The sequence below is a fragment of the Citrus sinensis genome, chromosome 9 (genome assembly GCF_022201045.2).
Source record: "Citrus sinensis cultivar Valencia sweet orange chromosome 9, DVS_A1.0, whole genome shotgun sequence".
Lineage (NCBI taxonomy): Eukaryota > Viridiplantae > Streptophyta > Magnoliopsida > Sapindales > Rutaceae > Citrus > Citrus sinensis.
In genome coordinates, this window is record NC_068564.1 from 33,229,628 (window position 1) to 33,343,563 (window position 113,936).

Here is a 113,936-nt window from a genome sequence, read left to right on the forward strand (position 1 = left end):
TAGTTTTTTTTCAATTATAACTATTAATTTCAGTGTTCTTTTTTTCAAGGAACTAATGCGGAACATATTATTTTCTTTTTTCAAATATTGATATATTACAGTAATATTGGGTGCCTATTAATTAACTGTCGATTGTATTCTGATTTAGCCTAATTATCTAGTCGAAAAAATACATGTTCAAAGTAATATTATTTATTTTACCATATCATTTTTATTCCTATCCCGAAGGAAAAATTAAAAATATTTGTCGGGTCCACATTTTGTCGACATAAACACATGAAATCCAAAGGCTTTGATTTTCCTCCGCTGCTTCGACATCCGTTATCCGCACAAACGCAGCAAGGTATTTAACACTTCTGAGTCTAAATTTGCACTTAAAGCTGCTCATTATTTGATGTTGTAATGGCTTCTTTGAAACTTTTGTCCATTTCTTTGGACACAGTTGATTCACGGAAGCTCAATTTCGCTGCGAACCCACCTCAATTATCTGATCACTTCCCCATCTTTTCATTCACTAGGTCTTGTATAGTCACCACTTCGAATAGAGTCAAGCATGTTAAAAACGTTTCCTCTTCTGAAACTGACTTGTGTAGCATGAATGAATCAAAAGAAACTGATATTGGTATAGAAAATGATGTGGGCAGTGAGGTTTTTGTTGGAGAATGCTCGAATGTATCACGTAAAGTTAAGAAGGGACGGTATGGGGTGAAAAAAGGGAGTAAAAGAGATGTGGATATGAGTCTTAGGTTTAGGAGGAGTGCTAGGGAACAAGAAAGGGAGTACTTTTTTGCGAACGACGGTGAATTGGATGTTAATTATTCTGTTATTGGCGCTGATTTGAGTTTGGACGAGTGTAATGCGATATTGAAACGGCTTGAGAAGTATAGTGACAGCAAAAGTCTGAAGTTTTTTGAGTGGATGAGGACTAATGGGAAGTTGGAAAAGAATGTGATTGCTTATAATTTGGTTCTTCGAGTGTTTAGCAGGAGAGAAGATTGGGATGCCGCAGAGAAAATGATCAGGGAGGTAAGAATGAGTTTGGGCACTAAGCTGAATTTTCAGCTTTTTAACACGCTTATTTATGCATGTAATAAACGTGGGTGTGTGGAGTTGGGTGCAAAATGGTTCCATATGATGTTGGAATGTGATGTTCAGCCTAATGTTGCCACCTTTGGCATGCTCATGGGTCTTTACAAGAAGAGTTGGAGTGTTGAGGAGGCTGAATTTGCATTTAACCAAATGAGAAAGCTGGGACTTGTGTGTGAATCTGCTTACTCAGCAATGATTACAATCTATACCCGTTTGAGTTTGTATGAAAAAGCAGAAGAAGTAATTAGGTTGATCAGGGAAGATAAAGTAGTACCAAATTTGGAGAATTGGTTGGTGATGCTTAATGCTTATAGTCAGCAAGGTAAGCTAGAGGAGGCTGAACTAGTACTGGTCTCAATGCGAGAAGCAGGTTTTTCTCCAAATATTGTTGCTTACAACACATTAATCACTGGGTACGGGAAGGTATCTAATATGGACGCTTCTCAACGCCTGTTTTTGAGCATTAAGGATGTTGGATTAGAGCCAGATGAAACAACTTACCGCTCCATGATTGAAGGTTGGGGTCGAGCTGGAAATTACAGGGAGGCAAAATGGTACTATAAGGAACTCAAGCATTTGGGTTACAAGCCTAATGCATCTAACTTGTACACGCTAATAAATTTGCAAGCCAAATATGAAGATGAGGAGGGTGCTGTTAACACCCTTGATGATATGCTGAAGATGGGCTGCCAACATTCCTCCATCCTTGGTACTCTTTTGCAGGCATATGAGAAGGCTGGAAGAACTGATAATGTGCCTCGCATTTTAAAAGGGTCGCTCTATCAACATGTCTTATTCAATCTAACTTCTTGCTCCATTCTGGTCATGGCTTATGTGAAACATGGATTGATAGATGATGCTATGAAAGTTATGGGGGATAAAAGATGGAAAGATACAGTTTTTGAGGATAATTTGTATCATTTGTTGATTTGCTCATGCAAGGACTCGGGTCATCTTGCTAATGCAGTTAAGATATACTCTCATATGCACATTTGTGATGGGAAGCCAAACTTGCACATTATGTGCACAATGATTGACACTTACAGTGTCATGGGTATGTTCACTGAAGCTGAGAAACTTTATCTGAATTTGAAATCTTCAGGAATTAGATTGGACTTGATTGCCTTCACTGTTGTTGTGAGAATGTATGTAAAAGCTGGATCTTTGAAAGATGCTTGCGCTGTTTTAGAAACAATGGAGAAGCAAAAGGACATTGAACCAGATGCTTATCTGTACTGTGACATGCTCCGTATTTATCAACAATGTGGCATGCTGGATAAGTTGTCATATCTTTACTATAAAATTTTGAAGAGTGGAATCACTTGGAATCAGGAGTTGTACGATTGTGTAATAAATTGCTGCGCTCGTGCTCTACCAATTGATGAGCTCTCCAGGGTTTTCGATGAGATGCTTCAGCATGGGTTTACTCCTAATATCATTACCTTAAATGTCATGCTTGACATTTATGGAAAAGCTAAGCTATTCAAGAGGGTTAGGAAATTATTCAGTATGGCTAAAAAACTAGGTTTAGTGGATGTAATTTCTTACAATACAATCATTGCTGCCTATGGTCAAAATAAGAACTTAGAGAGTATGTCATCAACTGTTCAGGAAATGCAATTTGATGGCTTTTCAGTTTCCCTTGAAGCCTACAATTCAATGTTGGATGCCTACGGCAAAGAAGGTCAAATGGAGAATTTTAAAAATGTCTTGCGGAGAATGAAGGAAACGAGTTGTACTTTCGATCATTATACTTATAACATTATGATCGATATATATGGAGAGCAAGGATGGATCAATGAAGTTGTAGGTGTGCTGACAGAACTGAAAGAATGTGGGCTCAGACCTGATTTGTGCAGCTATAACACATTGATAAAGGCATATGGAATTGCTGGAATGGTTGAGGATGCTGTAGGATTGGTAAAAGAAATGAGAGAGAATGGCATTGAACCCGATAAGATAACATACACTAATATGATCACTGCATTGCAGAGAAATGATAAGTTTTTAGAGGCCATTAAGTGGTCCTTGTGGATGAAGCAGATAGGCTTACAAGATTGACTAAGCTGATCTATGTAATCTTTTTCGTGCTCTGCCTATTGTCTGTCTCCACACCTAAAAGAGCCTGGACTTCAGATCTTTCTCAATGAATCAAATTTCATTGTCCTGGTAAGATATTCAAATTACTGCAAGCAGCACACTAACTTATATTCCTAGTCTACTTTATATTGCTTCAATTGTGTGGATGTCCCTAATAATCACACTATAAGCTTTTAGCCTTTTTTTTTTCTAGCTAAATGACTTGATAATTCTGTTTGCAGGTGTGCTACTTACTCTCAAATTTTAGCCTTGAAGCCTTGAAATCCTGTATATGCCACAAGTGAAATCAGTAATGAGGCAATTTGTGAGCACGTTGCAAAAGGTTTCAATCACAGCACAAGTATGAAGAAGTAAAAGTTTTTACCTTTGCAGCTAGTGGATGAAAGTGAAATTATTCCTCGGAAATCAAATGGCGAGACAAATAAAATGCTTGGAGTACATAATGCTCAGCCATCCAACACCAGTTCAAGTAAAAATTGTAGATTTGTGATATATACACGTTCTGTTTCCTGGTAAAGTATGAATAATAAATCGAATAGAATGGCATTGTTATTCAAGCAGTTGCTTCTGTATCTTCAGTGTTTGCCTGGGGAGATGACTAGTGAACCAGTAATTGTAAATGCTGTAAATACAGAAATTATTTTGATGTATTCACCCTGTGAAGTTAATGAATGATGAATCTGAGATTTAAAACTGATGCGTACTTTAGAGGCATGATTGTTATGCTGATTGGAAAAAGCCTTCATTTGCTTGTTTTACATTCGAACTTCAAAATGCAACGTCCTTTCATCTTATTAGAGATTCAGCATTCACAAATGTAAATAAGTTGTGGATTTGCATACTGCTTTACTTTCATTGGAAGAGGGAAAATAGATTATAACGTGCAATATTATTTGCTGTCACGTAATCGGCTGGTAAATCTTTTTATATATGTAGTCTATTGGTTATAGTTGAATCCACTGCCGTCCAATGTGTCAATTGCTATTTTTTTATAAGGAGAGTTGATCAATTACACTTGTAAATTTTTTGTGTGATTCCATTATCTTAGCCAAAATTGTTACACAGTTTCTGTTCCTAAGTGTACATCACGCTTTCTTCATTTGAAAAGAATAATTTGAATCAATGACTTCCAATGATCACAACTTGTACAGCTAAATGCAAAAGAACCTGCTGTTAAGATCCAAGACAGTATCTCAGTCACCTCCAAAAAAGCCACCAAACTGATGAGAATTTATGACTAGTAATCTGATCCATGCGTGTGTTTGCTTGTGTATTTGGATGGGACAGCAGGGTGGCCATCCTCATTTTTCAGGAACATATGCCGTATGCTTGCCATCAGCCATAGGCAAGGACATTTCTTGTGATCTATCCTGGCTACAATACAAAAGTGATCTTGTGCTCTTTATTTTCAGACTTCAACTTTCTGTACAATTCTGTATCAACTTTACCACAGAAGGGCATCCAGGATCCTTTTGGGGTCGAGAAGATAATCTTGCTTCTGCACCTTTCAGGTATCCAGAGGAGAATTAGTTGAAAAAGTATGGTGATTCAAGAACCTCTTCTAAGTCAAAGTTGCCTCTCTCAGGAAGAGAAGGAAATGACAATGTTGGGTATGATGTCTGAAAGCTCTCGAGCAACTGGAACAATAAGTAATGAATTACATTAGTCAACAGGAATGAACAGAAATTTTTTTTACATTTGCTTCAACTAAACTATGGCCTTTCATAAACGTAGGATTATTTTGTTAAATAACTTTAAAATGTGAATCATTGGTGAGGTTAAAATCCATGCAGTTTCCTGTTTTGCAACTGATTTTCTACATGGAAACATTCTAATGAAGTAGGCTAGTGCCATTTTTGTCTAGTTAAATTGCTTTCCCAAGAAAAAGGAAATGGTAAAAGAATCATTGCAAAACCACCACTGTGAAAGTCATTCTTTCTCTCAGTTGCTACCATGCATACACAAAATGTTCACCCTACAGGCACTCCTTTCAATATGGAGAAATAAGTCCTTATGAACTTACATTTTCCAGCATTGGCATGTTGTAAAGCTCCACAAACTTTTTCCTAAGTATCTGATTCATCTCATCCACATCACATGCATGTGTCCAGAAGGAGTCATGAACCCCTGAGAACAGATTCGTTAGACAAGAAAGTTCATGTAGAGGAAATATAATAGATACTAATTCCTTCAGTTTATTAGTAACAAAAATAAAGGAGGTGCAGAAAAGTGCCACTGAAATCCAAGCAACCAAAGGATGAATGACACAGGACAATTTCAATTCAAATCTTTCTTGGGAAGCAATTTTTCTTGGTGTCTGCTTGTTCATCAAATGCATTAAAGGACTAAACACTCTCCAAAGCAGACTGGAATGACAAACCTGCAAAATGTAAGCCAGCATCCCTACAGGCAACAGCCGTCATCATCATGTGAGAACCATCCAGCGAATGTACAAAATTTGGAGGAAATGCAGTTCTTTGCTTTCTAATCTCTACCTGGAAAATTGACATGGTAATGGAATTTTACTGGAGACAGCAAAAAGGACTGAAAGGAAGAAGAGCTCAGCACTTGACTACAAATATACTTACCAAGTTACCCTCCCTCTGTAAGGCCAAAACCTGGAGAGATGTTCTTATCTGCAACCACAAGCCAAGTTCAAATCTTTTATGAGAACATAAAGATACATCCCACTGGAAGTTTTCAAAATAAAGAGGCAACTTATGGTTGGATCACATGCACAACAATGAACAACAAAGTTTACACTCACAAGATGTCGTTCATTTTTACAGTAGGGTTGGACAACAGGAAGCCCTAGGGGAGTGGTCCACCGCACTGGTTGATTTTCTGAAGCAATAACCTGTAAAAGTTTGCGAAAATATTACTATATCACGACTCAAACCTAGAAATTTTTCACAAGCATGTCAGCTTGATTTTATGTTAAATTAAAAAAAAAAAAAGCCATACCTTTGCACAATCTCCAAGCCAACCCATTATGCTCCGAGCAGCTTCAAATATCTCTCCAAGGGCAGTCAATGTGACCTGCGGAAAAGATTGTTTAAACTTGAGAATAAATTCACATTAAGAATCTCCCAAAGTAAATAGCTGCGAGCTTAGTTGGGAAGATCTCTTGTAGCCAGTAAGAGGTCTAGATCAAATCCCACTAAAGTTATAAAGAAGAAAGGAAAAATCCCATATGGATAGAAGACAACAAAGTTGAAAGTTTTTCATTTATTTACTAAATAAAAATGAGAATTCAAATCAGTGATTATGCCCTCAAATAACAACTTAATGGTCGTGATCAGTATGTTAATTGCTTACCTTAGCAGCATAGCAAGCTGCAGCAAACAGCTGTCTATCATCAGTAATATGACCCTTCTCCTCTAATCTTCTTTTTATTTGCTCACGTGCCCCAACAAAAGTGACACCATATACTGAGGTCATCACGGTTTGTTTCACCAATTTCCTATCCACCTGAAGTGTCCCAAATTTCAGTCAGTTTGAGAAATAGAAACACAAAAACCAGTCAAGAATTTTGAAAGACCAACCTGGTCAATTAAAATCTTGGCCAATAAAGCCTGTGGATGTTTTGAATGATCCTTGTTGCTGTCCCTCTTCATGATTTCATGAACTCTGCCCAAATGAAGTGATATTGGTCAATCATGAACTCTCTCAAATAAAGTCAATTTGGTCTCATGTCAAAATTTTCATCATAAAAATAGTACTTAAATTGAGAGAAAAAAATGTCAAAATAAAAAGGGAATTCACATGTAATGATGGGAATTCACATGTAATGATCATCTAATTAATTAGATAATAGAACAAACATGATCTATGTAATAGCTTTAAACAAGCAAGACAATAACTGCCTAAACAGCATGCTGCTAGTGAGAAATATTAAAATCCTCTATTAAAATTAAGGTGATCTTGTTCAGTACACACATCATAAAGTTAATCTCACTTTCAATTGCCACTATCCCTTAAGCAGAGTGCAATAATTTTTTACTCTTGTTATCCTTCTCAGAAAAGTGTTCTCCCCCCACCCCCCCTTCAATTTGTAACACGTTGTCAAAATTATGAACAATACTCTTCAAACTCAATAATATAGAAAAATGAATGTCCGTCAAGTTTATCTAATAACAATGATTGGATTAAGAGCTAATTGTGAAATTAATTTTTTACCTCACAGCTATTTCTGAATAAACATCAGCTGGCTTCTCTCCGGCTACTAAGTTAACTGCAGCTGCTTCTAACTGTGAAAACACATACAACAGAACAACAAATAAAGAGAAAAGGTGAGAACATAAATAAGCTTCAAAGGGGAAGAATAATTGAAATATTAATCATTCAACAAAAGAAGGAATAAAATATAAAAAGCATGAGAAAAAGCCTACAGTGTTTCTCCCCAAGGCTGCATAATGCTGTAGGCCATTGCACGAACCATCCTTGCTTACGCAAGAAGAAAAGAAATCACCGAGTTAGTTTTAAAGGAAAAGAAATAGCAGAAACTAAGCACAAAATAAACGTCAAAATAGAATCTAACAACTTGCAAAACAAAGACAAAATAGGCAGACTTATAAAACTTGTTTGTTGCGCAACATTTCAGCTTATAAAAGTTTTCATTATCCCCTTTATGTTTTCAATGACACTATTAAAACATTTACCTGATGGATTGGCAGGTGAGAGATGACAGAATGTGGTGACGAGCTCTTTAATGCTTCTGCCAGATTAATACATGCAGCTAAACACTGAAAAGGATCTTCAGCCGTTAACCACCATCGGCTTCCATTAATAGGGTTTTCTGCTGAATCAAAAATTTCATACAAATGATTTTCCACAAATGCCAGGCGTCCATCATGTGAAAGCTTCTCAACACCACCTGAAAAAAGGTTTGCTAAATGTATTTTCAGCCATCGTAACCCAGACTTCCCTAATGGTCGTCCTTCAGCGAACTCAAGAACTCCTCGACAAACATCAGAACTTAGGTGATTCAGATGTGGATGCATTGGGTATGCACGGCCTCGGAAATCAAGATTGTGAGGGTAATAAAAGCCTTCCTCATCCTTCATTCTGCGAGCCACCTGTCTTAGAACAATATTGTTCAATATCCATGCTCACAAATAGAAACCTTAACGGTACAAACTGGATGTACTTGCAAATCAAAGATTTAAGTCACCGAACCCAACTGAAATAGGATTCCTGATATCCCATTCTTTTAAAGCCACATTTAACTTATAAAAACCCAAAATTTCATATGACCGGACAGCGAACACAATGTCAAATAAATGTTAAGTCACAGCTTGATCTATAGCAGACCAAAAACTGGAAAAGTAAAGCAGGCTATGACTTCAGTAGCTCAGAGAGCAGACTCATTATCATCTCTTTTTTATAGGGGAGGTCCTTACATAAGTTACCATATGTTGTCCAATACTGCAGAAAGATATCATCTCAGAAGGATTAACATCTTACAGAGAGCTTAAGTTCGGTATCACATCGTTGAGAATGCCTCTCTTGGTTAATTTTCTTTGCCTTTCTCACACTCCATTTCCACTTTTGAACTTCAGTCATATCCTCAGAGAGGGGCTTCTCTGGTATGAGAACCTAAGCACCAAAAAGGAAAGAATTCAGGCAAGATGAACAAAATAGCAAGCTGACAAATAAAAGAAAAGTTCATACGTCAAGCAAATAAAGTAGCATACCAACAGCTTATCTGTAACTGACCGGCCAGAGAACATAAAGAAAAGGGAAGTTGATGCAGCACAAAGAAAGCAGAACACAAATTATTTTTTCACATAAAGAATTCAGATGAAAGTTTGTCTTACATCATTACGATCAACCAAGCCTGCAATATTTCCACCACTAACCCAAATGCTCTCCAAGACACTAAGAACCTGTTTGTTCACCCTCCATTTGGTGCTTCCAAGGGTATCCAGAGCCTGCTTAACCGCCATTTCAGGGAAATATTGAAGTCAAACAACTTCATATGATGATGCATAGGAACCATATATGAGGTTCAAGTACCGCTAGCAATTAGATCAGAGTATTCAATGTGATTAACAATTCATAATAAGCTTTCAATTTTAAGAACGAAAATCTTAAATAATAACTTGGAACACCACTTTATTATACTGGAAGAACAAAGTTCTCAACACTGTAGGAGCCAAACTACATATGCACATACAGGGACCTAGCATCCTTTGATACATATTATAAAATACTTTTCAAAAGCACGTCGCGGCTGGAAAACTATATTCTTCTAGAGTTATCTTTTTCCGGGCACAGCCGCGCCCAAAAATAAGTGACCGAAGGTCGGGGCGTCAAAACCCCCCAGTGGAAAAAGGCCAAAAAAACGGGTGGGCTATAGCCTTGTGGGGTGGGGCTGGCCAAGTTCGACCGCCGGACTCGGAATGGCGCGAGACTTTGCAAGGGGCCTCCGTGTGCCAAAAATAGGCCACAGGCACAGCCGCGCCTAAAAATAAGCGACCGAAGGCCGGGGCGCCAAAACCCCCCAGCATAAAATGCCAAAAAAATGGGTGGGCTATAGCCTTGGGGGGTGGGGCTGGCCTAGTTCGTCCGCCGGACTCGGAATGGCGTGAGACTTTGCGAGGGGCCTCCGTGTCTTTGTCATCAGCATGCTACAGACGAACTCAAGTATACTCTGTCAAATATTTGAAATCAGGTGCTGATGTTTTCCCTAAAATCTTTTGCCATCAAATCCACATGACGTTTTTTACCCTGACCTATTGAAAAAAAGAAAAAAAGAACGAACTTCCGTTGCCCCTTTTTTTTGGTTTACCTCAAATACTTTCTTCATGCAGTTCCCAGTAACACTCTTAAGTGCCTCTTGCTGCTTTCGAGATCCATGAGTACGCATGACATAAGAAGGTAAGAACAGGTACCCACCCTTGTTGTATCTGGAAGAAGTTCAGAATTGATTGAGAGTAAAATATCAAAGCTATTTAAAATAACCATGGCAGGGAATATGCAGTCCTTAAGGTTCTATTTTTTTTACTATCTTCAAAACATTAGAATTTTGACTACTTTAATCAACGATTATATTCCCCCTTTGAAGATAAAATGGGATTTAAGGACAAAATGTGAAAGGGCATGTTGAGTTTTGTGGCTACTCATGATACTTTATTTTCTATAGGTCATACCCTTTCCATTTCTTTGGCGGTACCAACATTGGAACATAAGGAATCAACATATGCTTGGCCTGCAGAAGTACAATTACAAATTAAATTAGTCAAATAGTAAATGCCAAGTCCCAAGAAATAACAAAAGAAAAAGGATAGCTTGCAAGAGTAAGGGGCCTTCTTCATTTTTGTTAATCCAATGAAAACCAAAGATAACATATAAGGGTGTTGACGTCTTTTATGATACTATATTAGAGAGGACGCAATGTTCACACACAATACAGATAATGTTGAACTATTAAGATTTGGAGCACACAAACTACTATGTCAGATAGTCTGACTTTTGTATCCTAAGAAGGCAGATAGAATAAGAGCTTGTAATCAATATTTTTATACAAATGGAACAAATATGAAGAATAGAAAGAAAAGAGATGGCTTAACTCACAGATCTATCAAGCCCTTCCAGCACTAGGGGATCGCATTCTACAACCCCATACCTCTTTGTAGTTTTCTGCCTACAGAAACCAAAGAGATCAAAATAGCAGTCAACAGATAATAAAAAACAAACATAAAATTAGCATCAATAATTTTCCTCACAAGTCCTACCCCATATACTTATGCCTCACCATGTGACCAAAAATAAACTGCAGGAAGTAAGCTATCAAAAACTAATCAAGACTTCAGGCAAATCCTACCAACAAATGGCCAACAACCGCATTGTGTAAAAGATCCTTTGGTGGATCATAATTTAGAGGCACGTATCCAACTCTGAAGAAGAACTGCAGATAAGATAGAAATGAAGTCTCACCCTGGATGCTTCAATATAGTTTTAAATCTGTGCCGAAATGCAGGCCGAACATCAGGTGGACTATAATCTGCCGGGTTAACTGGATGTTGTACATAAGCTGTTTCGATCAATAGCTCCACAAGGCGGCTTCCCAGCTGCACAAGCACATCCCAGGAAGAAAAATATCAAAAATTAAAATCCAAAAGATGATAGAATATTTCAAAGAAAATAATAATAACAATAATAATAATAATAAGAAGAAGAAGAAGAAGAAGAAGAAGAAGAAGAAGAAGATGAAGAAGAAGGAAAAGCCTGGTCAAGTAACCCTTTCAGAAAAAGTGATACCTTAGCCTGGGTATCTCGACCCCAAGGTTTTGTTTCTTCATTTTTTAGCAGCTTCTGTGCCTCCATAACCCTTTTACTTTTGATCAAACTATTAACCCGTTTCCTTAGCAGCTCTTTTTCCTTGCTCAGAACCTCTTCAGTATCAGCTATAATCTTCTTCCTCTTGTAATTCTTAGTTTTCTCCAAGAAACTATGAATCCTAATCTGGGATGATATAAATTAAATACATGTGAATAGACCTGACAAAACAAAATCTGTCTCCTGATATAACTTTTGCAGCAAATTAAATTTCAGGTGCCTAAATAATAAGAATTGAGAGATCGCACCCATCAGCAAGCTGACTACAGAAGAAGGAATTCACGTCAGAAACATAAATCATCCTTATCTAGTTAAGACCATTCTACAACTCTACAGGTTTCTAATTAGAAACAGCTTGTGTTAATCACATGGAGGCCACATTTTGCTTTGGACAGACAGAAAATTCATGTAATGGTAATTAACTGGCATAGAGAGATGGTTAGTTGAGTTGGGCCAAATAAGTCGCCAATGAAGAAAGGCGTAAAAACAAACAATAGAGGGACCAAGCCACATACAAAATTGAAATACATACTGAAATTATAAAAAATAATCCTACTTTAGTATAGTGTTGCAAAACCGCAGATCCGCTATTTCCTCATCACCTCAGATTTAGTATACGCATATTGCTCTTTTGGTTTTCTAACTAAAGCACGTGTATTCCAAAGTAAATTTGGCAAGCAAGTATGTCGCAAACCTCTATTCACCAACACAAACTAAAAGCAACAAAACCGAAGCTTTTACACTAACCTCCTGTTCAATAGCCATGCCAATGTGCACTGCAGCTTGGACAACCTGAACACACCTATCTTCATGCCCTGCCATGACCAAACCCATCATCTTATGCATCACAATAACAGCCATCTTATCAGCTGGCAACAACTCAATATGAGGCGCATATGCGGCCTTCTGTTTCTTTGTCCTCTGCATCTTCTGCTCCCTCTCTATTGCCTCACTCAATGGCCCAAACCACCCCAAAAACAGCCCCTTTATATGCGGCAAATTCGGTGCTAACCTCTTCTCAATCATTTTTGCTTCCAGCTCTTTATACTCATCCACCATTCTCTCCCAAGCTTCAGTCTCCTGCTTCACCTGTCTCCTCCTTAACAAATTAAACTTCCTTTTCTTCATTTCTCTATACTCTTGTAGCTTGATTCTCTTGTAAAGACCCTTCAAAAAAATAGAAGAAAACCAAGGTGGGTCCTGCACAAAAATTCTCCTTCGCGGTTCCAAGCACATAAGCTGATGATTGGTTGAATTTTCACTTCTGGGTATCACTGGATCAGCACAAGTTTCAATGTTTTCAACTCTTTGATGGAAATTTTGCTCCTGTTCGCAAGTGGGTATGTGAAAATCTACTGAATTTTCAATATTTTCCATGAAATTACTTTGAATAGAGTCTTGTAAAGGGCGAGGGCGAAGTCGAGTTGGTTTAGAAGAGGAACTTTTCAAATTGACAGGAAAAGAAGAGGAGGAGGAGGAGGAGGAGCTGCAAGAGTGCAAAAAGTGAAGAATTTTGGACGACCCGTCGTCTCTTTTGGTATTGAAGATATTAAGGGCTTTTCGGGTAGCTGTTGTTGTGCTTGTAGAACACGTTGGAGGGTATTGAATTTGAGAAATTGAAGCAGCGGAAGCCATTTTTGAGATTGGTTGGTGAAGATAAGGCTCGGTGTCAGCGGAGAGTGAAGAACATGAAAAAGAAAAAAAAATAAAAAAAGAGTATCTCAAGAACCTCCCTTAAACCTCACTGTGTGGACTGTTTTTCGAAGATATTTTTGGTACATTTTCAGTCTCTGTCTCTCTCTCTTTTTTATTTTTTATTTTTTATTTTTTATTTTTTTCCTACAAATACATTTTAGTTTTTATTATTCTTAAACTCTTGATTTTTCTGGGGCACTAGTTACTGGAACCCTCATTTTCTACTGTCCTTTTCGAAATTTTGTAGCAAGCTGGGCCAAATAACAACAAAAATAATGAACATTTTCATCAGACCCGCCTAATCAAAATATCCGAAAACAGTTATCCTCTATGGTAATTATTTTTTTAAATAAAAATCAGATCAATTACTCTTGGACAATTTATATATATATATATATTTATAAACAAACATTAGTTATGTTTGACTATTAATACAAAAAATTATCAACCGGTTAAAAATTAACTGCGTAAGCTATTTATTAGAGCTAAAACACTTACTTCAAATTGGAGATTATGAGCTCAAACCTTGCAGGGCTGGGAGCTATTATTAGAGATGAGAGCGGGAAGGTGATAGCAGCTGCAATTAAGGTCTCAAAATTCTTTGGAGATGTTTCTTTTGCTGAGGCAGAAGTCATGGAATGGGGCATGCAGATTGCTAGAGATGCACATGTACGAGCTTTGATTGTGGAATCAGATGCACAAGGACTGGTTAACTTAGTAAACAACAAGTAGAGCAGTAGAACCGAGATTTATTGGGTACTTCCAGAAATTCAAAGTTTAATGAAACAATTTGAGCAAGTTAGTATCAAGTATGCACATAGATCTTGTAATGCCATTACCCATTCTCTAGCTAAACTAGCTTTAGAAAAATACGAAATTATTGTATGGATGGGTTCATACCCTTCACATTTGATATACCTACTTTCTTCCTTAAATGAATAGAATCTTCCTTTTTCAAAAAAAAAAAAAAAAAAAACTTTCATTTATGACTAAACATGAATAGCGATCTAACTTAAAATACCTGATTATGGCAATAAAAAAAAATACTTAGTTATATAAACCTTTCATTTATATAACCTCTGTCAAAACCTTTCATTTAGGAGTGAAACTTTCTACATCTGTACAAGATCCTTATAACCCTTCCTTTCAATTAGATATTTAAAATACCTCAATTTAAATTATAAAATATAAATTCTTATAAAAAAAATTAATCATCTTTCCATAAAATTTTACCCTAAAAGAAGCATCTTTTTTAAGTATTTATTATAAAATACATAAAAATCATAAAAATCTTTAATTATTTTCTTTTTATTATATTATTTATATCTCCATAGCTCAAAACTCTTATAATTTTTTTTAAAAATATTTTTTAATTAAAATTTAAAATATAAATAAAAATCACAAAATGAGATGGGTGTAAAATAATGGTTTATTTAAGCGTTTGATGAAATTTTTATTGAAAACAAAAAACGAATTAATTTGTCCTCGGCTATTTAGGTAATTTCAATAAGAAAGTGGCTTTATGAGGAATTTTAGGGAGCGTCGAAAGACCTACTAGTCATTTAGGCCTTTCAGGCTTTTAATTGTGTGCCTGATCCACGCTCGATGGGCTGCATTTTTTGTGACGTTAATGGGCGAGCGAGTTGAGCTTCCAGAGCCCCTTTAAAATTCTATTGAAGCCCCACTATTTATATCTACAACTCTTTCTTCGATAAAAATAATAAAAAGAAAAGGACAAAAAATTACACGAGTTTTAATTAAATTTTACTATCATCTAGAATAAATTAACTATATTATAAACATTTTTTTCGTAAAAAAATCTCATTTTATAAATAATTTAGTTTTCCACTGATTCAAAATTATTTTAATTCATCAAAAAATAAATTATATTGTGTATTAAATATAAAGGGAAAATTTACAAAAATAACCATAAAATTTTATTATTTTCACTATTAACCCTCTCAACTTTTTTCTATCAACATTAGCCAAACACACGCTTTTCTCCCAAAATTACCCTTCTTTACAAACCAAAAGCAACTTTCTTTCTCCCCTTTCGTCAAACCAAAGGCAGCTTCCCACTTTTGAATCATCAACCAACGGCAACGGCAAAAGGCAACGATAAAAAATAAAATCCGATCATAATTTATCCGGATCCAACACTAATCGGCATCACATAGTGGTATGAGTTGTTTTCTTAACTTGCTTGAGAGTTTGACTGAACAACGAATGGTTTCGTGGGTGAATCAGGTTTGGTGCGACAGGCACTTGTCGCACCAAGCCTTAGTGCGACAGGTTCCCAGAGTTTGCCAGTAGATTTTGGGGTTGTTTCTTCTGGAGTTGTTTGCAATGGGATATTTTATGTCTATTCTGAGACTGACAAACTGGCAAGATATGACATAGAAAGAGGCTTCTGGATTGGAATCCAAACCTCTCCATTTCCTCCCCGTGTTATTGAGTACTACCCAAAACTTGTATCCTGTAGTGGTCGTCTATTCATGCTTTCTGTCTCCTGGTGTGAAGGGGATGGTCAAATAGGCTGTAGAAACAAGGCAGTGAGAAAATTATGGGAGCTAGATCTCATGTACCTCGCCTGGACTGAGGTCTCTGTACATCCTGATTCTCCAATGGACTGGAATGTTGCATTTGTTGCAGACATAAACCATATATTTGGTGTCGAAATGTTTAAGATATTTGGTCAGGTGCTGGACTTCTTGACTGTATGTGACGTGTCAGAAAAGAGGATGAACTGGAGCCATATCTCAAGGAATCACATGGCTCATGAACTGGATGCTACTTCATGCATGACTAAATCATTGGCTATTTTACATCTGTAATCTTGTTGGCGTGTGTGCTGATTCATGTTGGAAATTTTAGGCTTGAACCTGCAAATTTCATTTCAAATTCTTTGGGTACAGTTGATTTGCACCTTTGCGCCTGCCTCTAGTTTCTGTATCTTATCCTGGCTCATTTAAGAGGCATGTTTCACATGTAGCCATTTATGTACTCTCTTTGCCACTGTTTATAAATTATTCATGTTTTTCAATCTTGTTTGTGTTGTCTTGACAAGGTGGAAAAGAGCTTATTGTTTATGTTAAATTGATAATGTGATATCTGTTCTTCTCGTTGAACTTCCTGACTCTTGTTTCTTTTGATTGGAAGACATATAAAGAAGTTTTAAAACTTCGAAGTCACACTTTAATGCTTTTGGCTATTTTAAAAGTTGCCTTGCTGACCTAGATTAAGCAATACATTCGAACTGGTGATAACCGTGCAATACTCATAATTAAGATTTAGAATCACGTACTATGAACATTTAAGCTAATGAAATGAGAGTGAAGAGAGATCTCTTAAAAAGTCATGAAGATTTAAGGAAAATCAAATAGGTACGAGGCCCCCACAATTGTAGCAAGGTAAAAATGTAAAAAGCAGCAACCATATTAGCACAGAAGAGGGAGTGTTGGGGGAGAGATGAGGGAGAGGGGTATTTTGGTCTCAAAGGTTGTTTTATGGCTAATGTTGATAGAAATTTGTTTGGGGGGTTAAGATGGAAAAAACCAAAACTTTAATGGTTATTAGTGTAAATTTCCCATAAAGATGGTTGGGATTCATGATTTATAAAGACATTTTCATTTAATTAAATCCATAATAATCTTAATTTCCTCTAACAATAGAACTACAGTTAAAAAGGGGGGGGGGGGGGGGTTATATGTTGGAATGTACATTCCATGAGGTGGCTCGCTTGCATGCATACATGTTTCAAGTTTTAATTAATTAAAGATCAAATACATGTATCCAATTTTGAGTGGAGATAAACTAATTGTAAATACTCACATATTTCTAAGATAATGTTCTAATTAATATTCACATATTCCAAAAGGATTAAAATAAGGATAATGTACTAAAATTTTTCATGGAGGGAAGTGAATAATATCCATTATATAATAAGGTAACCTAGCTAGCCTAGCCTTAAGAACTCATGCTTGTTTTTTTTATCAACAAATAACGCTATATATCAAAAGAGAATATGCTAGAAGATCTCTAGTATGTCTGTGTGTTTTCTATATTTGCATAACAACTAATTATGAAGGTATGATAAATTTACTTAATGATGGAATACCCGACATTTTCAAGAACAAGGATTGGAAGCTAATCATATCTAACCATGCACGTATGTATAATGCGTTTATATTAAAACTTGACTGGTTTTAACTTTTAACAAGCAGCACGACACATTGTGTTACAAAAAAAAGATCTTGCAATGAGTGACCATCAAAATCTCATCTTTTTGAGTCTGGCTTGAAAGATAATGCTGAATGCACGCACCATATCATCTTTTTTTGCCACCTTTCAACCGTCCAATATATTTTATTAGTAGATTCATTTATCATCATGCACTTAGCTTGTACGAGATCCCGGATCCAGTTAATAAATATTTTAGGCTTGCAAGCATATTATACACATTAGAATAGTCATCAATTATGTAATCATGGATTAGCAGGCAAACGTTCCTAATTCCTATTGTACATGCACTTTCCCATTTTATCAATAAGGTCTATTTCGATAGCTGCATGGGCGGGTCAAGTATATTTTAATCATATGTTACATCAAAACAAAATTAATTAAATTTGAAAAAAAAATATGAACGATACCATTAAAAAACAAATTATTTAAATGATGGCACGATGATGTCTAATTATTATATTATATTATTTAAGTAAAATATTTATAATCCTAATGAAAATTTTTATGATTCTAACTTAAATATTTTATTTAATATATGTGTTAGTATTCGTTGAGCTTACATATTATTATTCACTTTTAGCATATGTATAAGTTTTAATTATAAGAATTTATGGAGCGTTCAGTAATAAAATCTTTAAAATTTCATACTATTTATTTGGGTAGTTAGTTTTTTAATAAATTAAAAGTTTTTTTTAATAAATTTAAGATCTTCTTAAAAAATAGAGTTTTAAGTAATTGCCTAATTTGTCGGCTCTGGAGAGCTGCATGCGCATTTTTTTAATTTAATATAAAAAATTCTGCATATTTATCAAGCCTGTCGAACATTTATCGCTTGGTCCGGCCAAGAAATCATCACCAAGGCATGCTTTCTAGATAGTCCCAGGGTCTTACACTTTAACCTTAACTAATGGTACGAAAACTATTTTATAAATAAAAGACAGTAGAGCTCAATCAGAAAGTACTAGAGGGCATAAGGAGCCCTGGCTTTCAAAATAGGCTTAATTAATATAAAAGTAAGATAACGAATCAAAATACATAATAGTATTTTACGAAGAATAGATTATGATCCCTTACTCATGTGAAATTAGTATTGTTGGGAGTACATGAAAAGTGATTTAGTTTTTAACATATCTTTATTCCTCTTGTTGATTTGCACTATTTATGAGATATTTCTTGTCATGATATTGACCAAAGGAAGGATTTATGTCAAACCATATAAATGATTAAGTTTGTAAGGCTAAGCTTATCTTTGGGGAAAAAAAAAAAGTAACAAATTAGAAGTAAAAAAGATCTCACCTTCCTAAGCCTAATTCCCCTATTGAAGAATTTTTTATAATTTCTTAAGGCTGATCAAGATTTTAATGCCATTCATCAGAAATGATATATAGTTGTATGGTTTTTGCCTTTTAATGTTTGGGTTTCTACCATAAATTTAGCAAACTGAAGTGAAAAATAATGAGTTGAAGTACTATTAGTAGAAAAATAATTCACCTACGTTAAGCTATCAAACTCTAGTTAATTACTGGCAAAGCTGCTACAATACCCAATGAAGTTAAGTTCATACCGCTCTCTTTACCAAGAAAATGACATAATTTTAGTTTGTGCTCAAAAACGCATAACTGTAGCCGACAAGTGTACCAAAATCCAAGCACCCAGTTGCCAAATCATCTGCCTAAGCATGCCTATTAACCTAGATTATCCTTAACAAGGCAGCATCCACTAATTCATCACCTCAAATTCACAAGCAATCACACATCAAAACAACAACCACCAAAAAGTAAGTGTTAGGCCTTGAGTTTTGGCTGACATGTACGCCACTAATACTATGGAACTTGCTGGCTTCACCGGCTTCTAACGTTTTTGGTTACTCGTCATGCCACTCTATCACACTTGTTCAACTCCCATTGGTTAGATTCTTAGTCAAATATCACAAGCAAACGGCAGTTAGGCACAGCCATGACACGAGCAATTTGCTGATTAGATTTAGATATATTAATCCCAACATCATGTTATAATCTTCTTAAGAAACAAATGACTCGCACTTAGTGCTTGCAACTGTTGGTAAAAAATTTACAAATGGGGTCTTGTAAATTTTCCTTGTTTTGCTTCCTTTGCTCGGTCATCATCTTCTTTGTTGTTTCTGGAGAAGACAATGCTGATGATGATCAAATCATTAGAGACAGAGCTTCATTGGTTACATTCATGTCGAGTATCATTTCGGCCCCGGAACATGCTCTTGAGAGCTGGAATTCAACAGATGTTCATGTGTGCAACTGGTCCGGGGTGAAGTGCAATAATTCTAGAAACAAAGTAGTGGAGTTAGACCTCAGTGCAAGGTCTATCTATGGCACTATTTCCCCTGCTCTTGCAAATCTTTCCTCTTTAATAGTTCTTGATTTGTCAAAAAACTTCTTCCAAGGCCACATCCCGGCTGAGCTTGGCAGCCTCATTCGTCTTAAGCAACTTAGCCTATCCTGGAACTCTCTCCAAGGGAAAATTCCATCCCAATTGGGGTCACTTCATCAACTAGAGTATCTTGATTTGGGAAACAACAAGCTTGTTGGAGAAATCCCTATACCAATTTTTTGCAGCAACTCTTCTACTTCCTTGCAATACATAGACCTCTCAAACAACTCTCTAACTGGCGAAATTCCTCTGAAGAATGAATGCGAGCTGAGAAACTTGAGGTTTCTTCTTCTTTGGTCTAATAGATTAGTAGGCCAAGTTCCTCAAGCCCTTGCAAACTCTTCGAAACTCGAATGGCTTGATTTGGAGTCCAACATGTTTAGTGGGGAGCCGCCTTCAGAGATTATAAGCAAAATGCCTCAGTTGCAATTCCTCTATTTGTCCTACAATGATTTTGTCAGCCACGATGGTAACACTAACCTTGAACCTTTTTTTGCTTCTTTAGCTAATTCCTCTAATTTTCAAGAATTAGAATTAGCAGGTAACAATCTTGGTGGAATGATACCTTCTATTATTGGTGATCTTTCTGCCAATCTTGTACAGATTCATCTCGATTGCAATCTTATCTATGGCAAAATCCCTCCTCACATTTCTAATCTTGTCAATCTCACCCTTTTGAATTTGTCTAGTAACCTCTTGAATGGAACAATCCCACATGAGTTGTGTCTAATGAGCAAGCTGGAGAGGGTTTACTTGTCAAATAATTCACTCTCTGGTGAAATTCCTTCAGCTTTTGGTGACATTCCTCATCTTGGTCTTTTGGATTTGTCCAAAAACAAGCTTTCAGGTTCCATACCGGATAGTTTTGCTAACCTTTCCCAGCTTAGAAGACTTTTGCTTTATGGAAACCACCTTTCGGGAACAATACCATCAAGTTTAGGAAAATGTGTCAATTTGGAAATCCTAGACCTCTCTCACAACAAAATTTCAGGGATCATTCCTAGTGACGTTGCAGGACTGAGAAGCCTGAAATTGTACTTGAACTTGTCTAGCAATCATTTGGATGGTCCTTTGCCATTGGAGCTGAGCAAAATGGACATGGTGCTAGCAATTGATCTGTCTTTCAACAATCTTTCAGGCTCAATTCCTCCGCAGCTTGGAAGCTGCATTGCCCTGGAATCTCTCAATCTTTCTGGAAATTCATTAGAAGGCCTTCTGCCGGTTTCTATAGGACAGTTGCCTTACCTCAAACAGTTTGATGTTTCATCAAACAGATTGTTTGGAGTAATCCCACCATCTTTTCAAGCATCACCGACTCTCAAGCAACTCAACTTCTCTTTCAACAAGTTCTCAGGGAACATATCAAAAAAGGGGGCCTTCTCATCGTTGACCATAGCCTCTTTCCAGGGGAATGATGGACTCTGTGGGGCAATAAAAGGCTTGCAAACATGCAAGAAGGAGCATACTCATCATCTGGTTATCTTATCAATCCTTCTCTCACTGTTTGCGATGTCGTTGCTGTTCATATTCGGAAACTTTTTAGTACTCAGATCAAAATTCGGGAAGGATTTGTCAGTATTGAATGGAGCTGATTTGGAAGATGAAGAAAAAGAAAAAGAAGAGGCCAAGAACCCCAGAGTTTCATACAAACAACTCATTGAAGCTACAGGAGGGTTCTGCCCTTCAAGCTTAATTGGTTCGGGAAGATTTGGCCATGTGTACAAGGGAGTCCTTCAAGACAACACAAGAATTGCCGTTAAAGTTTTGGACTTAACGACAACTGGAGAAATTACAGGAAGTTTCAAGAGAGAATGCCAAATTCTGAAAAGAATCAGGCACAGGAATTTGATCAGAATCATCACAATTTGCAGCAAGCCAGATTTTAAGGCTCTGGTTCTTCCACTCATGTCAAATGGAAGCTTAGAGAATCATTTGTACCCAAGCCATGGGCTGAGTCATGGGTTGGATTTGATTCAGCTTGTGAAAATTTGCTCTGATGTTGCTGAGGGAGTGGCCTATTTGCACCATCATTCTCCTATTAAAGTTGTGCACTGTGATCTTAAACCAAGTAATATTCTGCTTGATGAAGACTTGACAGCTTTGGTAGCTGATTTTGGAATAGCAAAATTGGTTAAAGGCATTGATAAGAGTGTTAATTGTGCCAATGATTCAATGTCCTTTACCTCCACAGATGGCTTGCTATGTGGGTCTGTCGGTTACATTGCTCCTGGTACGTAGCTCTGATCCTTTTCCCTTCTTTATTACATTGTTGATCTTGATCATATTATAAGTTTAATGTTTCAGATTTTAAGTAATATATCATATAAGTTTAATATTTCAGGTCCTAAATAATTACCAAATTGTAAGTCTTTTCGTATTTACACATTATAAAAGAAATTGATTTGATCTTTACACGTCAATTTTGAGTTTTTTTTTTTTTTTTTTTTGAGTATGCGTACATTTTATTAAAATATGAAATGTATTTATCTGAGAATTTTCATATAAAATGCAGAATATGGAATGGGTAAACGTGCATCGACTCATGGAGACGTTTACAGTTTCGGCGTCCTCTTACTAGAAATCGTGACTGGAAGGCGCCCAACGGACGTGCTATTTCACGACGGTTCAAGCTTGCATGAATGGGTGAAACGCCACTACCCGTACAGGCTAGACCCAATAGTTGAAAAAGCAATTGCTAAATATGCACCGCAGCACATGCCAATTTATTATAACAAGGTATGGAGCGATGTCGTCTTGGAGTTGATTGAACTCGGCCTTTTGTGTACTCAATACAATCCTTCAACTAGGCCAAGCATGCTTGATGTTGCCCACGAAATGGGCAGGCTCAAGCAGTATCTGTCTAGTCCTTCCTCTTTGATCGAAGAAGCTGCTCTCAAGGGTTAAGGCAAATACCTTTTCTATTGAGATCATATTGCAATGAGCAAAAAATAAGTTCCCACGTTGAAATAGAATTTTGTTTATTCTTGATAATTAATAATTGCATTGATTCATTGGAGTGGCGCTGATTTCATAAAAGTTTTTAAGCATAACATAACTGAAAATTAAAATCTTCTCCACCCATGTTAAGAGAAGTTCAAATCCCAAATTTTTTTAATCAATCAAATAAATTTAATTAATTGAACCAATAATAATTAATTAGCACCAGTTCGAGTTACAAAGTTGCTTATTAATTAATTATTTCATATCATTTTCATTAACGGCTTATTTGTAACTTAGCTAGATTATGGTAAACCTTGGATTAATTTACCTATAAGAATAGTTATCAAACATCAACCCACTTTTTATTTAGTAGTTAATAATTTTTTAGTAGCTATAGTCTTAAATCATAATATCGTATTTAGTAGTTGCTTGAAATATTAAAGCAACTTTCATAGCTGAGATGAACACAATTTGATATGTTACATATTATAAAAGTGGATTATAATTAGGAAGAATGCATATTTTAGTTATGATAAATGTCATATTTACCACTTATATTTGTATCATATTTTTAATTACAATTTACATGTTTCATCCCTCCCATTAAGAGATAACGGGTGTGTTTGAGATTGAGATGCTATAATTTTTAAAGTGCAGCTGTTCTGAAAAAAAAAACTATAATTATAAAACAAAAGTTAGTACTATGTAGTAAATATAAATTTTAAATAATAATTTTGACAAAATTATTAAAAATATAAAAAAAATTTCATGATACAAGTGAAAAAACACATTAACATATCTCCCAAGCTACGGCAGCTAGTGTTTACTAAACATTTAGTCCAACCTCAATCTCAAACGCACCCAACATATAAAATTAACATTTTTTTATTTACTATTCTATCCCTCTTTAGATGATTTTAAATAAGTAATATTTATACCTAAAATAAATAGATCCCAGTATTAATTAAATTAAGATAAGCAATATTTATTAGAGGAGAAGATGAAAATGATTAGTTCTATGCAATTACCGAAACAACACTTACAATTTTTATTTTTTGTTAGTCTCAATGATTTGTATTAAATTTAATTTAAAATTTAAAATATCACATCTTAAATGATTGTTTTGCCATTATTTTCACAATTAATTATGTTATCTTTTGAGAGGAATGAAACAAGTAAAAAAAAAAATTCAATAATATGACATCCACTGAGAATAAACACAGGCATTCTCTTTTATAATTATCTATTAACAATCAAAAGTTGCATATCTTTAATATTATTTATTACAACCAATTAATCAACAAAGATAGCCTTTGTTTTTGTGCAATATTTAATGGTTTAATGGGATATGCGTAATCAAGTTTGTGTGCTAGCTGTGATTCATTCTTAATTTCGTCCAATCTTGTTCAGTTTTAGGGATTGATCTAATGCTTTTTTGGCTTTAAAAAATTATGTCAAATATATGTGGTAAGCCTAGAAAAGGGTGATTTCTGAATGAAATTGCTCAAAAAGGGTGTCTTTTGGCCTACCATACATTGAAAGAGAATTTGCTAGTGCCATGTAGGGGTATTATACACCTACTCCCGCTCCAAATTTAACAATAAAATGGACTTAAGAGCATCACCTCTAGTTAATCTCATAATTGAGGAGAAAGAATCAGCTAGATGCACTTGTTGCATTAGGTAAAATTGTCATAGGCAACTAAAGGATAGGCAGTGGACATAAACAAATTATAAACAATTTCATCCACTTAGATATGCTTGTGAAAAAAATCAAATCCATACTTTGAATTTTAAAAATTATTAAAACAGCTAAATATTTTTAGTCAAAAATCTTTTTTTTTTAAAAGGGGGAATAATGCCCTTAAGGTTAGAAGAAGTTTTGTATAGACGTATGGACGACACTCAATCTCATAAGTTAATAACTAAAACAGATGGTTGAATCACTTAATTTTGAATTGGGTTTGGCACTAAACAATGTTAATAAAATCGATTAATCTAAAAATTTGAACCATATATCAAGTAAACTTTTAAAATTAATATTCAGTAGTAAAGCTAATGTGTGTCGATTTGTGTATACATACAATTGTTTTTTTTATTTTTAAATGACGGATTGAATTAACTACTGGTAAGTGGTAACAATTAACTAGCAGCAGAACAACAAAAAAAATGAAAAACTACATCATATTCATTACAGAATATATGCACCTCATAATATATATAATTTAGGCAATCTCAGAGAAATTACTTTATTGATGGTGCTTTAAAATTTATGTTGTCATCTCAAGTCATCTACTTAACTACCTGAAACACACTTGCAGAATATATCTATATAGTCTTGAGGTCTTTTTCGATCACCATAACCTACCAATATCACAATCACGCTCGGTCTTCTTACTTTTCATTTGTTAATTATATAATTAACATAATCTAAAAAATTAATCACAAATGGCACTAGCAACTTCTCCAGCATGATCTTTACAAATCTTGGATTTTTTTTAATTAATCAGGATTTTTTATGACAGTCATCTTCTCATTGGGAAGATTTACTTATGGACAACAAATTAGATCTAGAAACTTAAAGCCTTCAACAAAACTTTGTAATCAATACATTAAAGTTTCTTTAAGTATGAAGAACTCTTGGTAATGAAAGTATCTCACACGAATTGATGAAAATAATGTTATTTACCATGTAATTAAGAAAATGCAGTAGCACAGTTTTCAGTGTTCATAAGAACTAGTCAGATATATTACATAAAATAGTGAACTGCACCATGCGAAATCTCATAATCTATGAGAATCAATTTCCGTTTAAAAACTAAGGAATGAGTTTCTCATCCTCTGATCATGTAATCCACCTCAGAATTACTTCCGAATAATCTTTTTATGTTTGTGTTGTTTAATAATTTTTCTGTCTGGCAAGATCCCAACGATCTACACAGCTTCACGTGGATTAATTTAAATAAAGTCGGCAGTTGGCCTGCATTATATTATATTCTCAGAAATCAAATACTAGTAGATCATTCATGTACGTTTGTCCTTAGTCATCAGAATTGGCTGTGTAGCTTTCATTTGTGTCACTTATTCATGCTGATTCTAGTATGCACATCATATCATGGCTATTAAAATTAAGGTTATGTTTCCTTCAACGGAAGATATTAACATAATTTGCATGCCATGACAATTAATTAAGTTGGCATTTGCTTTTTTTTTTTAATCTAAAATTTAAATAAATTTAAATTTGCTTGAAGTCTAAATATGTCTGAATATAAATTTCCAAAGGACATGTTTCTTTTTCCTTTTTTAATGATTGAATTAATATAAGTGTTAAAAAAATTGAATTATTATATATTTTGATAAGTTAAAGATGGTAAGTAAATTAAAGTCATTTTATTACTAATTATAACATTTCAATGTTGCAGCTAAAAAAAAATGCAATGTTAATTATATTGTTTGTGTGTGTGTGTGTGTGTATTGCTTAATCGCACAAGTTAATATAGAATCAATTAACAATTTCAAGTAAGATAGCATTTTACAAGTATTATTAATTGTAAAAAGTTAAAATATTCAAAGGAATAAAAAGAACAGCTACATCCTAACGTATTAATTTTCATAAAATGTTTGATTCAAAATAGTAGCTATACTGCTATAAACAAAAGAGCCCGAGATAAGTACAAAGTGGAGTCCAAAAATGTAGATTTTATAAAATCAATTGATTCAATTATTAAATCTACACAAGACGGCAGTTGGAGAGAGTAAAATAGAAATTAGTTTTATTGGATTGGAATTAAACCTATTAAATAGAGGTGTATTTTTAAAATTTATAGTTGATTTCTAACTATTAGACTTTTTTCAACTTGGATAAAAGTCAAGTTATTTTTTATTAAGTGGTATATGTCTAAAATTCAGATGTAAAAATATAGATTCTTCCAAAAGTTAAGTTTATTTGTTAAATGTCAAGTCTAAAAATGTTTCAGACATTTTTAAGTTTTACTTCTTTGTTTATATGACAAATATGGAATATCAATTAAAGTGAAGATGTCACTAAAATATATATAAAAAAAAATGACTGATAATTTTTTTTTTTTTTTGATGCACTTGCCTATCACCAGAAGATCAATAACAAGTGTTTCAAATTTTTATTTGTTTTCTTGTAATTTCTTTAATTAAAAAAAGAAAAAGAAATGTGCTTATATGTCGAAGGGGTGATACCCGAAGATGGCGAAGAGTTGCTCGTTTATCTCTTAAGTAATAGTGAATAACGAGCGATCTACTTGATCGGGTAAGCTGTAGAGATCGACCGCTCCAGTAGTTGGGGCGCGGGCACCACTACTATCCTTTGTTTTCTTGTTATGCATCCGATTCTATAAATCCTTAATTTTTTCCCTGACAGAGAAAGAAAAACGTCACTTCGCTCGCTCGCCTTGGGGGACCTAATTAGGAATAAAGTTTTGACAAGAAGAGGTTTGAGATTAATTATTAATTATTATTTTTTAGTATAAAATTATTTATTATTATAGGCAAGCATTTAGTTGCTTACTCCAGCTACGTGAATTAAGGAAAACTGGAGAATTAGTGGACAATAGATGGGGTTGCAATAGATTTTATTTTTTCATATTGCTGGGTTTTCAATTGGCAATTTGAAAAAGCCCGAGTTACAAATCACTGTAACGAAATCTGAAAAAGAAAAAAAAATACATGAAAGTGAAACTAACCCTTTTAAACTCTTAAATATCATTTAGGGTTTCTTTATTTTCCCGAGAAGCAGGGTGGTAGCGGTGGCGTTGGTTGGAACTTATGCAATTCTGAATTCGATATATAGGACCACCTACCTTTTGTAAATGTAAAGAGAATGTTGGATAAGTTGAAGGGGAGTGAAGGAGCTCAGTTGGAAGGATGTAGCTGCTTATGATTTTGCTACGCTGAGGTGGTTCTGAGCTTGTGATTTTGCCTATCTAGGCTCTCGTTTATATGCAATTTAAATAGAGGATTATCTCCGGTGTTAGTGTATCAATTCCTTGTTTGCTTGCGGTAAATTAGTTAACAATATTTGGATTACATAGAGATATTTTTCATGGCTGACCTGATTTGTTAAAGATCTAAGCCAACTGCATTCAATCTATATGCATGAATCATATTTATTTGGTGGTAAAAGATAACAATTGAAATATTAGGTGGTAAAAAGTAATTTTCAGAAAACTAAGATATTTATAATTTTTTGTGTTATTCAAATTTTATGTCGGTTTTAATTTTAATTTTTTTCGATACATGCATTGAAAGGTTAGACCCACTAAAAAATTATTACTAGATACATGTTTTATTAGTGTCATTTTAGAATGATAATGATTAGTATATTTATTAATAATTTTTGAATTGTCTCGATCTACATAGTGTGGGAATGCATGATTTTCTACAGTGGCTAGTAGATGAAGCTTTGCTCCACGTAATAAAGAATTTTTCTGCAGCTGCTCCTCACGTTCTATGAGTACATACTAGATGAATGGGCGTCGTGTGTTATTTTGAAATAATACATAAAACATTCATATATCTATGTTGTGTACGTACTTGGAAGAACTATGGGGAGATGCTGCCGAAATTTCCATAAATGTGAAAAAAAAAAAATCAGCTACTTGAGACTAAGGAATTTATACATTCTTGAATGGCATATATAATATCACGTACCTTTTGCCAATGCGAGAGAACTTTGGATGAGTTGAGGAGCGAAGGAGCTGAGTTAGATGAATGTAGTTGGTTGTGATTTTGCTAAGTTGGATTTGAGCTTATGATTTTGCTTATCTGGTCTTGTCTGTATGCAATATAAATGGAGAACCATCTCCGGTGTTAGTTTATCGCTCCATTTTGCTTGTTTACAAGCAGTAAATTAGTTAACAATATTTATAGGCCTAAAGATTTGTTCATAATTTGTTGAAGATTTAAGTCAACTGCATTTGGTCTATATGCATGAAAGTTATTTATTTAGAGATACATTATAACAAATGAACAATAAATAATAAAAAGTAGTTGTCAGAAAACCTAGATCGTAAAATGATATATCAAGAAACATCTTGTATATATTTAATAATATCCCTAATGATAAACACTTATAATGGTTGTTATAAGCATATTTAAGCGGTGAAGAGCAATATTAGCAGCTTTTGTATTTTCTTCTTCCCTTTTGTTCTTTGTTTATCATAATTATTTCTCTACTTGTTTCTGTTTATTTCTTTTTCTTTGGTTTTCATTTGCTTCTATGTTTTAGGGTTCTTGTTTATGTTTTTTATGTGTTTAGTTATTTACCTTCCTCCTAATGAAAAAAGCATGAATTATTAATTGCATTAGTAATGGAAACGTATGTAAATTGCAGATTTGAACATAATTATAAATGACAAGACTGATGACATGGATCGAATCTCGGACTTGCCCGCTTTTATAATCCACCACATTATATTATACCTCGACCCAAAAGGAGATGGCAAAAACTAGTGTTTTGTCCAAGAGATGGAAGCATTTGAGAGACTCATTCCTCACCTTGGATTTTGATCAAACTTATTTTGTAGGAAGAGATCTACAAACTCGTAATGGAATTTATAACCGTACTTTGGATTTTGTATGCTTTGTTCATGGAACTATGCTTAAGTACTGTAAGCTTATGTTTCATATGCAGAAATTTAGGATATTCGCAAGCCTTGCTGGTCTAAGAGGTCGAAACTAAAATGTTTTTGGATCTCTAAACCTCTCAAACTCAAGGTTTTGTACATTTATCTATCCAGAGAAGATGAAGAAGGTCCTAAAAGTATTAAAATTGCTGTTCCAAGTCTTCAAGAATTTAGCCTAGAGCTTCAGAATCGGAGAATGGGTTCATGTGTGATTGACATCGCTGGTGTCCACATTTGACTATGTGAAGCCAGTTAGTTATAATCTCTTATGAGGTTGCTGAGATGGTTAGCTGACTTGGCATTTGGGGGGCTCGAGTGATTAAGCAGTTAAAAGTTAACAGCTTATTTCTATTACGGGGGTGCACATGTAAAATGAAACAATACGCCGATTTGTGAGGCATATGAGAGTATGATTAGAATGTTCAAGAGCGACAGATAGAAAACTCTAAGTTCAGAGGTTTAATCTGTATCACTTGAGCTTCTATTTTTAATCATCATTAATCAATAAAGCTTTAGCCCTTGCTGGGGATTCAGCCGTGGCTGTAGGTTCATTTGGAACCGAACAACGTAATTTTTGAGTGTTCCATTCTTTGGATTCTTCTGATTCTTTCTTTGGTGGTGGTGTTGACATTTTTAAGTGTTGTCAAAAGGTGACATTGTTAAGGACCAAGAGTTTCATGCATTTATTTCAAAGTTTCCCTTGCTTGAGGAACTGTACATTGCGTCCTGTCTTGGCCTTGAAAAGGTTATGATTTCAAGAAATCGACTTAAGAGGTTATGGATTGTTGAATGTGCCAATTTGAAGGCAATTGACATTGATAGTCCAAATTCACTTTCTTTTACTTAGGAGCATAATCCAGTTCCTTATGTCTTCGATAAATGCTCCATGTCCACGGAGAGTTGTTTTCGTTTATGGAGATGTTGATGCTCTTTGGTTACCCTAACATAAAGCAATTCCTTAGACCATCCAACAACAGTTGTAAATTAACCATAAATGATCTCTCCTACAGAATCCATACAAATTTTACTCACGTTTCACTTGTTTCTGTAGAAACAAGGGGGAGACAGCCAGAAAACATTCATTTCGGTTTACTATTTTCTACTGAGTCCTACTGGTTTACTGCCGAGTATGCAATGCATATGCTTTCTTTTGACTGAATCGTTGACATTTTCTTGAAATTGCAGCGGATTGATCAAGAACCAGGATATGAACAACTGTTTGGAGGGCAGTGTTGTCAAGTTTACATTTTCAACAACTGTTACTCTCAATACTGTTATGGCAATCTTCATTTTGAAGTTTCCTTATGAATGATGACACCAGTTCCTGGTATAGGGTGAAAAGTGTTACTTTATATGGGCTTGTAGGCAGTGACCACGTAACACCATTCAAATCCGGTTAGTTAAGTTGCCATCTACTGCCCATTCTTTTCATTATTTATTATTAAAAAAAAATTCAAGATCGTTTTATCGGGCAATCTTAAAAATACTTGTCAATTTCACCACAAATGGCTTGCAAGTAGTAGTACTAGGAAACAACATAACATATTCCAATTTGCTTCTTGTTGAATTGTGTCCCACATTGGCTAATAAAGGGGAGATGCTTGGGTTTATAAGGTGATAGGTCACTCCACCTAAAAAGCTAATTTTTTGGGTTGGATACCTAGAAATCTTATGTTTAAGTTCCCCCAACAAGTGGTATCAGAGCTAGACCCTAGTAGTCGGAATGTGGTGGTGGAACAACTCACGTGTGTCGGATGAAAGAACCGGAGTCTGGCGGTGGTTTCGTCCGAGGGGGGGATTGTTGAATTGTGTCCCACATTGGCTAGTAAATGGGAGATGCTTGGGTTTATAAGGTGGTAGGTCACTCCACCTAAAAGACTAGTCTTTTGGGTTAGATACTTAGAAATCTTATGTTAAGTCCCCCAACACTTCTGATAACATCCAAGTGGATTGCAATAATCTAATTATAGAAAATGTGAACATAGGCACTTCATTGACTTCTTATTACAACCTATTTTGATTTTTGAGTTGCTCTCTCTCCGACCACGCGAATTAAGAAGTAAAACTGGAGGGCAAGAGGGGGGTCTTTTGGGAACAGGCTTTGGTTTTCGTATTGTTGGGTCTTCAATTGGCAATTTAGAAGGGCCCAAGTTATTATGTGGGCTTGATTGTCAGGACAGCGGCTTTCTCTTTCTCACACTGCTGTTTGTGTTTAGGGATGGCAATGGGGAGGGGAGGGGAGGGGACCAATCTCCCCATACCCATCCCCGATATTTTGCATATGTCCCCGTCCCCTCCCCGTCCCCGTCAGAATTACTTGAGAGAATCCCCATCCCCTCCCCGAATAATAACAGGGGATCCCCGAGGGTCCCCGGTCCCCGAATAACTAATAGTCTAATACATTATTTTTATTTTCGATTTTAAATTAATCATATTAAAATAAAAAATTCAGATAAAAATAAAGTTCAAAATATATCTTACATTAATATTGATCCATTACAAAGTCACATTCAAAATATAAATTATTAAAATAGTTATAAAAGAATGAAAATAATATAAGTAAAGTAACTTATAAGTGAAAATATTAATAACTGTATAATATAATCACAATGTAAAATAAACTCATATTGTTATTGTAAGCTCGTAACCAACTTTGACAGCACATTAAGGCCTCCAATGTGCTTGGATGAAGTTTGTTACGGTGTGGGCTCACAACTCTACCACCGGTGCTAAAAGCTGATTCAGAAGCAACTGTTGTAATTGGAATTGTCAAAATATCTCTAGCAATTCGAGCTAATGTAGGATACCTATTAGCATTTAATAATATAAATATTTTGATATTTATTATTTTTAACAATATTTATAATTTTGTTATTTATTTATTAGTAATTTTAAAAATAAAAATTAAAATTAAAATGGGGAAATGGGTAGGGGATGGGGATTCCACCTCATCCCCGTCCCCTCCCCGAATAAAAAATTGGGTAAAAAATTTTCCCCGTCCCCTCCCCGAATAAAAAATTGGGTATAAAATTATCCCCGTACCCTCCCCGAATGGGGAAAATCCCCAAGGGTACCCGTCCCCGTGGGGATTTTTGCCATCCCTATTTGTGTTTGGTGGTTACATTTTCGGATTTTCTTACTAATTCGCTCTCCCTCTCACGCGATCGAGAAAAGAGAAAAATCCTTACCGACGCACCCAAGTTGGTAAAACAGAGTACTTCAGTTTTATATTTACTTGCAAGCAACAATCACAGTATTGAAATCAGAAGAAGAACAAAATACACCAAACCATTCCTTAAAAATCCTCCCACACAACCCCCACCCCCCAAACAAAAGACCCAAAAAAAAGAAAAAAAACACCTCTTCTCTTGTAATTAGTATACAGTATTCAGTTTCTACATTTTACAATTTATGACAAAAGATATCACAATCCACTTATCTATTCAAAATTTTGATCGGATACTTAAGAAAAATGTACAAGGCACTCTGGTAGAACAAGTTCGCAGTGGCTCTATGAGGCACAATAAAAAAGTTGGTTGCTTGATTAAAGCCAAAAGTGCAGCATAGCCTGTCCGTACATATCAATCTAGTTATCAACATTTGAAGCGAAAGCAAAATTTCATTGTAAAGAGAAGCATGAAAATGAGAGGACGAGGCATACCTCTTGGAGAGAAAGAATGGATGGATTATTGCGAGAGGATTGCTTAGTCCTCCAGCTTCTCATTTCGCTCTGTATTGAATTGAGTTGCTCGTGTATCTCCTTCAACAAGGTCAATTCCTCTCCCCCTTGGGCAACAATTTCATGCCTTGAGCTGTTTCTCTCTGACTCAAGTCGCTCAATTCTTTGTCTCAGCAGTTCGAACTCAGGTTGAATGTCAGCAACACTGCTATTCAACAAATTCATTTGCTCTTCCCTTTCACCTGCAACGATGTGATGCCTTGTACTATTTTTCTCTGCCTCAAGTGGCTCAGTTCTTCTACTGCGCTGTTGAATCTTGGGTTGATTCTCAGAAATGCTGATTTGTGGATGAACAAGAGCAAGGTTGCATTCAATACTCGTCCCTTCTCTTGTTGGGGGTAATCCCTTTTCTTGGTTACGCAACAATTTCTTTACCAACTCACTCTCATCATTACCATGTGATCCCCAAGTTTCCTCTATGAACAAATCGGGCTTCCCAAGCCTATTCTCTTCTTCCCATATCAACTTATTCTTTTTTCTTTTCTCCTCCTCCAAACAACTCATAGAATTCTCATCAACTAGCGGGACTTCATATACATCATAAACACTCGAGGAACAAGCGGAATCTGCAAGTGCTTCTTTCTCCAGAGGTGTTTTGGGATCGTTTACTTCTTCCAATTTAGCTGGGACTGTATTAGTGCATTTTGTTGGATCATAGAATGTACCAGTGCTTAATTGTGAAATCAAAGAAGATGTCCTGGACTCAGCCTTTAAGTTGGCAGATCTATCGGTTATTACTTTCACTCTTTCATCTAACTTTCTGATCTGCTCCCAATATGAATCAAAGTCTCCAGTTTCCGCATTCACCGGATTCTTCTTCAAATCAAAGCTTTGATCACTAACATCCCCATCCGAACCTTTCTCATCCACAATCTTCACAACCATATCTGAATCAGGGGTCACAGATCTTCTCCTTCTATTTTGAATGAACTCTTTCATTTGAACAGGAGGCAAAGATTTGAGCCTTCTCACATGCTCATTAGAACCCATTTCACCAACAAATGCATCATCTTTTGGCATCAAAAAGTTCTCTGGATACCTATTTTCATGACCACCCACCTCACTAACTCCCATGCTTAAAAGCTTAAACTTATAAGCCTGAACTTGGAACTCAAGAGCAGCAATTTCCATTTCCTTGTGATACATAAGATCTTCAAAATTTGCTAATGATTCCTCGGCATGACTAATTTTTTCCTCTGTCATTCTCTTATACTGAGTTGCTTCCATCTTCACTAAGGACTTCTCTTCCTGCAACCGCAATATCATTGATAGAGCCTCGCTAACTGCTGTAGCCGAGGCTTCTCTTTCAACATCCAATTCGGCATACAGCTTTTGCAGAAGCTGTTGCTGAGAACATAGTGCATCTTTCATAGCTTTTATGTCAGATTCTGACATCCCCATATTCAGATTACCCTCACCAGCCATTGCTCATGAATTTACTAACAACAAATCAATAACCCATTCAGACCCCAATTGGACCGGGAAAAAAAAAAATCTGCATTTCAATTTACAAATTCAGAACAATAAAACTACAGCAGATAAATTTTGCTACTGCAAGTAAATGAATCCTAAAGCCACTTCAAATACAAAATGAAACGAAAAACTTAAAAGAAAAAAAAAACAAGAACAAGAATGGAAATATGAGCATACCTGGCAATAATGAAAACTCAGCAAGTTTGATCCTCGGAGCCTCAACGAAAGCTTATCTCCACAAAACCCAGGTGCCAAAAAGATGGACAAAATGATCACAGCAATTCCCACAATTGCAATTAAAACGAGACGGCACTTGATTACAAAAATCACCTTTTTTTTTTTTTTGGGTTCAAATATCCTAAACAACGGGTTCAATAGCGTTTGTTGCTTTTGCTTTATGAAAAAGCAGAGTGAATTTATACAACGTATCTAAAACTGAAACTGACGCGTTGGTATTTTCTATTTGCATTTACCAAATAAAGGTTTTTATAAAATCGAAGCTTGTTTTTGGAAAAATAAAGGATTAATTTTGTCATTTACAATGGGATTTTATCAAATTACAAATGATTTTCTTATGGCAAAGACTAATTTGCCATAATTGTAATATTTTATTCTATTCTGGAGACTTTGACTTGAACATGAATTTGCTGGATATAAAGTTATCAGCTAATGAATTAATTAATATTATTGCAATTTTCTTCAACTTCCTTTAAATGTGACGAAATTATCTAAAATCTTTACAAATTTTTTAAAAATAGACCAAAGAGTTATCCTATGGAAACTGGAAAGTGTTTTTTTTTTTTTAAAAAAAAAAAGAAGAGTAAGAGAATTCTTTATAATTAGTTGTGTAGGTTAGTATGCATCGCGAGAGTATATTCATTTTTTGTAAGCAAGCATTATAATTGTTAAAGCAATATTCAAACTAAAATTTAAGTGTCATATGTCACATCCATTTAGGCGATAAACTTATATTAAAAAAATAAAAAAAAAATTAGGGGAGGCGGATGAAATTGTTATTTTAAATCATGATTGTTGATTACTTAATTAATTAATCACGACCACACGTAAGGTCCTAAATTTCCTTCTTTTCCCGCAAGTTTCTTGCTGTTCAATTCGAAGAAGTTGTTTCTTGCCATTTTTAAAAGGTCGTTGAAATCGAAACGGTCTTTTTAACGGCTATTAAAAAGGGCCCATAACTGCTGCGGGTCCCGCCACTTTGCCGACCATATTTACTTAAACTGCCACGCGCTTTGCAGCAAAAGCCAGGTAAATATAAGGACACGTGTCACTGAGATAGAAAGCCAAAAATGTTTGAGTTGTGTAACCCAATTGTCAATTGAACTATTTTTCAGCCACGATGGCTTGTCCGGATCCAATGTTGACCACTTGACCAATGAATTGAGAAATGGATTTGATATTTGCTTGAAGGCGTGAAGAGTAATAATTGATTATTGAACATAATTTTACAACTCTCATCATTTTGTAAGCACTCGATTCTTTCCGAAAGAAATTGGATTTTGTAGAATTGTTTTTTTTAAAAAAATTATTTAAAAGTAAGTTTGGCTCTTTCTTGACCCAAATAAATTGGATTATATTATCATAGTTTATCTATAATATTTCTAATAATTTTTTTTTAAGGAGTCGCAATATACGAACTGTGGCGATATAAAATTTTATCTAAGAAATTTAAATGACAGGTTTTTGTAATGTACAATTAGAAAGTACTGCTAATAAAAGTTAATTTTTTTGAATTCAACCAATTAATTTTGATATTTTAAGAAGAAAAAAAAATCTAATTTTTAACATTCCAATTTAAATATTCAAAATTTCAAATCCTCTAGATTGAAAATTGCATTTTTTTTTTGTGTCTTCAGATAAAAGGTGAAGCAATTCTTATCCAATGACCCTTAACCTTTCTGTTTTGATAACATCAATATCATAGAATGGATAGATGAACAAAAACATATGTAATTGATAAAATGAAAACACATAACAGAAATGGCTGTGTAAAGTTGCTATTGGTTACCGATTAGAATAGAATCATCCACCGACTTTGGTGGGGGTTTTTATCCCCCCATAATTTATATTTTTTTGAACTCTTTTATTCTTAATTTTCTGAGAACTTTGGGCCATTATTGCCGTTCTTCTTCCACTTGTTTGCACAAGTTTTGGCCATGATTCCTGGAAAACCATCTCACTTACCCATTAAAATATCTCTATGAATGATTCTTCAGATGATTAATCCTGATCCATGTGAGCACATAGTTTGGAAGTTATTTGTCAGCGTTACAAATTGAGAGGGGCGTGAAATTAAAAGTTATTTATCAGTATTAGAAATTGAGAGGGACGTGAAATTATTATATATCTAGGCTCATTTAGATGAATTCAGTGACATTCATAAGTTCTGATATTAAATAAGAGGACAACACAATGCAATTACATCAAAACCCAACTATCTAAGTTTGAGAAGTTAGGTGACATACAACGATTGTAGTCTTTGACCTGAAAACAGCAGATTTTTCCAACACACCTCCAGATGATTCACAGCTTATGCTCCAAATGAGATGACCAATCTTGCTAACTACCTCGGCATTGTTTCTTTAATAATTGTTGCTCGTATCTTCTAGTCCACTGGAACCTCTACTTCCATCTTCAAACCAGAGTTTCCGAGTATCTGATACAGAACAAAATCATGTATGATGAATATGCTTCTTGAACAAAATTCACATGTATAAAACATAAATGACAATTGTTTCATACGTATTTTATTTCTGACAACAAAAAAGTACATTTACTTATGATTGTAATGAGAATTTTCCAAAATCCCAAAATTTGTTCAGCTAGTTGTAACAGAGTCCATTTAAATAGTTTGGTCTTAGAAACCATTCCAACATAAACTGCTTCCGGTATTATGATATTAGTTCAACATCATTATGAATCAGAGCATAGATAGATTTATAGGAATGGTTCCATCACACAAATGGCAATGGAATGACAACAATAATAAGATCTAGTCATAAAGCTTCATAAACTAATCAAATGCGAAAGTTAAAGTAAACTAAAATCCACTAAAAAGAAAGTGAAGGAAATAGCAAATGAGGCTAATTCTTAAGAGGGACTGATGGTCACCAAGGAAGGTAAGACGTAAGAAAGAGGTCAATTTGTGCTGTTATTTTCACGATTGATCACTGGATCATGATGGAAGCTGATGGGTTAACAGTCAAATAAGTTTTGGTGGAAGTTCAAATCTGTTTTTAAGATCAACTATACTAATGAGACTGCTGTTTAATGAAAGTAGATCAACTATACCATTAATACTGCTGTTTAATGAAGGGCTTCACCAAGATTTCTCCATCATTTCTAACAACCTTCCATTACTTCGACGACTTTATAAACATAAGCGTCCCACCTAATTTGGTAAATTGATTCTAAAGATTACACTAATTGTTCACTTCTGCAGATAGCTAAATGAAAATGTCACAATACCTTGACAAAATCTGATAAAATCATCAAAGAGTCCTTTGTATAGCCTGCTTCATCAAGAACGTCGGTCAGAACTTGCTGCACCAAACCAAAGCATAAATCCATTTTAAGCCATGAGTTATGCATCAAGTCTCAAATATTATCCAATTTGATCACAATAAGCTTTGGTTAGTAATCTTCTTATTCAAGGTCTGCACTATGCTGATGATACGAATCAAAAAGCTCAAAGATAAAAAATGAAATTTCCAATCCCTCAGGCATCGAACTCGGATACAAAAAAAAAAGGCCAACCTCTCTTTGTTTCTCAGATATGAAAGTTCCGGTCAAATCACGCAAAACATCCAACATGTCAGTAAATGTAACTTTCCCATTACCATCCGAATCATACACCTTGAATATAACTACAACACAAACAAACCAAAATCAACAACAAATGAAAATTGAAAATAAACCAAATCCGTCTAATTAATTTTAGACTAAACAAAAGATAAAAATCAGATAAAGACAAATACATGAGGCATTACATTCAATTTTCTGATGCAATGTTGCATGCGGACTAAATGCAGACAAAAACGCTACAAATTCCTTAAAATTCAATCCATCTACCATCCTCAGCAGCCTCTGATCATTCAAATAAAACACAAAATAAACAAATAAATAAATAAATAAATTCTCATAAAAGATACACATACATACAAGCATGCATTGATATATTAAAGTGAGCACCTGAGAGAGAGGATTTACGGCGAATTCGGGAACGGATAGGAACTCCTCAGCGGAGATGAAGCCGCCGTTATTGCGATCCAGCTGGCAAAATCTTTCGTAAAGAGAAACAATCTCCTGCTGCGAAACTGAACATTACAAACAGAGATACACACATTAATCAAAACCACAAAAATCAAATCAGCGGCTGAGAAAGAAAGAGTTGAGTAAAAATAAAAGTTAATTTGGTATAAATTACAGGCGTGGTTACAATGTTGCTGAACTTCTTCGATGTCGTACTGAGTAAGCATCGACGACGCGTTGCCCATTGTCTTGTTAGTATCCTCAGCCGCCTGCCGCCGGTGCGAGGGATTGAGGGTGGTGAGGTGCAGCGCAGTTATCGAGACGACTTTGTTACTGATCTTAGCTTAGCATTATAGTGTTGGTTGACGGTTAGCTAGCTGGTTTTACCCAACGCTTCGTTCGAGGTAGCCACTAGCCAGGTAGGTGAATCTGTTTGGCTGCGGTTGAGTGTACGGTAATGTCCTTCGAGGTCGTGTTTGGCTGTTGGTTAGGTCTACTCCTGATCTATCACAGGAATAGCAAAGGTCATCATAAACTTTTTTTTTAAGTGTTTTTTTTCCTTTAAAACTAAAAAAGAAAAAAGAAAAAAAATAATATTTCTTCTTTTTTTTCCAATAAACAAAAAGAAATATTTCCCATCAAATAAAAAAGTTACATAAAATCTAATTTTTTTTTTTTTTTTTACAAAAAATAACAAAATATGAAAACAATCTGGTGTGTTGGGGTAGGGTAGCGCTGCAGCCAAACAGCAACTGGAGGAAAAAGAAGCTTCGAACTTGATCGTATTCCCCGAGTCAGCAAGACAAAGCACGAAGAGAGAGAGAGAGGGAGAGAGCGAGAGCAGCTGCAAAACGTCGAAGATGGTACGTGTACTATCCCCTTAAATCCCTTCATTTATTATTTTTCTATTCGTTAATTAGCGTATGGTAATATGAGAAAATACAACATATAAAAAATTATTGAATTATATATATTAATAATATGAATGTTGAACAAGCAATTCAAGAAAATTTGTTAAATGGGTAAGAAATAGTGTGCAAATTCATTGGTTTTCAGTGGGATCATTGAGAAGAAAATTAGGTCTTTTTCTTTTTCTTCCGGTGTTCATTGTCAAAAAAGAGCCATTTTAAGCTGCCTTATAATAAATTTTGGACTGTATATCTACTTATATATCTCTAACAATTGATGGGTTTTTCTGGTAAGATTTTTGGAAAGATGAGTGTTTATTTGACTAATTTTACCATGACAGTTCATTTTGGGCTTGCATTTATAATGAAAGGCCTCTTCATAAATTCAAGGAGAGAAGCAAAGTTTATACTTTATTTGAGATTTCAATTGGACCAAGTGCAGCAGTCTGATGAGCTTGTTAATGTGATTTATTAAGGGCTTTGCATCTAATTGGGTAGAATGCAGCCAAAAATCTGTACATCTTTTATGTCCTGTGTCATTGTATAAGAATTACGTGCCGATAATTTAATGGTTTTCCTATCATGTCATATAGTATCTTTACTTGTGTTGAGTCCTACCATTACCAAAGGATGTAAAAGACTAGAGTTGTATGCCCTGCATTTTTATAGCTCTGTTTGGGTCTGTCGTCTCAACTCTGGGAAATGAAAGGTGTTATAACATTTTGCGCAGGCTATGTATATCCGTGTCAAGCGCAGCAAGACAACTTACTTTATCCATTGTGATCCAACTGAGACTATTTTGGACATTAAGCAGAAATTGCATGCTCTAATTGATCAGCCCATTAACGATCAGCGTTTGATTTTGGTGGGGACAGGGGATGTATTGGAAGATTCAAAGACATTGGCAGATCAGAAGGTTGTTGCAAAATTCACACTTTTCACTTTCTTTTTGTTTCTCATGGTTTGTTGTCCGGATTATATAAGTCTCTGATCTTCTTTGCATATAATTATTTCACCTTGGTAGCATATTGTTTATCCCAGTGTGGTGTACGTTCACATTTTCAGAAAATTTGCTATTTCTCTCAGGTTGAAAATGATGCTGTTCTGGCACTAACTTTGAGAAAAGGTGTCTTTCTATCCCTTCTTTTAGTTTCCCTTCTCTTTATGATTATTGATCATATATTAGCTAGACATCATGGAATTGATTGTTATGGTTTCTGGTTTTGTAGGTTAGTTGGTTTGACTCTAGTAGTATAGTGCATTTCTCTCAGTTTTCTATCATAGCATGAGAAGAAGTTTTCTGTTAGATTTTATCATAAACGGCACAAACTGTTTATACGTTTCATATCCCGTATTTCTCTCATTAAAGTTGCGGTCACAAACTGAGGTTATAACTTTCTCTCTCTCTCTCTTTCTCTCTCTCTCTCTCTTTCTCTCTCTCTCTCTCTCCCCTTTCAGTTACATTGCACACCTCCCCTCCTCTACCCCGAATTAAACATTTGCCTTTAGACTTAAACCTGGGACCTCTTGCTTCTACTGCAAGGGTTAGGCCCAGCAGGCTATCGTTTGGGTATGGTTGCAAGTGTCTCTTATATCTTTGAAACTACCCACAGTCCCTCCCCTCCAAAAAACATGCAGACACAGTTGTGGAAGCTCATTTGTTCCCACAGTTGCAAATTGTTGGTGATATTTGCCTTTGCTGACTGCATATTGGACTTCACTATTTTTTTGTTAAGTATTTTATGCATGAATATGGTCTTCCAGGTCTTATTAATATTTATATTTTCTAGAACTTGTACCACATGTGGAATTCTGTTTACGTAGTGCTATACTTACCTTTTCCACTCTTTTTCCATTTCCTTCCCTTGAGCTGTTAGTTTTGGTCATGCAATGATGGCAATTGTTGCTTCTCACCCATTGTCGACATGTGACCATGGATTCCTCTTTTCTCTTTTGGACTTGAAATTGTTCTTTTATTTTATGTATCAAAATAATCAAAGTTTCTTCAACGACATCGAACCTTACTGTAATTGACTTATGCACTGCATGTTAGCTTGCAATGTATTGCTTATATGCATTAAATGAATGTCATAGCTATCTGTATGGTGCTGACACTGAAGGAAATGACTAAGGTAGTGTTTTTTTTTTTTTTTCCCTTCTGGAATCTAATTAAGTCTGAAGTCTGAATGAGACTGAATATAAATGTTTAAATGACATGTTTCTTTTTCTTTTTCTAATATCTGAATATAAGTGGCATCTTATTTGTTTTCATAAATAAAAAACATTTCAGACATGGTTATTTGATGCTCCTTTTAAATCAAAATGAGTAAAGGGATTAGGTTTTATAGGTTTAGGAAACAAGTATATTTAATGGAGATATCTTTCAGATATAGTATTTACTTTCCATTCAGAGAAAAATCATAAAAGTTCATTTTTTCTATTCAAATGTAAATGTTTGAAAATCCGACATAAATTAGCAAAAAAAATTTTTAAAATGACTGAAATTAATAAAATTTCAGACTTTGGATATTTAACAAACAAGTTCTAATATATTTTGTTGCTGAAAATGTTCAAGTCACAATTTCTTTGGTCAAGTAGGAGGCTTAGGATCAACAAGCATACCAGTTTTTAAATTATAGTCTATTGATAGAGTTAAGCTTGACATTGTAGTGTAGTATATATTCCTTTAGTTTCCCTACCAAGGAAAAAAAAATTAGATAGGTAAATATAAGAATAGAGTTGGTTGGGGTAAGGGAAGTCAGTCGTATCAAAAGTCAGTACAAGTAGATTTAAAGCAGGTTCAGCATTCCTTTGTTTTTGTTGAGACTGTTTTGACAACTTATCCTTTCTTGCAGATGACAACCAGTTTGAGGATGTCAATATTGTTAGGCCAAATGATTTCTACCAGTCTCGGGATGCAGATGCAGGCAATTGGTGAACTAAAAACTAAAAACTAAAAATCATGGATGGAAAAAACCTCAGCTACAGTATGAAATATGTGATTTAAAATGTCTAGGGATGACAATGTATTCACCTATCATACGGTTTATTCTTTGCGTGTAACAGATCAAACTGACATGTCTCAGTTGCTTATTTTAGAACAGAGAAGGAATACACCTGTCATAACCTTTTTGACTGAATCTTGATTTGAATCTTCTATTCAGTGACTCTTAAACAATCAAAATTTTAGCTTCCAAGTGAACTTAGTATCATCGTTTAAAAGCATAATTGTTGATCTCCTGATCATTCTGAGAGCTTCTTCTATTGGTTTTTTAATCCTACATCAATCAGATCTCGACAAATAAGAAATCCTCGGCTCATTCCTTCTTAAGTTGATTTGAAACCATTACAGTATCGATAGCTTACAAATTTCTAACAAATAGCCAAGATCTTGACAATATCAGCAGAGATAGTTTTTTGTTCATCAAATCAAGGAAGAGAAATTTAGCGACTTTAAAGAACCAAAACACTACATACTAACAGAAACATGTGTGGAAAGTTTGTGTTTCATTAACTTTAGAACATTACAAATTAACTGTTTGATCATGATCAAATATGTGGAAAGACTCTCAAGTTAATTAGTATACTAGTTACAAAGAATTTTCAGATTTACACATAAATGACTCATTCATCAACAGAAGGAAGAGGATGCTCCAGCAACTGTTTAGCAGTCCATGTAAGCTGAGGATCCCTGATGACTTGCTCAAGAAACCTCTCCCGTCTTATGAAATATTACTTGGAAGCTCCGGCAGTTCTGCTCTGAAGGAATGAGCTCTGAAAGATCATCTCTTGAAGCAAGCCCACGTCAAAACTACCCCATGCTGATATCTCTGCAGCCACATCTCCACAGCCACACACCCAAGTGCCCATACATTAGCAGGATATGTCAGCGACCTGTCCTTCACCAACTCCGGTAACATTTAACAAACCGTGCCTCTCATGTAAGCACTTATCTCCTCGTGCTACGATCTTAGCCATGAAACCAGCGTCTTTTCCAGGCACCAGCAAGATGTTATCCAGCTTAATATCACAGTGAGCTACACCATGACTGTGGATATGGTCAAGCCCTCTAAGAATATCCCTCGTGTAACGCCTTACTTCATGCTCAAGCAATATCTTAGCAGACTTTTTAGAATGATTGTAGAAGTTAACTCCGCTGCGGAAAATATCGATCAGTGAGAGACATGCTATTACCCAACAATAGATGCATTGTCTTTATCAAAGATATTATTACCAACAGCACTCTTTCTTAGCATCTTAAAAAAAAAAAAAAAATTGGCGTTACTTTAGAAATTAACCTAAGTTGTGAGTTACCTTTATAAAAATTTTCTAAGGTAAAGAGGAGCATCAGAGAAAATTTAGCGACACTCGTAACATGTTAGCCACTCTCACCCACGTGATCGGGTCGACCGTACACATCTTGTTTTCAAGACCCCACACATCTTATTTTCAAGACGGGATTTTATCATGTGTAAAGTGAACTTAGTGTTAGCATTTACATCACCTTGAAGCCATTGCAAGTTGCCACTGCTCTCATTGACTTTTGAAAGAAAGTTCAAAATAAGATTGGACTGAGATGCAACTTTTTCCACTAAAATGTGGCAATAATGTTACACGTCTCGACATGCGAAATCTTCAGAGTCAAAATGTCAAATCTAACAAGCTTAACTCTCATAGCAGAATTTGACAGAAAATCTATAGTTCCCTCTTCAAATAGACAAATGAGGAAACTGGTGTCAAATCCTAATGAGGCCCTTCAACGAATCGGGGAGAATGATTGGTGCTTGGAGAAATTAAATCCAAATGCTTGCAAAGGCTTCCTCGAGTGCTCTTTTCTTGCTCAGCTCCATGCTCCATCCTGCTGCCCTTCCACCTCTCTCTGCTCGAAGTTTCATCATAGCCTCATTGTCATAACTGTGTAAGTCCATGCCACCTGCATGAGCTATAGGCTGTGGAATTCCTGTTGGTCTCGGCTGTCCTCCAGCAAGCGTAGGGACATATTGTCCCTGTGTACCACCAACACCAATGCCTCCAAGAGCACTCTGGCTTGGATCCTGTCTCAAAAAAACATATTAGCCAATAAAATCCCTTGTTTTTCAATTAAGAGATAAAAATCAGTGTCTGAAGACATAAATTACGAACTGCATTACTACTACAATTAAGTAATGAATATAAACGTGCACTCATTGGAAAAGGCCTTTCCATGAACTTCCACAAAGTGGTGACAGGATTGGCAGAAACAAAGAATTTTAAGGAGACATCTCTCTTGAACTTTTATTTAGTGACTATTATAGATTAGGGAAGTCAAGAAACTGAGATCAGTTAATCATGACAAGAACTAATTATAGAACACAACATTCTCACCCCATTGGTATCGTCTTGTGCAGAAATTCCTTTGCTTGCTGCCAGAGCTGCAGCAAGTTCTTCTGCCTGTTACATTTATATGAATTTTTAATAGCCTCTAAGTAATGCAAATTTTGATTATCGGATAACTGTAATAACCAACAACAGATGATGTTAGGATAAAACAAGTACCTTCCGAGCTTGATTTATCATTATTTGTTCTGCATTTTCTTTCTGGTATTCTTGAATTTTCTCCTCAAATTCATGTACATTTACTCCTTCAACTAAGTTGAATACTTTGCAACAGAGAGTTCATATCAAAATAAAATCCTCAAATTTAGAATCTCACTAGGATTAATGATTTGAAATATTGAAATGCTTACTCATGTCCTCCACTTCCTCCAAGTAATCATTGTATTCTTTCAATGATGGAAAATCCTCTTCTCGCTTATTGTATCTAAACAAAAAACCAAATAGTTAGTTAACTGCCTCAAGGATGCTTGACTATAATGCTATATATATAATGGCAGAGGAAATACGTAATCAATGTAGTAACATCGATACAGACAAGGGAAAATAAAAACACAACAAACAGAAGTAGAATAAGAAAGGTTCTAGAATATGCCTATGACATCACCTTTTACAGGAAAAATAAAAAATGAAGAAGAAAGAAAGACTGCTTGATATAGATGATACAACAATAATTGCCATATCTAGAAATTAAAACCACTTTGCAGATTAGTCACTTTCGAGATTTTAGTACAATTTCAATTTATAAAAGGTTCACTCCACTTCCAATGCTGACAAGAAAGAATGAAATTTGATGATCAAAGATTCTTTTTCAGCAATTGTCCCAAAAATTTAGAGTTTAAATTCACACAATATCTAATATATATCCAAACAAAAACTCTCAACTGTATTTCACTTGTTGCTAATTACAAATCTGTGAGTGAGAGAGAGAGAGAGAGAGATACATGCTAGCGATCCTCTTCCTGATTGCCAGCTCCCTGTTTTGAGGATTGGAACTGGAGATTACCATTTTTGTTATCCAGTCAGCCTATTCTCCTCCTTTTGCCCCTTCATTTGAAGCAGTTCAATTTATAAAGAGGTAATTGTGTATAAAAGATACGAATAAGAACGAAATTATTGAGGATATTTGCACTGTGCATACCTGTTCAAAACACACTTTCTGCTAGCAGCACTAAAGGATTTGGCCCACAGAGTTGAAGTGTCCCAAATGACATATCTGCACTGTAAATAGTCGGTTTAACAACCAGCTAAAAACTCCACAATGGAGGAACTCTTTCAAGAAACAGAGAACAGATAATGCAAATTTTCTTTTGCAGTATCACCACCATGAATCTGAATATTTTGCTTTCCTTTGTCTTGGCTCACAGCAGTAGCACAATAAACCACCAGGACAGTACTCGATAAGGTAATTCAGAGATGAGTGTCTTTCTTGGGTTTTTAGTACATGCTGAAAATAACAAACTCAGCATACAACAAAACTTATCCCGCAGAGCATCATACTCAGAGTCTATTGTTTAACCATGTATAATGATATTATAACCCTGTAAGTTAACATCTTTATCACAAAGCCAAGTAAATGCTTTCACTTGAAAACATAAAGTTCACATTCACAAATGTTTCCTAACCGTAATATAGAACTTCGAGAAGGAAATATTCACTCTAACAACAACAGAGTTAAATCCTTTTCCCAAAATGGATACCATGTGGATAGATGTTTTCATAAGGTCATATTTACTCGAAACGTAACATTGCCAACTTCAAATTTTCACTAAACCTCTATGGTCAGAAATCTCAACCATATGATCATACATACAGACATTAAAAGGAAAAAAAAAACACTATGTTCTTTTTATTTACACCAATCACTAAGAAGCAATTTCAAGATTGATTATTAATTAAACAAGCCACCTCCAAGATGAGGCAAAACAAAAATTAAACACAAAAGAGAAACATGGCTTTAGCTAATTAACAATATTGAATAGATCCATTTGATAACATGAACCACTCAAGTTAAATGAAGCTATTGTAAGTATGATCAAATATACGAGCATCCGTACACACATACATGTAAAACATATATTTTTATATGTACAAATGAATATGCGAGAGCAAGAAGAAAGAAGAGACAGATTAATATCTGACCGCCGATCAACGACGGTGAAGCATAACAGCTGCTGGAGAGAGAGAAGGGGCCTCAGCTGTTTGTATAGTAAAGAACAAACCGGAACTCGAAGTTGGGGTTCAGAGTGACTTTGGGGAAGAAGAAGAGGAGAAATACTGGGCCGGGCCTGCTTGGTCCGCTCCACTCCGGAAGCAATTTGAATTTAATAAATACTCTACAAGTTACAGTTTCTATTAGTAACCGATGGGTTTCATAAATCAGCCGTAAAATAAAAAGAATAAAAAACTAAAAAGGTAGTGAGAATTTAGGTTTTTGATTGTTTTAGTTTCTTTTCTAATTTTAAGATAAATTAGCCTTTTTTTCAATATTTTGAGACTTTTCAATTCATACAGTCCCACATTTATAATTTTATTTCCTTTACTTTTTGTTCTCAATATATACTATTATACTTGTTTTTCTCAATCTCTACATAACATCTTTTTACTTTTTTTGAAACCGGTTACATGGATTTCACATTTCATATTGAAATTAAAATAAGTTTCTTTTTCACTTTTAACATCATTTTCTTTTTCTCCACTAATTCCAAACATTAAATCATTTTTTATGTACATTGAATATCTTCATTTAATAATTCTTGTATCACCATCTTAAATTTCCATTATTTCTTCATAATCTCATCACGCATATCAGATACTTTACTTTTGTAATCATGGAAGAAATTAGTTTACAAACATTTAAATTTAGTAGAAGCTAAAGAAATTATTTACCAATGGTCAATCAAATTAATGTTATTTTCTCCCACATCATGGGTCACAGACCTTATGGTGGTGGGTGCGGTGGGTAGTGCAAATTTATTACTTTTGAGATGTTAGACACTTGGATACCAGTTGTCTTTTAAGTTTTTTCTTTTGTTTAAATATTTATGTTCAATAAAGTCATAAATAATTTCATATTTCATTTAAATATCGAAGGACGGTATACAATTTAAATATACACCATCAACCAAGTTAAACATCTATTCTGGTTTAAAGCCTTGAATTTTATACATTCAGTAAAACGAATCAACACTTGGAAGAGTATATATAATCAACTATGACCCTATACAGAAAATTACAAAGTTTTTTAAGCACCATGAAGCTGCTGATGGATCTCCAACAATTGTTGACAGCAAAAACGATTGAAATACAAGGCAACCGCTTATCAAATGTTCATACCATGGCACCTACAGCGGTGATGTTAAAGAACCTACTGCTATTTAACTCTTTATGTCCAAACCTGTTATTTGCTAATAGGTTATTATTGGATGTACCTATGACCTATCATTTCCACGTCCCTTGTACGTACAACCGAAAAAAAAAAAAGCTCGATGACAAAACATAGTAAGTGACAAGATGCTCATTCAATTTAAGTAATTTCTTATCATGTTTTCTCAATTTATTGTTATCTTGTTAATGTGACACCCGTCGCAGTTGCACAGACTACATATTACACATGGTTCCCTATGCTTCATTGCAAGATATCTAAGAAAATAAGAACTTGACGAATTCCATTATGATCTCAAAAGTTGCTTCGGATTTTATAAGAATCACAAATGCTTTCTTTATTTTACAATTCAAGTGAGAATGCAAGCTTCATGAGTCACTGTGGCTGACTCGTTCCAAGCATGGCATTGACCTTCCTGATAGAAAGCTTTTGATTAGTGTGAGAGCAGGTTTGGGTCTATGCAATGGGACTTCGTGGCCTGCTCCCCTCACGGTGACAAAGGTAAGTCCAGCATACTCTTGGGTCCATCCTCCCACCTGTTTAACAGGTTATTTTATTTCTTAGGACTACTGTATTGGGAATTAGTAAATAAAAGTTCCATACATTTCATTCTGCGAAATATTATATACAATATCTAGGTAATGAATGGTTTTGTAGTATAATTCACCTGCCCGTCGTCATACCAGGCACGCCAGGGCTTCACTGTTGGAAGATTAAGAGCATCTATGCTGTAACGGGTGGACGTAACTGGGATCACAGCATCTGTATCACCACTGTCGTATAGAAAATCAAACAAAACTAAGAATGTCAGCAAATCTCTGTCTAAACAATGGAGGGAACAGGGATGACACAGTGAGGGGAAAGCATACCATGTGTAGGAATAAATTTAAAATAAGAAAGCAAAGACGTAAATGCAAATTCGGAAATTGAGAGAACCTGAACATCCATATACGAAGTCCAGAATGTATAAGCTCACGATAAATGTCCAGCACTGTCCTAGGAGAATCCAGCCAGTTATTATTTACCACACCACTGCAAAGCAGTAAAAATAAAGAAATCACGAGGGTATACTGTTGGTGCCACCTAAGTCAACAATCAAGGATGTAAAATGTCAGCTGTTAATATTGTGGATACAAGCTTAAGGTTCCACTTTCTATAATGGATTCCAACAAGACAGGCCAATGCGGATGTATTAATACTCTCCTTCATTTGGATTCGGTGATAGCTACGCGACTAATAATTTTTTAGCACTTCTTCAAAGAACTACCTGCAAGTCTCCCATTTTGCTGGTGCAACTGCTGGAATAACATGGAGAGCCTTTTGAACCTCAGGTTGATTGAAGTACACAACTGAGTGCTTCTCAGTGCAAGGATCATACTTCTCGCTGGCGTGACCAACAACCTGTCAGATGACATCATATTTCAACATAAATGGAACCTACAGGAAAATAGTAGAATATGAAAGTTCCTACAATTTAATAAGTACATAGTTCATAAAATGATTTACTCACATGCATTCTTTTAAGCAGCCGATTTGACTGGCTAACACTGGCAGTGCAGGAAGGGGTGAAAATACTGTATTGGTCAATGTTTCCAAGTTCATTATCAGCAACCTCTAGGACCTTATCACAAGAACTGGAGGGGTGGACAAAGGACTCATAATCACATAGAAGGTTTAGTTGCTTGTACGTATCATCAGATATCAAACCAGCTGACCACCAAAACTGGAAAAGGCCCAAGTAATCGTGGTAATCATCAGTTAGAGCATTTCCCACCTGCATTACTCAAGCATATTAGCATTCAAGTTGTTTGCATACACTTCATGAGCATGAATCACTGCTGTTTCAGAAAAAAGACTCTATACCATGTAGCCCTTCAGATTAATTGCTTTTTCCCCAGTTGCTTGGTTGTGCCTTATGATTGCTTTGCTTAACTGAGGAACATAATGCCCTGAAAAACATTTTTGTGATGTCCAGAAATCTACTTAAAAGAAGCTCTAATGTCATCATATAAAGTAAAAAAGATGTAATAAGCCGTATACAATGGCAATCCACTCGCTAGAGCTAAAAATATAATTGCAAGTTTGCATGACAGAATTGTGTGGAAACAGGAGTACATATGTTTTACTGTAGATAGACAAGATACCGACAGAAAATACTAAGTACCTCCATAACTCTCCCCGGAGATGTAGAAATCCCTTCCTTTAAATTGTGAAAACCGTTCTAACCACTTTAGTAAAAATTTTAGGGAATCCTCCGCTGCAAATGAAAGATGGCATGTTACCAACGTACAAGCCAGCAGTAGTGACCAATAGTTCAAAGCAGAATATGACATACAAAGTGCCTGAAATATTACCAGTCCTTTTATCGCCATTGGTCGTAATATCAGAGGATGTATTTGAATATGAAAAACCAACACCAACGGGGGAATCAAGAAACAGAATGTTGGCAACTGGGAGGTGGTGAAAGGTATCAGATATAATTGAATTCATATGAAAACAATTAAACAAAAGCAAAGGCAAAAAAAGGGGTTTATTCAATTATTCATTCTGGACCCTCAAAAGACAACGGTTTGATGCTCATAGGAAGATATCTCTCACCTTGATTCCAAGAGTAAGGATTCAAGTATAAGGTCTTCCCATCTGGCTTGATGTGAAAAGGACCTATTTCCTCTGCCTCTCCATAAGCAATGGATGAACACCCAGGCCCTAAACAAACAGCACTTTGTTCAGAACCAATTTGTAAAATTAAAAAAAAAGAAGGTATAATTAATATAAAAAAAAAAAGAATTAAGAATGAGAACACTAATAATATAACTAACTCAAAAGAAATGAAAAACAATATATCAACATGAAAAGTAAGAGCCAAAACAAGCAAATGAACATGACCAATGTGCATTGTACAGATTAAGAGTAAATTATGGGATATAGGAAAAGTAATAAAAAAAATCCAACATAATAATAGGAAAGGTGTCAAAAACACAGTAACCAATCAAAACAAAATAAAGTTTATCCAAAAAAAGGAAACAACAAAAAGGTTAAAGCTTTTAGACCTCCATTGAGCCAAAGCACAAGAGGCTTGGAATCAGGATCTTCAACAGCTTCAACGAACCAATAAAAGAGAGCCCTCCCGGATTCTTCGTTGACTGTGACATAACCAGAGTAATGGGCAAAGTTGACATTGAAATTTTGCCCAGGTAGCTTCCCAACTCTGTCAAGTTTTTGCTGGGCAACTGGGTCTGTTGAAAAGGCACTGCCCAGATAAAAAATTATGCAAATGAACAAGATTTGAACAAGAAAGGAAGCCCCTTTTGGATTATAAGCCATTTTTTATATGGTTTAGTGTACTGGGGTACTGCGACTTATAAAGAAGACATAATCAAGCAAAAACGTTGGAGCCAATGATAGTGTTCTGAGGAATTTTTTTTTTTTCTTTGTTCAGTTTATCTGCTGAACAGAACTTAAGCCCTTTTGATTTCTCTGTCCAGAATAGTGGGTTCGATGAATGATTTGAATGATGTAATTGCTTTATTTTTTGCTTTCTTTCTTAACCTTTTTTTCGGTTTTCCAAAAACAGCTTTTCTGCAGGCTTTTTGTTTGGTAGGGTCGTTTGAGAGACGCGTGATTCATAAGGAAGTTTTTTTCTTTTTTTTAAATATCATAATTCATAAGGAAGTATTTAAAAAGAAAAATTGAATTTAACAAAGTTAATTGCCAATAATGTGTAAATGATTATACATTTACAGCTAATGAGTTTCTTTAAAACGGATGAAATTTCTCGTTATGATTTTTTTTTTCAATTCATGAAATTACTCTTTATGATTTTTTTTAATTCTTTAATCACTTCTAATAAAAATTTAAAATGGCAGGAAAAAAAATCATTAGGAAGCACTTAAAAAATAAAAAATTCACGGTGGTTGCTTTTAAACCAAGTTGAACAGAATAAACTTATAATAGCTGTCTTTCTTTGAGTTGCATGGCTTTGTTTTGCCCAAAAAAAGGAACAAACCCAGCTGGTTCATTAGCTTCTTCATTATATCTTTTCCTTGTGATTGGAAATTAAGTTTCAGGATAGGGGGGCTGTACACATTGAGTAATGGATCAAAACTGATCATAAAAAACAAAACCTAAATATTTTATTAATCTAAATTTTAAAAAATAATAATAATAATAAAATCGAATACAAAGAGAGAGACCAATTCGATCCAAAGAACTTGGACCACAAGAGCATTCACTCCCTGGTCTTGTTGCTCTTCTATTACAAGAAATAGGCCCAATAGTAAGCTTTGTGCAAAAACCAGCCCATGGTTTGCCAGCTGGACTGGGAAAGCAATCATGGCTGCCTCTAAACCAAGATGATGAATCTCGTAAAATGTGTTTCCACTTCATGTCCTTTTGAGTTGCCTTATTTTGCTCTGAAATTTAATAAACCCAACTTGAAATATATATATATATATATATATATATATATGGCTTTTGCTATCTTACATGCAATGTAAGGTACAACCTCTCACAAATTTAAATGTGAGTCCCACTTGGACCCACAGCTTTGTGAGAGGCTGTACCTTATGTTACATGTAAGGTAGCAGCTCCCTATATATATATATATGGGTAAAATTATGTTGCAACTATGGTATGGTACCACAGTTATTTTTAACCGTTAGATCTACAGTTGCATAATTACATTAGTTGGATCTAATGGTTGAAAGCAATTGTAGTATCATACCACAGTTGCAACATAGGTCAATATATATATATATAACTTCTATCCAATGTCCTTTTAATGAATAAAACTTATTAATTATTGACTTCATAAAGGATAAAATAAATAGTGACGATACAGCCACAAACTCTTGTACAAATTTATTTTATACAAAGTGATGTGTCATTAATTCATTGGTTGAATGAAAGTATAAAATAATAAAAATAAATCATGTGAGATAAGAGATATTTAATTCAACCAATTTTATCATGTCACATCATTTTGTATAAAGTTTGTGACTATATCATTACTCTAAAATAAATTATTACTTGCCCATTAGGTGTAACTTGGCTAATTATAAAATGGCATTGTGCCCACTAGTCCTAGTTAAAATATAAGCAAATGTTGGCGTTTAATTAATGAAGTTTCTCAATCTCGTCCAAACTTTTAAAAAATAATAATAAAATATTAATTGAGAAATTAAAGAAAGAACATTGTCAAAGATTAATTGATAAACTAACATTGTCAAAGATTAGAACCAGGACAAATTTAGAAACAAGTTGGAAAATATATTTTTGATTTGAATTCCAAACTAGAGAAGAGAATTATGATTTGTTTCTGCATACAAACAAAGATAAATTGTAATAAATTTGTAGGATTTTATAACAAAGATAGATGCTAATAAATTTGTAGGATTTTATAAGTACTAATGATTAGGCCATTTACAGTAAAGCTACGATATAACTTCGGATTCTCACATAACTGTATTGATGTACTTTGGGTTATATGAAAAAATTAAAAAAGATGAATCTAGAGTGACCTTTTCAATCTTTCGTACGTGCTTATATTATAATGGTTCTTTAATTTCGAAGCATAAATTAAAGAACATCGTGTAAATGTTCGACTACAACTGGTAAGTTGATGGGATCAGAATCAAGCCAAGAATTTGTCTTGATCATTCAAAAGAGAGAGTGCACGTGATGATATGTGGAGGTGCATTAACAATTATTGCATTGGTTATTTAAAGGAACCTGAACAAGTTGCTTGCACTTGCAGTACTTTGAAGATGTCTCCATGTGGTGGTCCTGTTTTTGCCCTAGAAATAGGTTAAATACATCACCTTCGTCTTATCAAACATCCCATGTGACTTCCAAGCCTTTGATGTCACAAGGCAATGCCAATGCCATGCATGCTTGCTGTTTAACTTTAGAAACATGAGGTGCGATTCATAGTCTTGTGCTTAGATGATGAGTTTGTTGTTTGTCGATCTACCCAATGATGATAGCAGAGCCATTGTTTGTTTCATATTTCACAAGTATCAGTCCGACTAAAACAATCAGAGGAAAATGATAAAGAAACAAATGCATGCATACTACACCCAATCAAGTTATTGTGTTAGAAATTAAATCGTAAACCTAATTGGGGTTAACGTTTGTACTTGATCAAAGATACTCAAAAGATTCGTAAATTGCTTTGAACACTACCAACCTATGTAGCAGCAATATATATGAGTTGTTACAAATGTAATTAATTCTTGAATTTAATTTTGAGCTTATTCAAATACATATACAATGGACCATTATTGTTTCTCAAGGACCCAATAAATAGCCAGCAGTTATACATACAATCTCTTTGGCAATCCAAATCCTTTGCGTTATTTTATTGATATAGCAAACAAAGAATGGATATATTCGAGTCTCTGTGTGTGTTTATAAATATGTACAGCAAAGATAAGACAATGACTTGCATGTAATAGTTTATACATTTTTAACTCTTTTATCATTTCTTTTTTTTTTATCTGAACCACGAGGTGGTCCTGAGTAGACCCCAATCTTGGGAGGCACTTTTAAGCTCGTACTACAATTTAGACTAATCTCCGCTCGCACCGGATATGCTCATAAGAGATAAAGTACTGGCTAAAATGGCGACTCAATAAGAAAGCGGGATTTAAACTCCTAACCTCTCTTAAAGAGTAAGTGTGCCGAACCACTCACACCAACTAACTTTGATTAACTCTTTTATCATCACTAATTCCCAAGTGTGCATGCAAAATTTTTAAATTAAGGGGGCCATTGGACGGTAACTCAATAATTGACGTGCCACTCAACGTAACAAAAAGCTAGCATGTGTCATATGCTACGGTTGGTATACCTGCAATATACTGTTCTTTTCCCAGGTCTCTTTCACAAAGACAAAGTCCACAAATATGTAAGTTAAAATTGCATGAAAATCACATGGGTGGTATTATTCAGCGTAATTCTCTTTCGTTATCAACTCATTATTAAATGTGATTTGTACCAAACGTGGAGCTACAATTTGATTGATTGTCCAAGTAAAACACTAAACGTGTCGTCTCTTTTGATGTAGATATTATAGACAAGGTCAACCCTCGATCGAAGGTAATTAACCAATTAATTAATTACCTCATTATAACTTTTCGAAAACCCTAGGTAGCTTCCTCGTGGATGTTTCTTTACACGATCTAATAATTAATTATATCTCCAGTCACCACGTATTTTAATATCACGTGATTTTTTTCTTTTTTTTACAATACATATATATATATATAGAGATGACTTGCTATTCTTCACATGTTTAATTCCAAAACCTAATCAACACGTAATCAACCAATTAACAAACTAATCGGTGAAGCCACGTTTCAATGACCTGTTAGAACAAACTTGATACGTACTAAAAAATAAAAAAATAAAATTATAATAGATACGTTGTTTTAACGTTAAAATCTGTAACGTTATATATTAGATTAAAGCATGTTGATGTTATATTTCAAGTCTTTGTTTGCATTAAATTTCAAATCCAACCGGTTAAACTTTTAATCTTTCACGTCAAACTTGGCGTATTTCAGGCTTTGACGTTGAATCTAAAACATTAAATTAATGTTAAAACAACAAATTAATCTTTTTGGTAATCATCACCTGAATTTAGGAATATTCATATTATATATATTTTTTTAAATCATTATCTAAATTCAGAAATATTTATATTATACTATAAAAAATTACAACAAAATATGTAGAAACGCACATAAATTCATAATGCACAATTACTTTCTAGAGTCTTGTGGTTTGCCTTATAAATCAATGCATTATCCTAGAAAATCATTTAAATTTCTCTCTATACTCTCTATGATGATGAGACATCAAAAAAGAACAGAACGATGCATTTGATTTTGGAGATTATAACCACTTATATAAATAATTTTCCTATTATCTTTAGGTATCCATGTTTCAACCCATCATAAAAATAGAAATTACCCTTAAGTCTTTGTACATTAAAGGCTCACACCCTATTAAATACGTTAAAAGTCAAATTATCAAAAATCTCTAATAGATCACTTTTGATTGAGCTTAACTTTATATGACAGTCCGCAACACATAATTATTCACATATAAACTTAGTGTTGGATTAAGTATCCAACAAATAACAATCTCCAACTTGAGCTATATGTGTAACCTTATAATCTTGTTTTGCAAAAATTATTGTATTAAATTCAACCTTGTTGTTATTACCAAAATATATCTATAACCAATCCAGTCCATCAATTATATTAATATAGGATCAAGGCGACTTTTACTACAACTGTCGTAACTCGACCCATCAATAATCGATGTGCTAATACAATTGAATAACACGGATTATGATGTGGATGTGTAGCATGAAAATTTCATGCAATGTGATCTTAACACAGCTATTTCCAACTGATCCACCTTGAACTTTAGTAAGATCAAAGCATACCAAAATCAGAATGTAAATAAACCAAAACATACCTTAAATATCCATAAATTGAAAAATGTTTATATTATAAGAGTATTTAAAATCACAAACTCCTACTAAAACTAAGTATCCTTGAGTGACATGACACCCATACGAGTAATTTGCTCGTGAAACATTTTGGATGACAATTCCTTAATAAGCGAATCCGCAATCATAGAGTTTGTGCCGATATACTCTATAGATGATAATCCACTGCAAACTCTTTATTTAATAACTAAGAACTTAATATTTATGTGCTTCGACCTCGTCGATCTCCTGTTGTTATTATAATATAACACTGCTGACTTATTGTCACAAAATAACTTGAGTAATCTATCAATACCATTTACTATACGCAGTTCGATGATAAAATTTAGCAGTCATATTCTATAACCACTCATATGGATAAATTTCATGTTATCTTTAGATATTCTTATTTTAACTCATCATTAAAGACCTATACCCTATTAGATACATTAAAGCCTATATTATCGAAAAGCTTAGTGGATTACTTTTATTAAAACTCAACCTTATATAACAGTCTATAACACATAATTATTCACATATAAGTCCAACTTTAGATTAAGGATATCATTAAATTGTATCAAATCTTAATTCTAGACTGTTTTACAATCAGCATACATAGAAATTAAAAAGCTAATGTGAAAATCTATTCTAATGGGGAGAAAGGGGACTGATGTAGATTAGAGGTGACAACCACTTGGTCAAAGAGTGGATGTCGAATTTGTAGATAAATTTAATAAATGTGTTCCTTTAAATAATTAAACAAAGAAAAATTATTTCCTTAAAAAAGAAAATTCATCCCGATCGTCAATTTTTTTTTCTTTTTAATAATGCCAAATGTAGCTTTAAACAAAGCAGAAAGTAACTTTTAACAATTTCCATGCACATGCAGAACAACAAAAGCAGCGGATCGATGAAGTTGCCAAGAAAATTACAATTTCATTTTCACCTGAGCTTTACCGGCATAATTCCGTCTCTATTTTAATCGTGCACATGCAGGAAGTTGCCAAGAAAACACATAATTAATTCTGATGATTGATTGATTGAAGATTTAATAATTTGTTTTTACTTATTGGAATTCCGAATGATCTTTTACTACCTAGCTACGTACGGCTATGATCTAACTATTATATAATTTCTTTTATATATTACTAAACACAATTTTTAATATTTTGATAATTTCTAATTAAATTGATATCGAGTGAATTGTATGCGAGATCTATAGCTATCAAGTTTAAGAGGGTATTTAGTGAAGTGCAACACAGTTATGAACGGATTATCGATTTGAATTAAAATTTTGAAATCTATTAATTATGTGTGAGAACTTTAAACCAAGAGTAGAGATGTTTCAGTTCTTAAATTAATTTGAATGTTGTTGATGATCAACTAAGAGATTAATGGTAATGGAATAATGGCAACATGCGCGGTGTGTGATTGTGATGATGAATATGATTGTTGCTAGATCGATCATTGATTGTGATATAAAGTGACTAAAATTGGCACCTGACATGTGTTATGATTTTGCCATTAAAATGGGCCACTTTTAGCAATGTATTGATGCGTATTAGTTATCAAATTACTACTGAGATGGACATGAATAATTATCAAATTAATAAAATTTCTAAAAGTCTCGATTTGATTTCCACTCACATAAATAGAGTGGAAATTTCAGTCATTTACTTGAGAAAAAGTCCTTTAGTATTAGGAATTTTTTTTTTTTTTTTTTTACATATATAGCGAACAGTAGGTCCACTTAGAGAATAGAATGATTATATATTGAAGCTTAGAATGAACAATTTCATTTTTTTTTTAATTTATGATCATAATTTTTTTTTATTATAAGAATATTCTTTATTGCTTTTTACTGATTAACAGGTTCCATGAATGCATAAAATGACTCTATTAATCAAATGGATTCCGGCAGCAAATAATCAATTTTTATGTTTTTCTAAAATTCTTTTACTAAATTTTGTAATTTATTTTTGCTTGAAAAATTTCACCCAGTTTCTTCCGTAGAAATCGGAGCAAACGAATATTTTAAAGGCCTCATGGTAACATCCGTTAGCAACTCCCTACTCAAATTTAAGTTGTTTAATTTGTTTTCTTTTACAAGTACAACTATACATAATACACTCCTAATATAAAATTGCAACATGGCACTATAACTACATACAGATCCTTATTTTTTAAATTTCTTACATAAAGAACAAAACTTCACTACTAGTGTCAAATAGATATATCTATTCATTTTCAAATTCCAAAATTACCCTTCTAACTTGGGTAGCAGTTTTCTAAATGATGGTCTAGAGGCTACATACCCTCGTTTTGTATACCCTAGGTGCTTGCTATACTCCTTTTGTATAAAAAAAAAAAGAAGAATTTTCAATATGCAAAATCTCTTATCACAATATTAATTGGTGGTGATGGAGTAAACATATGTTGATATTTTTATAATCCATTTGGTTTCTATTATAATTTTTTATATTTTACAATTTGTCTTTTTATACCGGAGCAAACGTATTAAATTCTTAGTGGGTAGTGTTGTAAATATTTTATAAAAGATATTAAGAAGATGTTAAATGAATGATGCAATTATAATTGTTTAATAATCGTAGTATGTTAATATTCAGTGTTATTGATATATATAAATAAAAAATAAATTTTTATTTTTTAGTTTAAAACAGCAAAATAGAAATTTCAATAATTGAGTCTTAGCTAATGTGACGTTTATATAGTCGATGATATAATATTTAATTTTTTCAGTTATAAAATTAATTATTTAATAAATGAATGACACATAATAATTAAAACTTAAATTGTGAATCAATCATTAAAATTCTATCATTGTTCATATAACTTTATTTGACACGACATGCAAACTCAAAATTATCTATATTACCTTTTATCATCACATTATAAGAGCATGCAACTTACTAGTAAAGGGTATTTCTGTTATTTCTGTACGGGTTAGAGACTTATTCGATGCAAATGGAAAAGATATGTCCTTACTTGAAAATAATAAAAAATAATGATCCCAGATGTTATTTTCGTATGATAGTAATTATAATATTGAATAAAATTATTTAAGAATGAAATAACTTTCTCTTCAGTAGCAGTACTTTGTTGCTTGAAGAAGATAGAGAGAGAAGAAGAAGAGACAGAGCTCTTGTTACTTCTTGCGGAAGCTTCTTTGTCGATTTTTTGTTATTAAAAAATAAAAAAAATATTTGTTAAGAAACCGTAGGTTACAAAAGTACTTATGATATAAGAACAAAAGAAAAATAAAAGGGTTTCGTGAAGAGAACCTTATAAGGTTTTGAGTTTTAGCCCCTGAGAAATTCTTATTAGATTCACGTCTTCACGTTATCGCTTTTGATTACCTTCTTCTCTCTTAAGAAAAGGAAGAAAAAGAAAAGCACCTTTTAGGGTTTTTTGATTTGGGGTTTCGAACTTTTTACTGGGTTTGGAAAATTTGGGGCTAATTTGGTTTTCGTACTGGTTTTGAAGAATTAATTGATGGGTGGGCAACGATTAGCGTTTTTTTAAGGTAATTTCTGGTGGGTTGGTGTTGGATTGGGCTTTTTCGAAGGATTAAGGTTCAAGACGGGTATTGTGTGATTCCTTTTGGTCGGTGTGTTTGATAATAGTTTTTTTTTTCCCCGGACAGAGCTTGTTGGTTGGCTGATTGTTATTGGCCTCTTCAAGCTTCAATCTTTGGTGGGTGTTGTAAATATTGGGCTGTTTTTGCAGGTTTCTTTTAGTGGGGTGGTGACAACTAAGGGTTTTGATCAAGTATTAAGGTAACAATTAAAAAAAAAAGGAAAAAAGTTATGAAGTTTACATTTTGATGAGAGTTATCTTTTAAACGGTGAATTTGATTATATTTTCTGGGTATAGGCTTGAATTCTCCTCTGATATTGATTGTTTGGTTTCATTGAATTACAAAATTTGTGGTGGAGAGTTCTGATTTCCAAGGATAAGAATAGAGAAGATGAGCTGTAGTATTACTGAAGTTTTGGTTCATGAGGGCAAGCTTTTAGTTCATATTTCAGAGAATGGCCATTCGTTTGAGCTTGATTGCAATGAGAACTCACCTGTTGAGGCAGTTATGCGGTTCATTGAATCTGCTGCTGGTATAAACTTCAATGATCAGCTTGTTCTCTGCTTGGACATGAAACTGGAGCCACAAAAGCTGCTTTCAGCTTATAGGCTTCCGTCTGATGATAAAGAAGTATTTATATTCAATAAACTCAGGTTGCAAAGTAATTCGCCACCTCCCTCTCCTGAGCAAGTTGATGTTCTTGAAGTTGCAGACCCACCACCACCAGCTTTGTCACAAGACCCTCACCCTTTAGATGATGCGCCAGATCCAGCTTTGAAGGCATTGCCTTCTTACGAGAGGCAATTTAGGTACCATTACCATAGGGGTCATGCTATATATATTCGTACACAAGCAAAGATTGAGATGTGTGAAAGGCTTTTGAGGGAGCAAAAGGTGCAAGAGAGAGCTGTGGAGGTTGGCAGGGGTAATTTGGAGCAATACTATAGAGTGATTAACCAAAATTATAATGACTTCATGAAGCGATATTCACAGCAGCAAAGGGTTCATTCTGATCTTTTAGCAAACTTTGGAAGGGATATCGAGAAATTGAGGTCTGTCAAGCTTCACCCTAGTTTACAGACAGCTACTTGCAAGTGCCTATTGGATTTTGTGAAGGAAGAGCACTTGCGGAAGTCGGCAGAGACTTGCAGCAGTTCTCACAGGCAGTTTGAGAACAAAGTTTCACAATTTAAGCAGATTTTTGATGATGTTAAGCGCAGAGTTGAGGAGTTGCTTAATACCAGGGCTTCTTTGCCTATAAAGAACTTAGAGATGATGATCAAAGAGCATCAGCGATTCATCAATGAACAGAAGAGTATAATGCAGTCATTGAGGTTGGTTCATTGTTGCTCCCCATGTTTCCTCCTGGCATTGTGAAGTACTGGTTTGTTGTACGCTAGTTTCACTAAATGTCATCACTTCCATCTTTTCCTTTTGTTTGTTGTTTGGGGTCCATTTTATAATGTTATGTGATGTTCGCAATATCATAAATTCTGAATGCATTTTTAAGTGGTTCTGAGGTAGTGAAGTATGCATCAATGGAGATATTTTGTTGAAGGATTCTGAATGTGTTTTATATTTGAACATTTTGTGCAGGTGTACATAGAGCATCAATCTGTTATTAGTTGTGTTGTAGAAGAATTTTATCGATATCACTAACAAATAATTACACTTTTTTGTACAGCAAAGATGTCAGTACAGTGAAGAAGCTCGTGGATGATTGTCTATCCTGCCAATTGTCCTCCTCTCTTCGTCCTCATGATGCAGTTTCAGCTCTGGGTCCTATGTATGATGTCCATGACAAAAGTCACCTGCCCAGGATGCAGGCTTGTGATCGTTCAATCTCTAAGCTCCTTGACTTCTGCCAGGATAAGAAGAATGAAATGAATGTCTTTGTGCACAATTACATGCAAAAGATAACCTATGTCTCTTACGTCATTAAAGATGCTAAGTTGCAGTTTCCTGTTTTTAGAGAGGCAATGGTACGTCAGGATGATATATTTGCTGACCTAAAGTTGGTCCGTGGGATTGGCCCCGCATACAGAGCCTGCCTTGCTGAAGTAGTTAGAAGAAAGGCCTCCATGAAGCTGTACATGGGGATGGCTGGACAGTTGGCTGAAAGGCTTGCAACAAAGAGAGAGGTCGAGGTCAGGAGAAGGGAGGAGTTTTTGAAAGCAAATAGTGTGTATATTCCTAGGGACATATTAGGATCCATGGGGTTGTATGATACTCCAAATCAATGTGACGTTAACATAGCTCCTTCTGATACTAATTTGCTTGACATTGACATTTCAGACCTGGAAGTTTATGCCCCTGAGTATTTGGCTGGACTTCGAAAGGGTGAGAAGCCTGTAAATGTGAGAGACGGTTCTCATTCAGTTGAAGCTGAAGAGATTGTGTTGGATGCTCTAGATAGAGAAGACCCTGAAGAGCTTCATGAGGGATGTGAATTAGTAGAGATTGCTGGAACTAGCAAGATGGAAGTTGAGAATGCAAAACTGAAAGCTGAACTTGCTTCTGCTATTGCATTAATTTGTTCTTTGTGTCCTGAAATGGAATATGAATCGCTGGATGACAGTAAACTGGATGGTGTATTAAAGAATGCTGCAGAGAAGACAGCTGAAGCGTTGCATCTGAAGGATGAGTATGGAAAACATATCCAAGCTATGCTTAAGGCAAAGCAAATGCAGTGTGTATCGTATGAAAAGCGGATTCAAGAACTGGAGCAGAGATTGTCTGATCAGTATTTGATGAAGCAGAAGCACTCAAACGGTAAGGATGTCTCTGACTTTACCCTTTTGGTTGAGAAGGCTGATGACTGTAAACCAGAATCCTCAGGCGGTGGAGAGACGCATATGCCTTGTATTTCTACGTCTGAGCCCATGGATGAGGTTTCTTGTGTGTCAAACTCTTTTGATGCAAAGTTGGCCCTTCTCAACAGGCAGCCAAGCAAAGGTCGAGAAGGGGTGGATGAGAATATGTTGGATTCCTCTGGAATGCTAAATCCTCCATTAGATTCATCAATGATGGAGCCACATCGTGAAGAACTGCCAATCAACGAAAAAGATGGTAAATATAAGATGCCAGGGCAGTTGGGCATGTCAATGACAAATAGTTCCACTGCAGAGAGCATGCCGGAGCCTCATAACATCTTGCCGTGTGACGCCACAGCTGATTCAGGTTTGGATCCTAAAGTCAGCAGTGAACTTGTGTTAAAATTGCAAAGTGCGCTTGCTGACAAGTCTGATCAATTGAGTGAAACACAAACCAAACTTAAAGCTGTAATGGAGGAGGTTGTGATGCTTGGGAGGGAATTGGAAATGAGACAGAAACTCCTTGATGAATCTCAGGTAAAAGAGGTTTCACTACATTGTTGGTCTAGTCTTTTAATTTTAAGAGAATGTAGCCAGAATTTATGAGTTATGTTTCTGACAGCAGTACATGTCTAATATAGAGTAAATTTATTTAGTTATCTTTTGACAAGCTGCTTGGAGGTGGTTTCCTTTTTTGTCTTTTACTGTGGTTGAAAATAAGGATCTTTATTTAGTTATATTGGCTTGCTACAAATAACATGTTATGCTTAATATCAATGAGCTTTAGCAGAATACACTTGAATGGATTAATAAATAGGATGAGAAATTGATTACAGTTAAGTGAAACAAATCATTTGTGAAGTCTTTAGTGGATGAAAGCGCTTGCCTTGTAAATCAAATTCTAATTTTTGGCGTATTTTTTATAAACTACTTTCCCCTAGTACTTGTCCATAAAGCCGTTATGGGAGTAATGTTTTGGGAGAAGATTGACTTGACCTTGACTAAGGCCTCGTCTGAGATTAAACTTGGGTAGCTGTAGCTTTTAAGCTACACTAAAGTTTTTGGTAAACACTAATTGCTGTAGCTTAAAAGTTAAGTTGATTTGATTTTATATTTGTATGATGAAAAATCTTTTATATCTTTCCTAATTTTGTCAAAATGATTATTTAAAAATTGTATTTACTACATACTATTAACTTTTTTATAGCTTTCTTTTTTTCCATAGCAGCTGTAACTTAAAAAGTTACAGCATCTCAATATCAAATAAGGCCTAAGAAAGCAGTTTCTTGCTCACTTCCTGAAAAGCACTTAAGGCACATTGATTTTACAACTATTGTCCCATTTGTTTATGGTAATTATATTACAATATATCATTGAAATATTTTTCATGACGATGCCAGTTACTGTCCTGCATGGAAATACCTCTATAAATTTATCCCGGACAATCTTGTAATATTCTTATATGTGTGTCTATTTTTTTTGTGTGTAACAGATGAATTGTGCTCACTTGGAGAATTGTTTGCATGAGGCAAGAGAGGAGGCCCAAACACATCTATGTGCGGCTGACCGGAGGGCATCAGAGTATAGTGCATTGCGTGCTTCTGCAGTCAAACTGCGGGGACTCTTTGAAAGACTCCGTAGCTGTGTTTTTGCTTCGGAAGGAGCAGGTGGTTTTGCTGATTCTTTGCGCACCTTGGCACAATCTTTGGCCAAGTAAGCTTCTCCCTAGCCATCTTAAATTACTAACTACCATGTGGCTTATTGATTGTTCCTTTTGAAATTTCTTTTCAACATGGCAAATATGGTATTAATGGTATGCTTGGTAAATTCAAAAATGGTAGTAACAATGCCTAACTGCTCCACCATATATATACATACATACATACATGCATACATACATATATATAAAATTATTATTATTGGCCAGTAAATTAGGAATCTAAAACACTCAATTTCCTTATTTAATTCCAGACATATAAAAAGGCTTGAATTATTGTAGCTTTGTAGATATTCTGTTTATTAACAAGAAAAAAAAATGAGAATTGTTTTGCAATGAAAATTCTCAGTTCCATCAGCGACAATGAAGATGATGGAACCGCTGAGTTCCGGAAATGCATACGGGTCCTTGCGGATAGAGTTGCTTTCTTGTCAAGGCATCGGGAAGAGTTGCTTGACAAGAACCGAAAAGTTGAGCTGGCACATGAACAGCTTAAGAAGGAATTGGAAGAAAAGAAAGAGCTGGTTAAAACTTTGTACACAAAGCATCAGCTTGAAAAGCAGGTAATTTGCTGTGAATGTTCTTAGTTTCTTGTGTTTGTTTTCCTTAAAAAGCTGCATCCTTTAAAAGCATTGAATATGCCTAAGCAAAGCTGCTGGATGATATTCTTTAGGCAAACAAGGAAAAGATATCTTTTAGCCGTCTAGAAGTTCATGAGATTGCTGCATTTGTTCTCAACTCAGCCGGGCATTATGAGGCAATCAACAGGAACTGCTCAAACTACTACCTATCTGCTGAATCTGTAGCCTTGTTTACTGATAATCTCCCACGCCGACCCAGTTACATTGTTGGGCAGATTGTGCATATTGAACGCCAAACAGCGAAGCCATTGCCTCCTGCTGCCACCAGGCCTGGGCAGGGCAAGGCAGATCAAGTGGATCGCCTGACCTTCGATACAGGGACTGACAGGTTGGCTCTGAATTCTGGATCAACAACTTCTAACCCATTTGGACTCCCAATTGGCTGTGAATACTTCATAGTGACAGTAGCCATGTTACCTGATACTTCCATTCATTCACCTCCTCCTTCCTGATCCTGCTTTGGGCAGATAGATGTGATGGAAGAAAGACAAGTGTACATAATAATATTAGTACTCTAAATATAAGCCCTTCACGGATGGGAGTTTGAACTTGATTTTTCTTTTGTATAGGTTGATGAGCTAATTAAGTTTAATCTCCCCTTTGTATATAAACTACTTTTAGTATGTAAAATATTGTGAATATTTCTGCAGGCCTTAATCCTTAACTGCCTTTAACATTGGAGAACTTTATACATTTTATTCAATTAGTTTAAACTCTGTACATCTGCTACTTTATTTGTATGAACAATCAGATATTATCAATATTTTACGATTTAGGAATAGCTTAGTAGTTAGCTATGTATATTTAGTTCATTAAGGTCCTGTCCAAGATGGGATCAAAAATTGCAGTCCTCACTTGTGTGAATAATAAATAAATAAGTTGAAAAGGTAAATTCGTAAAACGGTGGAATTGGAGCTTGAAGGGCCCAGGGCGCTGCCACCTAAACACATTAAAGACACGGTGGCGATGGCTTAAAAATAGACCATGGATAAGCCCAATGCAGAACCCCAATTACACCTCGTTTTTGTGTAATCACACCCCACTTGTGCATGCCAGGGTAATTGCGGAAAAATTATGTTTTTTTTTGGTCAAAAAATTTAAATAAATTAATTGCTTGCATTGACCTCCTTTGACTATTAAGGTTAGCATAAGCAAATATTAATTTGACCTTTAGCAGTGGACACTGTCTTGGTCTGTAGCTGAGGCGGCTGCAGTCGTCGACTGTAGCTTCAGCTGCAGAGGCTGTTGTGGCTTGAGCAATGGAGGCTGCTGCCGGGGACTGTATCTGTATTCATGCAATAATTATTATTATCACCTATAATCGAATAATAAATTTGTGTGCATATACACAATTCAAAATACAAACTTTATATTCCAACTTTTATATATCAAACTTCAATGACAAATACTATGGCGGAGGAATAAATCTTATCAAAATTTTGGCCGCTTATATGTTGTTTATTTCTCTAACGTGTACTTGGTTTAATTTGATCAATTCTTCTAGTGTCTGCTGGTATTCAAGAATTAATAATATATCAAAAGCTCTCAGCCAATTTTCTTCTTTTTTGATAGTAATATGAATGGATGAGTTTGTCCCCACTCTGTTTTTTCAAAATTGAAGAGTACATATAACCTGTAACAAATAGCAGAATTTCCTCGTTTCCAGAAACTTCTCTCCTTGCCGTGCACTTGCTCAGGCTTATCTCTTCTCCCCTCTTCCCCACCCCATTGAACAGGTAATAGCTTAACTTATGATGTTCTCCACTTAATAGTCCAAGCTGGAACCGACACAAAATTAGTTTTACCTGCCCCTCAAAGAATGGCTTTATTGCATCTTGTGCACATCCAAATTGTTGGTTCATACATCACATAAATGTATAAATATATATAGTAATTCGAATCGTCGGAAAATGTACATGAATATTGAATCAGAAAGAGAAGATCTTGTCTTGTCGTCACGATCAGCAATTGATTCCACATTGCTTAGGATCAGGTCCTCTGGCTCTCATTACAAAAGGGTCTATTCTCATCCAAACCAAGGAGAAGATTGAGGCCAGAAGGATTGACCATATCACAACAATTGTCGGCGTCCGATTCTGTCTCCCCATCAGGCCTTTCAGGAAAGGATAGAGATGGGAAATCACCCAGAACACAAAGAAGAGCTTTCCAATTAGAGGTCTCATTGCCTCGTAGCCAGTGTTTATGGCATCCGTGATTCCAGCAACAATTCCAACGAGGTTGATGATCAACACAGTTGTTGGAGGGATTAGGAGAGCTGTCCATTTGAAGTTGTATAGTTCTTTATCTTCTTTGTCATCAAATAACTTGAATGTTACTGTGAAAATGGTGTCATTTTTTGTCAAAATCTTCGCTAGGCCTTGGAAAACGGCGAAAAGATGTGACGAAATGCCACCAATGACCCAAAATTGCTCATTTCTCCACCATTCCTCAATGGTCACTCCACTCCATCTCAGCTCCAAAATGCCACTTGCAAAGAATGAGACGAAAAGTGCAACCAACAACAGACCTGAAAATGCACTCATCTAGATTGTGCAAGAATCAAGAATAAGTTTATTAGCAGATCCAGAAGCAAAATTATATGAGTAAATCAATTCTATTATCAGTACCTCTGGCATGATGAATTTATCGGTCAGCAAGCAGATGGCTGGTAGGAGACAGTATGCAAGAAGTGGTATGGAGGTGAAGGGATAAATAGTTGTGTTAATATATGCAAAACGCTCAAGAAATTTGATCTTCCCTTCTTTGCAGCCATAACATATTGGATTGTGCCGACTGAAGAAAATTTCAACAGAGCCAAGGGCCCACCGAAGGGCTTGATTGAGCCTATCTGACAAGTTGATAGGAGCTGAGCCCTTGAATGCAGATCTCTTTGGCATACAGTAGATAGACCTCCAGCCACGGCTGTGTAGTTTGAATCCTGTCAGGATATCTTCTGTAACTGAGCCATAAATCCAACCCAACTGCAAACACAAAAGCAACCAAAATGTTCAGAAGCACAATATGAATAGAATCCCTGATATTCTAGCAGCTGAAAGATTACCTCAGTACCCCATTCAGTTTTGTCTTCATAGTCACAACTCATTACATGAATAGCTTCTTTAAGCAGGACTTCTCTGCTGGACGAAGCAGGGACACCACCTTGCTCCACTAAAGTTGAAGTCACGAATATTGCTGACTGTCCAAATTTCCTTTCAGAATTCATTTGGGATAGCAAATGTTCCTTGTTTTCCTCCATTCCTATTCCATTACAAACCAAAGTTCTAGTTAGACGATCAATGAATCAAATAGCAAGTAGTCTGGAGATAATTAGCCCGGTGATATTCTTAAGACCTTCTAGGTTTGCTGCTTCTCGAATTACATTAGCCTTAGAATTCTTCTGATATTGCTTTTGGCGTCGAAAGCATGGGCAGCAGCCACAGGTCCCCATTCTTGGACGCTTAGCAGCTTTTGGGGGTTCGTGGCCATATAATGCTTGCCTTCTGAAAACACATCCTGTGCCAACATACATGGGACCCTGAATGCCATCTAGACCCTTCATATTAATCTGACAAATATAGGGGAAAAAAAAGAAAGATATGTGAATTCCAATTATTTTACACTATGTGAAAAAGGATACGTGAATTCCAATTTTTCTACACTATGTGCAGGACACTAAGAGGCCATTCTGAATTTTTAAAATCTGAATTCTTGCAAGCTTACATCAAAGAAGACTCTATTTCTGTTAGAATAACGATCACTTTTATCGATGCCATCAAATCTCTGTGGGAATTGAACATAACAAACTCTTTTCCCTGTCTGCGGATCCATCAGGAAACACATAGCCTCTCTCACAGCTTTGCTATTGTTTACATAATGGTCACAGTCCAAGTTCAGGATGAAAGAGGAATTTGTAAGAACCCCAGAGACGCGAACCTGGAAATTTCAAGGAACCAAAGTTATCTCACAACGTTATGCAAAACTAAATTAAAAAGCTGTAGGATTCTATCCTGATCATATGAGTTTCAACTTGAGCAAATACAAAATTAATATTTTTCTTTTTTATTTATTGTATCAACAAATTAAATCTTCTCTACACTCATGTGAGTAGTGTTGTAACCTCAACATCTTGCATCACTGTCAGAATTTTAACAGTTGAGAAGTTAACAAAATTCAATATTCCTTTATGATAAATGAATAAATATATGCACTCATCAAATGATCCTTTAAAAGTGAGATAAGTTCAGATCGAGAGATGATCTTTGAAACAAAATCACGGAATGAGAAATTACCAGAGCATTCATGGCTCCAGCTCTCTTATTATGTGGAAAAGCTGGCCTTTTTTCCCGAGATACATAAACAAGATTTGGCAGCTCATTTCCTTCAGCATCATGGCCTCCCTCTCTCCCAAGAAACACTTGAATCATTCCAGGATGATCCTGTGTATTGTTTCCAGGCCATGGTGTCCCATCTTGCATAATCCACCCATCCTGAGGAATCATCCTGGATTTTGCAACCAGCGCATTCATCCTAACCTTGAACTCTTCATATTCTCTCTATCAAACACCAAACAGTATTCAAGCTCAAGATAAAAAAATGGGTTCCTAGTTTTCAACATTCTATTTGTATCTGTTACTGAAAAACCTGGCTCTAATACCATTTTAGTTAACGGCTAAAAACAAGAGCTTAAATTATTAGGTAATTAAATGCACAATATTAGTATTTGAGGTCAAGTTCGCGAACCTTCATCGCTCGGCGTTCCTTAACAAACGCAGGCTGGACTTTATCCTTGAGATAATCAACTTTTTGAGAGAAATACATCTCGGGAGCTCGAGGCTCGATGGAATATTTCTTACAGAAAGGAACCCATTTTCTCGCAAAATCAGCAGTTTCGGAGAGGGATTCAAAGGAGAGCAAGGAAGCACCATCATCAGAAATGTAGCATGAGATTTTATCAACGGGGTAGTCTATTGCCAAGACTGACAAAATTGTGTTAGCTGTAACAAGAGGAGGTTCTTTCATGGGATCCACTGTGGTTACAAAGATATCCACTGGAGCTAGCATATTGGGTTCGCCTTCCCTCTCATACCTACATGACAAAATCTATCAAAAAGCAATAACAATAAACAAAGATATATTCGATTTTTTATTTGTTTTTTAACCCCCAATTGATCTATTTTACGTAGAGTTTTCTTTCAAGTAGAAGGTATCTCACTGTACTGGATCAAAAAGTAATTTCGCTTTTTTTTTTTTAACTCTTTGAATTAAAGTAGTTAATTTTTTCTCAGAGACTTCAGTGAGGCTTATTTGTTTGTTTAATTTTATACTTGGGAATGGATATTCATTATCCCACTGATCATACATGTCCACATTTCTGTAAAAAATACAGGCAGAAAATTCTACCTTAACGTTGCTAAACGACAAAAAATGATGCTTATTTATAAATAATTTATCGGCTATGCTAGCAATCAAAATCAAGCTACAACTGTTTACCATACTTGCTTTAGCAACTAAGCTGCCAAAGAGTTGAAACAATAACTGAGCTTGTTTTTGGTTTTGCACTTTTGCTAAGAGTTTTAAAACTTGAACTTTGTATATACCTTATGGAAAGGCGTTCGAGATATGTCTCACGTTGGATTGGAAGCCATTTGGGGAACTGATCAAGAATCCATGAGAACCCAAACCAGATTTCACATATCACCGAAGTAAGCCATAGCCCGACGGCATCATTCACAGGGTTCATGATTCTGTACTGAAGGAACAACACCATTATCACAAGCCGAGCCGCCACTACCATCCGATATGGGTTGATCTTGCTTGTTGCTATTTGCACTTTCCTTGACAGTGGCTGCCTTGATTCATCAATCCTGTTCCGGTTCCCATTTAATTAACTAAAGCGGTCGGCATATAGAAATGAATTATATATATTTTTCTTTTAAACCGGTAAAATCCGTTAGATTGGCATAAAATATCTGAGCTTCGAATCCTGTTCACTAGGTTACTAAAGAAGTCTGCTCAAGATGACTTAATAATAATAATAATAATAATAATAATAAATTATGTACGTACATGGACGTATCTGAATCTTTTGTGCCATTTGTTTCCTGCACAAGATTGCCTTGTTGCAATTTCCAGTCATCTGTGGTCTCTTTTGCTCCTCCTGAATCAGGATATGGATGGACTCGTTTATGAAGTGAAGAAGACAACTTCTGTTGTATAGGAAACTCTCCATCCACCTGCATGCAATATATATAGCTTTAGCTCACTAGAAATTGGAATTAGGGTAGTGCTAGGAATATCCTAGCATTTGTGTCTTAACTTATGTTAGCACATGCATCTTGATGTGTTAATAATTAACTAATCTAATGTGATGAAAACTGTCAATATATAAATAAAAATAAAATACACGTTTCCAATTTTCCATTTTATATTACATTAATTACTATCTGGACAACTGTATTATATTTGTGATTTATTTTAGATTTTATTTTAAGGAGATTTTATTATAAGAAAAAAAAACAACTTTTGGCTCACCGGGGTATATTCATCGTCGTTAGGGCCTCTTCCGTAGCTCAACTTCCCATGAAGCATAGCTTCTGCTGCAGCATTCTCATTACGAACAATTTTGTTTTCATCTTCTATATTAAACTCATGTTCAATGTCATCAATATCCTCTTCATCTGCATCTCCCTCCACCCTCGGGCTCCCTTAATTCACATCATTTAGTTTATACGACAATGAATTAGAAAGTTTGCAGCTTTATTAAATGTTTTCAATAAGTCGTAAGTGCTTCCCAAAAGTGCATTTTGGGTGTTCATTTTTAGTTAGTACCTTTGATACGTTTGTATCTAGTCTTGCATTGAGGGCAGAGTTGTGTTCCTTCTCTTCTTTCATATTCATAGCATGGCCTACACACTGGAAAGCCACACTCTTCGCAAGCCAGAAACAAGTCTCCATTAGCCATTTTGCCAATCTCATCTCCACATATCTCACAAACTTGACCATCCAAACTTTTCCAAGGCTTTGGCTACAACAATCCAAAGAATTACAACATATTATTCAACATTAACTAAAAAAGAAATTGTTCGACCCAAAAATTTTAATTGTTTGGTGAAGGCTCGAAAATAGAACGTAGGACAACTAATTATCAACCATATCTATTACAAACTTTTGCACTTTTTTCCCCATTTTTTCAATTAATAATTAGATATCTATCGAGACTATGTATGAATTAGGTATGTTTTCTCTCCATACAATACACATAATTAAAAAAATTAGTTTATAAATATAAAAAAATAGACTTAAATTTATATTATTTTTCAATTTTTTAAGAATATATAGATTTAAGAACACACAGTTTGATTGTTTTTGTTATAAGAAATCCATTCAATAAGATACACTATCGAGCATGTTATCCTATTATAAATAATATATAAAATTCAGTTGATACGTATATTTTTGTTTTACAAAACAAGTTTACAAATTAAACATGACTAAAGTAAGCTCTAACTTACTATCTAGGATTGATTAATTAATTAATTACCTCCTCATGGTTGTGAATGAGAACAAGCTCATTGCGGTTGTGAGAGCCTGCAAATAGTATAGCATTGGCTGCCATTGCATGCAGATCAAAATTAATTGAAGAATAAATTAATAATACTCAAATGGTCTGATAGTGTGGTTTGTGCTGAAAGCATGCATGGGGTTTATATAATGCATGGGCGAAGGTAAAACGTAAGATTCTGAATATCTTTCACCTAATTAAATGTCCAAATAAGATGTGATTTTTGTTGCAAAGTCACAATTAATGCCTTGAAATTAAGCTTTCATGATCTATTTTTACAGGTAATGGATGCCCAAATCAAATTTTATAGTGTCCACATATTGCAACAACGCCGACGGGTTTATAAATAAATGATGATAATTGGATTAATTATTCGTGATCCAGTATTAATTACTTGTAATTAGTAAATAGAAAGAACCCAATACATATATTATCGTATAGCTTGCTAGTGTTTACAGACATGCATTTACAATTTTTAATTTTTATTTCAACCTTATATGATTTTTTTTCTGGGGACTAATTGCTAGGCAAATGTACATAAACTTGAAGGAAAAGATCAATTGAAAACTCTCATATGAATCAATTCAATTGAAAGCTGATAATTATCAGAAAAGTCCACATCTAACCATGTAATCGGAACGAACCTTCGTGGATCATCTTGAAATAAACTTTTTAACTTCACAACTAGTTATCACAAAAATAAAAATTAACCTTACAACTAATAATGATTTGCATAAATTAACTTCTCAACTAACATGACCCATGAATCTAATTAGGATATACCTGTCGGGCTAATTAAGCCTTTTAAAAATATATATATATGATTTATAACGGCCCTTTTTTTGTTATTAGAGTTTGCAACTCAAAAAAAAATGCATATTTAGTTAGGGGAGTTCATGATTTATAAATTAGTACATGAATTCTCTTGCTAGTGATATGAGACGTTACATAAATAATATTCAAATGATGATAATTCCCATTATATATCACAAAAAATTTATAAAAAAAAAAAAGAAAAAAAAAACGAAAACTAAGCACTCCCATTATTATTGGTGAGTGGGTGCACTTCATCCGTTCAAGCTCTCATGGGGAGCTCTTTGAACTTTTTTCAAGAAAGTATAGAGTATTGCTAGATTTTTTATCATTATCATTATTGGAAATACATTTTTGTGGTAGTCTTAATAAGATTTTAGTTTGCACTATAAAAGTATCTATCTAGAGTCTCATTAAACTCTAGATTATAATATATTTATAAAATAAAAGTATACAAAAAATAAATAATAACAAATTATAAACTTAAATTTTGTTCGAGAAAATCTAAATTATGAAAGAATCTTGATCCTATAAGGCACATCAAGGGGAAATTAATTTGCTTTCATTTGCCAAAAAAGGTAGTTTGGTTTTGTCAGAAATTATTATATTACAAATCACATTAGCATCGCAGAATGATTCAGCCAATCCTTTCATTATCCCAATATCTATAAAAGTTGCATAGAAAACAAAAAGTTACTTTCAGAAATTGCAATCCCACCCACTTGAACACTTGAGCGTGTAACAGGAACTATAAGGTTTCAACTGATCAACTTTCTAGCCTCCGGATGGAAATGGAGCCTTTCGCGAACTTGTATATATGGAGAGAAAAATATCAGAATGGTAACTTTGCTAACCCTATGACGAGCAATATGATCAATCCTCAACTTGTTTCGGTGCATATGTATTGGTGGATATTACATGCATTGCTTTAAAACTGCAATGCTTGTGCTTTGAATTTTTTATGAAGTTGATAGTGTTCTGTTTCTTTTATCAGTTGATAGCATCACTGAGAAATTTAACATTCTGCACTCGCGATGATTATTTATGTGGTCATCTGAATTTTGTCGCGAATTTCGCTGATAGTGTTTTGATTAAATCTTTATTGCTTGTTTCTGTGTTAAGCTGTTAACCAAGAAGCTGTCAGGATTTCTTGAATTTGCATTTGAAGTTTACTGGGGATTGGCAAACACGCGCAGTTAAGCTCCAGGCCTATGGGATGGTAAATATTTTGTTTTTTCCGGTGTGTTAATGAAATTTTATTATGCTGTTGCTAATGTTATCAGAAAATAGTTTGCAAATATTTAACATCTATGCCTCATTTGCTTACTTCGAATCATGTGGAGCCGCCCAAAGTCTGACTTATAGGAAATAAGAAATTTCAAAGATTCTATAACGACATGTAGCTTAGAGTCTGAACGCCATTTCGTATTAGTGTGCTAAAAGCATCTGCCATGTCATCTAAAGATCATATTATAAATGACAAGTCATGCAATACTTTCTCAAAGTAGAACATTTACTACATGTCATCTATGTAACAAAACATGATCCAACATGCAATCGATATGTCATACAATATCCATAAATGTGTACAATATGGCATCCATATGATGAAATTATAAAAGACATGTACATAAGAGATGTTTCTTTGATACAAATTAGTAAAGCACTCATTGATTGAGTGTCGAGCATCTCCTCACTTTATTTATTAAGGGAGTACGGACATATTTGATTTTATTACCTGTTTCTTTGTTCACCAAGAAGCTTATCTTGATTTATCAAAGTTCACATTAGAAGTTTTCAACAGGATTGGAAAAACAGTGAAGCTATATGCAACATGCCTATGAGGATGGTTTTTTCTTTATTTTTACTATAATTCTTTCTTTACTTTTTTGTTTTTATTGTTACTATAAATTTTTTTCCCCCACACGTGCTCGTGTTTTAATTAAATTTTTGTTTGTTGCTGGTTGCCTGCTAATAATGTTCATCAGAGTTTCTGCATTTGTTTTACATCTAGGCTTAAAGTCTCTTCAGTATTCTTATTTGCTTAGTTCATACTGTATGGAGCTGAACTCAATAATGCCGAATTCGTCATTCATCATATTTGTTACAAGTTATCTGAAAAGTCAATTTATGCTCAAGTAGATGATTTTTTATGCCTTTTGTTATTCATCAAAAACAAAGGGTGCTTTCAGAATTATTAACATTGTCATTTTCTGCATTCAGCTTACAATAATAATCACGAGTTATGAGTGTATGAAGAATGTTAAAGGTTTTGGATAGGTGAATTAATCAGAGAAGATGCAGAGTCTGAAGAATTAGAAAATGCTAAGAATGAAAAAGTACCAGAAGCAGTGTGCCGTTAAATTCAATTACAAAACTTGGTAAAATACAAAATATATGCTACACCCAAAAAAAAAAAAAAAATCACTCTAGCTTTATTCCTTTCTCGTGCATCTCCCATATATATATATATATTTTTGGTTCAAACATGACATACCGCGTACTTGCAAGCAAAGAATGTACATGCAGTGCCTAGAGAAGCATAGACCAGAGAAGAATCAAAACAAAATGAAATCCATTTCAGCAGTTGATTCCACATTTTGTGGTGGCAGGTCCTTTTGTCTTCATCACAAATGGATCGATTCGAACCCAGAGCAAGGAGAAGATTGAGGCCAAGAGAATTGACCAAATGACGACAATGGTCGGCGTCCTGTTCTGCCTCCCCATAAGACCCTTGAGGAAAGGGTAAAGATGAAGAATCACCCAAAAGGCGAAAAAGAGCTTTCCGAATAGAGGCCCCCAAGATTGGTAGCCATTGTTGATGGCATCTGAGATACCGGCAACAACACCAACAAGGTTGATTATTAGGACTGTGGTTGGAGGAATTAAGAGAGTTGTCCATTTGAATGAGTATAGTTCTCCAAACTCCTCGTCTTCATCTGTTGCCTTTGATGTGACAGTGAAGTTAGTGTCAATTCCAGCTAAAATCTTGAGAAGACCTTGGACAACGGCAAAAAGATGTGCAGAAATGCCACCAATGACCCAGAACTGCTCATTTCTCCACCATTCCTCAATACTCACTCCACTCCATCTCAGCTCAAGAATGCCCGTTGTGAAGATTGAGATAAATAGAGCAATGAAGAAGAGACTTGCAAAAGTGCTTATCTGGATGGTGCAAACAATAAGTTTATTAGCAAAAAATGAGGAACCACTCTCAAGCAGCTTTTGAACATATGGAAAATTCAGAATGAATATGTTACCTCTGGCATGATGAATTTATCTGTGAGCAAGCAGATGGCTGGTAAGACACAGTAAGCTAGAAGCGGTATGGAGGTAAAAGGATAAATGGTTGTGTTGACATAGGCAAATCTCTCAAGAAACCTGAGATTTCCACCCTTGTAGCCATACCAGACAGGACTGTGTCTACTGAAGAAGATCTCAACAGACCCAAGTGCCCATCGAAGCACTTGATTGAGCCTATCTGACAAGTTGATAGGAGCTGAACCCTTAAATGCAGCCCTCTTTGGCATACAGTAAATGGACCTCCAGCCACGGCAATGCATCTTGAATCCCGTTAGAATATCCTCTGTAATTGAACCATAAATCCAACCCAACTGCAAATACGAAAGTGACCAAAATGTTCAGAAGCACAATCATGAATAAAATCACTCAGGTTGTAGCAGTTGATATATTACCTCAGTACCCCATTCAGTTTTGTCTTCATAGCCACAGCTGATGACATGAATGGCTTCTTTGAGCAAGGATGCTGGACTTGAGGAAGGAGGGACGCCACCTTGCTCCATCAAAGTTGAAGTCACAAAAATTGCTGACTGTCCAAATTTCTTCTCAAAATTCATCTGGGACATTAACAACTCCTTGTCGTCATCCATTCCTACTAATACAAATTTCAAGTTCAAGTTAGGCAAGTAGAGAATCAAATAGTAAGAAACTTGGAGATAATTAAATCAGTAAGATTTCTGAAACCTCCGAGGTTTGCATTCTCTCCATTTGCACTATGCTTGGAATACTTCTTCTTTCGGCGTCCAAAACATGGGCAGCAGTCACAGCTAACCATCTTCGGGCGCTTAGGACCTTTTGGTGGTTCATAACCATATAAAGCTTGCCTTCTGAAAACACATCCAGTACCCACATAAACTGGACCCTGGATGCCATCTAGACCTCTCATATTAATCTGCAACACACAGAATTCAGAAGCTAATTTATCTTATTTTTACACAACCAAGAGGGCTAAATAGATGTAGAATTTCTCAGGCTTACATCAAAGAAGACTGTGTTTCTGTTGGCATAACGATCGTGTCTATCAATACCATCGAATCTCTGAGGGAACTGGACGTAGCAAACCTTCCTTCCAGTTTGTGGATCCATCAAGAAACACATGGATTCCCGCACAGCCTTGCTGTTGTTGACATAATGATCACAATCCAAGTTCAGCATGAAAGGGGCATTTGTAAGAACTCCAGAGACGCGAACCTGGAGATGGAAGGAATTAAAAGAGTTATTAATTAATACTGGACTAGTGGCTAAATTTAGTTCAGGGGTGAAGAAGTATGATTTCTTTACCAAGGCATTCATGGCACCGGCTTTTTTGTGGTGTTGGAAACCAGGCCTTTTCTCACGAGACACGTAAACAAGGCGTGGCAGTTCATTTCCTTCAGCATCATGGCCTCCACTTTGACCCAGAAATACTTGAATCATACCAGGGTGATCCCTAGTATTGTTTCCTGGCCATGGTGTCCCATCTGGCATAATCCACCCCTCTGGAGGAATCTTTGAGGCCCTTGCTACAATAGCGTTTATCCTAACCTTGAATTCTTCATATTCTCTCTGCCAAAGATCAGTTAACAATCAAACTTCCGTACAATAGCTCCTAGAAAAAGTTGAAATCAGACGAAATTGATGGAATTGCAACAAACCTTCATTGCTCGGCGCTCCTTAACAAATGTAGGCTGGACTTTGTCCTTGAGATAATCAACCTTCAGAGTGAAGTACATCTCAGGAGCTCGTGGCTCTATGGCAAACTTCTTACAGAATGGTACCCATTTTCGAGCAAATTCAGCTGTTTCAGCCAGGGCATCAAAGGTGATAATGGAAGCACCATCATCGGAAATATAGCATGAGATCTTATCAACTGGATAGTCCATAGCCAAAATTGACAAAACTGTGTTAGCTGTGACAAGCGGGGGTTCCTTCAAAGGATCCACTGTACTGACAAAGATATCCACTGGAGCAAGCATATTGGGTTCACCTTCCCTCTCATACCTACATTACAAATTTATCAGCAGCCAAAGAAAGTGTGAATGGTGACTGTTGTAAAACATCTTAAGCTTTGCCGGTCTACTATTGTCTAAAATTAGCATACCTGAAGGACAGGCGATCAAGGTAGGTCTCACGATCAATTGGGAACCATTTGGGAAACTGATCAAGAATCCAAGATATAGCAAACCAAATTTCACATATAACAGAAATTAGCCAGAGTCCAATAGCATCATGCACTGGGTTCAAGATTCTATATCGGAAGAAGAAGGCTAGAATAACAAGCCGAGCAACAATCACCATCCTATAGGGGTTGATCTTGCTAGAGGCTATTGGAACTTTTCTTGAGAGTGGCTGCCTAGCTTCATCTACCCTGCACCATTTGACACGTGAACATATAACCAAGCCTCAAAATTGAATTCAAATTAGCAGCAATTTTGCACAATTTGTAACAGTATGCAATACGATAGAGATAAGTTTAGGCCAATACATGGCCATATCTGGGTCATTTGCATCATCAGTTTCAGGACCGAGATTCCCTTGCTGCATTTTCCAGTCATCCATCCTGTCTTTCCATCCTCCCTCTTTCCTTTCATCCCATCTTGCACTTCCTGTTTGATACAAATACATACAATTCAAAACGTAGTGTTAAAAATCTAATAGGAAAAATAGAAAATAACATGACACTATACTAGTTGAAGATTGGCATATCAACTACATAATGAAGAATAAGAACGATCGATGGATTATTTACCAGGTTCAGACACAGGATACGGATGCACTCGTTTATGAAGTGAAGAAGACAACATTTGATCTCCATGACCATAAGCTCCTACTGGGAACTCTCCACTCACCTGCATGAATGAAGATGTTTAATTAACTATGATCTTAGAGATGTAAGGAATCCTTACAATGAAAGAAGACCAATTTGCTTACCGGTCTGGATCGACCACCAGCTATAACTGGTGGGAATTGAGAGTTTTCATCACTATCAGGCCCTCTTCCATAGCTCATCTTCCCATGAAGCATATCTGCTACATGCTTCTCCTTGTTCTTTTCATCTTCGATGTTAAACTCGTGTTCAATATCGTCAATATCCTCTTCATCTTCGTCTCCCTCCACTCTTGGACTCCCTTCGCATCAACAAATAAAATAAAGAAAAATCAGATTCTGCTTTCTTGTTGCACAAGCTATGTTCATAAAGATTTCAAAAATGTTGCGACTGTTCGTCTCTTTGTTGGTTTATTATTACCTTTAAGACGCTTGTATCTAGTCTTACACTGAGGGCAGACTTGAGTTCCTTCTCTTCGTTCATACTCATAGCACGGCCGGCACACTGGAAAACCACACTCATTGCAGGCAACAAACAGGTCTCCATCCACAGTAAGGCCAATCTCATCGCCACATATCTCACAAACTTGAGCATCCAAATTCTTCAATGGCTTAGGCTGCAGAAATAATAATAACCAAGACCAAAAGCCCAATTACATTAGCACTCCAACATAAACACAAAAGCACTATTTTATTTCCTTCTTTCCCTCATTTTTCTTTGAACAAATTAAATGAAATGTTTATAAAACGTCACTTAGTATGCTTGTTCATGTGGTGGTTACCTCTTCATGGTTATGAATGACAACAAGCTCATTGCGATTGTGAGACCCGGCGACAAGTCCGGCACTGGCTTCCATGGTGGGGGAGAAAGTGAGCTGAGGGTGATGAAGTGAAGTCTATGGTGGTTATATTTTGTGATGAAGAAATGTAACGTTGTGTTGTAGGACACAGCTAGCTAGCTAGATTGCTTGGAAACTGAGTATGTGTTGTTAGTTGCAGAGTCGCCATTGCCCTCAAGTTAAGCTTCGTCTATTTTCCAACAACCATTTTTCCCTGCAGTTTGGCTCCCGGGTATTTCAACTTCCAACGACCAACTTACGAGGTTTTCATTTAATATCTTTATCATATACATAGGACCCAAACAATATTTTTTTTACTCTTTTGGAAATAGCAATAATAATAATAATAATAATACTTGTTGCTATTATTAATTTTAATTGATTGGAGTTCAATTATATCTTACGGCATTTAAGTTTATGGTTTTGAGAAAACATGTTCATGCCATACAGATACATCATATCCTACTCGTGATCACTCAATTTCTCAACAGGATTTTTCTTTAATATATTGAATCAACGTCCCTGTCGACGCTAAATAATTCAATTAATAAATATTTTTCCCTAAAATAGTACAATAGAATAGATCTCGGGTTTGTGTAGCCTGAGTGGAAAAATACCAACATAAAATTTATTAATATACACGTGCAGAAAATAAAAAATAACGTTTAAATTAGGTGCCCGCAGCTGAGGGGGCCTATGACCACGCCCAACTTTATACTTCGCATATGGCGCCGTAGATCCATTGCTTTCTGCAGTTCTGTTAACGGTGCGAGAGCATGCTTGAAATTTAAGGACTTAAGACCTAAGTCAAGTTCAAATCATTAGGTACGTCGGTTGAAGCTTCTCCATCTAGATAGTCTAGCATCTCCTACTTACGAAATATTACCCAGATTAAATAACAAACACCCTGTTTCATTCACATTCACGTAACTATTGTCATATCGTTATTCCGAAAGATTGAAAATTTTTCCTTACAAATCTGTAGGTTGGGCATACACTATGTTCCAATTTGATAAAAGCAGTTCAACAGAAACTGTGAAAACCAAAAGGCAGTCCTTGCAGAATGTAACATTCAGGATTTGGGTTCGTCAGGCACAAACACCTCCAGCAAATCAGCCAAGTCAGATGTCACGGCAAATTCACCATGCAACAATCAACAAGTGATATTTATCATCGGTCCTCAAGCAACCATAAATCCCAAAAACTTAAAGAAATGCAGTGCAGGAACCATAACCCCACCATTCCCTATTGCTGCCAACAATATGGAAGATTTTCATGTGCCAATGATGAAAATATAAATTCTAAGCCCAAGCTTTGATGTCCACTTGTTCATATTTCATATTCCAAAACCCTTAAATAGACACAATAAATAGCTCAATAATCCACCAAGTCTTCTCTAAATAAGTTTACGGAACAAATACCACGACTGGTCATCTTGCATACAAAATTTTAAAAATTGTTCTTGCTTTCAGAACAGCCTCACAGGAAACATATACATGCCCATTTACTGAACCTTGTATGACGTCTTGATTGTCTAAAGAAAAAAGAAGTAATTGATCTATCAAATGTTACAACTATTCGATCTGAAAAAGCTGCTTATGTTATAGAATATCTAATAAATATGCCACACAGCTGTAACACACTAATTCTATACACGAATTTCAACGCATCCCAGTCGAAAGGCACATATAAGGATTACCAGCCAATTTGTTATGTTGTCAAAACCCCACTTGGAATGGCTGAATGCACTCAGACACCAGTTGAGACTTCATCTACAACTTGTTTATCTTTCTTCTTCGGTGGTTCTTGAGCCTTCTGTAAGAGGGCCTTATTTGGAACTAAAATTATAAATATATTCCTATCTCTGAAATTTTTGTTCTCCTCACTAGCAAGCTGCAAAAGGAACACCAAATAAAGACCAAAAATGCAGAATTCGTGAAGTGCCAACGAAAAAGCTATTTCCGTTGATAGTAGGAAACAGAAGTAATATGAGTACCTCCCCAACATCATTCTGGAAACGTCGTATTAGCTCAATAGCAATATTTCTGAATTCATTTTCCCGCCCTTTGAGGTTCACTATGACCTTAACCTGAAAGAATTGACAATATATACTTCAGTTAAGCAAGACTAAAAGCAAGAGTAATTAATGTGTTAATCTAATTTTAACACATGCAGCGAAGAAAAGTTGAGCCACCTTGTCTCCGTCTTTCAGAAACTTCCTTGCAGCTTTTAGACGCACAGAATAATCATGCTGGTCAATATTATAACTGTCAACAGAATCAAACATAACAAGTAAAACCATAACTTAGATATAAGAATGTTATAGCTTCAGAATTGAATAACAATCTTGACTGGAATGGTCACTGAGAAACATATATACAGACCTGCCAACATTCAACACTACTTGTCGAATTTTCAAAGTTAGTAACTTCACTAGCGTAAACTGTAACATTGACACAAAAACCATCTAAAAAAATCTAAGATAATGGAGGAAATCAAAATTTGATATTTGAATCATGCAGATAAACAGGATTGTGATGATTTTGGAAAATATTCACATGCAAAATCAAATGTTGTGCCATCAGAAACAGTTGTTTAATAAGCCACCAACAACTTAGGCATCAAAACTCAAAAACAAAACCAAAGAGTTCTCTCTGAAATTGGAGAAAAGTAAATGCATCAACAAACTTACCCCATTTTAAGCTCCTTCAAATCCATCCGATTGGCTAACATTTAAGAGAAGAAATATTGTCAGTGTCTTTATTCTTTCTACGCGACTTCACAAAACAAATAGGGAAACAGAAAATTGTATAAGAAGTAAATATTCACCTGCACTTTTCTTCTGCTGCCCTTTCTTCTTCTTTTGCTGTTCATATCTATATTTACTGAGGAAGAAGTAAAAAAAGCATTAGTACACTCTTAAAACAGGATATATAATAAGGCAGAAAAACAGAAGTGATTCTCAAATTATTTAAAGAAAATAAGATTTTAAAAATAAATCATCAGACGAGAGTGGATTTCCCAATCAGGGATCCCTGACCATCTCAGACAAAATTGTGGGGGGGGGGGGGGGGGGGAATATATATATATAGAGGGAGAGAGGCACACATTGTCATTTTTTAAAAAGAATCAAAGAAATAAATCATACTTGTAATCCATTACTCTGACAACTGGAGGATCTGCATCTGGGGAAACTATCACCTGCAAGAATGCCGGTATCATAAAAGTCAAAAGCATTATCTTTACATCAAAAGGAAACTCAAAAACTTTCTCTAAAAGAGTAGTGAAGTCTAAATGATAAGAAAGAATCAGTTGAATAAAATTAACAAACTAATCAATATTACAACATGCCAAACTTCAACAATTATAGACAATTAATATCAGAAGTGCTGCGTTACCAGGTCTAGTTCAGCATCCTCGGCCATTTGAATAGCTTCACTCTTAGGAACTATACCAACCTATGCCAACCAACAAGATCAAAACTTTTGACCAAGAATGAGAACTACATCTAAAATTATTCTTCATAATCAGTAAAGATTCAAACTTTTCAGTTATTTTCACACTTTCTCAGCTACCAAACAGAAAATTCAATCCACTAACCATGTTTTGCTGAGCATCAATAAGCCTCACAGTGTTCGACCTATGCCACAAACCAACAAGCCACTTCAATTCAATTCACAACCATTACGTATTTATAAACGTAAACGTACAAAAACTAACAATAAAATAGACATAAATTCTTAAGTGAGTTACTAAACAAAAAATTAAAAATAACTTCATGCATTGATTGATTATACGACTCTTTTTACAAAAATCAGAGCTTTATTTTCAGTAAATCCATACGAGGAGTAACTAGTCTGAGTTTTTAGGTACCTGATGCCATCGATATCAAAGGCTTGCTCTTCTTCCAAATCTTTTTCCTTTTGGCGGCGGCGGGAGTAGTCGGAGCCTGCGAAGCGGGGCCCGCCACCGCCGCCGTATCTGGCGGTGATGGAAACGTTGTGGTGATGGGAAGAAGGCGAGAAAGAAATGAGGAAGAAATGGTTGAGGTTACACAAATGGAGGCCGAAGAACTTGGACTCGATTGAAGAGAGCGACGGTGTCGTTTTAGAAAAGTGAAAGGCGCTGGCGAGACCAGCCATAGTGGTGTTTTCAAGGGAGGCGGGAGTTGGGACTCCGCGAACCAGAGAGAAATTTTCTTATCCAGAAATTTTCTTCATTTTAGCTAAGTGCTGATTGGCAGATCGAGGGCCGGTTCGGGCCGGGTACATGAGCCCATAATTATGAAATTACCGCTTCTCAAATCTGATAACAATTATCATAGTCATTTGTGTTGTAAAATCTTGAGTCGCATTCTAAAAAACGTAAGCGTTATACTACAGGATGATTTTATATAATTTATTATTATTATTTTTTGTCATGCGGACGTTTAAATGATTCCTTCTCCACTTATGTGAGTGGAATTACTACAACAACTACGCAAATTATTATCAAATTTAGCGACAGCGAATTGTATATATATCTTCTAAAATTTTGTATATATTTGACTTCAAAAAGCTTTTTGTTAGTCTTCCATTCTTAAGCAATTCGTAATCATTAAATCTTGGGATTAGTAAGAAATTATGTTAATATAGTAATAGAACAGGATGGATGCTGAATGTAAAGTGTTGATAAAAAAAGGAAAGGTAAATTATGTAGGAGTGGGTGTAAAGAATTAGTGGAAGGAGAAATAATGATACGTATAAATGAATTTATAAATATTTTTTAATGTAATTTTAATACAGAGGTATTTTTTAAGAATAATAAAGGAGTGCTAATAGTTGAACTCTATGTAAAATATTAGTAGACATGTATATTTTATAATATCAATATATAATATTATCTACGTATATAATTAAAACTTTAATAATATAAATATGTAATATTATGATAAATATGTATATCAAAGGATTATGAATTTGTTAAACTCTGAGAAAGTTATTAAGCCGTATGATTTAATTGTGTAATGACCATGAAAGTTATCAAAACCATGTGGTTTAATAATTTTTCGGAGTTTAATAAGGTCTGAAATCTTTGACAAGATCAACATCTTATATATGTAGTGCAAATGGTTAATGTAAATCTTATTAAATATATAGATATTAAGTGGGTTATTAGAAACCTATTTTCAGTTGAGCTAGTGTCTCAATATTTTGACACGATTATTAAATGGGTCGTGTTTAGATCAGTCTAAATTTGAGAAGACACAAATGCACCATAATGCCACGAACACACCCCAATATTCATAAAGAAAATTATTTATACATTGTCGTCAACAAAAACCTTAAATGTAGGTCAATATGAGACTAAATCAAGTGAAAAAAGAACTGAAATATATTAGTAATGTTTCTTTGACAAATAAAGTTGCGAGTAAATTAGTAATTAAAGAAAATTACATAAGATTTATAGAGGGAGTGTTTTTGGTCTTAAAAAGTGTATCCATTGTCATTTAATTTATCTGGATGTAACAAAAGAACTATTGCTACAGTTCAATGACAATGGTCGTTTTGGATTATTGATCGACCCCTTAAACTATCTATTGTCCTTGTAGTAAAAAAAAAACAAAATAGCAAGCAAATAATTATCAAGTGAAGCTGAGATTCTGGTTCACCACTAGTCATAATGTAAAAAATAACATTTCCGAGAGGGCCATAACACAAATAGAACGATTGGATGGAGTCAAATAATATAATTCTATAATAACTCCGTACTTCTCAAAAAAATTATCTCAATAAGTTTTGCAGAGCTGAGGAACAGCACGCGTCTATCAAGAGGAATCTTTTAGTGAAAATCAAATATGAAACTAATTCTAAATTTGCTTTCTAATCTTACTCAATTAAGATTTCATTTAAAATTAAGATTAGATAGCCGTAACTTAAAAAAATATAATATTAAAGTATTTGGTAAATACTAAATGATGAAGTTTGAAAGGTAGACTGATATAATTTTTCACTCGTATAATGAAAAATTTATTATATCTTTAATAATTTTATCAAAATTATTATTTAAAATTTATATTTATTACATATTATTAACTATTGTTTCATAATTATAACTTTTTTTTCACAACAACTGTAGTTTAAAAACTATAACACATCAATCCTAATAAGAATCTAAGACTCATAGTAATACTTCTTTAAACAAAGAAAACACAAAACTTAAATCTAGTTGTAGTACTTCTAAATTTTTCTTTTATGATTATTTGAAGGTTTAGCTCCAAGCCCAACAGTCAGTATGGGAAATAATATAGCTGATATATCCTTTTCTTTTCCTAAAAAAAATAAAATTTTCGTTCGTTCAATTTTTTTTTTTTTTTGGGTTGGAATATGGTTGGTATATACACTTAAAATGAAAGGGGCTAAAAGAGTTCAGAAACTTTTTTTTCTCTCACATTAGAAAAAATGGTTCACCGACATTTGATGGAATTAATTTAGATTGGGGTCAGATCACGAAGTAAGGACAGCGTGTATTATTCAAAAAATTTATCTAAAATAGGCAAATATTGTGTTAAAATAAAATTAAAACGAAATGCAAATGAGTAAATGACGCTAAAATGGAAGGGACACGGGCTGCACAGCCAGCCCGGACTCGCGGTTACCATGGCACAAAAAGTGAAAAACGAGGTGAAAAAGTGCCCGCATAACTCAAGATACTGAATCCAAACTTCATAAAACTCACCAAACAGGGCGTAAAATAGCTGATTCCATTGCGGTGTCATCACACACGTGGCATAACCACAAAAGTGAGCTCCACACAGCGCAGCAAAAGCAACTTTAAAATATAGAGCTTAGTGGCTCAGGCGGTTAGGCTTGGCGTTACCGACACTTGTGAGTTAGTGGGGTGCCGCGGTCGCTGCCAGATTCGGCGAGAGATATTGACACGAGTGCGTTTCATCAAGTGGGGCCCACGGAAGGTAACCGGCAAAAGTTAGGGCAAAACACGACTGTAGAGCGACGCCGCGTTTTCGTTTATTTTGGGGAAAGCAGTCTTTTCGATGGAAGCCGAAGTAATTACTCGGAAAGTACATTTTATCTGAGCTGTTTTGAAGTGCCGATCTTGTCCTTGCACTGCTACGGACACACAAAAGATAAGTAACGAGTTGACATTGAAATTACCAGGCTGCCACTTTTCATAGCTTTGTCGACGCGAATGTAAATCCCGATCCCCAGATACCATTGCAAAACACTAATCAATTTTTGGTGAAAAGTAGGCACACGCTGGAATAACCTAACAAAGTGAATGTATTGCTTTTGTCCATTTTGTTTTCAGATTTTGACCACTGGAATCTCTCCAACATACTTTTGAAACTCTTTTTTAATGTATTCCATTTAATGTCAAAGACGCCTTTTTTTTTTTCTTTTTTCAATAAACACTCTTTTCATTCATAAATCATTTAATTTCTAATAACTTTTTTTTTGCACTATTTTAATATTAATATTTGTATTTTTTTCTTCAAACTTTATTTATTATTTAATTTTAAAAAAATCTAAAAAAAAAGTGATAAGGCCTTATATTTAAAAAAATAATGAATATTTTACGAGTCTATCATGACAACTGATTTTCAAATGAAAGCCATGAAAGCCACTAGTAAACCTCACACTATTTATTTTCAAATTGACCATGGTCAAGAACACCACAAATCCACAATTATTGGCAAAGACCTGAAGAAATGGACACACCCAAAATTGTTTTTGCTGCTAGTAAAGAAAAATCAAGTTTTGATGTTTTCTGCTGAGATAGCAGGTATTCTTGCAACCACTTTTATGTGTTTAAACACTCTTATTAAGTTTATTCTGCTACACTTCTCACTAGGGCTAAAAATGATAGGTGAAATCAATTTTGTAGTTTTAAACAACCCCCAAATTATTGTACCTTATAAACTTTGGGTGAGCAATTAGTTTGAAAATTCTTAAAAAATTATTTGTAGTGGGATATAAATTTTATTCAATTTATTTTCCCACTGTGTTGTATCCTAATTTAGTTGTTATATTTATTACAAGATTTTTGTTTTGGCTTAGAGGGTTACTTCTTAAATTCAGATTATTTTTATGATAAATAAAAAAATTATATTGTGCAAGCAAAATAAATTTGAAGAGAGAGAATCATAAATGGGGTTAATCCTATTTGTATATGTCCTTAAATGTAACTCTATTATAATAAGCGTTTTAAAAGATTAATGAAAGGTTGCCAATAGTCCAACGCTTGTTTTTATTCAAATTGTCAATTTATAATCTTATTAAATTTTAAATATAACATATTAAAGAAAATTTAATTATATTTACATAATATAATAAACGAAAATTAAAGTTTTGTCCATGTTAATATAAACTTATATTGCTAAAAGCTATGCGTATTATATATTTTAAAAATAGCTTTCATGTATATTTTTGCCCACTTACTTTAAAGATCTTTTTTTCTTGCTATTTTCTTTTTCATTAATGAACAATCATGAATATGCTTATATTTGGGTAAAATCCCGATAAAAGAGATCTCGATTTATTTATTTAAACATTTAAAAATTTTACTCTCCAATTTTGTATAATGACAATATTATATTTTACCAATAATAAATTTTAGAAATTTTTTGGGAGGTCTAAATTAATATATATATATATATATATATATATATATATATATATATATATATATATATATGTGTGTGTGTGAACACGAAGTGTTCATCACACCATAAGTCCAATTTTTTTGGATATACATTCAAGAAAGAAACTGAAAAATATATTTCACAATACCATATATTTTTTTATATTTTAATATTAAGCCTAATGTTATTAATTTTAATAATGAAAATTATATTAGTTAATTAGTTCCTAGAAATAGTTTTTCCCAAACAAAAATAGATAAGGGTAGATATGTCAAATAATAACAAAAGAAAATCTGGCTTATACTTCATCAACAAAACCAAGGACATTCACGTAATCACGTAAACCCAACCAAAGTGAAATTCAATTTTTTTTAAAAAATAAAAATAAAAAAGAAATTGCGAGAGAAAGAAGGGTTTTTAATTTTGGCGTCACACGACACTCCGGCCTCACATATAACATTAACCCTTTGTTTCTCTCTTTCTTTTTTCAAGTTTCTATAGTTCTCTCCTCAGAGAGAGAATTTCAATTACTCGTTTCTGTTTTCCTTATTACACACAAATATTATTAACTCTTCTCTCTCTCGTTCGCTTTCTCTCTCTGTATCTCTATATCTATATATATAAATATCCTCTGTCAGCGTTACAACAATCGCTGCCGAGTCTTTTGTTATTATTATTATCTTCTTCGTTAAAAGTTTTGATTTGTTTTTGGACGGCGGAGATTTGATCGAGGTATGCATCAAGGTGATCAGACGGTGTTGAGCTTGAGACCTGGCGGTGGTCGCGGTGGTGCTGGCGGCGGCGGAGGCGGCAATAGCAGATTGTTTAGCGGGTCTCGTTTTGATTCTGGAGCTGGCGCTGCTGCTCCTTCTTTAGCTTTTGGCTCTTTCTCTTCGGATCTCCCTTTCTTGCGTCCCCATGGCGGCGCCCCTCCTTCAGCGGTAGTAGTTTTTCTCCATCTCCTGATTTGGATCTGGATTTTGTTTTCTGTGTTTATGAATGATGTTTTCATGTGGATTTGTTTTTGTTTCTATTGGTTTGGTTTGTTTTCGAAGAAAGTTGGATCTTTGATTGATTGTTGTGCTGTTATATATTCGCTAAGCTGATATAATTATTGGGTTGGTTTTGTTTTCTTATTCAATTCTGCGTGTCTTGTTATAATGAGATTACGTGGGAAATATGGTTCTCTAGTTCAAATTTTATTCCAGTTTACTTGTATTATTAGCATTATGTATTTATTTGATCCTTTAGTTTTAATTCTATGTTTTTCTCTTTTCTGGTAGTTGATTATCATATAATAGTCCTAATTCTTGGCGGGGCACTAAACACTTTGTGTATCTGCTGTAAATATGGACGGAAAAGAATATGTAGGCTTTAGGTGGGCATTCTGTGAGTTTGAGGTTGCCCACAAAGGACCTATGCACATTGTTTGTTTGAAGATTGGTAATTTTATTGGAGGTGTGTGAATGATGAGAGGAAAATATTTCTCAACCTCTATAGGGTGAATCTTCTGAATTCATAACTTTTTTTTTCCTTGTTCGTGGAATTATATTCTGGTCTGCTGACCCATGACCACTTTGAGTCCTTTGTCCAAATATATTGAACCCTGTAGCTTTGGCTTATATTAGTTGAGTATAGTTTCTAGTTCTTTAAACAGAATGAAAACAGTCATACTTATGAATTTTAGGTAGTTTATATTAGCTGTAATTTACAACCATAAATTTTAGGTAGCTTGTATAGCTGTTTGCTACTTGGTGTTTGTTGTTAGGTCTTTTCTCTATCCCTTGTGTTTTCTTGCCCGTTGAAGGTTCTTGACTCATTCATTAATTGCTTGTTGTTGTAGACTGGAGACTCACGGTTTGAGGGTCGCGAGCGGGTGCGGTACACTCGAGAGCAGCTGTTGCAGCTCAGAGAGGTGAAAGTTTATTCTTTGGTTTTAATGCATAGACTTGCAATCTTCTCTCTTTTTATTTACACTCGGAAGAGGAGTCACCATTTCAGCCTCTGTTTCTTTTTAGTTTTATTTATTTTTGGAGAATAATGTCTGAACATGTTCTTCGTAGGCTGCTGTAATAGATGATGATATTCTCAAAATCAAACGAGAATTTGAATCTGAAGTCTTTGGTGAAGAACAAATCTGGGGACGTGCGGAAAACAATGTGTGTTGCTGAGTTTGATGTGGTTTCTTACTATTTATTTATTTTTCTCTGTGTTGCCGGAGATGCTTGGTTGGACGATATGATCATAGGAAATTAGCTTCGGAATTTCTGATTTTTGACTCAAATGTCCTTGTGTGATTATTTAATCTGCGTGATTATATTTTAATCTCCCGTATGACAATTTTTTTTCCTTTCTACAGCCACCGAACCAACCTCAGAGCCGTTACTCTGAGCCAGATAATCGTGACTGGCGTCGTCCTGCACAGTCTTTTCCTTCTGGAGAATTTAATCGAGATAACAGAGAGTTTGGCGGACGATATGACTTCAGGCAGCCGGATGGAAGTCAATTTAACCGCCAAGACCAACTCAATTACCAATTTTCAAGGGTGCAAATGTCTTCTAACCAAGGGGTAGGTATATTTGTACACTGCTTGTGTTGCTTCATATATTTTATTTGTTTATCTTATCGCTTGCATCCCTGAGTGGTTGCATTAGCTTTTATACAAATGACGGTCTGTGTATATTTTGCATCATTCTTGGACCGTGGTGATATAATGTTAATAAATATTTGAACTGTCTCGACAAAAATATGATAAACATGGAGCTGAACTCTCCTGAAATGATTTTGCCTGCTGCTCATATGATTGCCTAATGAAAATCTTTAACACATTGAAGGTTCCATTGAGTATCCTACGGAATTTGTCTGCCTGCATGTCATAATTTGCTGGGTTTGATTGTTGAGTTGTTGGTTCAATGACATGAGTATTGAAAGATATATATATGATGTGCTGTAGGGATTATGGATTTTGTGTGAAGTAGTGGGAAAATTCCGTTGTAAAGTCTCTTATATTTATGGTCAAAATTACTGCTAAATTTAAAGCCGAGCTATGCTAACAGACTCGATAAAGGAATTTGTGCCTGTTCTGTAGTGTTATAGCTTATGTGGATTTCTTCTGTTGTGCGTGCGTGGATGCTGTTTGATTCTAATTTCAGCCAACTGTGTTTGCTTTTTGAACAGGGAGGTCCAGCTCCGGCTTTAATCAAGGCTGAGGTGCCATGGTCGGCTAAAAGGGGAAATCTTTCTGAGAAAGAACGTGTCTTGAAGACTGTGAAGGGGTAATATTTTTAATCATATTTAGTTTATCTGCTATTCGAATTGAGGCTCCATTTCGTTTGACTAACTACTGAACTTAAGATTTAACAACCCTTGGATACATTCTTGCATCGATGATTCCTTATTATAATCTGGAAAATATTGAAGGATGATAAGATTCAGATATTTCTTTCAATAATTTCATTGTCGGATGAGTGACCAAAACATACTTGCTGCATAGCATTTATTTCCTGCTTCTCTTTTGAGGGATCTTTTGTTTTTCCTTATTATCATCACATGTTCTTTTGATGCAATCCTAACAGACAGATTGCTTCTTGAAGGCTTATGCAACATACAAGTATCAGCATGTTCTCTGAACATAATTTTTTGTTTCATCTCCAGGATACTGAATAAGCTAACCCCTGAGAAATTTGATCTACTTAAGGGTCAACTCATAGACTCTGGCATCACATCTGCTGATATCCTAAAGGTTAGATATCTTTGGCTCTACATTTCAATGGCTTTCTTTCAAACTTCTTTGGTTTACAATAATTGAAGTTTTCAATTGAACTCACTGGTTACTTGCTACAGGAGGTTATATCTCTCATATTTGATAAGGCTGTGCTGGAGCCCACATTTTGCCCCATGTATGCCCAGCTATGTTCTGATCTTAATGAGAAGCTTCCTCCATTCCCTTCTGATGAACCCGGTGGGAAAGAAATCACGTTCAAGCGTGTCCTGTTGAATATTTGCCAGGAGGCATTTGAGGGTGCTGACAAACTGAGGGAAGAAGTGAGGCAGATGACTGCTCCAGATCAAGAGTCAGAGCGTAGGGATAAAGAAAGATTGGTCAAGCTTCGTACTCTTGGAAACATTCGTTTGATTGGGGAGCTACTGAAGCAGAAGATGGTGCCTGAAAAGATTGTTCATCACATTGTTCAGGTTAGTGTTGAGGATGATAGCTGAGGATCGCAGAACTAACTTTGAGACATGCTGATTAATTTGAAGGTTGATTATCAATTATCATTGTGTAAACAGGAGCTTCTAGGACATGATAGTTCAACTTGTCCTGCTGAGGAAAATGTTGAAGCCATATGTCAGTTCTTCAACACCATTGGCAAGCAGCTTGATGAAGGCCCAAAATCACGGCGTATAAATGATATGTACTTTAGCAGGTTGAAGGAATTGACTACCAATCCTCAACTTGCTCCCCGGCTAAGGTTTATGGTTCGAGATGTTCTTGATCTGCGGGCAAACAACTGGGTTCCTAGGCGTGAAGAGGTAGCTTACCAATGCCCTTTTTTTCAGTAAATATTTTTTGTTATTTATGTGGTGATACTGATTTGATCAGTGTTTTATATCCTGAGTACATATATTCTTCTACCGTCAATTTTACAGGTCACAGCAAAAACCATAACTGAAATCCATTCAGAGGCCGAAAAGAATCTTGGGTTGCGTCCAGGTGCTACTGCAAGCATTAGAAATAGCCGTGGCATGATCTCTGGGGCTCCAGGGGTTACTGGCCCGGGTGGCATGCCTATTACACGACCTGGTTCGGGGGGTATGATGCCTGGCATGCCAGGAACTAGAAAGATGCCTGGGATGCCTGGAATGGATAATGATAATTGGGAATTTCCTAGGCAGCGGTCAATGCCTAGGGGTGATGGATCAGGAATGCAGCCTGGAGGACGTGTGCAGTCACCAATGATTAATAAGTCTTCATCACTGAACACTAGGCTGTTACCTCAGGGTACTGGTGGTCCTATGGGTGCTAGGAGTGCTCTGTTGCAGGGCAGTGGGACCCCTCCTCCACGACCATCCAACTTTATTCCAGGCCCAGAACCTACGTCCCAACTCCCTATACCTACTAAACCTGTTACTTCTTCCCCCGTGCCTGCAGTTGTGGAGAAACCACTTCGCCCTGCTGGAAAGTTGAATCTGGATGAACTCTGTAGAAAGACAATCTCATTACTGGAGGAATATTTCAACATCCGAGTTTTGGAGGAAGCACTGATGTGTGTCGAGGAACTAAAGTCTCCAGGTTATCACCCTGAGGTTGTGAAAGAGGCAATCTCCCTTGCACTTGAAAAAAACCCACCCTGTGTTGATCTGGTTACAAAACTCTTGGAATACCTGTTGACACAGAAAGTCATTACTGCTAGAGACATTTGGACGGGATGTTTGCTCTTTGGTGCTTTGATGGATGATGTTGGAATTGATTTACCAAGAGCACCGCATAATTTTGGTGAGATTATTGGGAAACTAATTCTGGCCGGGGGATTGGATTTTAAAGTGGTGCAGGAGATCCTCAAGAAGATGGAAGAGGAGATGTATCGGAAATCTGTACTTGATGCAGCATTGAGGATAATAAGCTGTAGTCCTGGGCAAAACATATTGGATTCACAGGCATCTGATATTGAGGCCTGCCAGAGTCTGCTGTAGCACACCTAATATATATATCTCTTTGCATGAGCGCGAGTGTCCACGTAGATTTCCCGTGCTTGCTTCCAGGTCTTCATAACTGACTGAGGCAAGCAACATGTATCATGTGATAAGGTGGAGCGGTCAAAAAGAAAACTGAAAAAAATAGGTAAATTTTATTGAGTTGTATATCTTTTTGGAGGTCAGAGCTTTGTGTTTATTGAGGAAAGAAATCAGAACTATAAATGCCATGGATTTTGTTCCTGAGTGCAGCTAATCATGTTGCCAAATTGATTGAGAAGACCGGCCCCTTTTAAGGGATCCAGATACTGTTTTTGTATTTGAGTAGTTTTTTTCCTTTTGTTATTTTGTTTTTAATTATTTTTTAGTTTCTTGACTGAAGTAATTTAGTTTATTGTTAAACTGTTCACTTCATAAATCGTAAAAGTAGTTTGCCCTTCCATGGTTACATTACTGAAAGACAACCGTCTTTGTTTGTCTCTTTGATCCGAGATGGGTTCTTCCATTCTTTTTGTTTCTTTCCTGGCAATTTCACTTGTGTTTGGAGTATGGTTTGCAGTGAATGGCCTAAATTTTTGGTTGAATGAGAAAGAGAATGTGAATAGAATGTTGACAAGCATATTTGTTCTGATTGTTTGCTTATGAGACCCAGTGGAAAATTTGTCTGCGTGCTTGTGCAAGTTCTGCTTGAGGCTTCTGCCAATCTCACATAAATGCAGTTTTAAGAATTGAGTTGGGTACAACGTTGTGTCTAATTGACTTTGCTTTTTATTCATATCTTTTGCTTTCTTACATCATTTAGTTGAAAGAGGAGAGCTACTCCTCCATAGATCTCGAATCCAGTATTGGGATTGAAGTGGACCTTAGTGGTAATCTCTTTAACCGGAGAATCTTTGGGCTTCACAGAGAATGATTACGGCACAATGTTGTAGTAGTAATGCGAGGGAGGGGCTTGGCTTCACTCTATTAGAAAAGCCGCAAAGCGTTTTTTTTTTTTTTAATTGTCAGTTGATTTATGTCTGATGATCTATTGTTATGTGAGAGCCATCTAGACGTTTTCAAATCCGAATCAATATAACACCAGTCGATCGAAAATGCTCTCACAATTTTGCAGACTTGAAGTGACTTTTCTTATTTGGTTTTTGTTTCTTTGCTTTTGTTTATTCTGAAAGTGAATCATTCTTGTCCTCAGCCGCGTGCTTTTCTGCTGACGTGATAATCTGAGAAAAATTGTAAGCAAGCGGAGAGAAAGGGACAGCACACTGATAACTGCCCCAATGTTTCTTTTAGAAAACCTGTTACTTTCGTGCAACTAACCCGATATTAGGACCATGGTCGATTCTTTCTTTTGAACACAATTCACAATCAAATATCACGACTCACGCTCACATCGCATGAGTCATGACGCAGGAAAAGGTGAAAAGAAGAAAAAATAAAAATAAAGTAATAGAAAAAGACTGGTTTAAAGTGAAGTGGGTGTTGTTTCACTGTTTGATAATATATATTTCTTGCACAGGGCTTTCAACTAATGTAATGATGAAGAACACAATTTTTGAATAAAGCTACAGCCAAATTAATATTAACTAAAGCGCAGAAGAAGCATGTAGAAAAGAAAATAAAATTCAAAAAAAGAAGAAAATATAACTAATTAGATAAGGAAGAAACAAAAGAAAAGAAAGGAAGCAAGATGGAAGTAGTTATTATTATGAGCAGCTGGGTTAGGTGATGAAGAGGATCTGTGATGACCATTGCGAGTAACTGCAAAGCCGCCGCCACGTGTGCCGCCACGTGTGCCGCCGCGAGCACCCGCACCCCGGGCTCCCTTTTTGATCTGACTAGGCAACGACACGGGTTGAGCTGAAACGGTGATGAGGTAGATGATGATGAAGATGACGAGTGAAAAGGCAAGCTTGTAACACCTCAATCTCATGCTGTTGCTGTTTCTTCTCCCGATATATTGTTCGATGTCTGTTTGTTCAGACTCCAGAACAAAACCTCTGGTTGCGGCTGGCTAGTGTCTTTTGTTGTGATGACGTGAATATGTTAATTGTTAACACAAACCTTTCAAGCTTTGTGTCAACTTGTTTGAAAAAACCTTGTGAAGGCAAAAGATATCTCTGACACTAACTCATGGTGGTTGGCTTCCATTATGAATGATTACGTTTAAACTTTAAAGTGATCTACTTTCTGAATACGTTTAAAGTGATCTACTTTTCTTTCTTTTTTTTTTTTTTTTCCCTTAAAAATAAATATATTATATTTCCATTTTCTTCACGGAGCCCTTCATTCCTTTCAAGATTTTTAACGTCTATTCTTTTTAGAGTAGTGCTAGAGAGATCGAATAAAATTCTCTCGTCTTTCTCTCGTGTTTCTTTCACTCTCTCTATCACTTTCTTTACTATTTCTCTCGCCTTTCTCTCGTTTTTTTTACATCAAGCATTTTTCTTATTTTTAAGGTGTATTTGACACTCATTTGACTTGACATTCCTTGACATATTAATTACTATTAGATTTTATTAAGTTGTATAATCTATACTTTACATCTACTCAAAATTAGTATGATTCAATTATTACTTATCAAATAATTTAAGACTAAAAAATTATTATTTTTGGGCCAGCTGTTTTATTGCACATATAAATTCATGCATTTGTAACAAAGCTTAGAAGTATATGAAAATAACTTGAAAATATGAGCCAATTAATTGAACGTGAGACCTCTACTCCCACACATAAAAAGAGATATCTCAACTCCCACTAATATTTGAGAATGTGACAGGAGATTAAATATCGATTTCATGAAATGTGCCTTCAATATTGGTTGACCGAATGGAAATGCAATTTTATATCAGCAAATATACATTCATTTTCTATTATAGATGAAAGTCGGACGGAAATCAATTTCTTCCACAAGACTTCTTAAATGCAATATAGCCAAAATTAAGCGCATTACTGTAAGAGTGTAATATTTCTTCCAAGCTCTTTCCTGCATCTTAAATTACACAATAAATTTCTTGCACAGGGCCGGGCTTTTACTCAAATAATTAAGATTGCTGGATTTATAAAATATATATACGCTGGATTGTGATGACCATCACTGAAAATGCGCGAATGTTCGACGGCTCATGATATATCTCATGCTCATGCTGCCGCCCATGGCTTTTTAATTTGTTCAGAGGAAAAGAACCAAAAGATTAGCAAGTGCCAACAGCAGCTAGCTGGCAAGCTTTTAATTTTGTGTTATTTATTTAGTTAAAAGGCAAAGGAACTGCAAAAAGATTTTTGTGAGCGATATATATATATGTTTAAACGAGAGGAGATTTAAGTAGGTTGAAAGCGATCATCTTTCTTCGTATTATTTTGCAAAATTCTATTTCTATTTTCATCAACACGTTCATGGATCCGTACGAATCTTTATTAATTACACTTGAGCTTTAAGGAAATATTTGGCACTAAATGGCATGTGGCTTGTGAGCCACATAATTAGTACATCACCATCCAATCGCACGCAATCATGCATATACATTTACTTTTTTTTTTTTTAAGTCTGTTATATAGAGATGTTACTGACATTACATCAGATATTATAATTAATATTATATTTTAAACTCTCTCATATTAGAAGGGTGCCTACTTCACTCACATTTTGTAAGAAAGAGACTGTCTCCAATATTTCGTAAAGGAATGACTGTCTTCACTCAATTATCAGGAAGTACTGAAATTAACCTTCATAAAATTTTAATAGAAGTTCGAACCCTTACACTCAACATTATAAGTGCAAGACTTCTTCTATTGGACCAAAGGCCCATTAATATCCATATACATTTACAAATACAACGAAAATAATCACAAACCTAAAAATACAATTGGGTTGGGTGCGTTGATCATTACGCGGTCCAACTGAAATTTGCGTTGATCAAAACATTTTACTTTCCTAATTACGTTCCCAAAATTCTTCTCGAATAATATATTTCGTATGTTAAAGATAAAATTAAAAATTTCTTTTTCACGCAGTAAATAAACAAACTGATGAGGAGAACTGACAAAACGGTAAATTTGACTCCCGTTTTTGGCCGTGTCCGTTTAATTTTACTCACGTGCAAAGCTATTAAACTCACCCCCGTAAAAAGTAAAAGCACACAGCAAGCTAACAAAACTTCACCATTTTACCAACGGAAGCTTATCTCGAACTTGGAACTTTGATGGCAAAACCACGACGCTCCTGCAAAATCAAAGATGATTGATGTAGGTAAAACGAGTAAATGAGCCGAGGCCAAAAACGAGAGCCAAATTGTCGTTTTGTCAGCAACTTTGGTCAGCGGACTTCTCCTCTATAAATAACAGTAGAATTCATTCAATGCTCTCCCGCGTTCGTGTTTAACTAAGATTCAAAATTATGGCCACCGGCCAACACCAAAACGCAAGCTCTTCTCCACAGAACGACGAATCAATTAAGCTCGCCGTCGCCATTTCTCTTCTCCGATCAAAGCTTCTCCACTGCCGAAATCAAAACGCCGATGATCCATCTTCTGAATCGGACGCTCTCCGCTGGAAGCGAAAGGTCTTCCTCTTTATTCCTTCTCGCGACTTCCCTTTTCGATGTAATTAAACAGTCTATTTAATACACGTCTGTTTCTTATTCGATTCCAGGCTAAAGACCGAAAGCAAGAGCTTCTCAGACTCAGAGAGGATCTTCGAGAAGCTGAAGGTTCTTGATTTATTTATATTTCTCTTTATACATTTTTTTTCCTTTCCATTGTTAATTTTAGTTTTTGTTGTAGATGCTTTACATTACGATCTGCTTCCACAAAGTGCTTCTTGCAAGTGCTATTTCTTTGATAATTTGGGGAAATTGAGCCCTAGTGGAGCTGGTGACGGCTCTGATTATCGGTTCAACGACGTTCTTCGCCGTAGATTCCTTAGACAAGGTCGACTTTGTCTTTAATCCTTATCATGGTCATGATCATCCTTATTGCTGCTGTCGTTTAATGTTTTGTCAATTTTGCAGTGAGGCTTCAGGAAAGGAGAAGGAAAAGAACCAGTGATTCGACTCAACGGCGACGTTTTACTGGTAAAAATAAAAATATGGACTTGACTGGCATAATTATGCCTCTGTTCTGATTAAACGTTGACGTTTTCAGTTATGAAAACAGAAGTTGCATTTTGTTGCTACGTATTAGAAACTCCTTAGCTTTATATGAGGATTAAATTTCGTTTTCTAATATCAGATTATGATTTGGAATCAATAAAATAGAATCAAAAGCTTATGGCCATGCGTTATCCATGATTTGGAAGATAATTTAATGGTTTGGATTAGAAAGGGCCTGAATCCATGTGGAGTGTTTAAAAGCAACGATGTTGTTTATTTGACTACAAACTTTTCTTATGAATATAGACTTAAACAGTGAAGATGAGGTGGAGCAACTAAGGGCCTCGGTTGATTTCCTCGTGGATCTCTGTGACACTGTTTCTCCTGTGAGAGGGAATTTAGTGACATTTCTTATGAGCTTATTTATGTCACTTTCGGATTGTTTGTAAATTTGTTTAGTGCCTTGTATTTCTGCAGGCGGAAGAGGCTAATTTTGCAAACTGGTCACACCAAGCTGTGGACTTCATTTTAGGTGAAATGACACCTTGCATTATCATATGCCAGTCCTTTAGAATGGTATCAATAGCATAAATTGGTTTCATAACCTGTTAAAGTAGTGTTTTTCAAGAGGCAAGAAATTTTGGCTTTTAGAAGGACCTCTGAATTTATCTGTACAAAGTGGTTACCAAATATGTGTTCAAAATGCAATAAATTTTAGCATCTTTGAAGCGTATTATTTGCTTGTCCTTTCTGACTGCTTTAAAAGTTTTGAGTTTAGATTTGGAGGGGAGCTTATTCCTTCTCTCCTTTTATCTTATTGCACTTCAGTGATGAAATAGTTGTCCGCTAGTGTGATGTGAATTTAATGTCAGGTCAGCTTTCTATTTTAATAAAACATTGTCCACCTCTTTGGCTTGGCCGACAGATTATTTTAGCTATTGGAAAAGTGGTAATGGGGGACATCTTAGAAGTATTGTATTTTGCCTTCTTCTTTCATCGTTGAACCGCAATTATCTTGGCATCAAATGTCGTCCAGTCTGTTCTGTCGATTCTGTTTCTGGTGATGTACTGGAAAAACACCTAAAGCCGAGTATATCTTCAGTAACATAGATTGCCTGCATCTGCTGTTTAAAAACCATTGATTGGAACTTTTGTATGAGTCCATGTCATATTTGGAGCTTACCACCTTGAGGACAACTGTAGACCATATAAACTCTTAGGAGTACAACTAAGATGTGATAGGATGACATTTATGCTAGGAACTTTATATGGACTGGTGAGAACACTCTGCATGTTGCATCCTATGCCGACTGCAGACTTTGATTGATAAAGTTTAAAGGCATTAGGGGTGGAAATAATGTAGGAAAATGCACAGGTTGAGGCTGTACATTGACACTGTGGCCTATTGTTGGGTAACTATCAGGCTTGTCTTTTATGATCTCAATGGCAAAAAGAAAAAACGACAAAATAGGTGGCCAGGAAAAAATAAGAGAGAATTTCAGAATAATCTGATGTGATTGACTGCAATTTTTTATGGTAATGCTTCAAGTCTATGCTCTAGTTTCTATCTTCATGTCTGTAGTGTGGCACATGGTATGAAAATTTTGTTCATGTTACCAAATGAAACTCTACTTTTCTTGTCATTAAGTACTAATGCTGTTTATAATCTGTCTTGAAGCATCACTAAGGAATCTATTATCAGCGGGAAAGAACATGGAATCCATTGAAGGAACAATACGGAGTTTAATTATGAGATTGGTTAGAAGGATGTGTTCCTCCTTGAAAGATGATGGTATATGTCTCCAGATAATGTTTTCGAATGTTCTTCATTTCCCCACTCAAAAGAATGTTGTAAAAGGTTTTGGCAATCTTTTTTCTTATTACCTTTGGCAACATTCCATCAACATATATTCCATTTCTTTGCGCAAACTCTCTTTCTTGGTCTGATTGATTAGGCTCTTGTTGTTAGTAACTTGGTACTTTTTTTATTTTTGTTTACAAGGAGATGCCTCAGAGTCAGATAACATTGACAATGATTCCCAATTCTGCATTCAGCACATGATTCGCAAGCTAGCATTTGATCCTTATATTGGACACAGGGTCATGCTCTTAGTTTCTCAAAGAATTTCAGTACTAGCTGAAAAATTGCTGTTCTCTGATCCATTTGATGATGCTTTCCCCAATATGCATAGCTGCATGTTTCTACTGTAAGAATTTCAGTAACAAATTTCCATCCATGACCGCTTCCAATTTAGCATCTTGAGCATCTGAAGCGCATGCTGTTTTAGCACATGATCAAATTGATTTGGTGTATTGACAGGATGCAGCTTATGGAGTTTGTGATATCAGAATACTTAGTAACTTGGTCAAGAGCTGAAGCGTTTGACAGCTGTATGTACCAAAATTATGATACTTTTTTTCTTGTTACCTGTTATCGTTGCTGTGAATCCCTGAATCTGAGATATATTTAGGCTCTGAAATGACATTTAATAAATGACATTGCAGTACTTTTTGAAGAATGGGTGAAATCAGTCCTCCAAGCTCGAAAAGCAGCAGAGCTTTTGGAAAACAGGAACGGGCTTTATGTGCTGTACATGGATCGAGTTACTGGATTATTGACCAAACAAGTCGGCCAGATTTCATCACTCCCAAAATTCAACCGTGATATTCTTGATAAACTGTTCCTTTAATATCATCTTCTCATCTTATCTTTCTCAGCGACGATTATATACATATATATATATACCCATTTGCCTGAAAATATTTCCTGAGTAATGAAATTCTTTGAGACTCTTGGCACCAATTTTTTGTCATAAAATTGCATATAAATTTAATAAAATCCTCCTCGTTTCTTCCGGGAAATTAATTCAAGATGGTCCATTATGATGACTCAGGTTCATAGAAGCTAAACTTATATGAAAGGAGATATTATTAGATTACGCGCATTGTAGTTAAACTTTTACAGGTGTTGTCTAAAATCCTGGAGGCCAGGGTCAAAGATGCCGCGTGCCTTTGACTATTGCGGTGGCTGTTATGCAAATTGTAATCTGACTTTCCTCATTCCTTTGATGTGTCTTCTCCTTTTCTTGCCGCCAAAACTTTTGTTTCATCGTGGGAATAATCTCTTTTACTGCTGGATTGACACGGAGAACACTACGAGAGCTGTTGAGTTGTGTTCCACATTGGCTAGTAAAGGGGAGATACTTGAATTTATAAGGTGATAAGTCACTCTACTTAAAAGACTAGTCTTTTGAGTTGGATACCTAAAAATCTTATGCTAAATCCCCCTAACAAGAGCAAGTGCTCAAATCTTATAAAAGTAATTATGAGGGTTTAATAATTAAATGGACAATCTTCTCTATTACAAAATATTTGAAGTTTTGGAAGCTTGAAGATGATAAGACAAATATCTACTCTTAAATATTTTTTTTGATACACTTATATGTTACGATCCTGATATTTACAATTAGAAATCCGTCAAAACTTGTCTGAGTAATTATATTACAGCACAGCCTGAATATCAATCCTCACTAAACTAGAAAATAATTTGCCATCACTATTATTGGAGGGAAATTAATCCTACCCCAATGTGAGGAGCCAGTTAACTCCCATTATAAAGGGAGACAAGTCTCAGCGATGACCCTGCACTGAGACTTGAACCCATGCGTTGTTGAGGGCATGGGCACACCAATGGGCTACAAGCCCATTGGCTCTACTCTCAAATATTTGAAAAATAAATTTTCAACAAAAATATAAACTAAACCCTACACATACACACATTTAATAATAATAATAAATAAAAAAAGGTAGTTGAACATTTCATAAGGGATTAGTATTTTTTTTTTATCTGAGCTACAAATAAATTATTTGTATTTATTACTTCTATTTTCAAAATAATTCTTCCAAATCTAGTAATGAAAATTGACCTAAAAAGAGCTAAGTTTTGATGACTAATCCGACCATCCCACTCCCTTTTATTCAACAAAATTTATGCAAAACAAAACTTTGTCGCCACCTTGCATCCCTTTCGATTAACAAATCCACCGCCAAAGTAGTAGTCATCAAAATCTTGACCATCGAATCATATCATATAAACTATACATATATTTATATTCATGTAATCAAAGTAATAAGAAAAGCATATATATCAGTTTTGACAGGTAGATTTAATAAGAAAAGCAAATCAGTTTGACAGGTAGCTTTCGGCTTCGTTGCTGTTTCCACGTGACTAGCTACCTAGCTACCCCTTCCCAATTTTTCGTATAAATTTCTTCGTTTCGCTTCGGTGATTTACCACGTTCAAGCAATCAAGCTATATATATTGTAATAATTCTCTGAACTTGAAGTTGATTAAAATGGCCAAGATGAGTCGTGCATTCGCCATTTTGCTCGTTTCACTTCTTGTCATCTCTCAATCTCTTTCAATTAGTTCAGATCATGCAAGTGGTTTGACTGTGATTCAAGCTCAACACAGCCAGCAGCGGCTGCTAGAGGCCAGACAGTTACTCAGGTCATCTGATCATCACGATCAGGATCAGCCTCCGGCAATGCATTGGATCCAGGAGAGAAAGATTCATAGTTCGCCCTTTGATCCCGGGGATCTGAAAAAGATGAGAACTTACATGAAGAAAAGGGCTCGGACTTCTGCTGGACGCGGTTACATTGCTACCCGGGGTCGCCGCCATAGGTCGGCAGCCATACAAACTAGTCATATCTCTTCTTTCCAAGTTGCTGCTGTACTGGCCTACTCTCTTCTAATTGGTTTCTTTGTCCTCTAGATGGCTTAATGTAATGACCATGTACTTAATTAGTGCTCTTAGTTATATATTTAGTAATTAGCTAGAATATATATAAATCAATAATGTTTATGCTTGAGTCTTTGATAATCTTAATTTAACAATCGAGTCTATAGTTTGTTCATTTGTCTCGACTAGGGGTACGTTTGTAATTGAGGTATTGTAATTTTTAAATTACAATTGTTGTAAAAAAGTTGTAATTATTAAATAAAAATTAATAATATGCAATAAATATAAATTTTAAATAATAATTTTGATAAAATTATTAAAGATATATTAGATTCTCTATTATACAAGTGAAAAATTATATCAACATAATTTTTAAATTACAACAGTAAGTGTTTACTAAATATTTTATTACTGTACATTTTAAACTATAAATATCCAACCAACCTCAATCCCAAACAAACCAAACACACCCCAGGTCCATCACTCACTCTTGTCTTTCTGTGGGGTTTTTGTTCATCCTCTTAAATCCTATGCCTTTGTACTCAAAAACTATAATATAAATGTCAATTTGAATTGGCGAGTGTTTCTAGCTGTTCTTTATTACGATATTGTAATCATGTGTATGGTAGCTTGTATGGTAGTACTTTTGCTTCGATACTATAATATGCTTGCTTAAATATTAATATACAATAGACATTCAATAATTGCGCGGAAAGAAAATAATTTTTTATATTAATTATATGTGTGCATGTGGGTAAGTCAAACCACGCGCGGTGAAAAGTTTCACAATTAATATACATACATAATTCTTTAAGCTGTTAATTATTTTTAGATGCCATATTATGTCCACCCGTCGCTGTCCCAGTGCTTGAAGTGTTGAATTGACAATGACTGGGAGTAGGCTAAGTTACAGAACTTACAGATTATGCTTTAGCCAGCTCACGGACAAAAGCATTTGCTCCCTTTTTTTCTCCACATGCACGACAGCTGTGGTGCATGTATTGGTTGCTGTATGTATGTTACAGAATCTGTAACACAGTAACCTCCCAATGACTGAAATACCACAAAACTAGAGACTAATACAATTAATAACAAAAAAGATTCCACGATATATCCCATCAAATTTGTTCTTTAATGCTCACCAATAACTATTTGTCAAGTGAGGAACTTTTGGATAAGGAATTACTTTATTAAATCAACAAGAGGGTTCTTGAAAAAAAAAAAAACTTTTATTAAATAATGTTTCTTGTTAGAGTTATCAATTTTATGATTTTTAACTTTCTTTCTTCCCGTATGGAAGCGGAGTCAGTAAATTTCGGTATTTAAGTAGCTAAAAATGTTGGATTCTTGCTTGTAATCATTAAATCAGACTCGAAAAAAGTGGGTGATCTCTCTTGCAATAGGAAAGGGAGGAAGTCAGAAATCTTTTGGATGATAGAAACAATTTGAGCTAACTTAAAGAGCTTGAATGGATTTAAAATTCAGCATGTTCCAAGGCCTTGCAATGTTACTGCTCGTTCATTAGCAAAAATAGCCCTAAATTATGATGCTCCTGCTTTATGGCTGGAAACGTCTCCAGCTGAAATCATGGTGTTTTTCTGGAGTTGATCAACAACAAATATCGTTAAAGCGGCCACAAGATAGACTTTACCACGTCATATTTTAAAAAACAATTTGACATTTGTTCTATTGTGTATTCGATTACTGGAAAAGATTGGAGTGGTGTCTAGAAAGAGTACTGTGCCTTTTAAAGGGAATGCAATAAAAAGAATCTATAATCTACTTTCAAGTCATGGAGAAAAAGTATACAAGTAATTATTTATTCGTCATTTATTTCTAAAAGGCAGTGGACAAGTGGAAGAAAAAGGGTTTGGGTTAACTTAGATTCCTTAAAAAAGGATTAATGAATTTTTTTATTTTTAATTTTTTTTCCCCCTCCTTCTAGCTAGCATATTATTACTTGTTTTATTTGTTTGTGAAAGGAATTAGCCAAGTAATAACACGCTAGCTAGCATAATATTTTATTATTCGCCGAAAGCACTTGCTTACTACTACCGCCAGGCATATATCCCTCAATTATTTTAATCTAATTTAGATTTAATCTTCAGAAAAATTCAAATGACTCGACATTACTGGGTAATTTGTCTTTGGATTCTTATTAAAAGAGCATCTTATGACACTTGGTCATGCTAATGCTATAATTACCTTTATCACTTAGACCAAAGAAATTTTTCCTGTAAATGATTCTTGTTTATTAGAGTTTCTTAACGATTAAACCCTATAAATGAACTTGAAAGCCAACTTGTCATTATACTACATTGCGAAAGACTGATCATTCACAAAACCCTTAAGGTTGAAATCCTAAAACACCACAGCATCCGTAGACAGTTAATTTGCCAATCGTTAATGAAGGTAAAAAAGGAACTGGTCAGCATCAAAAGAGTAACACTTGTTTGTTTTTTATTCATCATTTGTTGCAATGCTCTCTCGTCTTCTTCTTCTTCTGAAAGCACTTTGATTTCAAAAGGTGGTGATTATAGGCCCTTGGCGAATGATAAGCAACTCATCAAGAGTACAAATCTTTTTCTACTTATTTTTTTATTTTTTTTGTTTTTGAGGAAAAAAAAATCTTTTTTCTACTTAAAGAAGCTCCAACTTCACTATCTTTTCTTTTTCTAATTATCATTCGTTTGCTTTCTCTATGCAGTTGGGTACGGCGACAAAATCTTGAAATCGTATGAAGTTGTAAAAAAATCAAGAGCAATTAAGGGATTAAGTGAAGTACTTAACTTAGAGACTAAAGTTTCAAAAGGAAAGGAAGGCATAGTCATCAATAATCGATCAAAGAAAGCAAATAAAGGAGGAGTTTACGGTGGTGGTGATCTTCTTCGGCCAAGAAGCAAGAAAGGTGGATGTTCCTCCTTAAGATTGAACTCATCTTCTTCATTGGCTTCTAAGACTCTGGCACTTGGGTTACTCTTTTTTGTTTTCTTTTGAATGCTTATATTATTATATATGTAATCGATCATCTTGACTTGGGATTGAGATAAATGTTTGAACAAAACATTAACATTGAACATGTTTTGTTGCCATTATATTCCGTATATTTGTTTATAGTTTTAATATTCCATTTTCAAATAATTTTTTTTTCGTCTATTACAAACTTACTGATCTTTAAATTGTCAAAGAAGGGAGTTTAGAATGATGGAGGGGTTCAATAAAAATTAAACTTATCCTTTTGAGGTTCGCCAACAGCTCCTCTCTGATCACGTATGAAAGTAGCAGGCCCATTTTCAATATTTCACTTTAAGCCATTTATTTATTAGATAAGACAAAACAAGATATGGATAAAATTAATTAAAAAAAATAAACTGTTTTTGAAAGTGGGCCTGCTATATGATGGTTACAAAGCTCATGTTCACCTTTACTGGGGAGCTGATGGCGGGAGAGAGTTCACGACAAGAGACAGAGAGAAAAGCAAATGAGAGAGAGAAAGGGATATAAATTTATGAAGAGAAAGAGAAAACGGGTGCAAACATTTTAGGGATTTAATGAATAAGAAATTAGGATTATTTTTAGAATTAAAATAGGGGCATATGAACTCTTTAATTTTTAAATAATTTTAATGAGGCAAAAACAAGAAAAGGAATTTCGAAAGGTATTTGGAGGATGTCAAATGTAATTAAACAAATGAAAATGATATTTATCCCGGGTCAAATCTTAAAACTCATGCAAATGAAGCCTTTTTTTTTTTTTTGCTTTAATTCTTCCTAAAACGACGACATTTTGGCTCGGTTACGGCAAAAGTAACGGTAGCTCCAACTACTTTCCCTTCCTCTTATTTTCACAACTATTTGTGATTCATTTCTCTATAAAACAACTGCTTTATCTTCTCCATCGTTTCACAACCATTTGCGATCCACAATTGGCAGCCACCATCACACATACTCAGCCATCGTCACCACCATCACGGCAATATCGCTTCACAAAACAAAAGAACAAATTCTTTGCATCAACGACTTTCTCATAAACTTGACAAATACAAACAGTTAATGAAGAAATTTTGGCCTACACGCGCGATACAGGGCATCTAGAGATGTAATTAATAGCTATTCCAACAAATTGCACGATAGCCAAAATTAACAATTGCACAGCTATTCCAACAAATTGCACGATAGCCAAAATTAACAATTGCACGTGAGTATATTACTCACCAATAAACCCAAAATAAAGTTTCATACAAACATGAAAATGGAAATGAACGACTGATTAAGAATATACAGCTAACTACTTTCCCTGATATATATAGATTTTGCCAATTCAAGTACAATTCATGTTTCGAGAATAAGCTCTGCCAAAGAAGAGAGTACTTAACTAATGGGGTACAGTGAAATTTATCCTATTATTAATACACCTGTAATAAAAAATTACAATTTAAAATAATTCAACACAGTATTGCTTCCAAACTATTGTCAATGATGTATATGTTTAGAATATTTAATGTTCCTTCGACTCTTTCGATGTGCACATTTTTTTAAATTCTTGAATTAGTTAATTTGGGTAGGTATGTTTAATAAAATAATAATTTGAATATGTGTATTTACTGGTCTGAATTTTATTGAAATTGCCGTGACAAAACTTTCAATTATAATCATCGCAATAAAGATCTGTAACTGCTATGTACAAACTGGAGATATCATTCGAAGATACGTGGGTGGACATAGAGGCATGCTATGCTGAGCCAGTGAGCCACTGTCCACTAGTACCAAGCTCACAAGTTAAACCTGGGAGTTGGAGGATCTTTTTATTTATATATATTTATAATAAAAAGTTATTTTTACCTCCGTTAATTTTTAGATGGATCCAGGCAGGGGTGGGCATTTTCGGGTTCGGGTCGGGTTCGGATCAACCCGATCGGATTTTGGGTTGATCGGGTTAGAAAATAATTCATCCGAACTCAACCCGAAGTTGTTACCCGATCCGAACATATTCGGATCGGATCAAATAATCAGGTTAAATTCGGGTTAATTCGGATCGGGTGAAGAGGAAGCTTGGATCAAATGCAAAATATTTAATTTTAATGCTTAATCTGCTTAATCTATTCATTAAAAACAAAACAAAACAAAAGAAATCAATTCATACTTATTATTTAAGCTTCCACGGACTTAATAAATTAAACTCTAAAATTTTCCATACAAGAATTTCCCTCATTTTATTATTAACATTTAACAATACATATACTTAGCAATTAATAGATAATATATAATATATTATTTTATCCCATCAAAACATAAAAAAAGAAAAGAATTCGGGTTGCCGGTTCGCGGTGGAACTCGGTGATGGTGGAGGCTGCAGCAGCAGATCCGATAGCAACAGCAGATCCGATAGCAGCGCAGCGGATCCAGCAGCAGCAGATCCGGTAGATATCTGGCAACAGCAGATCTGGTATCTACGGATGTCGCGGAGCAGTAGATCCAGTCACGGGTTAGGTGGCTGCATGCGCTGGCTGCGCTTCCTCCGTTCTCTTCTCTGCGTTGGCTACTAGCTGCCGCTTTGCTTTTGGCTTTTGTGATATTTGTGTGTGTGTGTTAAGTCGTGAGGGTTGTGGGGATGAGGGCTGTGAAGGCAGCGAAGATATGTTTCAATGTTTGTGTGTGGCTGTGCGTGGGTTATAATTTGATTTTGTTTTTTATTTGTCAATTTTTTTTAGCCAATTGTTTTTGAGTTGTAACTTTGTGTGTGGCCGTGTGTGTGGTGTCTGGTGTGTGCATGTGTGATGTGTGATGTGTTTATAGGTTTAGTGAATTTTTTTTTTTGTGCGACCTGATCGGGTATTCGGATCGGATCGGGTTTTACCCGATCCGATCACTACCCGATCGAGTTTGCAATTTTTCACCCGTTCGGGTTTCAATAACAACCCGAACCGACCCGAACCCGAAATTTTTCGGGTCGGGTCGGATCGGGTCGGGTATTTTGCCCACCCCTAGATCCGGCTACGGTACTATTGCTTTTGTCTTTTGTGTCAGCTTTGTTGTAAATTTACATTGAACTAGTTTTACTCATTTTATTTAAAATTTTCTCCATAAATATTAAATTAATTTCCATCGCATCTATATAAATATTTTAATTAGCACCTTATACTATTTATTATTTACAAATTGTTATTCTATATCGCACATGTATCAAAATACCATTTCTCTTTATCACAATACCCGCGAACCCAACCCGGATTCCGTTTCCATTTTCGGCCACTCCACCGGTTAAGGTTGGTATCGATCGGTGTCAAAAAAGGGGGAAAAGAGATATTCATTATTATTGTTATACACCATTTATATACAAAAGCGTCAGCTAACTAAAAGCCTAAAAAGAAGAGATTGATTGCTAGCTGTACACAATAGAAAAGGAAATTGCTTATAAGAGAAAGTTGACTAACAAATTACGTCCATTACTGCAGCAGAACAACTGTCCATAATCTTGCCAATAACTATCCATAATCTTGGCAAATCTCAACACTCCCCCTCAAGTTGGAGCATGGATGTTAATGATGCCTAACTTGCGAAGATGAGTATGAAATAAGGCTTTTCCAAGAGGCTTGGTTAATAAATCTGCAACTTGAGTTTGTGATGAAGTGAAAGCAGTAGCAACATGCCCAGATTGAATCTTTTCTCTGACCACGTGACAATCCATCTCAATGTGTTTTGTTCGTTCGTGAAACACTGGATTTGCTGCGATGTGTAATGCTGCTTGGTTATCACAATAGAGCTTAGCAGGGATCACGAAATTAACTTGCAAATCTTTGAAGAGGTATCTCAACCAAGTGAGCTCACAAGTAATGGCTGCCATGGCTCTATATTCTGCTTCTGCTGAAGACCGTGAAACCGTTGTTTGCTTTTTGGTTTTCCAAGAGATGAGGGAAGGACCAAGAAATACACAGTATCCAGTAACTGATCTCCTTGTGGTAGGACAACTTCCCCAATCTGCATCACTATAACCTGTTAACTTCAAATTATTTTCTGCTGGAAAAAATAGTCCTTGTCCCGGTGTTCCTTTCAAGTATCGAAGGACTCGAATTGCCGCATCTAAATGTGGCTTGCGGGGTTGATTCATAAACTGACTAAGAAGATGTACAGAATAATTAATATCAGGCCTTGTGATTGTAAGGTAAATGAGACGACCAATAAGTCTTCTATATTTTGATGGGTCTTTGAGAAGGTCACCACTTGATGGCGTAAGCTTCAAGTTTTTTTCCATAGGAAAAGAAGCTGGTGCTGCTCCCAGGAGTCCTATATCATCAAGTATATCTAATACATATTTACGCTGGGAGATGCAAATGCCTTTCTTGGAACGAGCCACCTCTATTCCCAAAAAATACTTTAGCTTCCCAAGATCCTTGATTATAAAATGTTCATCAAGGAACTTTTTTAGAGTTGTTATTGCCGGTGGATCATTTCCTGTTATTATCATGTCATCAACGTAAATCAATACTGCTGTGAATGAGTCTCCATGCACTCTAGTAAAGAGAGAGTAGTCAGCCATAGATTGCTTGAAGCCGGCTTTGCGAATGGCACAAGAAAACTTGGAATACCAGTTACGTGAAGCTTGCTTCAATCCATAGAGTGACTTATTAAGTCGACAAACCAAGTTCTTCCCCTGTCGACTATAACCTGGTGGCGGAAGCATGTATACCTCTTCAGCTAGATCACCATGAAGGAAGGCATTTTGAACATCTAATTGATGGAGAGGCCAATTTCGAGCAGCAACAATAGCCAAAATGCATCGCACAGTAATAAGTTTGGCAACTGGGGAAAATGTTTCTTGATAATCCATCCCTTCAATCTGAGTGTATCCCTTAGCTACCAGTCGCGCTTTGTATCGTTCTATTGTGCCATCAGAACGATACTTTATTTTATAGACCCACTTGCAACCAATTGGTTTCTTCCCTTTGGGCAATGTAGTAAGAGTCCAAGTACCATTGGCTTCAAGAGCTTCGATTTCCAAATTCATGGCCTCACGCCACTGGGGATCATGCTCAGCCTGGGCAAATGTGTTAGGTTCAACAGAACTAGAGATAGATGCAACAAAGGAGTGATGAGAAGAGGAAAGATTATTATAAGAGACAAAATTAACTAAAGGATAACGTGTACCTTGCCGAGACTGAAGCACAGAAGATGACATTGAGCTGGGGGACAACCGAGTGGCCTGTGAGCAATGAAAGTCACGGAGCCAAGTGGAAGGTTGTCGGATTCAATCAGATCTTCTTAGCGTAGATTGAGTGGGCTGGTTATGTAAATGTACAGGTTGAGATTCATTGGATGTATTGTCTTCTTGTGGAACGATGAGAATTAACTGAGCATCATGGTCTGGTATAGATAAAGGCAAAACTTGTAAATTATGATTGATATCACATTTGGAGTGTGTAAAAGGGAATACATTCTCATGAAAAATAACATCTCGACTAGAAAAAATCTTCTTAGTTTCTAGATCATAAACTTTGTAAGCCTTTTGATCCGAAGGATACCCAACAAAAATGCATTTACGGGCACGATGATCGAACTTATGTTGAGGT

At 35.3% G+C, this 113,936-nt stretch overlaps 16 protein-coding genes and 1 non-coding gene across 32 annotated transcripts; 9 read left to right on the forward strand and 8 right to left on the reverse strand.

Annotated features, from left to right (window-relative positions):
- Positions 1–253: 253 nt before the first annotated feature.
- LOC102620440 (pentatricopeptide repeat-containing protein At4g30825, chloroplastic) lies at positions 254–3,882 on the forward strand. The gene is made up of 2 exons (XM_006473982.4): positions 254–3,258; positions 3,411–3,882. The coding sequence occupies exon 1, from the start codon at positions 403–405 to the stop codon at positions 3,148–3,150; it is 2,748 nt and encodes a 915-aa protein (XP_006474045.2). The 5' UTR covers positions 254–402; the 3' UTR covers positions 3,151–3,258; positions 3,411–3,882.
- Positions 3,883–4,198: 316 nt separating this feature from the next.
- On the reverse strand, positions 4,199–13,301 carry LOC102620149 (DNA-directed RNA polymerase 3, chloroplastic). The gene is made up of 19 exons (XM_006473981.4): positions 12,280–13,301; positions 11,455–11,658; positions 11,131–11,264; positions 10,768–10,837; positions 10,344–10,402; positions 9,983–10,100; positions 9,009–9,122; positions 8,656–8,787; positions 7,851–8,267; positions 7,581–7,631; positions 7,369–7,439; positions 6,735–6,819; positions 6,508–6,660; positions 6,154–6,228; positions 5,957–6,046; positions 5,778–5,825; positions 5,570–5,684; positions 5,213–5,316; positions 4,199–4,826 (listed from the first exon to the last, which is right to left on the reverse strand). Exons 1-19 carry the CDS (start codon positions 13,165–13,167, stop codon positions 4,716–4,718), a joined length of 3,039 nt encoding a protein of 1,012 aa, XP_006474044.2. The 5' UTR covers positions 13,168–13,301; the 3' UTR covers positions 4,199–4,715.
- Positions 13,302–13,740: 439 nt separating this feature from the next.
- Positions 13,741–16,270, forward strand: LOC127899970 (F-box/kelch-repeat protein At5g42360-like). The gene is made up of 2 exons (XM_052434154.1): positions 13,741–13,935; positions 15,489–16,270. The coding sequence occupies exons 1-2, from the start codon at positions 13,741–13,743 to the stop codon at positions 16,059–16,061; spliced, it is 768 nt and encodes a 255-aa protein (XP_052290114.1). The 3' UTR covers positions 16,062–16,270.
- Positions 16,271–19,516: 3,246 nt separating this feature from the next.
- Positions 19,517–22,861, forward strand: LOC102625528 (putative leucine-rich repeat receptor-like serine/threonine-protein kinase At2g24130). Its single transcript, XM_006474548.3, has 2 exons — positions 19,517–22,105; positions 22,388–22,861. Exons 1-2 carry the CDS (start codon positions 19,546–19,548, stop codon positions 22,777–22,779), a joined length of 2,952 nt encoding a protein of 983 aa, XP_006474611.2. The 5' UTR covers positions 19,517–19,545; the 3' UTR covers positions 22,780–22,861.
- A 9,958-nt stretch (positions 22,862–32,819) lies between these two features.
- LOC102619688 (uncharacterized) lies at positions 32,820–35,181 on the reverse strand. 3 transcript variants are annotated; one of them, XM_006473979.4, is made up of 3 exons: positions 34,860–35,174; positions 33,132–34,704; positions 32,820–33,038 (listed from the first exon to the last, which is right to left on the reverse strand). In XM_006473979.4, the coding sequence occupies exons 2-3, from the start codon at positions 34,632–34,634 to the stop codon at positions 33,015–33,017; spliced, it is 1,527 nt and encodes a 508-aa protein (XP_006474042.2). In that variant the 5' UTR covers positions 34,635–34,704; positions 34,860–35,174; the 3' UTR covers positions 32,820–33,014. The 3 variants fall into 3 exon arrangements, with proteins under 3 accessions (XP_006474042.2, XP_015384420.2, XP_015384419.2); XM_015528934.3 differs by having other exon boundaries at positions 32,820–34,648; positions 34,860–35,181; XM_015528933.3 differs by having other exon boundaries at positions 32,820–34,704; positions 34,860–35,180.
- A 1,838-nt stretch (positions 35,182–37,019) lies between these two features.
- Positions 37,020–39,590, reverse strand: LOC102618993 (uncharacterized). Of its 5 annotated transcripts, none has more exons than XM_052434363.1 (6): positions 39,139–39,590; positions 38,910–39,016; positions 38,690–38,786; positions 38,457–38,566; positions 38,169–38,243; positions 37,020–37,356 (listed from the first exon to the last, which is right to left on the reverse strand). In XM_052434363.1, exons 1-6 carry the CDS (start codon positions 39,194–39,196, stop codon positions 37,306–37,308), a joined length of 498 nt encoding a protein of 165 aa, XP_052290323.1. In that variant the 5' UTR covers positions 39,197–39,590; the 3' UTR covers positions 37,020–37,305. The 5 variants fall into 5 exon arrangements, with proteins under 5 accessions (XP_052290323.1, XP_006474040.2, XP_006474041.2 ...); XM_006473977.4 differs by having other exon boundaries at positions 38,892–39,016; positions 39,139–39,574; XM_006473978.4 differs by having other exon boundaries at positions 39,127–39,571.
- Positions 39,591–39,644: 54 nt separating this feature from the next.
- Positions 39,645–42,999, forward strand: LOC102618508 (uncharacterized). The gene is made up of 4 exons (XM_006473975.4): positions 39,645–39,814; positions 40,590–40,775; positions 40,946–40,985; positions 42,715–42,999. Exons 1-4 carry the CDS (start codon positions 39,812–39,814, stop codon positions 42,795–42,797), a joined length of 312 nt encoding a protein of 103 aa, XP_006474038.2. The 5' UTR covers positions 39,645–39,811; the 3' UTR covers positions 42,798–42,999.
- A 1,432-nt stretch (positions 43,000–44,431) lies between these two features.
- On the reverse strand, positions 44,432–47,577 carry LOC102617561 (uncharacterized). 4 transcript variants are annotated; one of them, XM_006473972.4, is made up of 7 exons: positions 47,375–47,577; positions 46,374–46,448; positions 46,177–46,270; positions 45,586–45,659; positions 45,395–45,498; positions 45,224–45,289; positions 44,432–44,913 (listed from the first exon to the last, which is right to left on the reverse strand). In XM_006473972.4, exons 3-7 carry the CDS (start codon positions 46,239–46,241, stop codon positions 44,653–44,655), a joined length of 570 nt encoding a protein of 189 aa, XP_006474035.2. In that variant the 5' UTR covers positions 46,242–46,270; positions 46,374–46,448; positions 47,375–47,577; the 3' UTR covers positions 44,432–44,652. The 4 variants fall into 4 exon arrangements, with proteins under 4 accessions (XP_006474035.2, XP_006474033.2, XP_015384405.2 ...); XM_006473970.4 differs by having other exon boundaries at positions 46,177–46,279; XM_015528919.3 differs by having other exon boundaries at positions 46,374–46,453.
- A 1,298-nt stretch (positions 47,578–48,875) lies between these two features.
- On the reverse strand, positions 48,876–52,215 carry LOC102617275 (serine carboxypeptidase II-2). 2 transcript variants are annotated; one of them, XM_052434429.1, is made up of 10 exons: positions 51,668–52,215; positions 51,216–51,323; positions 50,972–51,067; positions 50,782–50,874; positions 50,481–50,566; positions 50,128–50,391; positions 49,885–50,018; positions 49,554–49,700; positions 49,285–49,390; positions 48,876–49,153 (listed from the first exon to the last, which is right to left on the reverse strand). In XM_052434429.1, exons 1-10 carry the CDS (start codon positions 51,939–51,941, stop codon positions 48,986–48,988), a joined length of 1,476 nt encoding a protein of 491 aa, XP_052290389.1. In that variant the 5' UTR covers positions 51,942–52,215; the 3' UTR covers positions 48,876–48,985. The 2 variants fall into 2 exon arrangements, with proteins under 2 accessions (XP_052290389.1, XP_006474032.2); XM_006473969.3 differs by having other exon boundaries at positions 49,554–49,649; positions 51,668–52,213.
- Positions 52,216–60,220: 8,005 nt separating this feature from the next.
- Positions 60,221–66,527, forward strand: LOC102616967 (autophagy-related protein 11). Its single transcript, XM_006473968.4, has 5 exons — positions 60,221–62,049; positions 62,400–64,065; positions 65,021–65,241; positions 65,595–65,808; positions 65,919–66,527. Exons 1-5 carry the CDS (start codon positions 61,106–61,108, stop codon positions 66,336–66,338), a joined length of 3,465 nt encoding a protein of 1,154 aa, XP_006474031.2. The 5' UTR covers positions 60,221–61,105; the 3' UTR covers positions 66,339–66,527.
- A 918-nt stretch (positions 66,528–67,445) lies between these two features.
- LOC102616485 (cellulose synthase A catalytic subunit 7 [UDP-forming]-like) lies at positions 67,446–73,501 on the reverse strand. Of its 2 annotated transcripts, none has more exons than XM_006473967.2 (12): positions 73,427–73,501; positions 72,715–72,910; positions 72,418–72,590; positions 71,953–72,119; positions 71,484–71,750; positions 70,627–70,972; positions 70,176–70,439; positions 69,607–69,819; positions 69,238–69,451; positions 68,948–69,144; positions 68,514–68,867; positions 67,446–68,429 (listed from the first exon to the last, which is right to left on the reverse strand). In XM_006473967.2, exons 1-12 carry the CDS (start codon positions 73,499–73,501, stop codon positions 67,848–67,850), a joined length of 3,048 nt encoding a protein of 1,015 aa, XP_006474030.2. In that variant the 3' UTR covers positions 67,446–67,847. The 2 variants fall into 2 exon arrangements, with proteins under 2 accessions (XP_006474030.2, XP_006474029.2); XM_006473966.2 differs by having other exon boundaries at positions 71,953–72,138; positions 72,407–72,590.
- Positions 73,502–76,545: 3,044 nt separating this feature from the next.
- On the reverse strand, positions 76,546–81,446 carry LOC102616000 (cellulose synthase A catalytic subunit 7 [UDP-forming]). Of its 2 annotated transcripts, none has more exons than XM_006473964.4 (13): positions 81,148–81,446; positions 80,787–80,982; positions 80,471–80,667; positions 80,289–80,388; positions 80,025–80,145; positions 79,641–79,907; positions 79,195–79,540; positions 78,842–79,105; positions 78,539–78,751; positions 78,245–78,452; positions 77,956–78,155; positions 77,521–77,874; positions 76,546–77,425 (listed from the first exon to the last, which is right to left on the reverse strand). In XM_006473964.4, exons 1-13 carry the CDS (start codon positions 81,220–81,222, stop codon positions 76,841–76,843), a joined length of 3,126 nt encoding a protein of 1,041 aa, XP_006474027.2. In that variant the 5' UTR covers positions 81,223–81,446; the 3' UTR covers positions 76,546–76,840. The 2 variants fall into 2 exon arrangements, with proteins under 2 accessions (XP_006474027.2, XP_006474028.2); XM_006473965.4 differs by having other exon boundaries at positions 77,956–78,152; positions 81,148–81,445.
- A 1,128-nt stretch (positions 81,447–82,574) lies between these two features.
- Positions 82,575–85,446, reverse strand: LOC102615703 (translation initiation factor IF3-4, chloroplastic). The gene is made up of 9 exons (XM_006473963.4): positions 85,078–85,446; positions 84,805–84,844; positions 84,603–84,662; positions 84,353–84,405; positions 84,034–84,089; positions 83,897–83,930; positions 83,399–83,471; positions 83,201–83,293; positions 82,575–83,097 (listed from the first exon to the last, which is right to left on the reverse strand). The coding sequence occupies exons 1-9, from the start codon at positions 85,344–85,346 to the stop codon at positions 82,954–82,956; spliced, it is 822 nt and encodes a 273-aa protein (XP_006474026.2). The 5' UTR covers positions 85,347–85,446; the 3' UTR covers positions 82,575–82,953.
- A 4,857-nt stretch (positions 85,447–90,303) lies between these two features.
- LOC102615214 (eukaryotic translation initiation factor) lies at positions 90,304–95,987 on the forward strand. 2 transcript variants are annotated; one of them, XM_006473961.3, is made up of 9 exons: positions 90,305–90,786; positions 91,689–91,760; positions 91,909–92,004; positions 92,205–92,414; positions 93,023–93,120; positions 93,500–93,587; positions 93,689–94,039; positions 94,136–94,378; positions 94,496–95,987. In XM_006473961.3, exons 1-9 carry the CDS (start codon positions 90,580–90,582, stop codon positions 95,537–95,539), a joined length of 2,409 nt encoding a protein of 802 aa, XP_006474024.2. In that variant the 5' UTR covers positions 90,305–90,579; the 3' UTR covers positions 95,540–95,987. The 2 variants fall into 2 exon arrangements, with proteins under 2 accessions (XP_006474025.2, XP_006474024.2); XM_006473962.3 differs by lacking the exon at positions 91,909–92,004 and having other exon boundaries at positions 90,304–90,786.
- LOC112498016 (small nucleolar RNA snoR103) lies at positions 91,169–91,273 on the forward strand. The gene has a single exon (XR_003065100.2). It is a non-coding gene; the product is annotated as a small nucleolar RNA snoR103 (small nucleolar RNA).
- A 3,735-nt stretch (positions 95,988–99,722) lies between the features above and the next one.
- LOC102614716 (protein MULTIPOLAR SPINDLE 1) lies at positions 99,723–103,508 on the forward strand. 3 transcript variants are annotated; one of them, XM_052433159.1, is made up of 10 exons: positions 99,723–100,097; positions 100,187–100,244; positions 100,318–100,464; positions 100,545–100,607; positions 100,932–101,011; positions 101,103–101,157; positions 102,304–102,483; positions 102,628–102,832; positions 102,946–103,016; positions 103,131–103,508. In XM_052433159.1, exons 1-10 carry the CDS (start codon positions 99,933–99,935, stop codon positions 103,313–103,315), a joined length of 1,209 nt encoding a protein of 402 aa, XP_052289119.1. In that variant the 5' UTR covers positions 99,723–99,932; the 3' UTR covers positions 103,316–103,508. The 3 variants fall into 3 exon arrangements, with proteins under 3 accessions (XP_052289119.1, XP_006474022.2, XP_024952992.2); XM_006473959.4 differs by having other exon boundaries at positions 99,726–100,097; positions 102,304–102,417; positions 103,131–103,507; XM_025097224.2 differs by having other exon boundaries at positions 99,727–100,097; positions 102,304–102,417; positions 102,631–102,832; positions 103,131–103,506.
- Positions 103,509–107,600: 4,092 nt separating this feature from the next.
- LOC102614432 (uncharacterized) lies at positions 107,601–108,495 on the forward strand. The gene is made up of 2 exons (XM_006473958.4): positions 107,601–107,942; positions 108,078–108,495. The coding sequence occupies exons 1-2, from the start codon at positions 107,777–107,779 to the stop codon at positions 108,365–108,367; spliced, it is 456 nt and encodes a 151-aa protein (XP_006474021.2). The 5' UTR covers positions 107,601–107,776; the 3' UTR covers positions 108,368–108,495.
- Positions 108,496–113,936: the final 5,441 nt, after the last annotated feature.

Excerpts from the sequence above, each read along its gene's own strand:
- LOC102616000 (XM_006473964.4), bottom strand. The coding sequence starts at position 81,222 with ATGGAAGCCAGTGCCGGACTTGTCGCCGGGTCTCACAATCGCAATGAG. Across the intron at positions 79,908-80,024 it reads AATGACCCAGATATGGCCAT|GGTAGATGAAGCTAGGCAGC; the intron begins GTATTGGCCTAA and ends CAAATGGTGCAG. Across the intron at positions 78,752-78,841 it reads CCGGTGCCATGAATGCCTTG|GTTCGCGTCTCTGGAGTTCT; the intron begins GTAAAGAAATCA and ends TTCCATCTCCAG.
- LOC102618508 (XM_006473975.4), top strand. Across the intron at positions 40,776-40,945 it reads AGACATTGGCAGATCAGAAG|GTTGAAAATGATGCTGTTCT; the intron begins GTTGTTGCAAAA and ends TATTTCTCTCAG. Across the intron at positions 40,986-42,714 it reads GGCACTAACTTTGAGAAAAG|ATGACAACCAGTTTGAGGAT; the intron begins GTGTCTTTCTAT and ends CCTTTCTTGCAG.
- LOC102619688 (XM_015528934.3), bottom strand. The coding sequence starts at position 34,634 with ATGGCTGGTGAGGGTAATCTGAATATGGGGATGTCAGAATCTGACATA.
- LOC102617275 (XM_052434429.1), bottom strand. The coding sequence starts at position 51,941 with ATGGCTTATAATCCAAAAGGGGCTTCCTTTCTTGTTCAAATCTTGTTC. Across the intron at positions 50,875-50,971 it reads CAATGGCGATAAAAGGACTG|CGGAGGATTCCCTAAAATTT; the intron begins GTAATATTTCAG and ends TTTCATTTGCAG. Across the intron at positions 50,567-50,781 it reads CTCCGGGGAGAGTTATGGAG|GGCATTATGTTCCTCAGTTA; the intron begins GTACTTAGTATT and ends AATGTTTTTCAG.
- LOC102625528 (XM_006474548.3), top strand. The coding sequence starts at position 19,546 with ATGGGGTCTTGTAAATTTTCCTTGTTTTGCTTCCTTTGCTCGGTCATC. Across the intron at positions 22,106-22,387 it reads TGTCGGTTACATTGCTCCTG|AATATGGAATGGGTAAACGT; the intron begins GTACGTAGCTCT and ends TATAAAATGCAG.
- LOC102614716 (XM_052433159.1), top strand. The coding sequence starts at position 99,933 with ATGGCCACCGGCCAACACCAAAACGCAAGCTCTTCTCCACAGAACGAC. Across the intron at positions 102,484-102,627 it reads TCAAAAGAATGTTGTAAAAG|GAGATGCCTCAGAGTCAGAT; the intron begins GTTTTGGCAATC and ends TTTGTTTACAAG. Across the intron at positions 102,833-102,945 it reads CATAGCTGCATGTTTCTACT|GATGCAGCTTATGGAGTTTG; the intron begins GTAAGAATTTCA and ends GTGTATTGACAG.
- LOC102620440 (XM_006473982.4), top strand. The coding sequence starts at position 403 with ATGGCTTCTTTGAAACTTTTGTCCATTTCTTTGGACACAGTTGATTCA.
- LOC102616967 (XM_006473968.4), top strand. The coding sequence starts at position 61,106 with ATGAGCTGTAGTATTACTGAAGTTTTGGTTCATGAGGGCAAGCTTTTA. Across the intron at positions 64,066-65,020 it reads AACTCCTTGATGAATCTCAG|ATGAATTGTGCTCACTTGGA; the intron begins GTAAAAGAGGTT and ends TGTGTGTAACAG. Across the intron at positions 65,242-65,594 it reads TTGGCACAATCTTTGGCCAA|TTCCATCAGCGACAATGAAG; the intron begins GTAAGCTTCTCC and ends GAAAATTCTCAG.
- LOC127899970 (XM_052434154.1), top strand. The coding sequence starts at position 13,741 with ATGAGCTCAAACCTTGCAGGGCTGGGAGCTATTATTAGAGATGAGAGC. Across the intron at positions 13,936-15,488 it reads AATCAGATGCACAAGGACTG|GCACTTGTCGCACCAAGCCT; the intron begins GTTAACTTAGTA and ends TTGGTGCGACAG.
- LOC102617561 (XM_006473972.4), bottom strand. The coding sequence starts at position 46,241 with ATGGTAATCTCCAGTTCCAATCCTCAAAACAGGGAGCTGGCAATCAGG. Across the intron at positions 45,499-45,585 it reads GGAGGAAGTGGAGGACATGA|TATTCAACTTAGTTGAAGGA; the intron begins GTAAGCATTTCA and ends TCTGTTGCAAAG. Across the intron at positions 44,914-45,223 it reads CACAAGACGATACCAATGGG|GATCCAAGCCAGAGTGCTCT; the intron begins GTGAGAATGTTG and ends TTTTTGAGACAG.
- LOC102620149 (XM_006473981.4), bottom strand. The coding sequence starts at position 13,167 with ATGGCTTCCGCTGCTTCAATTTCTCAAATTCAATACCCTCCAACGTGT. Across the intron at positions 8,788-9,008 it reads GCTTGGTTGATCGTAATGAT|GTTCTCATACCAGAGAAGCC; the intron begins GTAAGACAAACT and ends TTTGGTGCTTAG. Across the intron at positions 5,826-5,956 it reads GTAAAAATGAACGACATCTT|ATAAGAACATCTCTCCAGGT; the intron begins GTGAGTGTAAAC and ends TTGTGGTTGCAG.
- LOC102616485 (XM_006473966.2), bottom strand. The coding sequence starts at position 73,501 with ATGGCAGCCAATGCTATACTATTTGCAGGCTCTCACAACCGCAATGAG. Across the intron at positions 70,973-71,483 it reads CTCGAACGCCTTTCCATAAG|GTATGAGAGGGAAGGCGAAC; the intron begins GTATATACAAAG and ends TTTGTCATGTAG. Across the intron at positions 69,145-69,237 it reads AGAAGCAGCAAACCTAGAAG|GAATGGAGGAAAACAAGGAA; the intron begins GTCTTAAGAATA and ends GTAATGGAATAG.
- LOC102614432 (XM_006473958.4), top strand. The coding sequence starts at position 107,777 with ATGAAGGTAAAAAAGGAACTGGTCAGCATCAAAAGAGTAACACTTGTT. Across the intron at positions 107,943-108,077 it reads TGATAAGCAACTCATCAAGA|TTGGGTACGGCGACAAAATC; the intron begins GTACAAATCTTT and ends TTCTCTATGCAG.
- LOC102618993 (XM_006473976.4), bottom strand. The coding sequence starts at position 39,196 with ATGGGCAACGCGTCGTCGATGCTTACTCAGTACGACATCGAAGAAGTT. Across the intron at positions 38,787-38,891 it reads CCGTAAATCCTCTCTCTCAG|AGGCTGCTGAGGATGGTAGA; the intron begins GTGCTCACTTTA and ends TTGAATGATCAG. Across the intron at positions 38,244-38,456 it reads TATCTGAGAAACAAAGAGAG|CAAGTTCTGACCGACGTTCT; the intron begins GTTGGCCTTTTT and ends GGTTTGGTGCAG.
- LOC102615703 (XM_006473963.4), bottom strand. The coding sequence starts at position 85,346 with ATGGCTGGTCTCGCCAGCGCCTTTCACTTTTCTAAAACGACACCGTCG. Across the intron at positions 84,090-84,352 it reads GTCAGAGTAATGGATTACAA|TAAATATAGATATGAACAGC; the intron begins GTATGATTTATT and ends CTTCTTCCTCAG. Across the intron at positions 83,098-83,200 it reads TCCAGAATGATGTTGGGGAG|CTTGCTAGTGAGGAGAACAA; the intron begins GTACTCATATTA and ends TTCCTTTTGCAG.
- LOC102615214 (XM_006473961.3), top strand. The coding sequence starts at position 90,580 with ATGCATCAAGGTGATCAGACGGTGTTGAGCTTGAGACCTGGCGGTGGT. Across the intron at positions 92,415-93,022 it reads AAATGTCTTCTAACCAAGGG|GGAGGTCCAGCTCCGGCTTT; the intron begins GTAGGTATATTT and ends CTTTTTGAACAG. Across the intron at positions 94,379-94,495 it reads GGGTTCCTAGGCGTGAAGAG|GTCACAGCAAAAACCATAAC; the intron begins GTAGCTTACCAA and ends TCAATTTTACAG.